The following is a 144,179-nucleotide window of genomic DNA, read 5'->3' as shown; positions in this document are numbered from 1 at the left end:
TGGACAGAATATGGCAAGAACAGCCTACAGTCACCATATTGCCAGGTTTGATCCTCTGTGCTGTTTTTCGTGGAAAACCCTGTCTGCTCCCAATTCACGTGCTCTTAGACTCCGTTTGCATAGAGACTAAAGTTTTCACATTATCTGATAACAGCTAGTTCTTAATGTACTGAGGAGTTGAGCAGTTGTTCCTCTGTATTGTTAAACGCATTGAGCATGGGGAAAATGAAACTATTGGAGGAGAGTGAAGGGGGGGCAGGGGTGCTGCCGGTAAGGATAACAGGGAAAAGAAGGCCAGAAAGACCAAAAACCTAACACAGAAACAGATCCATTTAGGAAGTAACTGAGTCCTGGATAGAATAGACATACTCATTAGCGAGTGTGAGGGCATTTTAGAGGGTGACAAATCTGTACCGGCTATAACTACCGAATTACCCAAAGGCCCCTTATGCATATCAAATCATAGCCCTGGTCATCAGCTAACTATCCCTGCAATGTTTCTCAAGCCGGCTGGAGGCGGCAGCCCAGTAGCCAGACAGAGTGAGATTACTGATACGGGGAGGGTAGTTTGGCTCTCGATAAGAATACAAGCGATAACTTTCAGCTACTGTGTGTTGCAGTCGCTTGTTCTATCAGGTTTTCCCCCCTGGCAGATCCTTTAGCAGACCCTCGGGCGAGAGATGGTCTGGACTCTTCGTCGCGCATCCCCCCTTCTCCGCCTGCTCTCCCCGCCCCCGAGCTTACCTCACGGCTTAGTACCGTCCCACCCATGGATCCACAGGGAACGCATTCTGTTGTTAACTAACTGAGGGCGGAAATAACATCTATGCGCTCAATGATTGTGGAACTAACTTCCATGGTTAAACTGCTGATACAAAGGGCACCTACCTACTCAGAGGCCATCAAACCAATTTACCTCAGGATAACCAGCACAGAAAGTTAATTTCTTATAAATCTGGTCCTGAAACCACGGGCTTATCTAGCAAGATTCTCCCCCAATTGCGCTGCCGGTCTAAGTCAGTAGCAGAAACAATCCCTAGGGGTAGGCCAGGCCATCTAAATTTGTCCAATTCTAAACTAGATCCGGCATTAGCAGTTAATAGTCGTCCCTCCCCATTAAATACAGGAAATTCCCCACATAATCTTCTTGAGCGTAGACTCATCATGCAGATTCCCTTACTAATAAAGCAATACACTGGATCCGTTACATGAGGGGCTGTCGCTCGGCTATCCGCGAAGATATTATCAGTGCAAGAAGGCTCACCTCACGAACTGATCCACTAGATTGCATTGAGTTAAAGGACAAGGTCTTGCAGAAAACATGCTAGCATTGGAATTTCGTACATCGTCCCCGGACCATTCTTCCATCCAATTTAGGTGCTTCCCACTCACAAACGGTTATGGTCGTACTTCCGGGCAACAACACCCCCTTCATGTAGGGTCTTCCACTTTGGAAGCCAACGATTGACTCCTGAGCAAGACCAAAAGAGATCTGGAGTACCAGGAGGTTGTTTTAGCAAATAGAGATTCCTTGCCCTCTACCCCTTCTAACCACTTGAAATCAAGCTCCACTAGCGAGTTACAGCCACACAACGCAGTGGTAACACTAGATCCGCTGCCAGATTCGGGCACTGTTCTCAGAGTGGGTTCACAGACTAGCTCCAATGACAATAGTCCAGGCTGCGTTCCTCCTGTAGGTCTGTCTGTGCTTTCCTGTAACATAGCTGGATTGAGTACTAAGATCACATCTCCCGATTGGCATACTTTTATGGATCAACATGATATTTGCCTCCTACAAGAAACCTGGATGGTGGACCTTTGCTTCCAAGCAGGCTATTTAAATTATAATATACCAGCTGTAGGGGGGGGGGGACGTGCTTCGGGGGGCCTAATAATTTGGGTACGCCAAGAACTTGGTTTTGTTGTCCAGACACTTGAATCTAATAGTAAGGATATTCTAGTAATTAGAGTAATGTGGGGCCCAAGGGAGACCATTGACATTTACAACGTCTATGCTAGAGGTACGAATGGTAAAAAATCTGAAGTTTTAGCCGCTCTCGATTGTTTACTAGACCAATACTCTCGGGGCAGGAACGTAATAATTGCGGGTGACTTTAATGTAACCTTTGAGCCCCTTACAAATGAGAAATATAATATCACTGATGAGGAAGACGACCAGTGGGGAATCCCTAAATTAGATCTACCTCCCATAAAAAATGGACAGAGGTGGCGATACAATTAAATTCCATCTGCCTGGAAAAATGGCTAAGGGCGGCAAATGGTATATCCCCATCTGACAGACACGGGGCTTGTACATTTAATAATGGCCTAAGCTCTAGCCACATTGATTATCTATTGATACTTTTCCAATTATGGTTTGTACTAAGGGACATGGTGGTCAGAGAGAGGATCGAGAGCGATCATGACCCCCTGTGTACACTTTTTAATTTATCAGCATAGGAAGTTGCTAATTTCACCCAGGACGTGGTCCCCTCAACTGATATGAGGCGCTTAAAATGGGCAAACCTTCTTGAGAATTTTGACGCTCTTGAAAAAATGTCCCTAGACACCAATAGTGCTTTAACCACACTAGAAGCTCTCCTTTCTAATTCAGCATCCCCTGAGTCTATAATAAAATTCCATGAAGAATTTTTCATCCTACTTCGCACCCACTTCTTTAGGCATTCCAAGACCAGGAGCAATAACTCGAGAAGTGTTTTAAAATGGTTTAATGCTGAATGTAAGGAGGCACGTAAGTCCCTTGGGAGCGCAATCAGAGAAGAGGACCTCGTTAAAGTACGCATGGCTAGACAAACTTACAAGAAAGCGCAACATAAGGCCAAGAAAAATTGGGACGAGAATAGATGGTTGGACCTCAAACGTACCTGTGAAAGTAAAAATTCCAAAGAGTTCTCGGGTGCTGTAAAATGGGGCAGAGGTGGACGTCCAACTGAACTAATAAACCATGTAAGCCAGGACCATTGGGTAAGCCATTTCAAACGCCAATATGCTTGTAGCCCAGAGGAAAGCGAAACGGCTGAGCTTTTATATTCTTATTTTTATAGCCCCGCATTCAGCGAGGCCGATGTTAGCCTTGCTCTGAGAGCCGCAACTGGAGGTAAAGCATCGGGTCCTGATGGAATCCCAACTGACATATTTCTTTTTGATCAAGCTAAGTGGACCAAATATATTATGATTTTAGCTATTGAAATTGCAATGGTCGCACCTGTCCCGGCCTCCTGGAAAGGGGCAGAGGTCATTCCCGTTTTTAAAAAAGGGGATAGATGTTTGCCTGGAAACTATAGACCCATTAGCTTAATCGATTCCCTTCAAAAAATTATGGGTCGACTTGTATTAAACAAGGTGCAAGACTGGGTGGATGAACAAGGTATACTATCCCCACTTCAGGCGGGGTTTTGGACGTGTACAAGTACCATTGAGCAGATATTTCGCTTTACAATGGTATATTGGAAGACGGTGGTCATAGACCAGGGCAGTTTATATGCTGCCTTTGTTGATCTTAAGTCTGCTTTTGACCTCGTCTCCCGTGCCAAACTATGGGTTGTATTACAAAATCTAGGCATGCCCCATGAATTATTGTCACTTATAGCTAGACTTCATGAGGGAAACCACGCAAGAATCAGAAGGGGGACCCAAGGACAGACCACTAACCCTTTCCTTGTAGAAAGAGGTGTGCGACAAGGTTGCGTAAAGGCACCCACATTATTCTCCCTGTTTATTAACAGGATAGCAAAATGTATGGAAGCCACACCCATAGATGCCCCTGTTCTAGCTAGTGTGAGAAGACCTATTTTAATGTTCGCGGATGACACGTTGATAATCGCTAAAACAACAAGCGGTCTCCAGCGTGCCCTGTTGCTCTTTGAAGAGTTTTGCCATCTACGGGGCCTGGAAATCAACATGTCAAAAACGAAATTTATTACTTTTAATCCACACAGATTTTTTAAAGGAGGTGTAGCACTGAACAACCGTCCTCTAAAACAGGTAAAAGATTTTACATGTTTAGGGGTCACAATGCAGGGAGCTATGAAGTGGAGCAAGCAATTTTAAATGGCCACTCTGCAGCATCGCCAACTGGCCGGAACATTGCAAACTGAGTTTAATTCTACACTAACTAAACCAGTAAGTCCAGTATTGCAAATATATAACACGAAAGTTGTCAGTTCCGTGCTATATGGGGCTGAACTGTGGGGCTTTAACAATCTTTCCAAACTAACAATAGCAGAAAATAAGTTTCTACGGAACATCACTAAACTCCCACAAAGTACACCAGTTCGCCCGCTCCTCCATGATCTGGGCAGGAAGTCACTAGCCGACGTAGTCAAATTGTGACCCCTTTTACATTGGCGGAGAATCTGGTCGACACTGAAACTAAGAGCTTATGCTGTCGGCCTGAAGGATCTAATTAGAGTAGATCGCCATAAAAAAGTCACATGGTTGCAAGAAATCAGAATTTTGCTCACCAATATTGGCATGGTTACACTGTGGGAAAATCCAGAAAGTACCTTGTTTCCAACTAAGGCTTTGCTAAAGGAAAGATACTGGAGTTGGGTGACAGACAACATCGTTAGGAACAGTGATTCCTCCTCACTAACTGGTTACTTTCTGAATGCAAAGCCTTTACAAAAGCTGGAACCATCCTGGGACATAATAACCAAACCATATGACAGGAAGCTTTATTTCCAATTGAGAGTTGGTACCTTGCCAGTAAGGTCATTTGTGGCCAAATGGGAAGCGCAGGCCTCAGTTTCTTGTCCAGCCTGCCACATACCTTAAGAGTCGCTGGACAATCTACTGTTTGCATGTCCAGCCTACGCGGCTCCACGCCGTATGTGGCTGACTCCTATTTGCAGAACACTGGGAACTAGAAGCAATGCTATGGCGCTTAGACTTCTGCGCTCAGAAACAACGATACCCATCGTCATTGCCCTGGCAAAGTTTTTAGGCTGGGCATGGTCCATTAGACCTCAAATCACCCCAGTTGGGTAGAGGGCAGGTTATGTTCTTACGTGTGGTTTCCACATGTTTTCAGACCCTTATTTGACATCTTGGTGATTACATTGTTCGTCCGATCTAGATATGTTAAATGAAGCTCCTTATATATCTGCAGAATAAGTGGTAATAGATATCCCACATTTAACATCTACTCAGAACTGTTTAAGTGTTAAACGCCCACTGCTTTTTCTTTAATGTTTTTTAACGGATTTTTAACAGATTTTATATATTTTTTACGGAATGCATTTTAATGTATTATCAACTTACGGTCATGTGCTTCTTAAGTTTTGTATATGTGCTTTGATGACTAATATTGTCGAATAAAGCTAATATGACTGACTGCCAGGACATTTAAAACCTAAATATACAAGACCTACTTTTTAAATGCCATGCAGCCTGCCCTAGGAGTGCTTAGGGCCTAACTTAGGGGTAAAAAGGAAGGTTTAAACATGCCAAAAGTTGTATTTTGCCAAGTTGAAACTGCAGTTTAAAACGGCACAACACTGCTATTTTAGTAGGTGGCACAATAAGTGCTGCAGTCCACGAGTAGCTTTTAATTTACATGCCTTGGGTACATGTAGCACCATTTACTAGGAATGTATAGGTAAATTAATTTTGCCAATTGTGTGTATGTCAATTTGAGTATGTTTATGGGATTGAGCTCAGGCACTTTACTGCTGATTTGCAGGGTAAAGTGCCCAGTGTCCTAAGGCCAACAAAAACGAGTTCAGCAAAACAAGGGAGTGCAGACACAACGCTTGGGGGAATACCACACCAAGGATGTCAGGTCTAATAAGGTGTATCAGAATATATGCATTGTGAGATGGTTGGCGCAAAGTGCTATTGGGAGTTCCTCAACATCGAACCAAGCTATAACTTTTCTCATAATCGGTCACTTTTTAGTTGGGTACTTATCAGTTTAGTAATTATCTGCTGATACTGTATTCCTGCTAAACTTGATGTACTTCGCCTGCTGCTTAATGATTATGTTGCTGTTGCAACCACGCCTTGAATGGTTACATGATGCCACCCTTTGAGGATATGTGGTGTCATGAGTGACTGCAGTAGCTAGAAATGATTCTGTGTCATATATGGCTCTGTCCACAACTCACCAACTGGAACACTGTACCTTTGTCTGACACTTTGCAGGTGCGCGAGCCTCTACTGCCATTTAGGATGGTGACATCCTGCCAGGAACCCAGGCAACTCAATAATGGGTAGTTATGCATCACATATCCACTACCTAATTAGGGTTGTACATCAAGTGGAGTGTGGTAGACCCAGCAGCATGGGATTAAGCTGTGTATGACATGTACATGAAATTGATAGCCTCTAAGGAGTGGGAAAGCTACACCTTTACAACAAATCTGTGTCTTATCTTCTGTGGTGTCCAGAGGAATTTGATACACAATGGTGTGTCTGGTCTGAAAACAACACATCAACAACTTGAAGTCCTGCCATGCAGATGTATGCTACTGATACAATAGTAGGGTCTCTGGTGAATATCTGGAGAAACTCAGGAACACAGTACCATTGTGCACCTAGCAACATTATCTCTGTTGACCTGGCATGCTATGTGTTTTTCAGGGAGTTGATTTAGCCTTAGGCTAGACTTACTGAAAGATTTGGTATATCATACTCAGTCTAAATAGCTGTATAGATTAATGCTCTCTGTAGGTGTCTTGCACCTTAAAACCCAGTGCCAGTTCTATGCATGTTCAAAGTGAGCAGTGGCACAGGGCCCCACATCAGTACTCCCGATGGGAAACCCACAAAAGACTTCACCCAAAAACATCTCGTTGGCTCTGCCACACTAAAGTGCTCTGCAGCCCAAAAGATCTTGGATCGACGGCAGCTTGTTGGGCAAAATTTAAATAATGATTTATACCATGAACCTTCCAGGGCCTCCGGTAAAGACAGTGTGCAGCTAAGGGCAGACTGGCGTGGCACACACATTGCATCTCCTGCCTCCCATTTACTGCAGATGCCCCATCCAAGCTGCCACTGAAAGTTCAGCTGTGTTGAGGCAGAATCATTCACGTAACGCAATGTGTAAGGCTAACTGACCCGGAAAGAGACGGAAAAGTGAAGTTTGGGTGACCGTAGAGGACCATGAAGTCAGAAGAGGAAGTAAAAGAAGGTGGCGAGTGGAAAGAACAGGAGAGAGCAGCATTTGTGATACTGAAAAGAAAGAGGATAGAGGGAAAACTAAACGAATAAAGCTGAGGATAGGTTGAGGTGAAAAGAAAACGAGAAAATGGGAAGCAATGCCGGGTGAAAAGAAAAAAGAAGAGAAATTGATATGATGAGGTGAGGAGTAGGAGAGAATGAGAAAAAGACAAGAATGGAAAGAAGGTAAGAGGGTAAAAGCAGAGAGGAAGGTCATTAGAGAAAGGGGAAGGGAGAAGAAAAAACGCCAAAACAACAGAAATTGGAAGGACACAGGAAAATAAGAGGGAAAGAAGAGCGTGATTAGGAGAGAAGAGGGAGAAGGAAGAGGCAGAGGAAAGGAGTGGAGGGTACATGAAGAGAAATAAAATTGAATGCCATAAGGAGAGGACTGAGAAAGGTGTTCAGATGGAGAGACAATAAGAAAGGTTAAGGCAGGAGAGTCCAGGGGCATAACACAGGACCCTGCTATCCCTGCAGCTCACGGGGGGCCCTTACTGCTCAGGGGGCTACATTCATTCCACAGCCAATGAATATACATGTGCTATGGGAGAATCAGGGACCCCTCCTCACATTCTGAGCTGGGGTTCCATCATTTTGTGTTACATCACTGGACTAGTCTACTGGTTCCTTTTAGGTTGATGTCTACTAGTTCCCTTTTAGGTTGATGTCCCTGAAATTGTCCAGTGCGTCTGGACATGAGTCAGTGAAATGTCAGGCTGTGCTTGAACCATGCAGAGTGTTGGCAGGATGGCTCAGTGAGCGCAAAGCTCTCTGCTGACAAAATGCGATGTTCTGGAGGTTAAAAGTTTGACTACTTCAAGACAGACTACGCCTTCAATCTATTCAGATTCGGTACACTGGGCACTATAAATTGGGTAATATTCACATCTAATTATAATCATTTAAAAAGACAGTAGTGTGGTATGTAGGGCTAATAAAAGAGACACTTAGTCAATATGATCTTCCGCTTCCCCAGCGTAACTTCCCTTTTAGAAACTGGCCTTTCATGTGACTGACTCTGTCCTAGACCTTTTCACCTATCAGGAAAAGGGTTTGGGGGTGGCTTCTTTTTAGTGGTAGTAATATAATGCGTATGAACCTAATGAAGCTATAGGTATTATATTGAGTTGGCTTTTTATTTATTTATGTAGCTATCAATTTCACTAATGCCCAAGGAAGTTACTACTTGTACATCACTTCATTGTTACCAAAGAGGATGAACGGTGACGTCACTTGAAGTTCTTCATTGTAGCAGTGGTGCCAGTTGCTGTGATACAGGGCCATGTGCAAACTAGAGGGGTAAGTTTATTTTTCTGTCTAGGGCCCCAAAAGTCCTGGGACCAGTCCTATTGAACCTACACTATTCAACATCTACATGGACCTTCTGGTGGGCGCGATCTCTGACATTTTGGTCTCCATTCGCCCATACACGTTTCTCCTGCAGCTTTATCTGGATGTCTCATCTGAAGCTGTCTTGGTGCTTTCAGGAAGTGGATGTGTCTTATCTACTTCGAAATGAATTGAATAAAAAAGAAGCTTCTCTCCCCAGCCTGGTACATTCTTGACATTATGCACTTTACTCACTGGGACTTTCCACAACTCTTGTGCCCACAGGGAAATCCCGGTGATCTACACTTAACTTGAAGCTATCTCATCACATCCCATCAGTTGCCATAGGAGACTAAAATGATACAAATCTTCACTTCTACTGATTTCAGGACCACAGTCCAAGCTCTTGCATTACCTCGTTTGTACTTTGGTTTTGCCAGTGGCGTTACACAGGCCCCCGCAGCCCCTGCGGTGTGGGGGCCCCCAGGCTCCAGGGGGCCTCCTCAGCACAGTACTCTGGCCGGAGAGCTCCTGATTGAGTTAGGAGGGGGGCCCTCCACGTACCTTGCAGGGGGGGGTCCCTCATGTTTCAGTGGGTTTTGATATTTTGGTTGATTTTCTAGTCCGAAATATTTCTTAACAACTAAATTACCCATTTATCTTCCAGTATACAAATATCTCTTCATTTTTTTTTAACATCAACTGACTTACTTCATGCTATAAGATTAATTTTAAACTTTTTACCTTCACCTTTGGGTGAGGTAAGCTTACACATGTAAATAGCATTTTTATAAGCGCAAAACAATACTTTACTTTACTTTTGTTTTTTTTAACTGTGCTCACAAAATTCTTTTTTGTGTAAGTAGTAAATATACTCCATGGGGCAGGAAATGGCTGCGTCATGGTGGAAATACCATTGAAAATTTGGAAACACCTACAAATGTACTGTGGGCATTCACAAACACTTCCCAACTGACTCACAGACTGAAAATAGTCAGAATTTCTCAAATGTATTTCAGGCATATTCCTGGGAAAATTGCAACGGTCACAGCTTTCCTCGAGTATTTTCAGAACCTTTTAGGATATATAAGACCCAGATCTACTCCAAATGTATGAGGAAATATACCTTGTAGGGGGCCCCCTCATGTTTCAGTGGGTTTTGTTATTTTGGTTGATTTTCTAGCCCGAAATATTTCTTAACAACTATATTACCCATTTATCTTCCAGTATACAAATATCTCGTATTTTCAGAACCTTTTAGGATATATAAGACCCAGATCTACTCCAAATGTATGAGGAAATATACAGTAGAAAATGTGTGAATTTATTTGCACACCAGACCAGACTAGCAGTCTCATTCTAAGTGAACCGTTAATTCTGGCAAGTGTGGTAACTGACTTTTACTGGGTCCATCGATATTACATGAACTATGGGATGGCACAGGTCTGTAATTTTTCCCCGTCATATCGCCTGCTGATAGCAGGACAGATATTCGGACTAAAATTCGTCTAAAATGGGGAAAAGAATGATGGATTCTTTTTTTGCAGTGTTTCAGCGTAAACTTGGCCTGAGGGTATTTGGGTATTCTACAAGCGAGCCAATTACATTAAACATTTTTAAAGGCAAGGGGAAGGGTACATTATTTCTTCTAAATCACAGGATATTGACCAAGACCAGGATTTGGTTCCCCGGTTCCAAAGTCAGCAGCTGTAGTCACTCGGCCACATCTCCTGCAGTATAGACACATTACAAATGACACCCCGTTATTCCGCCAAATCTTGTGATCATAGTCAATGCTCCTCCTTGACAGAACTGCTGATGGTTTGATGATATTTCAAGGGGAGTGGGAATACCAGGCTGAAGTACGGCACACTTGTAACGTGCCCCTATGTGGGGGATCTATGCTAGAATAGAGGATTCCTGCCCCAAAGTTAGGACAATAGCCTCTAGACTGCATTAAAGTGATGGTTAGAGGTGTTTATACAACAAACATTCTCCCACAATCCATGATAGATTTATTATGCACTCAATATGTTTACACATTCGGCTTTACAAGGTGTTTTCTTTCAGCTTCTCTTAGGCTGTGATTACGAGTGTAGGTGCTATTTATCGCACATGATAAATAACAATATCAGAAGGTACGTTTTTAATCGGGTGCAATAAATAGACCCTATTACAAGTTTGTGGAGAATAACATGCGTATTTTGGTGTTTAGTGCTTCAAAATCCGCATGATATGGTAAATGCCATATGTTTTCCTGCGTAAAATTTTGGCAGATTTGACTTGACGAAATTTTACAAACGTTGAGGTATTAAACGCATCCTAATATTATCGAATGTGTTAAATACCATCCAACTTGTAATTCTGACTCGTGCATAAACAGGGGTGCGAAACCACCCACCAACTCGTAATCAGGCTTTGAGTGGTTCATATTTATGTAAGGATTACCATAGGCTTAGGAGCTGTGATTCTGTTTCCAGGAATCAGGTATTATCAACTGACTATGATGTTGTCTCTTTAGGGTTGCCACCTTTCCAAAAGAAAAATACCAGCTGTTTGTTGTTTTAAGAGTCTGCAAATACTAAGTAGGAACTTTAAAAAACAATCACATGTATTAATTTGCAACATGACTTTTCCGCCTTGGTTTCCTTTAATTATTAGTCAGAGTTCATTAACACAGCATATGAACACATTTAAACGTGCTTTCTATTTTTATTTGCTGTTTTAACCCCTTGGCTGCGGCAGGAATTCCGCCGCAGCGCTGGGGGGGGTTTGGGGGCAGCGCGGTGGCGCTGTGCTCATGACGGAGCCACTCCGTCATGAGCCACGGTTGAGCTGTGCTCATGACGGAGTGGTTCCGTCATGACTCCGCCCACTGCGCTAATCGCCTGCACAGGCGGGGAATCAGCGCAGCGTGGGAGGAGCGGCGGCCAACGGCCGCAGCATGACGGAACCACTCCGTCATGAGCACACGGCACCCGTGGCTCATGACGCAGTGGTTCCGTCATGAGCGCTGAAGGGGTTAAGTATTTACAGATAAATGCTAAAAATACCAGCTTTCTGAGATGTTGCTTATATTTATAGCAGCAAGACATTCAAATTCTGGTGGTGCCGGTAGAAAACCAGCTAGGTGGGAACCAGGGTCGGACTGGGTCGGAAAATAAGCCCGAGCACCAGGCCCGGTTCTAGCGGGTGGGTCAGGCCCACCCAAACATGAGCCTGGCCCACCCAAACATGAGCCTTGGCCCTCGCAGTGAATCTGCGTACAACAACAATAAAAAATATTCTGATAACTGGTGATTTATGATCCTGCTGGATACCAACCATTTGTCTGTTGGTAGTTTTTAAATGCAGATACACTGAATTTTATGTGGATAGCTCAGTGGGTTACTGCCGTTGTCACAGATATCCTTGTAATACTTGCAGTTCAGAAGTTACTATCCTAACATCCGACAGTGACCCATGAACTGTCATCAAAGAGCTGCATACAAACTTCGCTTTTTTGTGTTGTGATATAGTTAGAACTTCTCCAGTCTTTCATTATTCTAATGTTGCTAAAAAAGAGTTTGTTTGGGCAGTTATACATTTTTATCAGTAAAGCCAACCCCCAACCACTGGAGTACTCTTTAAATCCTGAGTTTGTGCTTCTCCAGACCAAGCCCTCGTAAAATATATTGACCACCAGTATGGATGACGTGATTTTCACACCATGTAATCCTCATTGGCTTATGTGACATTCCCCGTAGACTGATTTATTGTCTCTGTATAATGTGTGCGTGATGTAAAGTACTGTGACGCCCTACACTGATATGAGTAGCGCTATACAACAAATGAAATGGATGTGAGAGAGGGGCAGCTGAGAGATGAGGGGCACTAGTAGAGGGTGGCAGGGAGGGAATCTGAGGAGGAAGTCAATAGGGGGAGGAGCTATGGAGAGATGAGGGGCACTGTTAGATTGTGGCAGTGAGGGAAGCTGAGGAGGAGGTCATGGGGTGGGGGGAACTACTGAGAGATGAGGGGCACTAGTGGAGGGTGGCAGTGAGGGAATCAGAGGAGGAGGTCACGGGGTGGGGGTGGAGCTACGGAGAAATGAGGGGCACTGGTGGAGGGTTTTTAGTGAGGGAGTCAGAAGAGGAGGTCATGGGGTGGGGGGAACTACAAAGAGATGAGGGGCACTAGTGGAGGGTGGCAGTGAGGGATGCTGAGGAGGAGTTCATGGGGTGTGGGGAACTACAGAGAGATGAGGGGCACTGGTGGAGGGTGGCAGTGAGGGAATCTGAGGAGGAGGTCATGGGGTGGAGGGAACTACAGAGAGATGAGGGGCTATGGTGGAGGGTGGTAGAGAGGGAATCTGAGAAGAAGGTCATGGGGTGGGGGAGCTACGGAAAGATGAGGGGCACTGGTGGATAGTGGTAGCTAGGGAGTCTGAGGAGGAGGTCATGAGGGGGAGGGGCTACAGAGAGATGAAGGGCACTGTTGGAAGGTGATAGTAAATTTATCCACAGCGAAAGAGGCATTGGTGGGGCGCCAAAAAAGACTTTCGCACCAGCACTAAAGCCGGCCTTGTCATGGCCTTTCTGTTTTCGTTTATTTAATTAACAGTTGGGTGATTAGGACAACTGTGGAGCATACTTTAAAGTGCATGCTAATTACATTTAGTGCTATATTCAATGTTTCAAGTTTGAAGGTGATTTTACTATTTTTTTTTACTGGGAATAATGAAAGTGGAACCGGATGGTGGCTGATATGGGGCTGGGCCCAAGGTCAGCTGTGAGATAAGGTGCAATGGAGAAGGGTGGTAGAAAAGTGGATAATCAAGCCTGTAAGGAAGTGCGCTGCGGAGTCAGGGGTCAGGTGGAGGTAGTAATGAAGAGGGTTTCTCCCTGAAGGCTCACACAGAGGGAGCCCGAGTAGTGTCACTTGCCTGATACTCCCACCTTAGAAACCTCCTTTCCCATCAAAGAGACATTACATTGAAAAAAAGCACTTTTGGAGAATGATAACATTTAGAAAGAGACTTGGAAAAGAGTGCGTTTTACTGTGCCTTGTAAGACTAAGGAGAAATAAAGGAGGGCCCAGAAGCAGGCCTGGCTAGATATATAAGCGACAAATCTGGCCCGTAATGGCCCACCCGAATGCACCCTTGGCCCACCCAAATAAAAGTGGCTCCCATTGGCACACAAGATACCTAAAAAAGTGCCCCATATTTGCAAACTCAGGTACTTTTGAACTTTTAAAGACATGATATATGGTTATTTTGCAAAGTATGGGAGACTACATGCATTTCTGTTTGCTTCAGGCAAATTTTGTGGTAACATCAGGAAAATCAACAGTAAATACCAGCCCACCTTGTCACAAAACGTGCCCACAAACTGCTAAAACAAGCATTTGCAATGCAATAGGTCTCGCATTTACGCGAGTTTGAGCTATTGGCATTGTAAATGACACTGCCTTTAATTTATGTGTTACTTATCAAATCATATAAATAAGACACTGCCATTTACAATGCTAACAGCTTAAAATCTCACAAATGTGACACCTATTGCATTGCAAATGCTTGTGTTATTAAAGCTGCCTTTCTTTTTCAAACCAAACCCCCAATTTATTCTGCCGCTGTAGGAGGTAAAAAATATGGTGCCTTTTAGTAAAATTTAAAAATTCCATATTACTGCGTCAGACATACTGGAAGGGCGGAGACAGTGTCAGTGGCACGGGACGTCCTGCTTAACGTGCAGCTCACTGGCACTGTGAAATAGGAAATAATATGGTGGCTTTTAAAGAAATAAAAGGAGATACAGTGTTAGTTGCAGGGCAAGTAGTACGTGACGTGAAGCTCACTGCCACTTTAACATTCCTCGTTACTGCAACGTATATACTGGAAGGGCTGGGACAGTGTCAATGGCACAGCAAGTCCTGATTTACCTGCAGCTGACTGCCACTAGCCCATTTCATTTTTCTAACATTTGCCAAAAATCAAGACGTTTCAAACGAAAGCATGTGCAACTGCAATCAATCAATCAGTACATTTATATAGTGCGCTACTCACCCGCGAGGGTCTCAAGGCGCTGGGGTGGGGGGTGCTGCTACTGCCCGAATAGCCAGGTCTTGAGGTGTTTCCTGAAGGTGAGATGGTCCTGCACGCGCTTAATCCAATCCATAAAATATTCCAATTTAACACGGCCAAAAAGATGCGAACAGGTAGCCCGTTGGTGGACTCACATACTTGAACACTCTCCTTCCCCTAAAAATGCTGCCAAAAGCAGTAGATACCACGTTACTGCGTTGGGAAGACAGGAAGGGTTCGGCGATTGTCAGTGGCAGGGGAAGTCCTGTTTAGTGTGCAGCTGACTGCCGCAGTAAAGACAAAAAATATGGTGCCTTTTAGTAAAATGTAAAATTCCATAATAATGCGCCAGATATACTGGAAGGGCTGGGACAGTATCAATGGCTCAGGACGTCCTGCTTTACGTGCAGCTGACTGCTACTGCCATATTTGATTTTTATAACATTTGCCGAAAAACGAGATATTTCAAGATAAAGCATATGTAACTGCACGCGTTTAATGGATGAGCCATGACTGTGTGAAATAATACAGTAGAAAAAGTAAATAATCTAGTTTTGTAGGGCCAAGAAGCTGTGAACAGCACATTGTTGGACTCCCGAACTCGAACACTTTCCCGCCCTTAAAAAAATTGGCAAAAGTAGCAGATGCCATGTTACTGTGTAGGAAAGACAGCAAGGGCTGGGACAGTGTCAGTGGCACGGCAAATCTTGCGCGACGTGCAACTGACTGGAGATGCCATGATACTGTATTGAAAAGACTGGAAGGGCTGGGGCAGTGTTAGTGGCACTGCAAACCCCTGCTTTATGTGCAACTCACTGCCACTGTAAGAGGTAAAAAATATGGTGCCTTTTAATAAAAGTAAAAAAATGTCATGTTACTGCGTCGAATATACTGGAAGGGCTGGGGCAATGTCAGTGGCACGGGAAGTCCTGCTTAACATGCAGATTACTGGCATTGTAAAATAATAAAAAAATGGTGGCTTTTAAAAACTAGGCTCTGAGCCTGCCCACGAGCACACAGGTAGGCAGGCAGCTGCTCTGTAACCTCTGCCTAACTCATCCACGTGGGAAAACACCAGCAGCAAGCAACTATTACCCAAAAAGAACACACAGAAAAACCTCCCTGCGCACTCATACCGGCACGGTGGTTTCTCGTCCACTTCAGACTGAAAATGAAATGGGTGGCAAAGTGTGAGCTAGGGGCTTTCTAAGACGCCCTATAATGTGAATGTTACCGCCGCTTAAACATTATTCTTGGAACTCATTCACACGTGATTTCCTCGATCACGTTTTGGCTTGAGCGCGTCTCTGGAGCGTGGAATTACACGACTGACAAGGGGTGGACAGGTGAGGGAGCACGGTAGATGTGGGAGAAAAAACAAGAGCAAGGAAAGCATGGGAGAGCGAGGAAAGCTCGTTCTGCGAGGAGAGGAAAACGCGGGGGAAGAGATTAGCCAGAGACGGCGTTTGAGGGATTGATGTTCGCCGGTGGCAGCAGGCCAAGAGAGGGTAAATAATACACGGGAGGAGGGGGGCGAGGGAGGAGGGGGAAGGGCTAGTAATAATAGACCCACGTAGATGAAGTGCGATGGGGGCGGGCGCAGCCAGCTGCAGCCAGGTACACAGAGCAGAGTCCAGATGAGGAACAGACCCCCGCCCCCCTCCCCAACCCATGATGTCAGAGCACTGGGGATCCCTCCTGCGGCCTACACACGGCTGAGGCATGCACTGTGTGCTGGTTTCTAAGGCAACAACATCACAATAAATGCAAATAATCACAAGGGCCGGGGTTGCCAAGGGAGCCGGAAACGGTGTAAGAGTCACCGTGGGATGCAGCCGGGGAAACCCGGGCTGAGGGACGGAGTACGGGACGGAGTACGGTGAGGGGCGGAGTGCGGGGAAAGAGCTGTACACCCCCGTGAGATGACAAAGGACACCCCGCGAGAAACATTGAACCCAGGCTGAGGGAGACACAGGGGACCATGAGAGAGACGTAACACACAAGGAACACACTGTACCCGTCCCCAAGTAAACCAAGCTTTGGCAACGCGGCCGCGAAAGTGAAAGTGATCGCAATCGCGATTACGATGCAACGGAGGGCGCGCGTGCACGTTCACGTGCACTGTAGCTTTAGGCCACGGCAGCACTTTGAGAAGCCCACATATAAAATGTCTCTTCGAGCCTTTGGCTCGCGAGACCTAAAAAGGCCCACGCAATGACCTGTCATACAAGCTCATTGGGCACTGCCTGATTGCCATATAGGCCAGTCTGACCGTGGGTGACAAACTGTTATCTGTGGAGAATATTTTCACTGTGAAAAACGCCTAACTCGTATTGGATAAGCTTTTCTAATAAGTTCTTTTCCCGCCCGTGAAGCTCTTGGGAAAGTGATCACCCGCGTTCTGCCTCTCTTTGAATTCGCCTTGACGAATGGCCGAAGCAGATGGACTGGTGTCCTGGAAGACTGCGTCACATGAGCGCGGCGAATCAGTGATAGATATCAGGAAATAAATCACGGCTCGGAGCAGCCTGGGACAACGGGCTCTCAACTGCCTCCTTCTCAGCCACTGCAGACCCAGCTTCCAGAAAAACAGGCTTTGTACTGAGTCCGGTTTGACTTTCTGCCGCGATTTCGCTTGTGGAGATACAAAAAAAACTTCGCTATAAACAAAGATCTCTACTTCCAAGGCAGAAATAGCGAGAGGAATTCACACGGATGGAAAGGCGCTTCATGGCTGTGCGAAATAGCGGGCACGTGTCACACGCCGAAGTTTCTAAACTCTAAAGGAACTAAAAAGGCTATCTACCTCTTCATTTTTTTGTTGTTGAATTTTCTATACAAAAGTATATACTGTGATTCCTAAGTTATGAAAAGTGCAGAGTAATGATGTTGCATATGCCTGACGCATACACATTTTACTTGAATAGACATTACTGAACATTTTCTCGTGGCACTGTTGATGCAATGTCTATGGTCGGTTTATTCAGAGACCAGAGCTAATGGCTGGTGCAAATTGTAGCTAATTAGCCAAAGTTGCTGTATATTTGATCCAGGTGTGGTGTACGGGATTTTGAACGTAGGAGAATGTGACCATTGGAAAAAACACAAGTGAGTCTATTGGTTACATAAGATACCACATATGAGCTTTAGAAAACAATTAGATATCACTTACTAGTTGTATGTAGGCTTGGGCAAAATTTTAATTATGCTATTGAAATTCGTGAAATTTGCGAATATAACCAGTGTCTTGCCAGTATTTTGCATAACTTTTTTTTACACACAGTATTAATTCACGTTTCATTTTCACTTGATATACCAATAAACAACAATTTGACAATTTTACTTAATTTTCACAAAATATGTGCTGAAAAACATATGTTTTAGCATTTCCCGAGCTGCAATGTTCAGAAGGCCGTACTGAATTCTTCTCCATTGCTGTTAAGTAGATGTTCCAAAAGAAATAATGACAATAGCTTCTGCTTATGGAGTTCTCAAAATTCCACTTTTGACATTTCTAAACACTGAAAATAACACTTTTTAGTATTACCCAATTTGGAGTTGGCCTAATGGCTAGGGGGGTGGACCTCCAATCTGGGGAACCGGGTTCAAGTCTCGGCAATGACGCACAACATCCTGTGATTCTGGGCAAATCACTTAATCTCCCCTTGCCCAACCAAAAAACATGAATGTATCCTCATGTAACAGCAACTGGTGCTCGTGTAAAGCGCTCTGATACCCGATACCTTTGGGTCAAGATTGCGCTATATAAAACTCTGTAAAATAAAAAAATGAATACTTAAATGACTATCCTCAGAAGCAGGGTTGGTCTTTCCTCACACAGCGACCCTGGTAAAACTAAATTTGGTGCCTGTCCTAATCGTCCTCTTCCACCCCCTCCCATTGGTGATCCTAGTGGGGGGGGGGGGACTTTTGTGTTCACAGTTCATGTCCTGGCTGAATACCTCGGAGCAGTGACCATCTTGTAAACATATATTTGCACCTTGTCCCCTCACCTCATTCCCCTATTCAGTTGCTAAACTGTAGGTTGGATTCCCTGGGAGGGGGCTATGGGTCAAGGAAGGGGGACTGGCGCTCTGGAATAAAATATTTATTCCAGGTAGCTCAGGAGGTCAGCTTGTCCATGTCAAAAAACCTGCCCTGCTCAGAAGTATAGGTCACTTTTTGAACTTCTATTTTTACTATCTCTAAAGATCCGCTGTTTCGCCAACAGTGGGTTGCGACCCACTGGTGGGTCCAGCCGATTTTTGGTGGTTCACGAAAGTCCAAGCACTAAATAAAGATGCCTTTCAATTGAGTGTTTTTCTTTTCACATTTGCTGCACTTCAAAGACAGAGACAAAATGTCTGGCTAAGCCTTCTGACAAAATCCTGCTAATTTTTTAGGTCTCGCCTACGCAGAGGGCATACGCTGCATAGGAGAACATGAGCCGTCGTTCAGCTCTTTTTTGAAGCACATACTCTTGCTTGTGGCGGTATGCACCTTGCGGGAGCGCCAGGGGCGCGCCACAAGCTCGAGTATGTGCTTAGAAAAAGAGCAGACTGCACACGCACACACGCACGCACCACAGCAAACACATGCGCGCGCCTCTCTCCTCGCCCACTCACTCGCTCAGCCCTCTCTGTCTCCTTTTTGCCTCTCCATTAACACGCCAGTCCCATCCACCAATCCCTGTCTCTCCCCACAGGCATTCAAGTAATCCTTGCCTTCTGATTTGCTTATTTACCCCCCCCCCTTCATTCACACTCTTCGTTCTAACTTTCAGTCCTCATTATAGATAATCGCCCCTTTGTTCCCATATTTCAAGCTTGTTTTTTAATGCTCTCATACAACCTTTTAGAAAAAGTGCTTTCATGCTACTTTTTTTTATTTACCGTTCTATCTCTGATTTGTAGATTTAAATAAAATGTAATTTTGTATGCAAGCGCCTAAGTCTTGAACACACACATGCACCTACAAAATAATGCTCCGGCTGCGTCACTGTGATTTTTGGAGCCATGCTGCACAGCAGTCCCGATACTGTACAGTGTGGCTAAAAATATTGGCATAGCAGACAAGATCTGCTGGTTGTGCCAGTACTTGTTTAGGAGAGGCACTTCAGGTTAACCGTTTGGGAGAGGACTTTCTGTTTGTTTATCCTGGCCTTTTCTGTTTTAAACAAATGGAGAGCACAAAAGGCCCTGTAGGCTGGTGGTAGGTTTCTTTGTTCGGAGATATGCAGCTTTTCATCCTGCTGTCAAGAACAAGGGATTGTTTGTCAGTACATTTCACAAACCTAAATGTCACCTTCCATAAGTTAGATAGGCTTTTTATTTGTAGTCTGCAAGCTCTGTTTTAAAATGCGGAACATACTCGCATTTTAAATGAATTGTCACGCGGATGTTCTATGCTATGTTTTGTTGCATTTAAAGCTCTGTTTATTGTTTTATTGAACAACGCCCTAATGCCTAGTTGCAATTCAGACAGGATGGCTGGGCAATGCTTTACTTTCGAGATGGAGAACATGTTCTCAGTGCAGTGCAGACAAATACAGTAATACCACAAAACGATGTAGGGACAGCAAAGGCTCACTTTACCTAGAATGGACACAATGCATACATCAACCAATTTCTATATATGTGCTTTTTTGCGTTTAAACCTAGACAACCAATAAGCCATCCTTCTGTTTTCTCGGCGAAGTTTCTCAAAGTTAAAATATTTCTCTCAAATATATTTGTTTCATTTTCCTACTTCTAAACATGGAGTTTAAAACATGAACAAATGTGACTCAAAGCCTGTGCAGCTATCACAGGCATTCCATTTATTTTTCTGCATATGCTATTTAGGAATTTGAATGTACGTTCTTTAACCGTCTTCCTTATTTTTCTTGCAGAGTTATTTTATGATTTTGGCATTTCTCCTGAGAGTGAGACTCAAATTGGTTTTGGTCAAGAGCATTTCATCCCTAGCTGCACACTTGTGACTCCCTAAAGTTCAGGGACCTCAGCCTTGCTCCCAGTAGGTCATTATGGCTCCCTGCCGGGTCCTTCCGTTGCTGACACTATAAGCAGCCATATAAAATACAAATGCAACATTCCATTGCTAACACATACACATCTTTAGACTTGAAAACAGGTGGGGCGTCTTCAAACAGGTTAAGTATAGTCAATCTGCACAGACATTGGTCAGGTGCCTTTACTGGCAGGATGGGGAGTCAATCAAAAGAAGACCTATTTTCTTGCAGAACAGGCTCTTGTTAAGATCTGAAAGCAGACGCATAGCTGTCACAAGCATTGGCATAGCCAATAAGTCTCGCCTTTGGGACCTTATAAGTGTTTAGCCATGTAACAGTTAATGTTGTTGCAGTAAGGATATTGTGATGCATAACTAAATACTTATAAGGTCCCAAAGGCGAGACCTGTTGGCTATGCCAATGCTTGTTTAACATGGGGATTGTGTTTGCAAACTCCTCTCACTTAGCAGTCAGAAAAAGAAAAGTGAAGTGAATTATGTGAAAATCTTGCTGGTATTCAGGGTGAGTAAAAGGAAAGGCTGTAGGATGTTATTTTTCTGTAACACACACCAAAATATAAACACCTACAAATGAACTGTACACATTCAGAAGTTAGGAAATAAAAAATTAAGCACATTTGTTTTGTAATTCTAATGTGTGATGGAAACACAGATTTTAATAGGATCAAAACAAATTAAGCCACTTACTTACAAATGGTAAATATCCACTGAAACCCGTTTTTAGGTTGAGCATAGTGCAGCCCGCACGCGATGCTCTATGGGGAGGCTTCTTGTAAGCACTCCAAACTTCCCAGAGACTTCTCCGTGTTGGTCTGGCAACTCCCACACATTTCATTGGCCTTTGTGTGTGGCTTTGAATGATGAAAGTACGCAATTGGCCAAACACAGGTGCATGTCCCGCCTTTTCTCTAAACATTCACTCCCATGGACTTTGGGTCTCGGGAGCGAGCAGCGGCACGCAGGTTGGCAGCTGCATTCCTCCCTTGTTGTGGATCGCATTCCTGGTGGGTCAGGTTACGAAGCACCGTGCTTTCGCTTTTGTTAGTCATTTATTAACAATAATCACTCAAGCGCCTCCGTGCGCGATGAGTGAAGCCTCAGCCCACGGGAGGGCTGTCTGTTCGAACATTTCTTTAATGCACGCGTTCTTTAATCATTAAAGAAGATTACATTTTAGGTGGTTGTAAACATCAAATGCTCCTCGCGCCGCCTCAGCCCCTCACAAGCCGGTGCTAGGGGTCTCTGCCTGCCGGGTGATGTTTGTTCTGGCTCAGGGCGCTTAATTGTGTCTTTTGATCCTCGCTTTGTCCGGGGGCTTGTAATGTGTTGGCTGAGCTCTTCGTACAGAGTTTTTACTATCTCCGGACTGCAGGCGGGGTCTCCGCTTTCCTGAAGGAACTTGTCAATTTTCTACGCTGCTCCACTGAATTCTGACGCGATGCGGACAATCACGGCGTATACGCCCTCAAGCCCTTGAACTGAGGCACCTCACCGGGACTGTCTGAGACAGAGTGGAGAAGCATAGTGAGAGACTGCAGATTTCAGTGATTTGTGAGTAGACAAAGCTGCAATTTGAAGCTGCCCCGGGTAGCGCCAGCGCTTTGTACAAAGAATATACACAATTTAAGGGCTACAAGCATCATGTACAGCATTTTACCGTGTCATTCTGACAACTGTATACTTGTTTCCCTGACTGTCGACATATTTTTTCTAGCGCTCTGACTGAGCCTCTTACTATTTTAATGGGGTTTCTTTACTTTAATCTGGTTTTTTTCAGAAGATATGGATGGAGTGCTTTCCAGAGGGCACCAATTCAAGCATTCATCCCCCCTCCCTTTATTTGAGTTTAATTTGTTTTATGCGGGATTGTTGCAAAGTGCTACTAACCACTCCACAGTGGCCTCAGGGGACATTTGTCTCTTAGTTTCATCTCTCTCTTCGTTTCTCTCCTCTTTGGCTCCTGCCTTGGAGATCTCTTAACCGTCCACCTTACATCCTCCTCCCTCCATTATTTTCGTGAGCACACTTTCAATACTTTCCCCCCTTTTATCTGTCTGTTACATCCTTTAATTTACTACGTTATTTATGTATGTATGGTTTTGTATAACACATACTTGGATTTCATAGTTATCAGAGCACTTAACAAAAAGAAGCTGATTTGTTGACTTTTTGAGTAGAGCGTAGATAGTTGAACATACAGTTACAAGTAATCCTGTCCTATATGGGCGTAACCCATCATACATAGATTCAGTGCACACGATTTACACTTATATATTTTTTGTCATGGTACACTCTATCCCTGATATTGCACTTACTATTGTTTAATTACAGTATATGACATTACATGGTTCATTTATTTATTTGATCATTTTTTATAGCACCAACATGACCCTTGCTACAATCAGAGCTTTTTACAAATTTACAGAGAGCAGAGCAATAATAAGAATAATATCATATATGAGAAAAAAAATGACAGTATGCAATTGGGACTGAGTAGGGCCTCCACACCATAGTCAGAAGATCTAGTATTAAAGAATGTTTGTGGTGTGATACCAGCTTGTGTGATAGGAGTAGCTAATAGGTCTCGCTTTTGGGACCTTATAAGTATTTAGTTATGCAGCACAATATCCTTGGTGCAACAACATCAACCGTTGTATGGCTAAACACTTATAAGTTCCCAAAGGCGAGACCTATTGGCTATGCCAATGCTTGTTTAAACATTATCATTTGTTTGCAATATAGTTTTAACAGTACAACTGTATGTCTAAGCAAATGTAGTGGCCATTTCAGAAACAAATGTGTTGTCTATAAATTACAGTGCACTACTTGCTTTAGTTACATCCTCATGTCCACTAAGTGGGGCCCAAAAGTTTGTGATTCTAAAAATTGGGTAGTGGTTCTAAAATGTTTGGGAAGCACTGCTGTAGAGAGCAGTGGGGAAGCCATAATTACTAGCAACTGGATAGAGGGGAAAATATTTTTAACTGCTTAGCTGGCAAAGCAAAAAGGGTATATATTATTTATTGGTTCCTAGTGTATATAAAGGTAAGAAGATACAATGATATGGGATAGGTTTAATATGTTGGACAGTACATAACAGTGATGCCATAGAAAGCCCACAGAAAATTGAGAAGTCACGTAGATGTGACAGACAGGTAATCAGAACAATGAAAATTGAGATTGTTGCAGAAATTTAAGCCACTGGACCAAAAGTTGAGATCTTACTTGTGAACATTCTGAGTTGTATCTAGGGGTTTGTATGCTCCATATTCACAACTGCTGAATTAATATTGCAAGTTTGTAGCTGCTTGAATAGTGGTGCTGAGAATTTGCTACAAGACCTTATCTACAACTAAGTTAAATGAAAAGCATTAATGTTTCTCATTCATTCATGTTGCCCCTTAATTACTTACTGAAAATAGCATAGAACAGATCTTTGGATACCCATATAATTTCTTGGGTAGTATAAAGTGCCTTTTGTATGTATGCATGTATGTGTGTATGCATGCAGTAGAATTTATCTAGCAAAAACCCAACTAAAATTCAATTGAATATTTTAAAAAAAAAGCAGGGGTAAAAATGAGAGGAGAATAGGTATTTATTATAAATAGAAGAGTTTTCTTCTTTGGTGTTCATGTGGGGTAGGCCATCAAAGTGGTTACTTCTGGACAAAGTATTTCTTAAAGAAGAGGTTCTTCAGTTCTTCGTGGTGCCAAGGAGTGCAGGTACTTTTCAGACTTTGGTTGGGATAAAGATCCATATCATTCATGCACAGCAAGATACGGGCTGTCTTCGGGCTGCATGAGTTCTGTTTACTGCTAGAGAACATGTGCCTGATTTACAAAGGTAAATTTACACTTGTGTGTAAGTTTATGATTGTTTGCTATTCACAAATGTATTTTACTAGTCGAATCTTTACCACTGCGGAGTCTCCGCACATAAAAAGATAGACAGTGTTATCTTTTTATGCGAGGAGACTCTGCAGTTGTAAATATACTACTAGTAATATTCCTTTGTGAATAGCACATGATTGTAAAATGACACACATGTGGTAGTTTACCTTTATGAACCTTGCTCCTTATCACTAGGTGTTTGCAGGTGACGGCCATAAATATGATGCATCAGATCTTGAAGGTGTTTTGTTTTGAGTTTGCAGGGAGAGCTAACAGAACGTGGGGGCATTCAGTCATATTTTCTTAGTGGAACAATGTCTTTAAATTAACCTTATCTGTGTACTCATAACTATGTGGCAATGTGTATATAAATGACTTTATAACTCAGGCATAATTGCTTGTATGTTCTGCTCAGTTTTCATCATTTATACTGGCCAGAAGTAGTTTTTAAATACCATTTAATGCAAATTTCCTGTTTCACTTTGCTTTAAAGGGCATGATTTCCTACAAATTATCTCAAAAAGTAGTAAAGGCAGAATAATATCAATACTTTTAAAATATTTTAAAAAACATATTGCTGTCTTTAAAAGATCATCATGTTGTGCCATTATTTGAATATATTCTGGAGAGCAACACCCCTTCAAATTTTCACTCATTTAATTCGGGATCATCTACCAAGATCACACGTATTTTAAACATAGAGTCACCCTAAGAAATATTAAAATGAACATGCATTGATCACAACTCATACTTCAGTATAAAGTGCAAGTAATTGGACGTAATACCTTACCCTACCTCGTTCATCTACCTTGTCACAATCTTTATTCTAGGACCAAAGTCCTTGCCCATCTGAAACGCACATACAAATGTGTTTTTTTCTTTTAGAGTTCAAAGAAACCTTCCTATGGACACACCTAAACTTCCTGTTGATTCTTGCGCTGAAAGAGACAAGTTACATTATCCTCTTTCCCAAGTCAAACATACATTTGTTTCAGCTCTAACGTATGCATGTTTTGATTTTCTTATATGTGAGCCTGGCTCCCCTGAAGAAATAAAGGGAAGACTGGCAAATTTGAAGAGGATGTGGACTTCTGACCCAAACACAAGTACTTCTGGGTCCCAAACTTACTGAGGTAGTCCACCATAACAGAAAAAAATGGCCTTGGAGGAACTCATGAGAGTTTCTGCATCAAATTCTTTTTTCAGCAAGTTTAGCCCTCTTAAGTAGTATGTGCTGCTCCTTCATCAGGCAATATAGAATATCTTGACAAATGAGGAAAGAAGGTCAGCAAATCTAGATCTCCCAGATTCCAATGAATCATACGGGTAGAATTAAAAACAAAAATGTTTTTGAGTTATTTATTTATTAATTCTAATAAATATTAAAGTGATAGAAAATACTTTTATGTATTAGTGTGGCTTAATTATTTTAATTTTAAAATAGTTAATTGTTTAAGTTGCGGGATGCAAGGTTTATAGGTGGGAAAGGTTGGGGAGTTTATCAAATCTTAAATTTGCAATTTTAAATTATTAACAAATACCTTTACATATTGATTGTTAGTGTGATGCATTTAAATATTTCATTTATTCTTATTTTTGTATGGCAGTTTGTTGATTTTAACTGTAATGAACAAAATAATCAATTTCTTTTATTTTTGAACATGTTTTATTAAAAGAAATTGTATATAATTTGATTTTTCATTTGGATTTGTAAAAAAAATATTTATTAACTATTGATTTTAAAATTTGTATTTTTGTTATTTCCTTTTTTAATTATCTTATTACAATGTTTTCTGTTTTATTTTTAGCAAGTACCCACGTTAGTAGGTGTTGATGTGTTAAATGATTAATATTTTTCATTTTTATATTACTATACCTTTTAAATATTTTGAAATTAAATATCTGTCTAAACCAAATTTGTGTAATTTTCTGATGTATTGCAAATTAAATCTTTGAATTTTCATATATAAATGTAAATATTTTGAAATTAAATATCTGTCTAAACCAAATTTGTGTAATTTTCTGATGTATTGCAAATTAAATCTTTGAATTTTCATATATGAATGCAAATTATTTATTAATTGTATTTATTTGAAAGAATATTACATTTTATTTAAATGATAAAGTATTTTTAAAAATAAATCTGTTTTATTTTCTTAATAAATAAGATACTTTTAATTGGAGTGGGAATAGAAGTTTAACTCCTTTAATGTCTAACACCTTCTCCAATGCACCTTAGCTTGGAATGGGAACAGGAAATGTAACCCTTTAAAGCCCAACGCCTACCTAAATGTAACCCTGTCTTGGTCTAATGCATTCCCCAATGCAGCTTACATTGTAGTAAAACTATAAGTGTAGCCAATTTTATGTTCAACACCTCCTAGATGTAGTTTATATTGGAGTGGGAATAGTAAATCTAGAACATTTAAAGTTCAACACTATCTCCAAAGTAGCTTTGATTGGAGTAGGATTCCAAAATTTAACCCATTCAATGTCCAGCACCTTCCCCAATGTAGCTTAGATTGGAGTGGTAATAATAAATGTGACCAATGCTATGTAACATGCTTTCCCCATAGTAGTTTAGATTGGAATGGGAATAGTAAATCTAACCCCTTTAGTGCCCAACATCTTCTCCAATATAGCTTAGATTACAGTGACAATAGTAAATGTAGCCTATTTAAAGTCCAACACCTTCCCCCATTTCCCTTAGATTGGGGAGGAGATAGTAAACATAGACCCTTCTATACCCAACACATTTTCCAATGTAGCATAGATTGGAGTGGGAATAGTAATTCCAACTCCTTTAATGTGCAACACCTTCCCCAATATAGTTTATGTTGAAGTGGGAATAACAAGTGTAAGCTTTTAAAAGCATTATTTGTCCCCCAATGTAGCATGCTTTGTAACAGGAATGATAAATGATGTTTAGTTCATATATGTAAGTTTTTCAGTGTTGCGGAGTATAATGTTTGTATGCTCTTAGAAAAAATATACACCTTTATTTTTATATTTTAAATATATTTTATGAAAAGTACAATGTTTATAATATTTTTAGACATAATTTCCATGAAGTGCACATTTATACATTTATTTTTAACATGTTTTTCCTAACAAATATGTTTGTTTTTTTAAATTAAAATTTTTCATGGATTTTTGTAAACACATGTTTACTTACTATATATTAACATAATATATTAATAAGTACTATACATTCATTATATATTTCATAGTACTTTTTTATATATTTTTATCAGTTTTCTACATGTACAATTTTTATAACACTGGTAGATGTTTTAAGACTTTTTTGTAATAAAAAAGGAAAAATATTCACTCTTCTATTGCTTTTTATGAATGAACAATCTTTTTTATTTTTATTTAGTAGCCATTTTTTCACCGCTACCTTTCTTTTTTAGTCTATAATATTTTGGGTTGTTCCTGGTTCCTGTCAGTTGTGGTTACCTGCTGCTGCTCCACGGATCAGGTAACCCTACTTATAAATTACTTTTTAGGCATATGAGGGCAGGGAAGCTGTATCGAGAACTAGTAAAGTTATACTAGTGTAGTGTTTTGCTATGGTTTGCAAATTTTGTGTTGGGTTGTAGTTTGAGATTTTGTAGCCTGGTGTGGTAGTCCTTACCTTACTATGTGTAGTATAGTATAGTGTATTAGTGAATTGCACAATGTATGTGATTTATGATGACTGTTATTGTTTATTAAAAGTTATGGGGTATTTGTTTTATGAGCATGGGTATATTTATTTTTTTTGCTGGTTTTTCAGAGGAGTCAAGGATTTTCCTACTTTTAGCTGCATTTTTATAAAGTAAATAAGGTAAATAAGGTTGATTATATTTTAACTAACATTTATTTTGAATGTATTTTACTTTTTTAGTCTTCATGGCGCGTTTTTTAAAATCTGATGTTTTGTGTTATTATGGCTTTCAAATGCTATGCAGGGCTGACCTCTTGGTTTAAAACAACATTGAAGTGCTCTGTGAAGCTATTATTTCAAGCCCTCCTGTTGACTTGGAATGTTAAATTTAAACTGTTTGTAATAAATCTTTATAATGCCAAGTTTTCTTCTAACCCAGATTTTATTCAGCTCTTTGATTTTATAGATAACCACATTAAGGCATCTTCTTCAGAAAGCAGGGATTTTAACATGGCCTAATCAGGGTTTTTAAAGCTAGGTTAGGTTGTCACTTTAACATCCCCACTTTGGATCTCTTTAAGGGGGGGGTGAAAGAAACCAGCCATCCAAGTGGATGGACCGACATGGGAAATTTGCTGCTCCTTTATATACTTGAATAAAATCTCTGCAGCGCTATTGAGCTTTTCGATACCTCCCCACGTAGAAGTCCCACCTATAACTCTGTAAGGAGCCAGTCAATGATAGATTATTTATGTTTGTCTCCAAGCACCTTTTGAATCGATTAGTGCCAGATGGTATTGGACCTTACGTCCATAGTGATCATAACCCCCTAATGATTACTATGGATATCCTCATGTGAAAAAAGCAAAAGGCTGGCATGGTAGTGGACACTAGGGAGCAATTTATTAAAGAGCATTTGTCGAAAGCAGTTATGATTAGCTAAAAAGGATGACAGCCTTGGTTTGATAGGAAGTGCAGATGAGTCTGCACCCATCTACATCATGCATTCAAGCTGTCCCTACAGATAGTGCTAAAATAGTCAACTGTAGGAAAGGCTACAAGCTAATCCTGAAGAAAAGGAAAGGGTATTATCAGTACCAAGTTTGATATAACTGAGGGGCCGATTACGATGAGTGTCGGAAAGCCTCTGGCCTCAGGTCAAAGGCTTTCCGACACTCATCGTGGGTTTCACTTCCGACCGCCTAATTACAATCTAGGCAGTCAGAATTGAAAGAGACCAGTCATTCCGGCTGGATTCTGACGGGCTCAAGGAGCCCGTCAGCCAGTCGGAGACCAGCCCGTAATCCTAGTGGACAGCGTTTTTGCTGTTGGGATTACGATGCTCAGTTTCTAAAAGGCTTTGCATGCCAGACTGTCCGACATGGAAAACCTGTTGGAAAGCGAGTTTGGGGGCCTCTAGCAGGGCACCCTTCTCCTTGCGGCCTTTGGTTGGGGGCCCCCTGTTGATCCCTACACCATGTGGCAGGGACCTTGAGGTGCCTCCCACTCGGTGCAGGGATGAACACAAACTCCCATTTCTCTATGCGAGCTTGTGCGACGGCCGGTTTATGGCCGTGGCACTAGATCCCATTAAGAAATGTGGTCGCATTGTAATTGTAATGTCGGTCGGAGGCAACTCTGACTGACATCGTAATAAGGCCCTTAGAGGCCCAGTAGGATGACGGGCGGAAAAGCACCACGACCGCCATGGTAGCGGGAAAACACTGCCCGCCAGGACCGCGGGAAAACCGCCGGTCCAATTATTATGCTCCGCAGTGGAAAGCCGACCGCAGCGGTAGGATAGCGGCGGTTAACATTGTGGCAGGCGGAGCTGCCAGCAGCACCGCCGCGATGTACAAACAAGCATGTCCTGCATGTCCCTGCACTGTGTTGCAGGCACTGCACAGTGCCTGCCACCTGGTACAGGGACATGTAGGGGGGGTATCATGGGTACCCCCCCAGTGCACCCACACACCCCCCAACACATTGGGGGTCCGCAATGGACCCCCGGAGACATTCTCCGCATGCCTTTCCATGGCGGTTTCACTGCTGCGGAAAGCTGGCTACCGCCAGCATCATAATCGTGCCGGCGGTGCTTAGCCCTGATCTGCCACAATTGTAGCGGTCCAGCTCCGCACACCAGGCATGCGGGCGGACTGCAACCGGCGGAAAAGTGGCAGCCGGGAAATCACACCGCTGCGGTCACGACCGGGATGCAAATCGGACCGGCGGTGTTCAGGGCTTCGATGGCGGGCGGAGGACATCTGCCCTCCATCCTAATGGACCCCTTAGTGTCTGCGTGTAAGATTAAAAATGGCAGTTTGTTCTGTCATACGGTAAATAAAAGTAAACCATCCCATGGTAGCAACTCAACTCTAGACACTAGTATAAGCCCAGATAAATGGGTAGACCACATTTCTATGTGTACCATTCGGGGATGAAAGTGAGGAGGGTGCAAATCAATATCGGCCAAAATTCCTGCTGGAAATTGAGTTCTCCTTAAAAGAAGTTACTGAGGGATTCAAAGCCAGCCCTTTGAATAAAGCTCCTGGACCTGATGGAATCCTGATAGATCTATATATGTCAAATATGGAATTATGGATCCGTCTTATTATAAACTTTATTAAAATAGTGTGCAAAACTGCCTTGCCTCAATTATGGAGAATTGCCATAATTGCTCAACTATTTAAAAAGGCTTCTTGAAGCAATCCTAGCTGTTATCAGCCAATATCTCTTATAGACACCATTGTTAAAATAGTTGAAAGTCCTACATTATGATCTCTCCGCCACCCTTAGTTATGGACCTAGCAGTGAATGCACTGATTTTGTTGCAGCGGACCGTGATGTGCGTCCTTGCCCCCATATTTTTCCTTTTGTATGTTAGTGGCTTAAAGGAGGCACGGGTGACCATGCGTGCAGATATTCCAATGATCAAGAATAGCCCATTCCTTTCCTAACTTATGTGGATGATACAGTGCTACTTGCCAGAACTCCCATGGGCCTCAAATTCTTAGTAGAAGGCTACATTGTTTTTATGGCTTCTCTGAAGTTGGTAGTGAATCCTACTCAGAACATTGCAATGGCCTGTGGCCCAAGGATTGCTAAAATGCTAACTTTGACCAGAGATGGTAATCCATTAACAGGAGTTAATGAATTTTCTTATGATGAGGTCACCTTTGATTCACAGGGTTCCTGGTTGGCATGTGTATCCAGGACAAGGATTCGATTTCTTGATTGTATTGAGTTCATTTCCAACCTGGCTTAGAAATGCTTAAAAGATGGCAAATTAACCAAGATCCAGAATAAGGACTACATTTTAATCCAAACCTCCCTAGGGTGTGAGCCATATCTGGAGTTTTTTACTAGCACTTGGGACAGGGTTCTCTTAACTCAGTTCAGGCTTGGGTATATTAGATGGCAGCTACGTTTTCCCTTGGGCAATATTTATTTATTTTATTTATTTAACATTTATATGGCCCAACGAATCATCCCCAGGGGGATCTCTCGGCGCTTGGCAGCACACTAGCAGGACCCTCGCCACGCAGACCCCCTAAAACATCCAGATTTTTAGACATTTCTTAAAGTGTCCCAAAGAGGTGCAGCGGCGGATTTCTTCCGGTAACCTGTTCCAATGAAAGGGGAGAATGCACGGCCTCCCATTTGTGATTTATTAATCTTGCAAGGAACTAATAGGTTCTGATTACTTAACCTAAGCTGGCGACCCGGGACAGAAGGCATTACCTTCTTCCTTAGGTATACTGGCCCTAGGCCTAGCCTTGCCTTAATCACCCGTGTAAGAAGTTTAAACACTGATCTCTTTCTGATGGGCAGCCAGTGTAAGGCTTGCAGCAAGGGTCGAGACGGAGAACGTCTATGCTTGTTCAAAGCCATTCTTGCTGCAGTGTTTTACAGTACCTGGAGCCTGGAGGAGAGCTCTTCCCTGGCTCCTACCAGTAGTGCGTTGCCATAATCCAGCCTGCTCACAATAAGTGCCTGGATAAGGATCTTCCTTGCGTCCAGAGGGATCCACGGGAATACTTTTCTTAGCATTCTCAGAGTCCCAAAACAAGTGCCCAAGAGTGTCTTCATGTGATCTTCAGATGAAAATTTACTGTCCAGCAGAATTCCCAAGTTCCTAACCTGCTTTGTGGGGGAGGGAGGCTCCCCCAATTCAGAGGGCCACCAGTCTGTCGTCCACAATTCCTCTGCCTTCCCGAACAGGAGAATCTCTGTTTTGTTGGAATTAAGCTGGACGAAATTATCCCCCATCCAGGCAGCTATGTTCAACATACAGGTCTTAAACTTGGCTCTGGTTACAGCGGGATCCGAATCGAATGGGATTATCACCTGCATGTCATCCGCATACGAAATCGTCTCAAAGCCGCAAGCTCTTATGATGGCGGACAGAGTAGCCACATATATGTTGAACAGAGTGGGGCTTAGGATGGACCCCTGGGGTACCCCCTTGTCGAGAGGGGTGGTTGCTGACACAAATGTGTCTAATTTGACACATTGTGATCTATTTGACAGGAAGCTTTGCAGCCATGCCAGTGCTAGGTCACCGACACCGATCTCCCGCAGTCTACAAAGCAGAATATTATGCGAGATGGTGTCAAAGGCCGCTGATAGATCCAGGAGCACCAGCATAGTAGGAGTCCCTCTATCTAAGGACATCCTGATGGTATCAGTTACTTCCATCAGAGCTGCCTCCGTACTGTGGCCCGCTCGAAAACCAGATTGAGATGGGTACAGCAGTTGATTCCATTCCAAATAATCCTTCAGTTGTTGATTAATCATCTTCTCCATAACTTTCGAGCAGCAAGGGAGAAGGGAGATTGGCCTATAGTTTTTCATATCTGCCGGATCTGCTGACACTTTCTTCAAGAGCGGTTTGATCAATGGTCTCTTCCACTTGTTCGCAAAAGTGGCCATGTCCAAGGAGATGTTACAAACTGACGAGAGCAAGGCGGCTAAAACAGTGGCCAGCTCTGCCATAATAAAAGGAGGGGCGCAGTCTGACTCTGACCCTGACTTTGTTGCTACGAGTGCCGCCCCAACTTGCTCTGTGGTGATGATGGAAAATGAGTCAAGCTTAGGCGATGAGGGGTCCCAGCCCTCCAGGTTGGTGCCCCTTGGGGCCTCTCCTCCCCCCCAGAGAGTTATAGATATTGTCTATCTTCTCTCTGAAGTGGGAGGCCAAGTTATCACATAGCTCTTGCATGTGGGGAACCACTGCACCACTCACTGTAGGATTAGTGAACTCTTTTAGTATCTTAAAAAGTTCCTGTGAGGAATTGTTAGCATCCCTTATCCACAGGCCCAGATGTTCTCTTCTGGCTGTTTTGCATTTACCTAAATAAGCTCTATGTGCCATGTTATATGCCAGCTTGTCCTCGGGACATTTAGTTCTCCTCCATTTTCTTTTCCATCCTCTCCAACGACCCCTCTCTGCTTTAAGCTCTTCTGAGTACCAAGGCGCAGGCGCCCATTTCTCTTTTACTCTAACTACTTTCAGAGGGGCGATGCTGTCCAGGGCGTTCCCAACCGCATCCTCCCATCTTTTCAGGGCATTATTGCTGTCTAGACCCACCTCCTGCAAGGGGGCTAAATAAAACGCGCCGAACTTTTCCGCCATGACTTTCCTCCTGGTCCTGCGAAGACCCTCCCTGACTAGGGACTTCTTTACGCCCTCTGGCTGACTAAAGGAGAATCTTATGGCCCAATGATCGGTCCAAGTTAGCTCCTGAGGTGATTCTACGGAGAGGAATGGGACGTAAGTGAAAATGGAGTCCAAGGTATGGCCTGCAATGTGAGTGGGCTCATGCACTCTTGGAAAGAGCCCCAGCGATTGCTGACAGGAGAGACCTAGAGTCTAAATTCAAAGACTCTTCCAGATGATGATTAAAGTCCCCAGTCAGCATGAAGCAATCAGATTGTAATATATAAGGGGCGAGATTTTCCAGGAAAGTAGAGCAAAACAGTTGTTTGCTCTCTCCCGGAGGATGGTACACTACCGCCCCCATCCATCTGGCCCCCTTCAGAGATTCTATATGAAACACCAGTTGCTCAATATATGTCGTCAGCACTGAGTACACTACTTTAATGTGGTGGGGAGCCCGGGTTGCTACTGCAAGCCCTCCTCCCCGTTTGCCTACTCTGTCTAGTCTAGTAACAGTACAGTCTTCAGGGAATGCGACCACCAGCACCGGGGTCGAGTGACTTTGGAGCCAGGTCTCAGTCAGCAAGCACATATCTGGCTTTTCATCTTCCAGAAGGTCCCACAGCTCCCCCGAATGTTTAGGGATCAACCTGGCGTTTATACACAGACCCTGGAATGGCCCTCCATGTGCTCGGTTCCCTACCTGGGGTTCCCCCCCCTTTGGCTGAATCGCCACCTGTTCTCTTCGTAACTGAGGGGTTAAGAGATTTCCTACGGGCCTTGCGTGATTCCCCGACAACCCACAGCTCCAACCGTGGACCTCGAGGGCCGCCCTCCTAGCTGACATACCTCCCTTGCATCCCTGCTCCAGCCCCAGCAGTTGCTACCTCGTATAGCTAATTGAAGTCATCCTGCGCTTGGGGGAAAAGGGCAGCGCTTCCTGGCAGTCGGCAGCATCCAGGCGCGGACGGGCGCAGACAGGCTCGCCTTCGGCGCGCCCAGTGCGCGCGTCCGCTGTGCTCCGCGCCCTGTTTCAGCTTTATATCCCCCGCCTGCGTACCTAGAGCGCCAACCGCACTAACATGGCCGCTGCTGCTGGCGTGTTCAGGGAACTGAAAGGCAGCATCTCTCCACAACAAACGGCCCTTCTCAGGCAGCCGCGGTGGAACGGAGAGTTGCCAAATCTTTAAAAAATAGAGAACCCCACAAGAACTAGGCTAAAAAAAAATAGAACAAGTAAGAAAACCGTGATATTTTTAAAAATGGGAAAGTAAGCGGCGCTCGTGAACTGCTGTGCCTCCCAATATGAATCCTCTTCCATCCTTGTTTGCCCATCATAAATGTATCCACAGAACTTGTTCCATTTTATGTTTTTCTGTAGATTTTACTCTTGTTTCACAAGGTGCTTTCTAATTCCAGTTTTGAAGGGTTCAGGGCTTACCATACGTAGACCTGCCCTCCAGTACTTACAGATACTGGGATCACCACTGATTGCTTTTACGTTAGCTCATTTCTTAAAAGCACTCTTCGTGTCAGGAGAAATATGATCTTTTGATTTTAAGATGTAACAAGGCCAGGATTTTAACGCATTGTTTTAATGGTTTCAAAATTAAGTGTGATTTTATGTATTTGCTTCTATGATCATATTTATTGTTCAAATGAAGCTGTTTTGACTTACTGACTGACAAGTGCTATGATTTATTTATGTGGATATGTTTTATATGTTTAATCTTTGAATTTTTGAAGTATTATTTGTAAATACTTTTGTGGATGTATTTTTTGTGAACTCATTGAACATTATGAACATCAGCTAGAAAACTGTGTTATATTTATTTTATTTTTAATGGTGGAAAAGCTTTATTTGTTTAAAAGTTATTTAATTAAGTGCAATGTTAAATAAACTGTTATTTTTTGTATGTATGTTTTACTTATTGGTACTTAATGTATACTTTTTATGATGTATGTTGATTTTGAATATGTATTAATTTATTTATTTACATAATGTAATATTATTTTATGTGTCTGTCTTGTATTTTGTTTTTAATTTGACATATAATTTGGACTGATTAGTAAACATAATTTAATTACTATTTATAAATAAATATATTTGTTATGTTTGTTGCTAGAGTTTTTTTTAGCTGGTATATTAGATTTTTTACAGTAGTGTTATTGCTATGGATTATAACTATGTGGTTTTGGTCTCTGATGTTCATAAACATTTGTATTTTGCTTTGTAGAAATGTCTTTAGTTTGTTTGACAGATTTTCTCTTTTTTATGATATCTAGGAATTGGTAGAGTGTAGGGTGGATTCAGCCTAGTGCGACTTAGAAGGCAATGTGCCATCATTTTATTGCGTTGTTTGTTTTGACTTGTTGAGCCATGGTGCTGTCATATATATTCCACCATAGCATTTGATACTTGGGTTGGTGGCTAGGGCCAGAACTGTATAGTCTGCCAACCCAAGTATCTTCAAAGTAGCCCATTGGTGAACTTAGTTTGTCTCTGTAGTTTAGTAATATGGAATTCTATGAGGAGGTTGTAGTGGTTAGCTACTTTTTGTAACTGGTACATATGTTAAGGCTATTAATTGTTATCTCATAGGCAAATTGGGCATTTGTAAAGTATTCTACACTTTTTGGCCTGATTCACAAACTGCACTTTTGAGTATGTTTACACTTTTTGGTATTCATTTTAGTAGTAACTTACACTCTTGAAATAGATATAAATTAATGATAGCATATTGTAACAATTGCACATTTTTTGTATTATTTAATTATTTAAAATAGTTAAAAATATCCTACAGCATGCTCTTCTAAAGGTTTAGCATTACAACAAACAAATGATGGACGGAAAGCTGACAATGCAGACATTCTCCCCCAGTCAAGAGATCTGGGTTAAATCCATCGTTCTTTTGCCCACTATGACACCCCAGTTTAGACATGGCCATATGCAAATCAGTCTTGACCCTGTGCCTCATGGGAACAGTCCAGCCCGAACTGCCAAGCCATGTCTTCCCTGGACTGGAATCAAGCATCCTAGGACCGGTTTCTGGCTATCAGCCGTCATCAGCCAGGATAGCTTGACTCCAGTGGCGTAGTGAGCACGGGTCCCACGTCTGGGAATACCCATCCCACTTAGGGCGAAAAGCGTTACAACAAACAAATGATGGACGGAAAGCTGACAATGCAGACATTCTCCCCCAGTCAAGAGATCTGGGTTAAATCCATCATTCTTTTGCCCACTACGACACCCCAGTTTAGACATGGCCATATGCAAATCAGTCTTGACCCTGTGCCTCATGGGAACAGTCCAGCCCGAACTGCCAAGCCATGTCTTCCCTGGACTGGAATCAAGCATCCTAGGACCGGTTTCTGGCTATCAGCCGTCATCAGCCAGGATAGCTTGACTCCAGTGGCGTAGTGAGCACGGGTCCCACGTCTGGGAATACCCATCCCACTTAGGGCGAAAAGCGTTACAACAAACAAATGATGGACGGAAAGCTGACAATGCAGACATTCTCCCCCAGTCAAGAGATCTGGGTTAAATCCATCGTACTTTTGCCCACTACGACACTCCACTTTAGACATGGCCATATGCAAATCAGTCTTGACCCTGTGCCTCATGGGAACAGTCCAGCCCGAACTGCCAAGCCATGTCTTCCCTGGACTGGAATCAAGCATCCTAGGACCGGTTTCTGGCTATCAGCCGTCATCAGCCAGGATAGCTTGACTCCAGTGGCGTAGTGAGCACGGGTCCCACGTCTGGGAATACCCATCCCACTTAGGGCGAAAAGCGTTACAACAAACAAATGATGGACGGAAAGCTGACAATGCAGACATTCTCCCCCAGTCAAGAGATCTGGGTTAAATCCATCGTTCTTTTGCCCACTACGACACCCCAGTTTAGACATGGCCATATGCAAATCAGTCTTGACCCTGTGCCTCATGGGAACAGTCCAGCCCGAACTGCCAAGCCATGTCTTCCCTGGACTGGAATCAAGCATCCTAGGACCGGTTTCTGGCTATCAGCCGTCATCAGCCAGGATAGCTTGACTCCAGTGGCGTAGTGAGCACGGGTCCCACGTCTGGGAATACCCATCCCACTTAGGGCGAAAAGCGTTACAACAAACAAATGATGGACGGAAAGCTGACAATGCAGACATTCTCCCCCAGTCAAGAGATCTGGGTTAAATCCATCGTTCTTTTGCCCACTACGACACCCCAGTTTAGACATGGCCATATGCAAATCAGTCTTGACCCTGTGCCTCCTCAAGGTCCTACGATGCTTGATTCCGGTCCAGGGAAGACATGGCTTGGCAGTTCGGGCTGGACTGTTCCCATGAGGCACAGGGTCAAGACTGATTTGCATATGGCCATGTCTAAACTGGGGTGGCGTAGTGGGCAAAAGAACGATGGATTTAACCCAGATCTCTTGACTGGGGGAGAATGTCTGCATTGTCAGCATTCCGTCCATCATTTGTTTGTTGTAACGCTTCTAAAGGTTTAAGCACATTCTGGAGAAGGATCAACATATTGTCATCCCCAATTGACCGGCGTCCGGTAAATAATCTAAATCCATGGTTTGGGAGAAATGTGTAGCTGCCCTATGTACAACAATGGAGGCAAAAAAGGCAACTTCATTGCCCAATCCAACTCCATCTCAAAAGTTTCTTTGCGAAAGCAATCTTGGGAATGAGAAAGTGACCTATAAGATCCTCAAGATCGAACCATCTGCAGCAAACTTATCATGCAAGTTAACTACGAAATTGCCTGATGGATAAGAGTGGAGAACATGCACAGATAATTCTGAAAGGTCGGACCGATGGAGCCCCAGAACTGAATGTCATACTGGAAATTAATTTTTAAGATAAACCCTGCCTTTTGGCTTATTTAGCTAATTAACGTCTTCAAGAATTGTCATTTAATTTCTCCACGGTGGCAGGGCTCCTATATTTACCTAATACATAAAAAGGGGAAAAACAACACTTATCGAATTATAGGCTTGTAACCCTACTGGACATCAAAGCAAATACTTCACCTCCAAGATCCTTGAAGATGTGAAGAAGTAGGCAGAGAATCGCAAATTAAACGCAGCTTCCCAACTGGATTTAGGAGAAACAGCAGCACCATTGATAAAATAATTGCTCTTGTACGCAATACAGCAATTAACAACATATCTCTTCATGCATTTTATTGATTTCAAGAAAGTGTTTAACAGCATCAACATAAATCTGCTCTGGTACATGTTAAGCAAATGGGAACTTGCAGATAGCACACTCATTGCCATAATAGCCTTATTATATTCCAACAACTGAGTTCAAGTAAAGCTCGGGCAGACAGAACCCTGTCCATGAAATTTTTTATCGACAAAGGGTTAAAATAGAAGTGTGTTTTGGCTCCCATTTTGTTTAATTTGTTTGGTACTGATATGAAGGAATCAATAATAAACTGTAGGGCATTTCCACCTAAATTAAATAAAAACTTGCTGCATATTCTGTAATATGCCGATGACACCATCTTAATGGAACTTTCTGTTATAAGTCTCCAACACTCATTAATTTGGAATGCTATTGCAGAAATAGAGTAATCGAAATAAAACAGGAAAATGTGGAAGATAGGCCCCCCTTACAATAAGCAGTGCAAGTTCATATAAGTACCTGGAGTGATTTTCCAAGCTTTGGTCCAGTCTAAGCATCACATGGAGTCCCTCACCGTAAAGGTAGCAGAATTCAGATTTGCAATACAAAAAACATTAAACTATCTCACAGGCCCTTCTTTAGAGCCACCTTTTAGAGTCTTCAATACCAAGTATCTACTGTCACTCACATAAGGTCTCAAAGCTATAACATGGAAAATGTGGTCAATGGTTTAACCGGCCACGGTCAAAGCTGTACAAATTGATCTTTACTTTACCAAACTAAGCTAGGGAAACCCAGCATGGTTTGGTCACATAGAGCAGTCATTGGTCCAAAACTCTGCTTCACAAAAAGTCTGGTTGACGCTAATCAAGGTAGACAAAGGCACCCTTAAAAATTGTTTGGATCTTGAAATTTCTTGTACTAACCTAACACTAGGGTCTTGGCCATTGAGACAATTCTTGGCAACCTACAGATGATCCTGCCATTAACCCTTGACATCACTTTTGAAAACTTTAAATCAATTCTCAATAGACTGGTCAAAACAATCTCCAGAATTGTCAATCAACAGAATCTACAAGATAAATAGCATAATTAGTTTTCTGTTACAATCTATACATGGCTTGTACCCCAAAAGTATCTAATGCTGTCGATATGCAGAGAAAGCAAGCTTATATTTAATACATTGTTTTGGCCTTTTTGACATTGATGAAATTGTCCAAAAATTGAAATATTGTAGAACAAATGCAGCCAGTTGTTTCTGTCCTGATTCTAAGGAATCATTTGCCCACATTGTTTGTGCATGTGCAGCTTTTTGTGAGAGGAAGAAATATGTAAGTCAGTCTTTTTGGGACCTGAACCTAAAGGCCTGTTCTGAGGCCATACACAACGATTTTCAAGGGATCGACGGCAGGCTAATAGGCAGACTCACTAAATTCATGGAGAAGGTTTTTTATGAACTAACCAAGCAGTACACAACCCACCCTGAGTGTAACATCATGTTACATTAGGAGCCATTTGGGCTTGTAGATTTATTGTTTTGTTTGAGACATTTACTACATCTCCTGACAGCAGAGGCATTTAGAGTCTATTTTCTGTGACACATTTCCATATTTACACACTCCATTTTTTTTTTTAATTCCTCCATTGTACTTCTGTTTATTTTACTGATTATCTACTATGGCTTCAATTTAACACTTAGTTACATTAGAAGCTATCTGCATGGTGGAACCAACATCCTGTCTGAGATATTCACTGTATCCTCTGATGGTAGAGGCATTTAGAATCTATCTTCCGTAACCCATTGTGACATTTGTACACCTCATGTTTCTGTTTCAAATTCCTCCTTTGATTGTATTGCTATGCAGTTTCATGATTAGTTATAATAGCTTCAGTTTTTATTTTATTTTTGAAAATTTTGGAATGTTTTTTCTTAACTACCAAATAAAGTAATCTTCTTCCTCTAGCTAAAAATATCTATTTACAATTTTACTATTTTAAATAATTCAATTTAATTTAACATTATTTCCTACGGGATTTTATTTTTAGTCGCTACCTCCATTATTTTCTAAGGGTGAGTGTTGCAGTGCCAGTGGTTGGCCATGTGTAGTGCTGGTCTTACTACAAATGTGTAAGCTACTACAAAAGTGTAAATTACTGCAAAAGTGCATTTGTGAATACTAAAAAGTAGTAAACATACTTAAAAATGTAAATTTACTCAAAAATGTAAGTTACCTTTGGGAATCTTGTTCACAATGTCGATTTTTGGAGGTGTCTCCAAAAACTGTTGCTGAAATGGGAGTAAAAGCTCTGTATGGCTGGGAGTGGGTAGATTTTTAGTATTGTGCTTATCATTGCTTGTTCAAAATCAATGATGGTTTTCTGGGGTTATTAGTTGTTAGTTTCTGCCTTGATTTGGGCTAATAATTCAGGTATGTTTGTGTTGTGGTATTCACCATGTATGGTATATATTTGTGGTACTGGTAGAATGTCTTAGCAGGTTGTTTTCTACAGCATCAATTATTATTCTCTTGTCATTGTCCACATTATCATGCATGAGGAAAGGTTCTACATTATGTGTAATTGTTAGAATGGAAGGAATTACTATATCGTGGAACCTTTTATGAGCAGCAGGGGTTTCTGTTGTAGTCTTTGTAGTGCATGTTATCAGTCCTTATATTTGGGATACCTGGTGGTTGCCCTGTTGTATTTTCATGAACTTTTGGTGTCTCCTGCCATGCACATGAATGATGTATTTTCAGACGTTGCAGTGATACTATCAATGGTGTCATAGAACATGTAATGCGTAATGTAATTTTTGGGGTGATTAGCAGTGCATGGCAAGGGCGTAAGCTATAGTTACATTAGGGCACGAAGTATAGTTTCTTGGGATAACTACAACTGTGAATTTGTCACGGTGAATTTCAGTCATTTTTGTGTTTCAAATATCATTTTAAATGACTTTTTAACTCACTTATAACGTCCTTTTAATGTGTTTTTTGTGTGTGAATTCCTAAGTTTTTTCTCAAATGTAAACTGACATTTGTATGTTTTGTTAAACATAAAGTAAGATGTCGATCGCCGTGCATGGCATGGGGTTGGGCTGTGCCCAGGGCATTCCAAAAGGCACCTTTCATTGGGAGTCATGGAGGAGGCCCAAGGTTCAACAGCACCTGCTAACTCCCAGCCCAGCACCATACTGTTCACTGGCAGGAGTCAGCACCATTACTTTGTTCCTGATCTGGCAGGGACTGCATTTTTTAACTGCTCCCGCCAGGCAGGAACAAACTTCTGTTCTCTGCCCATAGGAATGCGGACAGTGTTCCATGATCTCTCCTGCCCAGGAAACTACAGTGTCCTGGGGAATAGGATCCCCAGGAAATAGTAAAGTAATAGGTCCTGGTGGATGGGGTACTCTCGATTGATCTCTGACCAGGGAGGGAGACCGCATGCCTACCTCCCCTATATTTGAAAATGGCCCCAGGGATGGGGTCCTTGAGCACTTAAGAGGCTCAGAGAGGGGGTGGCGTGCCCATTTCCCTTTAAATGGGCAATTGCCCCCAAGAATGGGGTCCCTGGGACCTCAACAAGGCTCCAAGATTGCAGCTGCATGCCCCTTCCCCTTATTAATTGATTTGGCCCAGCGCCTGTGTCCCCAGGGCCTGTATAAGGTTTGGAGAGGAGGTCCGCATACCACCCTCTCCTATAAAATCCATTCAGCCGCACCCAGGACCTCCCCCTGTGTTTTTTTGGCTTTAACTTTTTCTGTGTATCCACTGCGAATTTGCAGAATTGTTTATGAAAAAATATATTTTCAGCCCCACCACCAGGCCAAGGGGGGCAGGGTAGGGATAACTACTCATATATGTTTACAGGACTGGGGACTCAGGACTATTCCCATGAAGCATTATGTCTAATTTGTGTTATAATCATGTTTTTTTCTTTTTGGCATGCTCCCAATCTGGGTCGAAAATTCATACATCTTAGAGAAAGTGTTCCTCTTGATCTCATTTCCATTTATACAAAGGCTAGAACAAAAGCAAAAAAGTTTTTTATTTAAATCTTAAATTGACAGGTGCTGTTCCTTGAATATTTGGCCTGACAAGTGTCTCCCTCCTGATGATGATCTAGGCTATATCCATGCTCACACACCTTCACCCTAAAGTACTTTGAAGAAGAGATTAAACAGGATTTCCCGGCATTATCAATTTATCTAGCAGAAAGGAGTAGCACCTTAGGTAACCTTGCTCCCTTGGTTTTTTAATGATCTGGAAAAGATTCTGAGTCACAGTCCAAATCCTTTGGCTTAGTATGTTCAATAGCTCATTCACACAAAAAATCCATTACTCACCATGTAAAATGCTAGAGACTTCACAACACACATATTCACCTTCAGTATTATAATTAGAAGCAGATTTATTTTCAATTTGTTGAAAAGAAGATCTGGGATGTCATCTTTTAATTTGTTTGATGTGCACCCGTTTCACGTCTGTCTTATATATATTTGTTGGTGAGGATGTTACACACCACTAGGAACATTTTATCAGTGATAGAGCTTGGACCCTTTCTGCTTGGAAGCAACTTACACTCCTTTCTCAGATGTCATAGAATACACATCCCCTGTCTGCTGTACCTGTAAAAATGTGGGAGATGTTGACCCACTTATTGTTCCATTTCCAAGCTCTCTATATCCAAGGAGTACCTAGTATCCAAATAGCACCAAGAGGACTGCTGTTCAGCAAGGGCTGGTGTTTGCCTGACTGCCAGCTCCCCAGAAGTGAGGAGACATCACCTAGTGCCTGATCCGAAGGAAGAACTGTCTTCCTGTCATGAAGCACATGGAAGCACACTTCCTGCGAGAAGAGGGAGGGAGTAAGGCAACACTGCAGGAAGAACTGACTGTCAACATGAACAAGAAGCAGTTGACTCTGGAGCTGAGGGCTCATCCACCAGAGACCCCAGAGAGCATGACTGGTGTACCTCAGGATCAGAGCCTGTCAGTTTCTCTGAAGCAAAGGACCCATGGCACATTCTCAAAGTGTGCCCAAACAGATTATAAAACTGCACTAACAGTTGCTAAGCCTGTGGAATTTGCCTGGAAATGTGCCAGAATAGATGTTTGCCAAGCCTGTGACACTTGCTTTAACTGTGCCCAAACAGACTGTCAAGTGCATAACCTGTGGAATTTCCCAAAGTGTGCTGAAGCAGACTATGTAATTGTGACCTTGATTGTGTCTGCCAGAGGCATTGACTTGAAGTGGGCCCAGTCTGACTGTGACACCACTGCTGGACTATTCAGCACCTTGAAGCAGCCCAAGTACAGCCGGCCAGACTCAAGCACCTCAGGACCCGGACAGCAGAGTCACTGACTCAATTACTAGCAGGGGATCTTCAAGTTCCCATGACTCACTGTGTGCCTGGAAGGATGCAGACACTCCTAAGGCAGTTTGCGATCCTGATCGCAACCACCTCCGCCCTGCATCTGAGGAGCTGATGCTTATGCAACTGGTGCATATTCCCCAAGCAGAGGGAGGACACAGACTAAAATGTGCTAATGCCTAGCTGATGCCTGTCATGAGGACACATATTGATAAGTAAACTAAGACAGAGTTGAGCACTTTGAGACCGAGCACACACTTTGCCTGAGACGGATTGAGCTTTGCACCTGTACCTAGGACCAGCTTGCTCTATCCTACAAAAGAAGATGAGCATTTGGAGTACCCTTGCCCTAGGTACAATGGCCCTGTGCCAGAGACTCAGAGTACCTGTATAGTTTAGTGTGTAGTATTCATTTTATACTGTATTAAAGTACTTTCTTTTTATTAAAAAAAAGCAAGCACTGAGGTGGACAATCAGTATTATGCTGCTGGGTGGTTATTGAGTGTTGAGCTTGTTGTTCCCCCACACTAACGTCCCTGGGAACCCTGTGCCTGCATCCCATCACTTCTTCTGAGAGTCAAGTGCAGAAGGTGTTGTACTTGGCCCAGTTTGTACAGCCATAGTAGGGTAGATCCCAGGACATCATCAGCAAACAAGTGTGCCCCCATGTCTGAGGTTCATTGGCCCTTGCTTGCCCTGTGGACCCACGAACAGGGTCTGACCAGCTCCAAGGTGACATATTAGCAGGGAGGCTGGATTATTGTAGAGTGCCAACAGCAAATGTATCATGAACAACCCTTTTGAATATGCTAATGATAGACACTACTAGGGGCTCTACCTGTCAAAGCACTAACTTGAGCCCATCAGGAATCATGGGTTCAATTTATAGACAACCTCACTTCCTGAGTCCTGTCTTCGCCTACTTTGGCAGAGTTTATTCAAGGGGGAAAGCCAAAGGGATGAAACAGAGATATTCTTATATAACTAGTGTTCTCAGCAACACCAAAGATCAGATTTCTCCTCACAGAGCTCAGTGGGCAAGAGGTGGATCTGCACCTACAAACGACAATTACAGTACTGCAGTGGTGTTTGATAGTTGCCATGTACAGACAAGTCCAAGTTATAAACTGTAATTGTCTCTGTCCTGGATACCAAAAAATTAGACACAGATGGTTGCTACAACTGTGTAGGAACCTAGGTACACCACACTGTGAAGAAGCATTTAGGCTCCTTAAATACAACACTCAAATGCCAATTGTTTATGCTGTCTTCTGTTTTTTAAGTTCTATGTGGTGGGAGCGAAAGGTTTTTTTAGGAACCAGTAATGGATTTAATACTGATTGATTTTTAACTGTTACTGCAAAAATCTTATCCTGTATTATCTGGGTTTTAGTTTTTAAATCTGTTTTTTACATACTGTATGTATTTGTGAGTGTTCTTTTATGGTCCATGGAACGAGATAAAGAAAGATTGGATTGGATTGGTGATTGTCTCTGGTTATGGAATCTTACATGCCTTGTTCTGTTACATACTCACTCCAAATTGGGGGGTTAGCGATTGTGTCTTTGACTCTCCTGTGGATCGGCAATATTGGCTTTGAATGTCCCTATATACTTGGCAAATGAATGACAATGACAGAGACATACCATCTCGCTTTCTTATGTTGTATATTATTACATTTACCCCTTACTAGATTGCGTTCAGTGCACTGAATTATCTTGTTCCCTGTTCTTCAGGTTCACCTGTTTCAGCTCTGTGAAAATATTTATTTGCCTGTTCCAGCACAGAGTGAACAAATGTATGTGATGTTTCCATGAATCCAATTAGGTAAGTATTAGGTTCATACTCCTTAACAAACTAACTAAACACCTGCTTTGAGAGTCCTATTTGTCCTACTTGTGTTTCCACATTTAAGGTTAGTCTTTTGCTTTCATGCAAACTAGCACATATCTACATGGTTTTCGTTGGGTGCTCCCCCACAATTAAGAGTTAGTCTTAAAAGCAGTTATTGCAGCACAGCAATAAACAGGGTTAGTCTAGGCAGCTTCTCTTAGCTGTTCTAGCATGTGACTAACCTCTGTCTGCAATCTCATGCATGTATCTTCCTGGTCGGACTAGAGCATAGGTGAGACACTGTGCGCAATAAATGTAATATGTGCAATGCTTGGCTGCTATGAGATTGTTCATTCTCAGTATTGATTTAGAGCAGGTATGTTTCAGGCTATGGGTGGATGAAGGCTGGACCTGCTGGTTGAAACCTGTGTGGAGACATGAAGGACTGACCTACTCCCAATTGTACACAGGACCAAGAAGGGTCAGTTTGTTGACCTCCTACGTGGCTACAGGGACACAATAAGATGCAGGAGGCCTTTTTCTTGGAGTGACCAGTTGACCAGTAACAAGTGGAACTTGACTATACTTTGCTTGGGGCCTCTGCTGTAATGAGATGTGACCCGTAAGTACTGTCCCTGAGGTCCTGGGAGGTTTAGAAGTAGCCAGGAGGAGCTGCTCCAGAAACTCTTAAAAGTTGAGATTTTGAAATGTTTGATCTTCCAAGAACTCCAGAGCATCAGAGGGACCTTCCAGCCAGCATGTCTAACTTCGCGAGGACTTCGGCGTATGCACCCTATAGTTGTGCCCTGATGAAGGATTTTGAGCCGTCCAAAGGTAGAACACTACCGGATGAAGGTGTAAACGTTTTGACTTCCATTTAGAGACTAAGTGCGAAGGCAATATCTTTGACCGAAATGGCCTGCTTGATGTATCCATCCCAAGCTCTATTGCAGGTGGCTTGAAATTGCTCCTAAGTACAGCTCAACCGTGAAAAGTAACTTCTGAGTGGTTATTTACTTTCCCTTATTGCTTTTTCCTTAGATATTTAAAAACTCATATTTCCGGTTCCCCTTATTGGAGATTTGTCATTATGTTGCCAATTTGCTCATTATTTTTCCCTACTATTAGAAATTGATTGTGGGATTTTATGTTCTGACTTTTTCAACTGTTTAGTTCCTGCTAAATGCTTTACATATTTTCGTAAATTAAGCATATCAGCTCTTTGCCACAGCTAACAGGGGGGTGAACTTAGGTTTTTGAATCTGTGTATTACCCTGACATGTTTGTGGCCTCATTTCTTTTAGGGGACTCACACCCACCTAAATTCATAAACAACTTTCTTACGAATACCTTTATGTAATTCAAGCAATAGTTTATGTTGTCGAAGCGATGTAAGAAAACATTGAGTTCACAATCCTGATGGATGTCTCTTTATGGAAATAACAAGAGCAGGGTGTGTTCATGCCTAATGGATAACTCCTTGTAAAACTAGCAAAGTGAAAAATACGAGTTAATCTTCTAACAATAGACTCCTTGTGAAAACTAATAAAGTACAAAATGCAAGTTTGTCAGTCTAATTGACAAAATCAGAAAATATAAGGAAGGGCAAGTCTATATACTTATATGAGCGGGGTGCAAACTATACTTCTTGAAAGCAAGAAGTCTTTGTTGACTTCTCCGACTAACTATCTGTGAAGGACTCCAACTTATACAAAGCATTTTCCTGGTGCACCATCTGTGCATCTTGATTTCCTAGCAAAGAAACAATGGTCCATGAAGAACTTCTATTCTAAGTCTTCAAGATGGCAGCCACCATCAGTCTCCTGAGTGTCCCGTGGATCCATGGGACATGTAAACTTTCTCAGCTTAACTCAAGAGTTTAGTATAGCATTCCTTTCAGAGACGCCCTCTTCATCCTCTTCTGGTTCTGAAGACTAACATTTTTAGAGTATTTGGAGTAGGCATCATGTGTGACCAGCACACAGAGATGAAGATAAAGACGCCTTTGGTGCATGCTGACATGCAAGGCACACAAACTGAAGTACCAGTGACAGGAGGTAATTTGTGGAACATTCTGCATCTCATAGATATTTTCATAAATGGGATTCCTGGATTAGCACTGTTTCCTGGAATATATTATTGGCTACACCATGACGTTTGTGAGGTTTTGTAGTATCATTGGCCAAGCAGGAATGAAGCTATCGGTGAATTTCATACATTCACATTCAATGCTTGGTTATTATTATTTTTGCAGGACGTCACATGGGTCACATAGATAAGTGATCCATCTGCAGATTCTGCAGAATAGCCTCTGGTTGTTCAGTAGATATGTTAATCGACAGGATTTAATGTACTGCAGCATAAAGCAATGCACTCTCCTCCAAATCATCAGTTCTTATTGTGATAACCCTCGACTTCTCTCACATTATTGACAATTTTTTGACATGTTATGCCTTGTCTCATACCACCTCGTCTGCAGTTCAACTCCATTCCTGCTTGTGATGTCCACGGCATTAACTTTCATCCGAAATAGGTCTTTTAATAATCTACTAAATCGGACTCACTATATATTCTGTTTTCTGTTTCCTTGATGGCTTACTCAATGGGATGCTTAACTTATACTTATGAATTATTTTATTTTTTTGTATTTGCCTAGTTATCACTTCTTTATTATAGCAATGCTTTTTACTTTTCACGCCCTCATCTATGTGCTTCTCTCTCTGTTCCTCTCCTTCTACTGTTTGCATGGATGTGTTTTTTTCAAGTAGCTTATTTGCAAATGTTTGTTTGTGATGGCATGTGTTCGTGAATGTTAGTGGTTCACAAATTATCAAGAACTGTGTTTTATACATTGATCACAGTTAATTAACCATTGGAAATGACTAAAGCAACACTGAATGCAGGTACACATGACTATGAAAGGAATGATGCAGGTTCCTTTCATTACAGCGCCTCAGGCGGTTGAGTACAGTAAAAGGATGGGCTCCAGGTACTACTCCCAAGTATTAATAAGCTCTTGAAAAACAATATATTATTGAATCCGACCTTGGTCCCGCTGTACCTCTACCAAAACTAAACATACTTGTGGATGTTTTTAAACCCTGAACACTTATTTTCTCACTACACGATGCACTGTGTTCATGTTTGCATTCCACGTGATCCACATCAGAGCTTAATTTGAGCTGGTGGTTTCCAGTGCTCAGCACGCACACTTAATTGGTTTCCGGTGCTCGGCACCTTCACTTAATTGTCAACACCACACTCATGACAATCTGACACATGGCACCCCTTCTCACCTAATTTAGAGAGGAGCAGAGCAACAGTTGTTTATGGATACAATACATAAAAAATTACTAATACCTGCCTCCCCAGCCATTCCTTTAGCCTTGGGGACCTGGAATAATCTTAACTGTGTCACTTTCAGACGAGAGAGATGGTTAGTAGTTGTTTTGGTACCACCACTTGCAGCTATGCCAGGGGTTATGGGTGGTGCAAGCTGCAGCGGCTACCTGGTCAGGGTCCTGGTATTTATTATTTTACAAATTAAGCACTGATCCACATTACCAAAGTAACCCAATCTATAACTCAACAAATCTTGCATTGACGGAGCAGTGGCACTTGGATTACTTCACTTATCTTTGATTATGTTAATACAATATTATCTATGGCATTGGAAGCATCTTCAGTGGCATTGCTGATGGAACCCCTTTACAGTTCAAGAAGAGGGTCGTGCATGATTTCTTAGTGTTACCTGTTTCTCAGAAATCTATATGGCGTCTTGCTTTCTTGAAATGTGCCTTGTTCATATAACGAAATACATAGGCTGAATTCTTAAATGTTTTGTTATGAGTGGACGTGGATTACTCTTATAGTGATCCTGGGTTCCAGAAGTAGGCCAAGAATACAATACCCCCTGTCTTACTCCTGCCGTGCACTTGTAACTCAGAAATAAGTCGGGAGTTCTAAAGGAGTATCAGCAAAATCCTTGTGAATTTGACCCAAGTAGATTTTTAATGTTTCAGAAGTATCAGTTAATGAGCTAACACAGAGTGATGGAGCCTGGTCAAAATTTGTTGAGAAATTCCCCAAATAATAAAAAGCAGTTAGAGCCCGCTGCACCGGCAGCGCCTACAGTAAGTCATTGAGTCGGTTGGCCAACTGTTCTTGTGTCTCAGTTTTTTGGTGCTGTACTCGCTACACCAAGCTGTTAGGAGGTGGACTTTTGTTATAAACGCCATATTGTAACGTATTGTAATTACATTTACATAGCGATTACTATGTTGAAGCGGTTCACCTGGGCGATAAAAGTGTTCAGACAAAAATTACCAAAGTCATGGTAGGAGTGTGGGGAGATGAATATTAGATCACGGGTTGTGTCAGAATGTCTCATAGATTGCAGTTGTGTGTGTTTATTAGGATATGTCTTTACAATGTGTGAGTGTTAGCAGTTTACATAGAGCAAAGGCATGGCCAGGCGGTGAGAATCTGGCTGGACATGGGTCATTGGAGTGGATTCAGGGTACAGCAATACCCGGAGTTTGTAGAACTCATGGGTGCCAGAATTGCGTCTATATGTCACATGACAATGTGTTTGTAGAGAGTGAGGGGCATTTATGCGGTCACATGGCTACCAACAATAAATGTAAATGGATACACTCAACATTTCACCTCCACATCCACTTTGAAATCATTGTCGTGTACAAAAGACAAAGCCATGGAAATAGAAGATGCACTTCGGAAACAAAGTGGAAAAACTCCATTAAATAATAATTTACAGATTAATGTAGAATACTTAAAACCAATTATTATTTATTTATCTTAGCATTAAGGGTGTTGCTGGGCACGTACACTGGTAAATGCTAATGTCACTTCTCCTCGTAGTATGTCGTGTTGTTTCAGCTTCACCCAGGCTGCCATTGTTTACCCATTTTTCAACTCAAGACAGGCAGCATTGTATGCTCCACATTCCAGATAAATACGTGTTGTGTTTAAATAAGGATGAAAGAATGGGGCGGCCATGTTTATAAGGTTGCCCTGATACAGCTAAGAAACTTGACGACGTTTCCTTCTTAGTTTCTCCACTACAGCAAATCCAAACATGCGCTTTGGGGTATGTTTGCAAGTTGAAGGTGAGCCTTCACGTACGCATGCTGCACCGCGGTAGGGGATGACATGTTTGTTCAAACAATGACTGGGTATCCATCAAATAGAGGAGTGCACTGTCTCTTTGAAGAATGTTTGCATTCCATTACACTCTCAAATATAGGCTTTCCGTAGAAGAAGACAAGTGCAAACACTAGAAGGTGAGTGATTAATTGCTTGTCCAGCTAACTAACTGTAGGTCACAATAGCACTGATGCCTGAGCACTTTCTACTAAGGTCTGACATTTTCAGGTATATCTTCTACATGACACTTAAAGCTGACATGCAGGTTAGGTACAAATATCTGTAAGCTATGTGGAATCCCATGAAAAAAAGTTCCATAAATAGGCTAAGAATTGTGGTCAGGCGGCCAGGAGTTGCAGACAAGCCAGGGTTCGAACAATGGATTCTCCAATTGCCATACTGTGTAATACCGAACAAATCGCTGTTTTCCCAGTGCCACCAGTTCTCCTGTTTGCCAAAACTGGTAACATCCACAAGCGATTCATCATGAAGTTTGAGTTTCACAGAAATCGAGCCTGTTGGGAAGGATTCCAACGTATTTCACAATTACGAAGGGCATGTTTACGAGTTTGTTGGTGTCGGAGCGGGCCGCCACGCCACACCACAGCCCCACTCCTACACAGCCAAACCCTGCCAACCGCCCGCCTGGCAGACTATGAGTTAATTTGTGATCTGGCGGGTGGGCGGCGTGGCGGTTCCTTGGTGATGCAGTTCAAAGGCTCATAAATGAGCCTTAGAACTGCACTGCCATGGGACCGTCAATGCACGTTCCTGCACGGCATGGACTAAGCAGTCCATACCATGCAGGAACAGGGGTGTATGCACACCTTGGGCACAATATGTGCCCCCTGCATGTAGCCCGTCCACAGGGGCAACAGGGAGCCCTGAGGGCCCCATCTGTTTCCCCACCGCCAGCCTTTTCATGGCAAGCTCACCTCCATGAAAAAGCTGGTGGTGTAAAAACTCTTAATATGCATGGTGGTGCAGCAGCTGCATATTGCTTCACCAGACACTGTGCCACTGCCAGGGATCGCGGATCCCTGGCTGTACCTGTGGTCCCAAAGCGCTTTGACCGCCATACTCGTAATATGGCGGTCGCCCCAATGGAGCAGCGGTCCCCAACCACCACCACACTTCCACCACAAGTTTGGCGGTCGATAAACTCATCAGGCCCAAAGTCTCTTGGATTGAGTATGTAAATCTCCAATTCTAATATTGGGCCAATATACCTCAAAAGGTGAAAAATTACACCAAATCATCATCACTTCTTTCTTGCTTTTGCTCTGTTATCAGGTTAGCAGCATTGCTTTCAGGCAGATTATGAATGCCAACCATGCAATATAAATAGTGTATAACATTGATATAGTGCAATGGCAGAAAAATGGCAGCAAGTCCACCTATTTGCTTAATTTCTTTCTACCAAAGCAACAGGTGATTAAGCTCACTCTAGCACTTTCAGCTAGCTGACATCCCAACTCTTACTTCCTTTTAAGACTCCTAGGTTTTTGAACAAACAACTGCGTCATTGACAACCAATTTCCTATATAAAAGTTTTGCCACTTATAGCCACATTTGAGGCCACATTATAAGCTGCACAGAGCGGTATCCTTCGAGCAGGGCATAGAGCTCCAGGCCTCCACCAGTGGCCCGGTGTTCTGGATCTGGATTTACCAGGACTGCAGCACCAGGTGCGGTACCTCTGGTGTTTCTGGACTCGGTTTTACCAGGTGTGGATCCGTACCAGGTGAAACAGAGGGGACAGAGCCACAAGGCGTACTATACTTGCCGCTTTCCTAATGCTCCCCCGAGGTTTGCCCTACGCTGGTGAGCCCTGCCTGCATAGAGTTCAGTTCTAACAACGAAAATGTCAGCATCAGAATTAATGAAGACTTTTACTTGGTCTGAATATTTAATAGAAACGCTGGAAATCTGCATTGGGTTGGTAAACACAAGCAGTAAGGCTGCCAAAAGTAAGTATGGGTAGCGGTATCTCTACTAGAGGCAAGTCCATTTGAGACGTAGCAAAACATCCACCTTCAAAGAGACGAATGACAGGACGGAGCACTTAAATTACTGTATTGTAAGGTGGTAAAGAGATAGACAGCACTATGAAGGTATGCAACAGATCACCAAACATGGCAATAGATAGCACAACACACAACTAATGCCCATTCATGCCAGGCAGCAAAGGCAGGAATAGCAGCAACAGAGGAAACAAAGTGCAAACCGGAAGAAGAGAGCTTTGAAGGCCCCTTAAACATATAGGCTCAAACATATAGGCTCATCAGATTCTGAAAACGCATAATTTTGACATGGCCACTATGAATGCCTCCTTCACGCGTGATAACATCCAGGCAGTCCTAATCATAAGGACAGTGATTCCTCCATTCCCGAAAGGACTGGGAGCCCTGAACTGTGTGCCGCCAACTCATACAAACCTTTTCTGCATTGGCTTGTCATACTCACTACCTTCAGAGAGAGAGAGGAATGGCCTGTTAAAGTATGTGGAGCACCACATCACATTCCCCACTGGTGGTCAGTCAGTGCTGTGATAGGCCAGTTCTTGTCCTTCATTTATTCTTTTTATGAGCAGACCAGCACAATAGCACCCAAAATGTAGTTGGTGCATTCGCCTTTTACGAATATTCTACCCACACTAATGGAAACATCTAAAAAGGTAAACAGCAGATAACAACAACAATGATAAACAGTCCTTGACAAAAATTAAATTGATTCAGATAAAATTGATAGGGTCTGAACGCAAAGAGACCAGGGACCAAACTACCTTTGCTGGGCAAAGTACTGGACAAGCACATACTATCTCAACTCAATCAGCACATGGTAGATTTACTATGCAAATTCCATTCAGGTTTTAGAGCTGGGTGCAGTACGGAAACTGCCATTCGTAATATAATGAAGGACGCTCTATGCATCTTGACAAAGGGGAATCTTGTCTGCCAGTTCTGCTGGATCTTTCATAACATAACTTAAGGATTAGTAAAGCACACTTTCGCCCACAGGTATCTTGGCACTGAATACCAGATGTTTATTGTTAGCCAACTCAATGGTACTTATTTTATCTACCTCTTAAGTATGAAAGGCTAAGTGTGCCCACCAGGATTTGAACCTGTAGCCATGAGGTCAAACACAAGCCCCTACAGTGTACGCATTAGCCTCCTAAGCCACCAGACCCAGCACTTTCCTCACTCTTTAACACAGTCAAGCAAAACATTCTTTTCAACACCCTAAAGTCACATATGGAGTTGATGGCACAGTCCTGAACTGGTTTTCCTTGTATCTCAATAACCTCTGCAAACAAATTAACCTAAAGGGCTCCTTGTCAACCCCAGCCCTAGTTAGTCCAGGTGTTCCTTATGGCTCCATTCTTGCCCCCGTGCACTTTAACCTCTGCATGGAGCACTTACACTGACACTCTAATAAACCAATAACGCATATCATCTGAATGTCTCTCTTCTGCATCTATCCCTTGTACATATTCCCCCCGGGTCATGCACATGCTTTATACATCTCGCAATAAATAAATAAATATATATATATTCAAGAAAATAAAGAGATTTCCATTCACTGATCCCACATATGCATAAAACTCTGTCTGTATTTGTTAAACTCTTCACTGATGGCCACTGATCTCTGTCCAACTCTGCTTAAAGAAGCATACTCCCCTCACCTCTGTCATACTGAGAAGTTGGAAAGAACCAGGTTTTTCCAAAGCTAAGCAAAAAAGAAGCTTCCGGCATTCATAGTAAAGAAGATAAGGATGTGGTGATTAGTGTTAATCAGGTCGATCCTAATTATATCATAGGGTGGTTCAAGCATAAACTTTGGGCCACAGAAATTATTTTTTTACAAATTAAGCACTGGAGGAGACAGACACTGGAGTGTGTAAGGTACTAGAGAGGGTGCAGAGAGTATGAGGGGGAAGCATGGTACGGCGAGAAAGAGGGATGAAGATGGGAGTTAACAGAGAAACAAGTGGACATCGAAAAATGAAAGGGTTTGGGGAAGTGCTCTTTCTCCTCCTTAAAGTGGTTGAGTAAAGACTTAATTTATCGAGTGGCTGCAGACACTGGTGAGGAGTTAAATACCTTGCCTATGAAGGGATATGAAAAGGGCTAGAAGTGTGATAAGGATAGATTGTTAGAAGTTGGGTGTTTGAAGCTACAGGACGAGCGAGAGGGAGAATGGACACAATAATGTTGTCCTTTTACGCTGTGCCCTTCCCTTGCACATCCAATGAACTACAGGAAGGACTTTGTTTATGTGGCTGACACCTTTTTTTAGGTCTGGCCTGCACACAGATTTAAAAGTCTGGTGACAGATATTGTCGTTTTTTTCAATCATCATCCACAGAGCCCGGTCGACATCGTAAACGCGTCTAGCACGAAGGTTATATCATACCTGCTACGCCTCTACTGCCACCGTTTTATACATCAACCATTTTATCAAGACTCGGCACTTGCAAGAACTTACCATATACCAGGTTTTAATATATACATGAACTGTTCGCAATGAAGTATTAAAGAACTGTCATCCATTCGTAGACTTCCACCGAATAAGGTTGTGCTATTTTTATGGATTTATCGCAATGCAGAATATAAAAGAATAGCCATCCCCTCTCAATACCAACTATAACTGAATGAATAAACATCTATCAAGGTATTCACTTACAAGAAAAATAACCTACTTAAATTCCTGGAAACCCCACCTTTGAAATCTTGAAGCACAGGAATTGTGGCCTTATTTTTCCTGACGAAGGCGTTAACTACGCCGAAACGCGCGTCGAATAACATACAGTTGTGCCACCACATTTGTTTATTCTTTATCCCTATGTAACCTACAATCTATTTTATTATTTGTCATGATTTTTTACTATGTATATAATAAATTTGTTTTTAATTGTGAATGTACCAAAAACTTATAATTAAAAAAGAACTAGAATTTTCATTTTTCGTCTCACTGCTTAAACTGTTCTGACTACTAGATAGAAAAGACCTACAGCTGTTACTTACAAGAATTGCCTAGGTAGTTATTTTTCAAACAGACAGATATTGTCAACACACACAGAATATACTTACATACAGGGCTCAAGTGCTAAAAATAGAAGTGGGGTGACTGACCAAGTTAGGCAGAATGGGTGTGACATCACAGCATGTGACATCACAGAAAGTGACATCACCACATGTGACATCACAGGAAGTGACATCATGGCATGTGGCATCGCATGTAGCATCACAGGAATTGGCATCACAACCCATGACCTCACAGGAAGTGACATCTGCTCTTAAGACCTCACATATGTTAGCAGGTCTATCATGAGTACTTTTGAGTACATTACAATATTTTTAACAAATTAGATTTTGCATTGGTGTTGTGCCAAAATATTGACGCAACCACCCCGATGCAAAATCTGGGCCTCAACTTATACATTTATGTTTTTTTAAACCCTGTCACAAAGAAATTGTCAACAAGGAGAAACGTGGCAGTAAATCTGTTCAGCTTGATTGGTTGCAATGTCTGTATTTTCAAATATCTTCCGGGGTTAAGGCACTTGCTGCAGAGATCTTTGTGTGCCAGCTGAATCTCAGGGAATAATAATAATGGTAAGATAACTTTTGAGGATAACGTATTTACTAAAGCGATCTGTGTTTTGCCTATTCCAAGTTTTGAATCAAAGTAGCAGGGACTAATATATCTACTGCAAAGCACATTATGTAACACGCAGATGACAGATTCTTATTTCATGTAAATTGGTAAGTGGGTAACTGCTTTTAAGACAGAGATCCTATTGTTACTTACAGTTCACAAATTGTAATCCTTCTAATAGAGTGAGCTATGAAGGACATGTGGCTCCTACACCTTGTAACCCTTACTGCCCCATGTATTGTATTGTAATTGCATTTATATAGCGCTTACTACCCCTGACAAGGCGTCGAATCGCTTTTTCGGCAAGTAGCACGCTACTCCAGAACCCATAAAGGATTAGTGGTGAATTAGTATAGTGAAATATGAAAGTCATTTGAGTGGTGGATATGTTAGTCAGTTATTTGGCTTGAAAAGGGTAGGAGAGGGATAGAAGAGGGAAAAAGGTTTGCATTTATATAACGCTTTGTTACCCCTGATGAGGTGTTGGAGTACTTCTTTTGGCGAGTAGCATGCTACTCCGGAACCCATGAAGGATTAGTGTTGAAAATTAGTATAGTGAAATATGAAAGTAATTTGAGTAGTGGATATGATAGTCAGTTGTCTGGATTGTGAAGGGTAGGGAAGGGATAGAAGAGGGAAAAAGGTTGGTATTTATATAGTGCTTGTTACCCCTGACGCAGTGTTGAAGCGCTTTTTTGGCGAGTAGCACGCTACTCCGAAACCCATTAAGGATTAGTGTTTTAAATTAGTATAGTGAAATATGGAAGTAATTTGAGTGGTGGATGTAACACATCACTTATATTGATGTACACATATATGTTTTATTGCAAATGTATAATCAATACGTGTGATGTAAAGCGCTCTGACACCCTGCATTGGAATGAGTAGTATTAAAGCACCATAAAAAAAAAACAAGAGTGGTTTTTAAATTATTTGTGTAAATACTGGGGCGACCAACACAACTGACATTCTAACAGTGTAATGCATATCTCTTATATACAGGGACTGAACAAAGTCAAAAGCATATCTATCTCAAGTAGCCATGAAGTGATAAGATGTGAGCCTTTGTTTCCACTTCATTGCATCTAGGTGAGCGGCTTCCAATAGCTCCCAGCCAGGATACTCGAATAAAAAGTGGCCTATTGGCCCTTTAACTCCTGCTTTTGTTATGGGCGAAGTTGGAATCCGACAAGCCCCTTCTCCACCTGCACGTTGCTGCTCAGAACAAAAGCAGACAATGTTCAGGCGCTGCTGAAAGAGTCCTGGTGTCAGAAAATTACACCAGGAGGAGGTCAGCTTATTTCTTTGAATTCTGGGAGAAGTAGGAAAGGAAGGTGGCACTCCACTGAAAGTGGCCAGCTTTGCACTACCCTCTTAAAATAGTGGGTAGACGGTGTCTACCTGCTTCTACCCTCGGCCCGAGCCCTGCTTACATAGCCCCTTTCAGCCTCTGGCTAATGAAGTTTAGTTAGCACTTGGCATTGGCTCGCAGGGCTTTCCGTCAGCTCTGGTGTCGGTCCATACCATTTAGGGACGCGAATATCCAAAAGGTAGCGCCTCTCTTTAAATTGTACCCACTTACTATATGGGCGCACGGACTTGCCCTCATCAAACACCACCCTTGCGAATATGGCTACAGTTTGTGGGCGTGGCTGCGGGTCCTGTTTGTTTATTTACCTGCAGTGAAGTAACTGTAGATTGGAGCCCTGGCCCCCAACCAGCAGCCAAGACCGCCCACAAGCCTCAAAGGACCCTGCAGATGAGAGAAAAGCAGGGCTCGTCACTCACAGTATATCTTCAGATGGATTGTCGGGGCTCCTGAGTACAGAAATGACTGAAAAGGAAACTTTTTGGAGACCATTCCCTTTTCAAGTTCAATATTATTTTTAAAGCGCTTTGTATAAACATAACGCGCATTCGAGAGTTCAACGCATTTAGCATTAAAACAGATTTTTGCGTGTTCCGGGATCAAAGCCAGATAACGTCTAAGATGAAAATATATATAATGCACTTTACTCAATTGAAAAGAGCTCGTATTTTCCAGAACAGGTCACCCTGAGCTGTTGAAAGCAGCGTGTTAAGTCACTACCTTCAGAAAGAATTATGCACTCCTTCTACTGGAAATATATAAAGGTTCAGTTTAACAATATGAAATAAAAGCTGTCCAAAGAAATCTGGCAATAAAGTTATTTGTAAGCATCAGAAATTTCTATATCGGAACTACTGGCTTAGATTTCCTTCACATCGCACATCCAACCTCGCTGTGTGATCCTGGGTTCATCTGTAGGCTGATCTGCGTTTTTAGTAATGTGCATGTGAGAGTTTTCACTAAGCACAGAAATAACAAATTGGCTTCGAAACGACTCCTTATAGGTAGTGGGAAGGATGAGAACATCTTTTCCAGAAATTCATTAATAAAGGAGAGATTTATGCATTACAGCATATATTGCAGATTGCCCTCTTCAAAAACCAAATCTAAGATAATACACTCAGTCATCCATCATCCCTCCATCCAGTCACCTGCCCTTGATTTTATAATTATTGGAGCCAAGAAAATATATTGTACTAGTTTTCTACACCCAAACCACGTTGAAAGTAAAAAACACAGTATGATGTACTTTTTAAAAGTGTGCGGTAAACTGTCAACGGTTAGGTTGTTCTCTTAGTATGGAATCGAGGATGCTTTGCAATTATAGTTATTTATTTTTAAGGACTTCTTTAGGGGTTGCAGCTCCGACCCCCTGGCTTTCCCTTAGTGATTCCTGGCGCTGCCTTTGCGACCAGTGGTCTCAGGGGAGGTAAAATCAGTGCCAAGAACACAGAGGTGGCTTCGTATTCCTTATATTCTGCCCATTTTTCATTCATATCCTATTATTCACTATTAGTACAATAAATAATGGAGCCCCTTTGGCGGGAACAGGACCTTTGCTGGCAACTGTGATAAGTAAAAATGGTTTAAAACATATTTTGTGTTCATGCTTCTGGATCAGAGAGCGAGTGAGTGTGTGCGCGTGTTTGTGGTACGCTGGAACGAGGAAGGCAGACGAAGCAAATGGCGAACAGGCAGGTGGATGGGAGTAAGGAAGAGTGCAAGGTGCAGCAGCTGAAAAAGAGCGCAGGAAACTGTAAAAAGACCACGCTCTGAGCTGGCTGCCTGCACTGCTTGCCCAAGTTGCGACACCCCAAAACCAATATGTTTATGAAAATCATTGCAACCCCAAATTCAATGCAGTCACACCACATGAATTCCCATGCTGATAGCCTGAGCCTTAGCCCTTCATATATTATAGCATCTGTTTGACCTCAATAAAGCGCCAACCGAACCAGGAGCTGACCTGTAAAACAGGAGCTGGGGGGGCATGGCCAACTGCCGAAGGGAATGGCCGCACGGTAGACGAGCTTCGATGCGCCACTCCCGAAAAATCCACTTAACTCCATCTGCCCCGGCCCGATTTTCGCCCAGCGTGTCTCTCTGACTGCCTATGCTGCTCCCCAGGGTGCGGCAGAACTTTGAAGCAGATCGCACGTCCTAGTGGAGGGGCGATCCGGACGCAGACTTTACCAGCAGCGGTCAGGCCAACCGGAAGTGAGGCTTCGCAGCGACGAGGCGCGATGTGACGCCGTGGATGCGGCCTGTGCCGCGGAGTATGTGAATACCTGGCAGCACGGCCCCGCGCCTTGATCTGTGCGGAACGTATCAGGCCCCTGCACCGGAGCATTGTGACAGACTGGTGGCTACAACGTGAGGAGCGGAACACGACCGAACTGGCACTGGGTTTGACGGTGCTGCCTCACCTTCAACGGGCCGCGGGGCTTCCCTCCTCAGCGGGACCTGCCCTGAGGCCTTCCTGGCACCCGGTGAGACTCCCCTCAGCCAAGTTGCGGCACCTTGGGTGGGCGCTCTGACAGGCGACGGCCCTCTTCTGTGTGGGGACCTGCTCCAACTCTGCTGGGGCTCCGGGGGACTTGCTGGACTACGCTGCCTGCTGCTCTAGCCCATATGTAGTACGGTCCTCCAGGTGGGCCCAATGGTGAATGCCTGGTGTGTGAGACAACATTGAGGGAGCCACGCAGGCAGCCGCCACATTGCACAGAAGGACAACTGCCCGGCGCTATATTACTGGTGGGCTGTTCTGGGACTGGACCACTTGCACCTCCCCTCAGACCGGAGGGTCAACATGTTGCCGGACAGGTAAGCATATAGCAGCAGAGCTCCCCCCCCAAACCAGTGCCACGTGCTGACTGATCTACGCGCCTAGTGGCGGCTAAGGGGTGCCTATCAGTACGGATTTGTCGAGGGGCTTGGGAGGCAAGTGCCAAAACCGACAGACCATGTGGGGTGGACCACGGCAGGCGGCAGAGAGTAGCAGCTGCTTCCTAGCCTTCCCTCGTCCCCCACCCACTTGACTGAAATGGCGATGGACCGCAGTGGGCGAACTGCGACACAGGCCAAGCTGGATAAGTTTGCTTGGCAAAAGACTCAAGATGAGAGGTCGGGCAGCGTCGAAACCCAAAGTGATGACTCTGAGCCCACTAACAAGGACCTTCTAGCGGCAATTACTACAGTGCGGACCTCTCTCGAGAACCGTATTTTGCCGACCGTGTAGGCACCATCGAGGCTACCACAACAGACTTAGTATCTGACACTGCCATCCTTAAGAAACAAGTGACTTAGCTATGCACTTTTCACGAGGCAATGGCGGTTCAACCCGACAAGTATGAAGGCAGAATGCGGTGCCATAATGTCCTAATTCTTGGCATTCCGGAGTGGGCGGAGAGGCCAACTGCTGATCTCTATGTTGAGGAACTCATCCTGAAGCGTCTCCAACCTAGAGGCCTATCCAAATGCTTTTCGATTGAACGAGCCCATCGTGCGCCGGGGGGTAGGCCTAAGCCAGGAGCCCCCCCCCCCCCCCCCGTCTGCTCCTGGCCCGAGTGTTTAACTACCGCGACCGCGAAGCGATCTTACAAACTGCGAGAGCGGCACCCCCGTGACGGTCGAGAACAGTAAAATACCATTCTTCCCGGACTTCACTTTAAGAGTCCAGAAACCACGCCGGAGTTTCCTGGAAGTGAAACGTGCTTTCAGAGACCAGGAGATCAAATATGCCATGTTATTCCCGGCGAAACTCAGAATCGAAGCGGATGGTAAACTCTGGTTCTTCACCTGGCTGGAGGATGCCTGGGACTGGCTTGATGGCTGGCGTACTGTTGGCAAGAAACCACACAAATCGATGCCGCTAACTGGAGAACTCAGCGAGTGGCGTCAGCAACGTCGGTCCCCGCCTCCATCTGAGGCAAACTCCCAGATCCCTACAGGATGAGCATGAACGACTGTTCTCTTCAGGGGCCTATATGGTGCCTCCCTTGTCAATTACGGACCACCAAAGCCAACTGATGTGCTGTGGCTATGGGCCCCTCACTTGCAGGGGTCGCTCAATGTTTATATTGTTTTAGCATTGCTTCTTTGATGCACGATAGGCTTTGGTGTCCGGACCTTTCCAGTCGCTTATCCCTGTACCTTGAATTCTGATGATGCTTGTTTTTGCCTTTGGGAATTCTGGGCCGGGGCAAGATATTTGATTTCTTATTTTATGCTTTAGGGAGTGGGGTTGGACACGTTCCTACAGTTGATGTGGGTGGTCGACAGGCACTCTGCAAGTTGGGGGTGGTGGTTGGTTCCAGGCCCGTTATGCAGGGAGGCGGGGGGGTTCATCCTGGGAATAGTGGGGGGTTTGTTCGTCATGTTTTGTTGGTTTTTGGTATTGGTACATTCAAATGCTGGACTCTCCAATTTCACACTTAGTTCTGCTGTCATTAATATAGATATTATCCTCCCAGGCCTCTTCGGGTCAAGCGGGATCACCTGGCTTTCCTTGATTCCCACTGACTTGACTTGAGGACTCCAGATTTAGCACTTCGTTTGTCCACATGGAATGTTCATGGTTTGGGGGACAAAATTAAGAGCGGTATTGTGTTGCAATATGTCAAGCGGAATGAGCTCGACTTGCTGCAGGAGATGCACCTAGTTGGGAACTCCTGCAGGGCTCTGAACAGGAAAGGATATAGTATGGTCGTTCACTCCAGATTCACCTCGGGCTCTCGGGGGATGGGGATTCTGCTTCGGAAGGGCTGTCCCTACATTGTCCATAAAACCAGGACTAACTCTCAGGGGAGATATGTCGCAGTTACGGGCTCCAGGGAGGGGTGGGTTATTAATGTAGTTTCTGTGTATGCCCCCCTGGACTACAGCATCTGACTTTACGTGAAGTGGGTGCTCTACTATTCGACTTGCCACTTGGGGTATTAGTGTTGGGAGGTGGTTTTAACCTCACGATGGACGGTTCTCTGGACCATCTCCTGCCACGAGAGGACCCGCCGAGAGGCTCATATTTATCCAAATTCGCTAACGCTCTGGGGGTTGTGAATATTTGGTGATGGTTTAATCCACTGCATCCACGCTTCACATTTCAATCAGAGGCACATGTTAGCCAATCTCGGATCGATTACATATTCACACATGCCCAGGATGTCTATATGTTTGCTGGGTCCAGCTGCCTGGCCCGTGGGATCTCCGACCACTCCCTCGTCCTTGCGTCCTTGGGCATTCAATGGACGGGGCGCCCGGGCTCCATCACCATACAGCCATGGGCATTAAAAATACCACATATTAAAGAGGCTCTCCATAGGGATACGGAATATTATTTTGCTGAAAACGTGGGAATCCGTTGACTCGGCAGTGACACTGTGGGGTGCTTTTGGGGCAGTTATTAAAGGCAGGGCATTGTCATTGATGGTGGGCCACAGGGCTGAACGATCAAAGAGGGTACTCGAGCTAGAGGCGGACATAGCGGATCTGGAGGAGGTGGTCGCGCGGGACCCTAACCCCACAGATCAGCATAGCCTTACGATCAAGAGACAGGATTATAGACAGCTTCTCTTGGAGGACGCCACGGCGCTTTCTCTGTCTTTCCAGCATAGGATCTATGAGCAGGGTGAACGAACAGGCAAGCTTCTGGCGTGGCTGGAACGTAGGGAACAAGCTACTAGATGGGTGCACGCGATAGCCAACACAGAGGGTATGCTTCTCACCGATCCTCAATTAATAGCCAACACTTTTGCGGTGCATTATGAGGAGGTTTACACAAGTTTCTCAGACATCTCAAGCTCTGATGTCGGCTGATCTCCTAGCCACCATTGAGGTGTCGACCGTTTGTTCACAGGACAGATAGGCCCTTGAGGCGGATATTACGGAGACGGAGATCCAAAAGGCTATACAAGGTGTCCGATCCGGCAAGGCGATGGGCCCCAACGGGCTTCCCATCGAGCTTTTTAAACCCATGACGACTTTGCTTGCTCCTCATCTGTTGAACTTATACACTGAGTGCTTTGAGGCAGGTCAACTCCCAGCAGAGATCCGCATGGCGGCCATTGTTGTCATTCATAAACCGAACAAGCCGGTTGAAGATTGTAAATCGTACCGCCCCATCTCCCTCTTGACGGTTGAAGCCAAGATCCTGGCCAAACTCCTGGCCAATCGACTCCTCCCCTATATCACTGACCCGGTCCCCCCGGACCAGTCTGGATTTATGGCGGGGAGAAACACGGCCCGGAATCTACGACGGGTGCACGGGGTCCTTGTTAGGATTAACACCATCGAGGAAGATGCGATCCTACTATCACTAGATGCCTCTATGGCATTTGATACCATAGAGTGGGACTATCTCTTCCCCGTTTTGGCTCGCATGGGGTTCAGACCCAAACTGATACACTGGATTAGATTATTATACACACAACCCACTGCACATGTCGTCCTCAATAATCACAGCTCTGCCACTTTCACCCTTCACCGGGCTACGAGACAGGGTTGTCCCTTGTCTCCTTTACTTTTTGCCCTAGTTTTGGAGCCTCTGGCGGTGTGGGTTCGGGGTGTATCCAGGGCTACGGGGGCTTAAATGGATGGCGTACTATGAGGACCGCATCAAGCTTTATGCGGATGACATCCTCTTGTATCTGGCTTCCCCAACGCGATCGCTGCGATGGGTGTTCCATATTTTTCATCTCTTTGGTGCCCACTCTGGATACCATATAAACTGGTCCAAGTCCCAGATGTATGTTCTGTGGGGTGCCCCCCCAGCTAGACTCCGGGGCTACGAGATAACGGTGGCTCCCCGCGGTTTTCGTTATTTAGGCATTTTTGTCACCGCAGACGTTGATCTCTTTTTTTAACAAAATATGCTCGGACCGCTTCAACGTCTCAATTCAGATGCACTACTATTGCGATCTCTCTCTCTCACTCTCCTGGGGCGTGCGTCCCTGTTCAAGATGCTTGCGCTGCCGCGTTCTCTTTATGTATTACAGAATACCCCCAACCCAGCCCCAGATTCTTATTTTTCTCAGATAGATGGTGTACTATGGGGCTTACTGTGGGAAGACCGTACGCCGCGGATAGCCATGAATAAGCTCTCCATGGTGTGGTATGACGGGGGTATTGGGTTGCCAGATCTGAAACTTTATTATCAGACGTCCCAGCTGATCGCAATCAACAGATGGGTGTTTGGCCCCCATGATGAACCCAATTTTAGAACTGATCATTGGCTCATGGGAAGGGGCGGCTATAACAGAGCACTTTACACCAATCCCCGCAAACTCAATTTACCCAGCCCCACGGCGCGCACGGTCGAGACTTGGCACGCCGTCACTAGGAAGATGGGTTGGCATAAGCGTATGACAAAGGCGACTCCACTATGGGAAGCTGACATCCTGGGCCATCTCAGTAAATGCCTGGGGTTCGACAAATGGGACACCAATGGGATATCTACGGTTGGGGATATGTGAGTGAAGGGGAAACTGGCCACATTTGCAGAACTTCAGGCAAAATACTAATTAGCACAAACCGAAACCTTCAGATTCTTGCAGATCAGTCATGCTGTGTCGTCTGCTCTGCCGGGGGACGTCCCACTCCCTGACTCCTCCCCTCTGGAGGACCGTTTTTTATTGGATCCCATGGACCACAAGTCCATCTCACTCACCTACAAGAAACTGGTTAATAATCGTGCAGATCCGATGCAGAAGTTGAGGGTGGGCTGGGAAAAAGACCTGGGACCGATAGATGAGGATGACTGGTGAGACACGCTGGCCTCCCCTCGTGAAGTGGCCATTCCAATGCGCATGCAACTTCTCCAACTCAAAATCCTCCAACGGGTCTACTTTGATGCTAAACTTGTTTTCAAGATAGGCAGACGCCCCGATCCGTTCTGTCTCCGACACTGAAATCAAGTGGGCACCTTCATATATTATGAGAATGCCCACATGTCCAATATTATTGGGTAAGGGTTGCCCGTCAGCTCGAGAGGACATGTGACAAGTCCCTGAAATTATCTTCTCACCTCTGCCTGCTTAATATTTGGGGGGCGACTGACCTCTCTCAGGCTGAACAGGCTTGGGCCTCGATGGGTTTCACCATTGCGAAGCACAACATTGCACAAAAATGGGGGGTGGAGGCAGTCCTGCTCCTGGTTGACTGGGCGAGGGATATGGACACTGCGATGATCGCCAAAAAGTCAGTGTTCAAAAGACGAGGGTGCCCCAAGAAATGGGATCAGAAATGGGGAAAATTGAATAAATACAGGGGGGAGATTTGTATCTCCCCGACGGTGGAGCTGCAGAAAGATAGGTGTGTACAGATGGCCCAGCTGATGGCAGAAGTGAAGGCCTCTCCTCCTCAAGACCAACTTTAAGGCGACCCCTTGGCCTCCATCCTTACGATCTGTAGTTCTGCGTATAGTGATGTATTCCATGATTGATTGGGCATTGTACGTCTGCAGTGAATTGTAATGATCCTTGTTAGCCTCAATTGTTGATGTAAACTTGAAATTGTGTACATTGGAGAGGAACTATTGTATGGTAAATTATATGGTATGTGCCGGTACCCGGTTGTTGTTGAAAATTAATAAAAAAGTTTTAAAACAAAAAAAAATCTCAGGAGCTGCACGTTAAAACGCGCCTAGTTTATTAAAATAATTTTTAATATTACATTGTAAGTTTTCTACTTACCTGACAACGGCATGACTCTTGAATATAACATAGATACCATTTCAATTTAGTATGGAGCTACTGGACTTTTAGGACTTTAGCCCAAAATATTTGCATACTATGTTCCATGAACTGACTGATATTTTTGTATTTCAAAACGGCTAATCATAAACATTACATTAAATAGTAAAAAAGTCCTCATGCCACAACTTCATAATAGCAAATACTCGTTTTTAAACATGCAGACTATGGGGTCTCTTCTCTTGTCCAAATGGGGATTATTTTAAGACTGAAAGTTGCATTTGTCTGGATGAGAAAAGGCAGCCATGGTGTCCAGTGCTTTTTATTCTTGCTACCACGCCAAGTCCAAAACATTCACTCTAAAGAACCCTCTCGTAGCGCCACTTCTCGTCCTGTGTTATTGCACCTTATGAACTTCTATAAACACAGACAATACACAGATGACTATATTATATACAACATGTAAATATAGGCCCGCCTTCCTTACTAATGGCTTAGAGTTTGCACAGCACATAGGAATTTGTAAATGGGACCTGAGGTCTGAAAGGCACTTCCAGCCCACAAGAACAGAGTCTAGAGTGCTTTCTGTGGGGTTGAAAGCTTGCCACGTAGCTGGACCCATACCCACATACCTACTTGTTCTCATAAAAGCCTTGGCCAATGTGTCCGGGACATGAAATCCTTTAATTCCTCGGACATAGTAAGTTAGGATGTGCTATGCGATTTCATGTACTTTATTTTGTGCAATGCTTTGCTGTGTTGTGTGATTCAATGCCATGCTAATAAAGTTATATATACTGTTTTACGTCACATTATGCGATGCTAGAATATAGTGTGCTGGGATGAGATGTGGTGTGTCAGGGTGTATTTATATATTTATTTATTTACCTGGAGAGTTTGTAGCTGGTGAGGATGCTGCCTTTTACCTACTTCAGAGTGTGTCCAAAAGCCTTAATATGTTTTGTGTGTTTCTACCTGGATGTTCTCGCTTCCAGTTCAATGAGCATCAGTTTCATGGGTTTGAAATCAGAATCCATAAAATCAGTGCTGCTGTGTAGAACAGTCAACAGCTGTATGATGTTACAATGAAGGCATGTACCACGCTTGCCTTTATCACACATTTTTTACAGCACATGCATTTACCATGCACACCTATACCAACCACGTAGGTAAGTATAAATAAGTGATATATATATATATATATATATATATATATATATATATATATATATATATATATATATATATATATATATATATATATATAACGCTCCAATGTTAGACAACAAGAGGACCAGCACTCGTGTTAGTCTAAATCCCGGTTAGGATTTTATTCGTGCAAAACCAAAAACAGACGCGTTTCAGCCGTAGCCTTCGTCAGTGTCGGCTCGCGTCTTTAGGCGGAAGTTTATATTTACAACAATTCATCAAGTTAGAGGAAGGACTCACATGCGAGAATTCAATCGCCATATTGGAATGTGCAAAATAGACCTATATATATATTTTTTTTTCTTTCATTTTTTGGGTGGGAGACCCCCAAACTACCCATAATATATATATATATATATATTAATTTTATTTTTATTGGGGGAAACCTTACAAAAAACCCTTTATTAAATACCCTTGCTGCCCTTTACCACTACCCACCCCTGCAACCCAATATGCCCTTACCAACTTATACCCCTAACCACCACTAAACCTTAAAAATACTCTTACCACCCTATATCCCTACCCTTCCCTAAACCCTAACATTTATTTGCCACTCTGTACCCTTACCCACCCCTAAACCTTAAAAAGACCCCAACAACCCAATACCCTTACTCACCCCTAAAATCCTAAAAATACCCTTTCCATCTAATACCCTCACCCACTACTAAACCCTAAAAACACCCTTACAACCAATACCCCTGACCACACCTAACCCCTAAAATACACCCTTAGCAGCCAAATCCCATACCCACCCGTAAACTCTAAAATCACCCTTACCACCCTTACTCATCCCTAAACCCTAAAAATACCCTTTCCACCCTATACCCCTTCCCACACCTAAACCTGAAAAAACCTTTACCACCATATACCTCTACCCTCCCATAAACCCTAAAACACCCTTACAACTCAACACCCTTACCCAACCCTAAACCCCAAAAATACCCCTACAACATAATACCTTTATCTACCCCACACCCTACAAATACCCTTGCCATTCAATACCCTTACCCTGCCCTAAATATACCCTTACAACCCAATACCCTTACCCACTCCTAAACCCTAACTACACCCTTACAACCCGATTTCCTTACCCACCGCTAAACCCGAAAAATAAACTTACAACCCAATACCCTTATCCACCTCTAGACCCTAAAAATACCCTTTCCACCCAATACTTTTACCCTGCCCTAAACCCTGAAAATACCCTTACTACTCTATACTGCTACCCACAGCTAAACCCTTGAATGCATGGGTGGATATATATATATATATATATATATATATATATATATATATATATATATATATATATATATATATATATATATATATATATATATATATATAATCTACTGGCAGTCGCCAGTAGATAGTTATAGTTAGGACCGTGTTTCCATAGGAAATCTCAAAATTCTATTTTTAATAACTTTTGCGCCGGTTGACGAATCTTCGCGAAATTTTCAAAACTAATGGGGCGCTCCGCTCAGCTCCTACCCTGAAAGTCTCGGGGTGATTCGTCAAGCGGGGGCCGAGAAAAAAGGGGGGTCCCAAAACGTGTTTTCCCCATGCATTTTTCCATAGGACCTTTAGTCGAAGGTACAGCCCGAACGGCTGAACAGAATTACTTGAAATTTGGCAGAGAGATAGTCCTCCGGTCAGGGAAGTGCCTTTAGCAGGTCTGGTGTCAATCTGTTCAGTATTTCCTGAGAAAATAGCATTTAAAAGCATATACATATCTATACGTGCGCACCGTGCAAGCACGGTGCGCGCACGTGCGCGTACGGTGCCGTGCGCATGCGAAATTCTGATTGGTTGTTAGATGTCAGTCAACATTCGAATCGGTCGAAATCAGGAAGTGTCGGCCGCCATTTTGTCTCTCGCACTGAAAAGGAAAGGGGGAAAAAAGGTGGAAAACGTGAAAAGGGGGCAGGGAAGAGAGTTCCTGACCCCCTAGCCTTTGTCAGGGGGTCACAGAAGGACCCCCATGGGTGAAATAAACATTTTATTATTTTTTATAAAAATCGCGGGGTGCGAAACCTATGGTTTTTTAAGTGAATATATTACCTACTGGCGGTCGCCAGTAGGTAGTTATAGTTAGGACCCCTTTTCCATAGGAAATCCGCAACATTCTATTTTGAATAACTTTGGCGCCGGTCGATGAATCCTCGCGAATTTCTCAAAATAGGTGGGGCGCTACGCTCCGCTCCTACCCTGAAAGTCTCGGGGGGATTCGTCAAGCGGGGGCTGAGATAAAAGGGGGGTCCCAAAACGCGTTTTTCCCATGCATTTTTCCATAGGACCTTTAGACAGAGCTACAGCCCGAACGGCTGAACAGAATTACTAGAAATTTGGCAGAGAGGTAGTCCCTATGTCAAGGAAGTGCCTTTTGTAGGTTTGGTGTAAATCTGTTCAGTAGATTCTGAGAAAATAGCCTTTAAATCAATATATATATCTGAGCCCGCTTACGGTACGCTTACCGTACGCTTACCGTACGCGTACGGTGGCGTGCGCGAGCGCGATTCTGATTGGCTCTTAGATCTTAGTAAACATTCGAATCGGCCGAAACCAGGAAGCGGCGTCCGCCATTTTGTCTCTCGCACTGAGTGTTATTTATCAAACATGATGCCCAAAAACATGTTACGGGGCTGTTTTGACAACTCCCTCCCACATAGTCATGTTGAGGGAGTCCCCAAACATCCCCCAAGAGCAAAAACGGTTTTATTTTTTTTTCGGCAATTTCGCCGAGTACGCTTACCGTACGCTTACCGTAAGCATACGGTAAAAAATAGAAATAAAAAAAACACTATCCACACTTACCCCACCCCCTGTGCTTTTGGTGGCCGTAGGCCCCCTAATGTACAGGGCTTATTACATCAGTAAAAAAACTATATTTTGGCAACATGAAATTATAAAATCGAAATAAAAAAAACACTATCCACATTGACCCCACCCCCTGTGCTTTTGGTGGCCGAAGGCCACCAAATGTACAGGGCTTATTAAAGTTGATAAAAACCGTGCACGGAACGCACTGCGTTAAGTGGGCGCGCACGCCTCGAATGGCGTAATGTAACTTAGCATTTAAAAAACCGTACAAATTCACTGAAAAAACCATAGGTTTCACACACGTTATAGTTAGGAATTAGCATTTAAAAAACCTTGCAAATTCACTGAAAAAACCATAGGTTTCACACATGTTATAGTTAGCGGACATTTTACTGATAAAAAACCAATGAAATTGCCCCGTTATAGTTAGTGCTGGCAACTATAACTCACGCGACCGCAATCTTCTGCTGATGACATATGTGTCTTTATAAAAAAAATTATTTGTAATATATGTATAGCTAAAAATGTATGGAAGAAGACGGGCAAATAAGTGTCTAAATACAGTATTAGCATCAGCAGAGGATTGCGGTCGCGTGAGTTATAGTTGCCAGCACTAACTATAACGGGGCAATTTCATTGGTTTTTTATCAGTAAAATTTCCGCTAACTATAACATGTGTGAAACCTATGGTTTTTTCAGTGAATATATATATATATAAATCCACCATATATCTATATATTCAACTCACGCTGATTTTCCCGTTCACGAGAAACAAAGACAGCAACCACGGACACTTTCAATCAAAATGCGCTATTTAATTGTGCAAAAAATAGCTATTTTTTGCACAATTAAATAGCGCATTTTGATTGAAAGTGTCCGTGGTTGCTGTCTTTGTTTCTCGTGAACGGGAAAATCAGCGTGAGTTGAATGTTCTGAGGTTCGCTTCCTCTCCACGGACCGCCATCGCAAGAGGCAAGGGAAAGGCGACTGTTTGGTTGCTTTTAGCGCCGACTTTTGAGAATTGGATATATCTATATATATCTATATATATATATATCTATATATATATATCTATATATATATATTCACTTAAATACCATAGGTTTCACACATGTTATAGTTAGGTGGATATTTCACTCGTAAAAAACCAATGAAATTCCCCCGTTATAGTTAGTTCAGATAACTATAACTTGCTCGCCCGCAATCCACTGCTGATGACGTCACATATTACATCACTCATGACATGGTCAGTGGCATCACTCATGACATCACTGATGACATCATCCTTGTGATAGAGTGGCGGCCGCGCGAGTTATAGTTATCTGAACTAACTATAACGGGGAAATTTCATTGTTTTTTTACGAGTGAAATATCCACCTAACTATAACATGTGTGAAACCTATGGTTTTTTAAGTGAATTTGCAAGGTTTTTTAAATGCTAATTCCTAACTATAACGTGTGTGAAACCTATGGTTTTTTCAGTGAATTTGTACGTTTTTTTATATGCTAAGTTATGTATGTATTATTATTTTTATATCTTTATTTTACAATAAATTACGTATTAAAAAAATGTAAAACATTATTTTTATTTTTTTGGGTTTTTCACCCTGCGCGCACGGTGCGCGCACCCCCGCGATTTAAAAAAAAAATTACAATGTTTTTTTCTGCCTTCGGGGTCCTTCAGGGACCCCCTGACAAAGGCTAGGGGGTCAGGAACTCTCTACCCTGCCCCCTTTTCACGTTCGCCACCTTCCTTTTTCACTCTCGCATTGAAAACAAACAAAATGGCGGCCGACACTTCCTGATTTCGACCGATTCGAACGTTGACTAACATGTAACCACCAATCAGAATTACGCTCGCGCACGTTAGGGTGCTCGCACGGTGCGCGCACGGTGCGTGGCTATAGATATGTATGTGCTTTTAACTGCAATTTTCTCAGGAACTACTGAACAGATTGACTCCATATATGCAAAAGGCACATCCCTGAGCTGAGGACTACCTCTCTGCCAAATTTCAAGTAATTCTGTTCAGTCGTTCGGGCTGTAACTTGGACTAAAGGTCCCTATGGAAAATTGCATGGGGAAAACGCGTTTTGGGACCCCCCTTTTTTCTCAGCCCCCGCTTGACGAATCCCCCCGAGACTTTCAGGGTAGGAGCGGAGCGGAGTGCCCCATCTATTTTGAAAATTTCGCGAGGATTCGTCAACCGGCGCCAAAGTTATTCCAAATAGAATGTTGCAGATTTCCTATGGAAACACGGTCCAAACTATAACTATCTACTGGCGACCGCCAGTAGATAATATATATATATATATATATATTGATATATAGATATATATATATATATATATATATATATATATATATATATATATATATATATATCACAGAAACCGCATCTCAACATTGATTGCTACAAACGCCCCACAGATGCAACGGACACCGATATTTTTGCTGATGCTCGAAATTAAAGTTTTATTAAGTGCTCGTGCTGCCCATGACGCGTTTCGGCCACGACCTGTGGCCTTGATCATATGATCACGCTGCGTCTCTAAGAACATTTTAAAATAAACCATTGCTGACATCATCATGGATATGATGGACATACTTAAAATTCGGCAATTCTTTGGTAATGTAGTCTCACTTCATACATCTGAATATGTAACAACGTACTTCGCAATTAAAATGAAAAATCACATGAAGTCGCCCTGAATGAAACATACTAGAATAAGATAAATACATAAATAAATACTTAAAGCACCATACAAAGATATAAACACAGTGCAACTGTAAAGTAGGTAAGGTACTGAAACAGAACTAGCAGTCTTTCCAGTACGTTCGGTCCTGTGCAAATAGCATCTGGCTAATATTTTTGTGCAAATACGCAATAATTACAGTACTAATACAATACACTGTCCTATATAAAAAACAGTATGAAAAATATGGTACTGTGCAAATACGTAAAATAATTACAGTACTAATACATTGTACAGACCTACACCAAAAGGAATTATTTGCTGTGCAATATATTCATGGACCTGTTTCAGTACTACTAAATGAGCAATCTGAATATAAAGTGCTGATGCTAAAACTTGAAGTTAACCACACCCTCTATTCAAGTTAGCGAAAAACCACCATAACTGGATTTATGTATATATGTATGAATGTGTGGGTGGATATGTCTATATATATATATATATATATATATATCTATATATCCACCCACACATTCAACCCCCTTCCCCATTTAAACCCCCTTCTCATTTTTATTTCTTAGTCAGACAACCTATCCAAATACGAACTTTTAGTGCAAGTACAGTTAGGTAGCACCAAGCTTGGAGGTTAACAGCGATAATAGATTGTATATACAACATGTATATACAACATGTATACTTTGTATCCTTTGTATAGCAGCGGCTTGTCATCATCGATGTCACTGACCATGTCATGAGTGATGTTATATGTGAGGTCATAAGCAGTGCATTGCGGGGGCGAGAATTATAGTTAGTTCAGTTAACTATAACAGCTGAATTTCTCTGGTTTTGTACGAGTGAAATGTCAGCCTAACTATTACGTCCCTGTAACCTTTATTTTTTTCTGTGAATTTCTAAGGTTTTGTAAATGCTAATTTCTAACTATAACGTCCCTGAAACCTGTGGTTTTTTTCAGTGAATTTCTACGGCTTTTCAACTATCAGTCACGTTTGCAGATTGCTGGAGAGAGGGGGCTGGGCTTCCAACCAGATCTCAGGAATTCTGCTGAGTAGTACTTACAGGAGGTACCAGGAGGGCTTCTTGGCCCCCAAGGGCCCTCAGGAGGAAAGTGGACTTCATGCCCCAACCAGTAGTGCACCAGGAGGCGCGTGTGAGAGTGGTGGAGAAAGGGGGGGCTCCAAAAACCTCTCAGCAATCCCACTGTGTGGGACTTACTGGAGGTAATGGGGAGGTAGTTGGCCCCCAAGGACATCCTTGGGGGCCAACTACCCATCCTTTTACCTCCAATAAGTCCCACACAGCAGAATTGCTGAGTTCTGATACCAGGCCACACCCCCTTTGTTAACCAATCCGCAAATGCACCTCCTGGCGCATTCTTGGTTGGGGGATGAAGTCCCCTTTGCTTCTGAGGGTCCTTAGGGGCCAACTAGCCTACCTGTTACCTCCAGTAAGCACCACATAGTGACATTGCTGAGAGGCGGTCGCAAACCATGCCCTCTTTCGCCACCACTCTGCAAATGCGCCTCCTGGCGCACTCTTGGTTGGGGGATGACGTCCCAATGCCTCTTGGCCACTCTCCACACTTCCCTAGCTGGGCCCCCCTGGTAAGCATTCCCCGCGATCTCCATTGTTCATATTGTCTCCTTGGGGTGACTGATATAGAGTAATGTAGTTCTCCTGAGGGAATCCCCTACCCCCATCCTACAGGTGGGCTTCCTCCCCTGATCATGCTTGGAGACCCATCTGTTTACTCCTCGGCCCAGTTGAGGTGTCTGCTGGTGTGCTTGTTTCTATTTATAGGTGACGGTAGATGGGGATGTGCTGACAGGTGAAGTCTTGTGCTCAGACCCTAAAGTGCGTAGATTGGCCCTGCTCTCTCCACCGCCTTAAAGGGCATCACTACTGCCATTCCCCCACCTTATTTCCCTTCTCTCCTTACTCCTTGGTACCCCGGCTACATCCATTCCTCCTTCTAGTGCTAGTCCCTTACACAGAGTTTCCTTACTCCTGCTTGCTAGCAGTGCTCTCACTTGCTCTGCCAGTAGCAATTTTTCACCCACTCAGTATAGTATCCTAGAATGATAATGGATTGACCCACTACATTAAACGCAAGAGAGTCCTTCACTTCCTTCACTCGAAGCATGCTGACATTGCCTGCTTCAAAAGACCCACTTGTCCCTGAGGAGTCCTCAAAGCTCAAGCAAGAATCAGTAGGGGTTAGTAGTAACAAAATTGTTGATCACCAGGGAGAACCCTCCTGCGCAAAGAAATGCGGAGTGGCTATTCTTATCGGGAAACAGTTGCTGTGTAAGCTCTTAAAGCGGTGGATATATGCGGAGAGCCGGTGGGCGTTTGCAGAGCTACAGATCCTAGAATGCTCCGTGGTTGTGAGATCCGTATATGCTCCCACCACAGACAAGACCAGCTTCTTTGCCCAGATGTCCAGGTCCTTCAGGTCTTGTGTTCTACTGTCGGGCATCTGTTATTCAGCATCCGACCTGTCCCTCAACCGCTCAGAATGGACAGACAACCACCATGGGACTGACAGGGCTCTACTACTGGACCTGGAGGAGGACCACGCACTGGTGGAAGTATGCTGACTCCTTGACCCATCGAATAGAGACTACACATTTTTCTATTGCCTCCACAGGATTCAGTCCTGCATTGTTTGTTATATTGTCTCTGGTGCCCTGCTCCTACATGTCACGATCTACAACATCTTCGAAATCGGCCTTTCTGGCCACTCCCCAGTTCCGTTGGGTCCCGACCTAGGGGTTACTCTTCCACCTGTGGCCCAATGGAGTATGAGGACATTGGCCCATAAATGCCCTGAAGTTAGGGAACAGCTTTGTTCCCACATTCAATCTTATTTCACCAACGAAGGATCATTGGACCCCCACAGGGTACTGTGGTGGCAGGTGAAGCTACCCTGAGGGGAAGGATGATGGAGGGTTCTGGACTGGTGAGACACAAGGCCAGGCCGACCTTGCAGCACAGGCATCAAAAGTTTTCTTTTTAAGGCACAATATATTGCCATCCCTTCCCCCTCATTGCAGAAACGACTGGACTGGGAATCGCTCTAACTCCTTCTTATCAGGAGCAGCCAAGAAGGGCTTTGTCAAACTACATTGGCGTTAATATGACCATAGAGAGAAAGCCGGTAGGCTACTGGCCACACAGCTGAGGCTGAGGGAATCCCATCTAGTCATCTCAGCAATCCAGGATGACTCGGGCACCTTTTGGTGCATCCCAGAGATATAATCAACAGATTTGTGACCTTCTATTCCTACCTATACACTTTGAATTCGGCGGCCTCCGCCAAACAGATTGTTGCTTTTCTTGGACCCTTTTAACTAGCCAACCTCACTGCAGAGGGATGAGCCCTGTTGTCAGGGAATTTCACGGAGGAGGAAGTGGCCAAGGCCCTATCAGCTCTGCCTACCTGTAAATCACCAAGCGAGAATTGGCTTCTGGGAGATTTTTATAATCAGGGAAGGATCTGGTAACATCCCACCTGACCTGGGCCTTTCCCACAGCTTATGCACGAGTCCCAAGTGGGATTTGCACCAGGCCGTAGCTCCTGCAACCATCTCAGGATCTTGGCTGACCTCCTGTGACACGTGAGGGAAGATCTTTCGAAGATTCTAGCCTTTTCTCTGGGTGTAGAAAAGGCATTCAACTGGGTAGAGTGGCTGTACCTTTACCAGGCCATGTCCCACGCGGGGCTGGGTGATGACTTAGTTGGATAGATTTGCATCCTATACGACTCACCGACGGCTGAGGTAATCTGCGGAGGCTTTCTTTTGGAGCCCTCCTGATCGGAAGAAACACCTGCCGGGGGTGCCCATTGTCCCCATCTTCCTTCTCATCATAGAACCTCTGGTGGTGGCCAACTGTGTGGAATGGGATGTAGAGGGAATCCCTCGGTGGTGGGAGAGGTTACGGCACTGCTTTACGCAAATGAGATCCTGCTTACCCTGTCCCACCCACAGACCTCCTTAGCTGTGGTGATGTCCATCATTGAAGACTTCTCCTTTCTTTTGGGTTACAAGGTTAAGTGGTTCAAGAGTGAAGCCCGTCCTAGGACTAGAGCCACCACTAGTGCCGGTACACAGGGCTACTACATGACATGGGTGCTGCAGGGCCTGTGATACCTGGGAGTCAACAGGGGCTTTCTTGGTTGATAGAGGATAATTTTCTTCCTCTCCTCTCACAGGCCAAGTTGAACTTTCTGAAGTGGTGGCACCATGACTTGTCTCTTTATGGCAGGGTACAAATGATGAAAATTACTGTGGCACCCGAATTCAATTACCTCTTGGGTATGCTCCACTTTCATATCATCGTACAGCTCCTGGCATGCATTGAGGTGTATATCAGATCCTACAAATGGAGTGGACATAAAGTCAGCCAAATACAACACCCCAAAAGCAAAAGTTAACAACAGTAGTGGAAGGAGCACTTCATAATAAAGAAAATAAAATTTCAATTTCATCACTTTAAATTACAGAGCATATAGCAAGTCAAAATTCAAATCTAAAGATGCACCAAACGCCATATATGTTGCTTGTATTCTTTCTTTTATTTCTTGTTTCCACAGTTATGAAGGACATGGACACAAACTACGCATTTCAACCCTAACATAGGGACTTCTTCAGGTCTGTTAAAAAACACATATGAACACATATGACATAGACTTAAAAAAATTAATACTTTGTATTCACATCAACAATATATTACATTTACATATATACATACAGTATATCCAGGACAGGACAGAAAAATAGCAGTGTACAAACATAACCAGAGTTATCATGTCTAGCAATATATATATATATAAAGCTGCACAAACGAAAACATATGTACTTTGGACGCTTAAATCTTAAAAGATCAATGAAACTCGTGTGGTTCCAATTTTCAATTCAGACCCTTTGCCCTTTATATATCAAAAAATGTTTACTATACCAATCGCAGCTTGGTGCCTAGTGTTGCTAATTATAATGTTATAATATGTAAACATCCTGATGACAGTGTAAATGCAAGTTCTAACATATAATCACAGACTATACCTCACAAGGGTCCCACAAACAAAGTTGTCACTCTTATCAGAAACTCTGTGTCAAATGAAACATATCAACTGTAGCTTACCATAGGTTTAGCAGGTAATAGCCAAACCCATTGTTCAAATCTGTACTGCGGTCCTTGTTATCCCTCAGAACCAATATATATACTGAAAGAAAAAAGAGTGAACGTATGCTCAGAATATGTCACGAGATAGATAAAGGGCCTAAATTACTATTTACCATTCCTCCAAAGTAATATACCAGTTTACCTAAATTTTGTATTTAGAATATGCGGCTATTGATGAAGACCTTTCATATGTGGCCAACCTCAGTGTGCTCCAAAACTCTTCAACAATGATATCTTTAAGGACTCAATTCAGTCTACATATCCCATACAGTAGTCTGTCCACAAAACAGACCAAGAATTAGGAACCCATTTTGTACACATGACCTCATCCTGCTTTAGAACGATTTAATATTGAGCATATAGGCCGGTTGCAATAATGCAAGTGGTCCAATGTTATTTATTCAATAGTATCTCCATTTAAAAATCCAATAATCAGGGGTGCAAAATTAATCTCGTCTCTGTTTACGTGCTGCCTTGCTTGCAGGTCCATGCATTTGGGGATCTTGGCAGTCTCCTATTAGAGTTGGGCAGATTACTGATCGGTGGCGACTTTAATTCCATTGTCTCTGATTCCCTTGATCCCTGCCCCCCTCCCGCACGCAGATCCATAGCTTTCTGGGGGCACTCAGCCTCATAGACGTCTGGAGGAGACAACATCCTGTTGAGCAGCAGTACACTTTTTATTCCGGGGCACATCGTAGCATGTCCCGAATTGACTATATCCTGACGTTAGCTCACCAGATGGACAGTATTAAAGAAATACATCACTTGGCCAGGGAAATTTCTGACCATTCGTCTATCTTGTGTCAATTGGAGGTGGGTGAGCACACTATGGGCAGGACGGCCCCAATTAACCCTTGGTATCTCAAGGTTCCCCAGATCAGTGACAAGATCAAGAGTGACTCCGATCTTTATTTTCAAGAAAATGAGGGCTCAGTGGAATCGCCTGTGAAGCTGTGGGAGGCCTACAAGGCTGTCATTCGGGGGGTGGCCATGGCTCAAATTGAGGGTCTACGGAAGGAGAAGTGCGCTGCCATGACCCCCCTGGGGGGCGAAATATTACAGTTAGAGTGGAAACTTCAGACGCAACACTCGGATGAGGTACAGCAGGCCCTACAGAGTAAGATTAAGGAATATACCGACTTGGCTTCCGACGCAGCCAAATCACAACACAGAGACACTCTTAGCAGAATTTACGAGGTCAGAGATAACGCTGGCAAGTTGCTGACCTAGCAGAAACCAAGCCCACCGAGTTGTAGTGGAGATAGAGACGGAATCCAGGACCCAACTAACTGCCCCACAAGATATAGCCGACGCCTTTGGTCAGTACTTCCAGGCCCTTTACACGTCCCAGTCTCCACATACGGAGGAGGAAGCATCCTCCTTCCTTACAGTTTTTCGCTCCCGGTGCACACCGAGGATGAATGATCTGATCTCGATCAAAAACTAACTAGCACAGAGGTCGAAAAGGCCATTTATGACTTGCGTGTTGGCAAATCATCAGGCCCTAACGGCTTGCCTATAGAATTGTTTAAGCTCACTTCGAGCAAGATCGCTCCTCACCTTACTGAAATGTTCCTAGCGAGTAAGGCAGCAGGACTACTTCCCTCCGACCAGAAACTGGCAACTATCGTGGTCATCCACAAGGTGGATAAACCGAATAATAGGTGCTCCTCCTACAGGCCAATATCATTGCTAAACGGTGAAGCCAAAGTCTTGGCGAAGGTCCTTGCCTCTCGATTGCTGAGGGTCATCACGCGCTTGGTTCAACCGGACCAGTCGGGATTTATGCCCGTCAGGAACACCTCCCTCAATCTGCGTAGACTCCATGCTGAGCCACGACAATTAGGGAGGATGCAGTGGTGGTGTCCCTTGACGCAGCCGCTGCATCCAACACCATTGAGTGGCCCTGTTTGTTCGCAGTGCTCCAGAAATTAGGTATGGGCCAGGAATATATTGGGTGGGTTCGGCTCCTCTATCAGCAACCGTTGGCCCAAATAGTGGTTAACAACAGAAAATATTGTACCTTCACCCTCAGCAGGAGCACCAGGCAAGGCTGTCCCCTGTCCCCGCTCCTCATTGCCCTGACCCTTGAGCCACTGACGATGTGGGTCTGCAGGGACGCTCTCATCAGGGGCCTTAAGTGGACCGCAGGTTGGGAGGACTGTATTTTGCTACACGCGGATGATATTTTACTCTACCTGTCATCCCCGGCGGCCTCCCTCAAGAGGGTACTGCACATATTTCTGGTGTTTGGCAGATTCGCTGGCTACAAAATAAATTGGACCAAGTCAGTGCTCTATGTCCTGTATGGGGCGCTACCTTCACTTCCCCGGGAATTCCAGTTAACAGAAGCGATAGACGGCTTCAAATACATGGGGATCTGGGTCTCTAAGGACCCGTCCCGATTTTATGATCGTAATCTTCAGCCGCCCCTACTACATCTCAAGAGCGACGTCTGGCACTGAAAATCGCTCCCTCTGTCCCTCCTGGGGCGTGCAGGCCTATACAAAATGATGTCCCTCACTAGATTCTTGTACGCCTTGCAAAATATTCCACACCACGTAGACTCTGCATACTTCAAGGAACTTGACAGCATTCTTCGAGTCCTGCTTTGGGAGGGAAAAGCACCCCGGATTGCCACTCATAAGCTCACATTGAGGTGGTTTGATGGGGGAATCGGCCTACCTGACATTAAAAATATTACTGGGCGTCCCACCTCGCTGCAATCAACCAGTGCACATACAGACCGTAGAGTGACCCTGCTTTTCAGATTGACAGGTGGCTCCTGTCGGGTGGGAGCTTTGAAGGGGCAATATCCTCGCTTTCTGTTAGGCCTGTCTTGACTGGACCCACTGGAGATGCGGTACAGGTGTGGAAGGCGGCTACGAAAAGTCTGGGATGGGAGGATAGGATTACGCAGGCCACACCACTCTGGCACAGTGAGCGTCTGGACAAGTTGATCCACTCAAAGGGCTTTGACTGTTGGGACCTAATAGGTATATCGAAAGTGGGAGACTTGTGGAAGGCAGGTGACATAATACCATTCACCCAGTTGCATCCAGAATATGAACTGGCGAGCACCGAATACTTTAGATACTTGCAAATTAGGTACGCTTTGCTCGCTGTTCTGCCCAGAGGAGAGTCCATTCCTGAATCTTCCCCTCTTGAGGATAGAGTCTTAGACAGAGACCTGCCGGAGAAGGCTGTATCACTTATCTACAAAAAATTGATTAACAATACTGCAGATCCGCTAGTTCGACTGCGGGCAAAATGGGACCATGACGTAGCGGGGCTTGATGACGAAGAGTGGCTCACGGCGACGGCCTCTTCCTCGAGAAGTGGCCATTTTCTCTAGGCTCCGATTAGTATAGCTAAAGCTTCTGCACAGACTGCTTCTGGTTCGGATGGGCTATTGTACAGAGGGTGGCTGCCCTAGGCACTGTGGGCAAGAGGGCACCTTCATTCAAACTCTTTGGGAGTGTACGTCTGTCCAACGATATTGGGCGGCAGTGGTGGGATGCATGGAAGATGTGTTGGGGCAGAAGATTGACTGCAATATTAAGTTGGCTATCTGAACACCTCGGGTCCAACAGACCTGAATTCCAAGGAGCGTATCTGGGTAACTTTGGGATTGATGATGGCCAAGCGAAATATTGTGCGACTGTGGAAGGCAAGGGTCCCGCCTCGCTTAGTTGATTGGGGCAAATAAACGGACTGGTGCATGGTCACTGAAAAGACAATATATCAAGCCAGGGGGTGTCCTACTAAGTGGACGCAGATTTGGGAGAACTGGAATAATTATAGGGGAGGGATATACATGCCTCCGCAAACTAGAGAAGATGCTGTTACATGTGGTTTAAATACGATGGAATTGTGATTATTCTATTTTATTTAGTAATTAACATGTTTGCTGTCTCCCCTGTCTTATAATCATGCTGCTGCCATCTCCGTATGTTATTTTTCTTGATTGTCATACCCTGATTTCAATGAAAAGAGTTATTAAAAAAAAAACAATAATCATATGTACATAAAAGTTATTCACAAGTCAAAAATGTGTACAAGTCAAACAGTTGCTGCAATACGCTCGCTACCCGGCGTCATGTCCCATCCTCCCAAACACTTGAGCCCCAAGTATTCAAAGTGAACCCGCTTATGTGCAGGTTCATGAAAAGTCAAGCTCACATACAAATGCTCCAGTGTACAAATGTTGCATCTCTGGACATAAAAGTAATCCGCACATCTCCCACATTGTGCTGTTGCGTCTATAAGCCAGTTACAAATAGCCCAATATTGTTTGAACAATAATGTCTCAGATTTCAGATCCAGATAGTATATCTAGATCAACAGAATTCAAAATTTACCATAAATCAAAAAGTGTACAAGTCACCCGGTCGTAGCAATAATCCCCCTCCTCAACATCTGTCCCACATTAGCAAATAATTGATTCTCGGGCATTCAAAATGCATTTGTTTACCGGCGCGTTTGTTAAAAAATAGAATCACATGCACACGTTCTGGTGTGCATTTATCACATCATGGAAACATGAGGGAGATCCACATGTCTCCCACATTGTTCGATCCGACCATAGCTGTGTACAAAAATTTCTCACCTCTGTAATTCCTTCATCACGAACCGCAAACCTAACACCGCGTGCAGCCCAAAAAAACCATACTAGTTCCTAGACAGCATTTTTATACCAGCGTGATGAATAAGGCAGGTGACTTATCACCTGTTTGGCATGATATGAGGTGAGGTGTTGTAAGTGTAGAGTGTGAACGCCCTGGCCATCTTGTAATGATAAATTCTTCACTAGATGTCTCAAGCGATATAACATCTAGTCACAATTCCATCTCTATTTACCTATTTTAGCCATCATCAAAGCTGTCCAATGTTATGCATACCATACTTACCTACCGTTGTCTTAATCAACTTGCAAGGTCTTATTTGAACAAGTTGAGCACAGCATGATAGAAGATAAAATGACATAATCCCTGCCTGCCTCCTTGCCCAGTTACTCAAAGATAACAAACCACAAAAGGGGAAAGTAGGCATTTAAAGTTTATCTCGACTGTCCATTATTGATTTACCAGTCTGGCAATCGGATCCCAGATTCTCTGCCCTAGCTCCTCTTTCCTTCATCCTCTTAACTTGTATACCGAAGATTCTATATTATAGATAGCCAACATTTTAGACCACCAGTTGGTAAAAGCAGGAGGGTCATTGCTTATCCTTTGAGCGGTAATACTTAGACAGGCGATGGCCATTTCGATGAACACAAACCCTAACTCTGCCCTTACCCTTTTATTTATCTCTGTACTATCTAATAGCCCCAAGAATAAAAGAGCTGGGGTAATCGACACATAGAACCCTAAAACCATAGTTCAAAAAGCCTCGAGGTCCTGCAGAAAAACAACCAATTTGGGGCAAGAGTAGAACATGTGTAGGGTGTCAGCAGCTTGTAAACCACATCTGTTACATTTCCCTCCCCTCGTTCCAACCCATTTAGATATCTTTGCTGAGGTGTAATAAAGATCAAAAACAAACATAAAATGTTAGCTCCGAAGACTCCCTGTTATCAACACCTGGTTAGCCAATTCCAGTGAATCTTCAATATGTATTGCTTCCCTTCCGAGCCTGCTCTCCCATTTTGCATTCTGGGCCTCAATGTCATCTGGGGATGCTTGGATCAGAATTTGGTAAATTTGCCCAATCAGGGACTTACTCCTCACAGCCTCCACCAATGGCATATTTTTTGGTATCAGTGCTGGCCTGTTTCCACTTCCCCCAAGAAAGCTCCGTATTTGCAGATATTTGAAAAAATCCTGTTTATCTACCTCATACTCTTCCTGTAAGTTCATAAACAACGAGAACTGGCCTTCCCTACACAAGTCACCCAAAGATTTAATACCATTTCTCCCCCATCTGAAGGTGACTTGGTCCTGAAAAATTGGCGGAAGGCTACCCCGAAGTAGAGAGTGGAGTATATAAGTTTAGGTTTGGGATTTTCAGTTTCCGCCCATACCTGTCCCCATACTCTATAAGCAGCTTTCAGTATTTTAAGTTTAGTCTTTTTGTAATAGCTAGGTTTAAGTATCCTGAACAAGCAGCCCTTGCTTCCACTCCCATCCCTAATTCGCATATTGTCGGTCTCACCTCCACAGGGACCTCAGCCTTATCCCCCACTAGTAGAATACCCAGGTGTTGAAAAATGGATGCCCTATGGTAATAGAGAAAACTGGGAAAAACCCAACCCCCGCTGTTTTGGAAAGGCCATCTTTTTGGCCGGCCACCTTGGTCTATGATACCCCCATAGAAATCTACAACATGTCCTCTCTAGTCCTGCTAAGCAGAGTGAGGAAAATTCTAGATGAACAGTTCTGAAGACATATAACAGTTTTGGGAGGACTGACATTTTGAGAACATTGATTCCATGGTTTTCTCCATATTTGATTTGTATCCTGAAAAGGTACCAAACTGCTCGGCTAGGGTCTTCACCTCTGGAAGTGCCGAGATGACATCAGCGGTGAGCACCGTGCTGGTGTCCACATACGCCAATGATCTATAGTCGATATCATTGACCCTCACTGCTTTGATATTAATATCCAGCTCTTGCATTTTTAGAAAAGGGTCAATATAAAGAGCAAAGAGCAGAGGAGATCACAGTCACCCCTGCATAGTGGCCCTACTGATATCGAACAGATTTGAGTCGTGCCCTGAAATGCGGATTGCAGCTTTTGGTAATAAATATAATGCCTTGATTGACTGAATAAATTCTCCACATATTCCGTTCCACTGAAGGACAGACAACAGAAACTGCCAGGAGAACCTGTCGAATGCTTTCTCAGTGTCGAACAGGACTACCATCAGTGGTGATTCCGTGGCCTGAGCCCAGTCAAGAAGGGCTATGACCTGGCGTACATGATCTGCCGTGTCCCTACCAGGAATAAACCCATGTTGACGGATTGAAGTCAGAGGGGTCATGACCTTACCCAACCTGATTGCAAGTAATTTAGAGTATAGCTTGCTTTCACAATTTATAAGTGATATAGGTCTATATGATGCTGGAGTCGGATCAGGCTTCCCCTTTGTTTTTAATATGACTATAGTAGTCATCTGCCATGAATTGGAGACGTTACCCCTTTGAGCCTGCTGGAATGTTTGCAGCATATCTTGCCATACAGATTGCAAAAATGCTCTATAAAACTCTAGGGGGATGCCGTCTAGGCCCGTGGCTTTGCCCTGGGATAAAGAGGTTAAGGCATCCTCCCGTTCTTTCCAGGTGACCGGAGCTACGAGGATTTCATTTTGTGCATATGTGACTTTCATTGTCACTAGACCTTTAAAGAAATATTCGGAGATTCAATCCCTGGCGAGGTTACTCCCTCAGTATACAGCTGTTTGTAGTAGTTTTTAAATACATTCAACACTTCTCCCGGAGAGTCTCGAATTTGGTCTAGATGGTCTCTGATCTTACAATTTCGATTGGTCACCTCTCGCTGCAGCAGACGTTTTGCCAAGAGTCACCGAGTGCTTTCTCCCAGCTCATGTAATTCAGTCCTATACTGCATATATTTGGCTATACTGCATATATTTGACTGCCACCTCCGTCCCAAAGTGTTGATGGATTTTAAATGTAATAATCGCTATTGCCTGTTGACATTCCTGAATATTTTCTCCATTAGCTACTGTCCCCATAAGTTCAAATTCAGCCGTTCTTGGCTGCTCAAACCACTTTCGAATTTCCTCCTGTAGCACTTTTTGGTGGGAGATAGAAAAGCTCAGGGTTTACCCTTGAACCTCTGCCTTAAAGGTATCCCCGATTATAGTATTAAAGGCTGTGCCTCAATTAATATCAAAGAATTCCAATATCCATTTAACAATATGATCACAATATGATTGATCAAACAGAAGTTTTCTTTCAAAGGTCCAAGGCTTCTGAGCTCTAGTAACGCCAATCAGTGGAAATACAGCCACTAGAGGGTTATGATCTGAAATGATCCTTGGGAAGCTCTCAATATTTCACTATTTCGGCTAACTCATTGCAGACAAAGAAATAGTCCAACCGAACTATTTTATTATGAGGGGCCGAATAAAAGGCAAATCCTGGATCAACTGATCTTTGCTTGTACCAATTGTCGACCAGACCATGTTCTCTCACAAGACCTTGCAGGGCCTTTAAGGACCTTTACTTTCCTACCTTGGTATGGTAGATCTGCAATTAAATTAAAATCACTATCTAAGTGGATATTAAAGTCACCACAGAGGATCAGGGGATGCGGCCATAAGGTAAGTTCAATACTCACATCATTCAATATATCAGGATCATCTACATTAGACCCATAGATAGAGTGGAACGAAATAAGAGGCCTTATTAGCTGATAGATTATATTCTGCAATAGTCCAAAGCCCAAGCTTATCTTCCTTAGTTTGTTTACAAATACCCATGCCATTTCTTACTAGGATCGCTACCCCTGTAGTTGATGTCCCCTGCCGAGTACACGCTAACATATCATAGCCTAAATCCCTCAAACACCATTGCTTACTCCATGGTATGTGAGTTTATTGAAGCGACAATAGATCGATCTGCATAAATCGGAGGCTCTTAGCCAACATACCCCTTTTTTTACCATTGAGGCCACATATATTCACTGAGCAAATACGGATTTTACCCACCATCCATGTATTTAAAATTCTTAATACCAACTCTCTCCATAATATAAATTAGTTTGCAATTAACCACAGACATCATGTCATTCTTCCTTACAGAGATAAGAGCGTCATGACAAAAAACAATTAACAATTGCTTGCCTCCCCTCCGCCTCTCCCTCCTCCAACCCCTTACTCTCCCTCCCCCCACCCCACTCTCCCCTGCCCACACCAACCCTCACAGACGGCTGGAGTGAGACCCCTCCCGCATTCCTGCACCGACCGCAATTCTATCAGTAATGCCCTAAGCAAAAAAGAAAAAAAAGATGACTAAAGAAAAAAAGCACCATTGCTATTTCCCTCCAGCATTCACAGATTTTAATCAAGAAATTATAAAAACTATTTAGCTTGAATTTCTGAGGAGAAAAAATGAGGGATCTCCCTCCAGATTACTCTTAATCTGGCAGGATTCCTTAAAAAAACCTGATTTACCTTACTTTGAAAAGGTTGAATCAGCTGGCGAAGTCGCCAGCGACGTTTTACTGTGGAATGGCAATAATCAGGTCTAACAAAAAAAGTATGCTCATTAAAATAGCGCTGCCGGTCTGGCCTGGCTAGATCATAGATTGCCTGGCAAAGGAGAAAATTCCCTATGTAGATCAAAATAGCACAGGGTAAAGGGGTACACTCCTAAAATAACCCCTGCTCACCCCCTTGGTAGCTTGGCACGAGCAGACAGGCTTATCTCAGAGGCAGTGTGTAAAGCATTTGTGAAACACATACAGTAATCAAGTGACAACACTACAGCTGGGCACCACACAAGTTTTATATCAAAAATAAGTATTCTTTATATAGATTTATCACAAGACCATAAACAACAAAAATCCACAATACTGTTACTTTAAAATGGTAGAATTTAGTTTGGTTCTCTTAAGGTGGTAAATGCGACATTCAGAGTTCAATGTACCTTAGATGCGACACGCAGGGCAACGAAAGTGTTGCAAAGACGGTGATGCATTGAAGATCCGGTGCAAATAAAAAAGATGGCACTTTCTTCTTGATGCGACACGCTTCCCGGTGATGCGGAGGTACCTGATGCGACGTCGATCCTCTTCTCCGGTGATGCGAGATGTTTCCTCACAATGCGAGCCACGACAGGCCCTGCAACACGCTTCCCAGTGATGCGGCGGCATCTGCGGCGACGTCGATCCTCTCCCCTGGCAATGCGAGTCGCTTCCACAATGATGCGAGCCGCGACAGGCCCTGCGACACTCTTCCCGGTGATGCGGCGGCATCTGCGGCAACGTCGATCCTCTTCTCCGGTGATGATCCGCGACAGGCCCTGCGACACGCTTCTCAGAGATGCGGCGGCGTCTGATGCGACGTCGATCCTCGTCTCCTGCAATGAGCCGCGACAGGCCCTGCGACACACTACCCAGTGATGCGGCGGCATCTGCGGCGACATCGATCCTCTTCTCCTGGCGATGCGAGGCGCTTCGGTGGACCTGCATTGACTCAACGATTCTTCTGCGACCCGCTTCCCGGAGATGCGGCGGCGTCTGCTGCGACATCGATCCTTTTCTCCGGCAATGCGAGGCGCTTCGTGTTGTGAAGCGGGAGCGGCAGTTAGGCGACACGCTTCTTGTTCTTGAGTCACGCTTCCAGCCCCTTGCGACGCGCAAGTCCTCAAAAAGTCCAGCACGGACTTTAAAAGAACTCTTGGGGAGCTGGTGGTTGAAGTCTGTTGTCCCTGAGACTTCAGCAGGAGGCAAGCTCTTCTCAAAGCCCTTGGAGATCCTTCACAAGTTGACTGAAAATGCACACAAAGTCCTTTCTCCTTTCTTTGGCAGTCAGGCAACCACTGCAGGCCAATCCCCCAAGCAGCACTTCATCTTAGGGATAGTCTCTCCTCAGTTTCTTCTGGTTCCACTCCTCAGCAAAGGTTTATTCTTGTTTCCCAAAGTGATCTAAAGTTCTTGGGTTTGGGTCCCAATAGTTATACCAAGTTTCTCTTTGTTCTCTGAAGGCAGAGAGGCCTTTGCCTAGTCCAAACCAGTTCTGGTCAGTCCTGGAGCACTTCGTTTACATGACTCCTTCTTTCCTTTCAGAGCGCAGGGCAGAGACATCAGACGCACCACAGGGGGTGGAGCCAGCATTGTGGAGGGAAGGCATAGCCCTATTCAGGTCCCAGGTGCAACTCCTCCCACCCATCTAGATGCAGATCTCTCTATTCAGGCCTGTGCTGACTCACCCTGTCTCCTGGAATCTCCCAGCCCCTGTCACTCAAACTCCAGACAAGGAATACACAGCCTAGCAGAGGCAGGTTGGGATAGTTAGACAAGAAAATACCTACTTTCTAAAAGTGGTATTTTCAAACATAGAACATTAAAACCAACTTCACTAAAAGATGTATTTTATCATTCTGAGTTCAGGCATACTAAATTCAAATTTCTACCATGTTCTCTGAGTCAGTTAGGATTATAAGATGTAATAATCAAACTGCCCATTCTGGCCTATGGAGAACAGGTAGCCTTGCAATAGTGAAAAACGAAAATGGCTGTAATTCACTATTAGAACATGCCACACACACCAGGGCATGTCCTACCTTATACTTACAATGCACCCTGCCCTTGGGCCTACCATAGGGGTGTCTGATATGAAGGAAAGTGAAGGTTTAGGGACTAGCAAGTGGGTGCACTTGCCCAGTCAGCATGACAGTACTAGACTGCACGCAGGCTCTGCAATGGCAGGCCTTAGACACACTTTTACAGGCTGCTTCTGTGGGTGGCACAACCAGTGCTGCATGCCCACCAGCAGTATTTGGATTACCGGCCCTGGGCACTCCTGGTGCACTGTACTAGGGTCTGACAGGTAAACCAAACCAACCAATCATGGAATCACTAATTCACACATCAACTTACCATAGGGAGCACTTGCACTGTGGCACTGGACAGCAGTTAAAAGAGAACAATCAACTAATGATTGACGCTGCGCACTGTGCTAAATGTAACTACGTTACAAACAGTTAATCTTGTTAACAAAGTTTCAAAAAGATGCAAAACAATGGTATTCGTTTGAACATATATTTACAGCATATATGTAACGACAACATCAAATTACAATATCCTGAATATTTCAACAACTATACAAAAAGGTAGACATCTACCATGTGCAATGCAATAATTAGGTATTCCACATAATATTTCAAGTGATCACAAATAAATGTGTTTGATGAGCCCAATGCATTTCGGGACTTAGCTGTCCCTTCGTCAGGGGCAATCTGTGGAGAAAATGCATATATTACATTATCAATAAAGAAAATCTGGTTATTATGTTTATACAAGAGGATCACATGGTGAAAAAATGTATGGTTAACATGATTCATAGTCGTAAACCGTAAGTGACACGTGTGGTAGATAGACCCTCCGTTTGTTGAAAGGAAAAAAAAAATTTAAAAAATACAAACACAGTCACCCAGTAGCGTGAAGTGTAGAGATAATGTATGTGATTCTAGAAAAAAGAGTGAAGAAAAAGAGGAGCCATACAAAGTAAAAGAAAGTGAAAAGCAATACTAAGGATGAGCCTGATGAAATCTGGCTAAGTAACCTCACCTCAAATATTATGTGTATAAATCCATGAATGGAATGGACAATGAAAACAGGCTGACTGATGCTGCAAACCAAGGAGAACAACACACTAAGTGTCTGTACTCATGTTACAAACATGCGTATAGAAAAGAACGAAGCATCACAACTTACCGACAAGAAAAGGTGATGGTCAATGTGAAATGGCTAAAAAAACGAGAATACAAAATAATCAGAAAAAATAAGGGATATACCGGGCCGCTATTAGAAACACAACGGAACAGGAGCCATACTCACTTAATAAATGCTGAGACACCTAAGTGCTGATAAAAACGCGTTGTTCAGGTGCTAAACAATGCGGGATATGTGATGACTCAATCGCTCGAAGGAGGCATATGGCAGCAAGTGTGATTATTCCGTTTCCGAAAAAGGTACTACAAAGTAATGACAGCGTGTAATTACAAACTAATCTTAACGAGTAAACACAGCTAGAACAGCTATAACAAGAACACGACTCAAAGCAGTGAACGCTACTTACATGAGAGGCCCAACGAAAAGAAGCTGCTCCGATCCAAGCGATAGCGTCCTGTTGTCGCAACAGGATATCTACTAGTGAAAAACCCGCTCCATTTTAAACAGGCGGAATGACGACATAAACAAGGAACTAGTAGCAACGAAAAGAGGACTTACAACTAACGCCATGATTGAAAGGGTGAAGTAAACCGATCCGAAGGGAAACAAGACTAAATGTGCAGATGAAAAATAAACAACTAGAGAAGTGTCTGAAAAAGCATAAGCGACGAAGACCAAAAAGTACTCAATGACGGAAAGAAGCTAAACAAACATACGCGTGCTCGATCGGCATCTATGCGTGGTTAATGAAGTATAGGGAATACGGCTAGAAGTAAAAGCAACACACCATGACCATAATCGTGAAACTAATGCTGGGTTTAAAAAAGTAAATAACGAGCAATGAACAAACCTGAAGGTGAATTACTATTTGCCTCTAGGTTAAAGTATGTAAGAGAGGTAAATGTATAAAGATGTAACTGCAGTTACATATAGGGTGAAACAATGAAATCTGAGAAACAACAGCCAAACGAAACAAGTACCAGTTTGGAGACGTGAAAAACGTATGGAGTAATGATGAACAATGAAGTAGACAGTTATGAAAACGTGAAATAAATATAGAGAGTGATTAAGGATGTGGAAATAGCCCATAAGCCACTAGAGAAATAAAGAAGAGACTAAAGAACAAAATTACAGGTGAACTTAACTGTAATTTTGATTGTTCATCATTACTCCATACGTTTTTCACGTCTCCAAACTGGTACTTGTTTCGTTTGGCTGTTGTTTCTCAGATTTCATTGTTTCACCCTATATGTAACTGCAGTTACATCTTTATACATTTACCTCTCTTACATACTTTAACCTAGAGGCAAATAGTAATTCACCTTCAGGTTTGTTCATTGCTCGTTATTTACTTTTTTAAACCCAGCATTAGTTTCACGATTATGGTCATGGTGTGTTGCTTTTACTTCTAGCCGTATTCCCTATACTTCATTAACCACGCATAGATGCCGATCGAGCACGCGTATGTTTGTTTAGCTTCTTTCCGTCATTGAGTACTTTTTGGTCTTCGTCGCTTATGCTTTTTCAGACACTTCTCTAGTTGTTTATTTTTCATCTGCACATTTAGTCTTGTTTCCCTTCGGATCGGTTTACTTCACCCTTTCAATCATGGCGTTAGTTGTAAGTCCTCTTTTCGTTGCTACTAGTTCCTTGTTTATGTCGTCATTCCGCCTGTTTAAAATGGAGCGGGTTTTTCACTAGTAGATATCCTGTTGCGACAACAGGACGCTATCGCTTGGATCGGAGCAGCTTCTTTTCGTTGGGCCTCTCATGTAAGTAGCGTTCACTGCTTTGAGTCGTGTTCTTGTTATAGCTGTTCTAGCTGTGTTTACTCGTTAAGATTAGTTTGTAATTACACGCTGTCATTACTTTGTAGTACCTTTTTCGGAAACGGAATAATCACACTTGCTGCCATATGCCTCCTTCGAGCGATTGAGTCATCACATATCCCGCATTGTTTAGCACCTGAACAACGCGTTTTTATCAGCACTTAGGTGTCTCAGCATTTATTAAGTGAGTATAGCTCCTGTTCCGTTGTGTTTCTAATAGCGGCCCGGTATATCCCTTATTTTTTCTGATTATTTTGTATTCTCGTTTTTTTAGCCATTTCACATTGACCATCACCTTTTCTTGTCGGTAAGTTGTGATGCTTCGTTCTTTTCTATACGCATGTTTGTAACATGAGTACAGACACTTAGTGTGTTGTTCTCCTTGGTTTGCAGCATCAGTCAGCCTGTTTTCATTGTCCATTCCATTCATGGATTTATACACATAATATTTGAGGTGAGGTTACTTAGCCAGATTTCATCAGGCTCATCCTTAGTATTGCTTTTCACTTTCTTTTACTTTGTATGGCTCCTCTTTTTCTTCACTCTTTTTTCTAGAATCACATACATTATCTCTACACTTCACGCTACTGGGTGACTGTGTTTGTATTTTTAAAAAAAAATTTTTCCTTTCAACAAACGGAGGGTCTATCTACCACACGTGTCACTTACGGTTTACGACTATGAATCATGTTAACCATACATTTTTTCACCATGTGATCCTCTTGTATAAACATAATAACCAGATTTTCTTTATTGATAATGTAATATATGCATTTTCTCCACAGATTGCCCCTGACGAAGGGACAGCTAAGTCCCGAAATGCATTGGGCTCATCAAACACATTTATTTGTGATCACTTGAAATATTATGTGGAATACCTAATTATTGCATTGCACATGGTAGATGTCTACCTTTTTGTATAGTTGTTGAAATATTCAGGATATTGTAATTTGATGTTGTCGTTACATATATGCTGTAAATATATGTTCAAACGAATACCATTGTTTTGCATCTTTTTGAAACTTTGTTAACAAGATTAACTGTTTGTAACGTAGTTACATTTAGCACAGTGCGCAGCGTCAATCATTAGTTGATTGTTCTCTTTTATCTAGTTTTCCTTTGCCCGATTGACAGCGGGCATTACGCTGCAGCACCTATATCATTGAGAATACACCTTTGGATTAATTAGAAAATAGGAGTGCGCTGCTCATCTCTTCACTGGACAGCAGTGGCACAGTGCCCAAAGCATCTAACACCAGCAAAAACACATGAGGCAACAGCAAAAATGGAAGGGAGACCCACGCCAAGGTGCCAGGTCTACCAACGAGGTTTACTCCCTACTGACAGTGAAGGTTTCTTCTGCTTAAATGGAAATCTGTGTGAACGCTGAATTTCTTGAGCCCAGTCCCAATTCCCCAACTTAGGGAGAGCCCCTTCAGAAGATCGACAGTACATTTTAAGACATCACCCCCCTCCGACCCCTCTGGAATGCCCAAGACCCTCAAATAATTCCGTCTCATTCTATTTTCAAAATCCTCCAGCTTCCATTGGATGTCTGACATTTGTTTTCCAGAGCCACTGTCATTTCTCGATGAGCTGAAGCTTCATTTTCCAGCGTGTCCACCCTGTTCTCCACCTCCGTCCACAAACTCAGAGCAGGTTTTACAAATGTTACGAATAGTTCCCTGCACCTTCCTACAGGCTGTCTGGACTCTCCAACTTTCAACATGTGTCTCTTCTCTGTGGGCCATGATACTTTGGTATATAAACTCCAGAGAGATGGGCTCAGCTGCTCCTACAGTGTTATGGCTGCTGCCTGGTTTACTTATAATACTGGGGAGATGGAGTAATCCCAGAGAAGTCCTTGGGTTTTTGCTTTATTTACTACCGCTATCTCGAGGATTCCTCTCCTTCTTTACTGTGGCACCATCGACCAGAACTTCATCTTGTCTCCCATTTGAATTTCTAGAGTCCGATACATGGCCCTGGCTATCTGAGTCAGACCAATCTGAAATATCCGACGGGGAAAGAAATGTATCTCCACTTTCTGTTTCGAGCCCCAGGTTAACAACAAGTTCTCCACTTAGAGTAGGCGCATTAGAATAAGAACCAGGCAGCTTGCGAGGCTTGTGGCCCTTAGCTGTAGGTAAATCATTTTCGTTCTGCTGGAGACATCCCCCCTTTCCTCCAGATCCCACTGGAGCCTGCACTGCTCCTTGCCCCACTGTGCTTTCAAGATTTAATGTCTGGCTCACCTCAAGATCCGTGGGAGTCAGTTGTTGGTGTGTCTCAGAAAGCGTAACTTCTGCCTTGTGTAGATTGCTGGAACAAGTGCTTTCATTATGTGAGGCCGAGTTGACGGGCGAGGGTGGATCTGGCGTCAAAGATGTTTTCCTATTGGGGGTCTTCCCTGATAGTAGTGCGGGGGGCTTTTTAAAGAAGTTAGGCCAGGCACCTTCCGTTTGTGGTGCTTCAACCCCTTTCGATGAAGAGTCCAGGTCCACTTTTGCTGTGTGCTTCTTTCCAACTGATCCGGTCTCTGAGTGGCCCTTCATAGCCTTAACCGCATTAGCTGGAGACATTGCCAGGGTATCAGCCAGGAGAGCGCCGCCGCGAGCAGCAACACCACTAACAAAGGAAATCAGCCACCAGGCAAGGCGAATGCAAATGCAGCAAACCTGTACTACGCGGAATGTAAACAAGCTGAAAATTGTTCCACAGTGCTCTGCTTATCTGGCGATAAGATTCGCCCTCTTCAACATCATACTTTGACGGCATGGAGGGAGATTCAAAACTCGGTTGCAGGGCAGACCGGACAGGAGGGTTCCCAGCGGCAGCGGTCACACAGCCGTTATCTTGCCGCCAAGCCAGTGAATTTGATATTCCAATGGTTGTTGTTAAGATACTGAAAATAATTCTCCATCTGGGAGAGGGATCCTGTCCATATCAACATAACATCATCACTATAATGGCCCAAAAATAATTGACATGTTCAGACCATTCTGCCACCCACCAGGGCCCAGGAATGCCCCCTCTCAAACCAGCCCATAAAGAGGTTGGCATAGAAGGTGGCAAACCTGGGACAGATAGCAGTTCCTTGGAGTTGCTGAAACCACTGGTCATCATAGAGAAAGCAGTTGTTGCTCAAAATCAAGTCTGACATCTCTATTTTAATTTCTGAGTGTTCATGTAGGTTTCACGTCTAGTGAATAAAAAGAAATCTAAAGCTCTTAGGCCAAGGTCTTTCTCGATGCAAGTGTAGAGACTTTCTACATTTAATGTTACGACCATCATCTTGTTCAAGTCCCATATTACATCCTCAAGCTTGTTCAGTATATCAGATGTATCTCTCACATAAGAGGGTGAGTTGACAACAAAGGATTTTAGAAAATAAATCAACAAATTCCGACATGTGTTCTGTAGGGGAGTCAATAACAGCAATAATGGGCTGGCCAGGTGAAAAATTACTTCCTTATGTATTTTGGGGGAGCATATAAAGGCATGGATGCCTTGGGTGATCTATTTTTAATATTTGGATTCTAGATCACTTAAAATGCATATCTCATGCCAATGTGTTAGTCTATCATTAATATTAGACCTAACAGTTGGAATAGGATTCAGTCCCACCTTCTTATAGCAGGCCTTGTCTTCTAATTGTCTCATTACTTCAAGATGATATTGTGAGTGGTTCATGATGACTACATTCCCCCCTTTATCCACTTCTCGAATAACAAGAGAGTCATTGGACCTGAGCTTCTGTTGAGCAACAGATAACTCCTTAGTCAGATTGTTGTACCAAATATTTTTTGCATCCAGTTAGTCTGTTGTTATCCAGATCATGAAGATAACTCATAACTTGTTTGGAAAAGCTCAATATCCTGAAATGTTATGTTGTGTGGAATAAATTTGGATTTCAATCTCAGATTACTGTCACAATCAATTCAAATCTGGTTGGATGTTTAACTCCGCCAGCAAGTCTTCCAAATTTTTGTTATACTCGTTATCAAGAGTCAATAAACAATGAACATCCTTTAAGTCTTAGATAGTCATATTAGACAATTCAATGCTTTTATTTACAATATATATCCTTTGAGGGTTCAAAGCAAAGAAACTCTTAAGTTTAAGAGTTCTAGTAAAAGTATACAAGTCAATTTGAACCTCAGAAAAATCACACACATTGGTAGGGCAAAAACCCAACCCTTTATTTAGAACATTAATTTCATCCTTGCTTTGGGTATAGTCAGATTAACAGCAGTGTCTAGATCCGAACCAGTTTTGTGCCGGTTATAGCTTCCTCTTTGTTTGTTGTTGTCGAGTCCTGACACCTGTGTGTGTATCTGTTTTTCTTGATTTCCCCCCACTGCCCCCTCTCCTTGTTTTACATACCCTGGGTTTTGCTTGAGACTCATACAATATCATTTGAGTTCGTCTAGAAAAGTAGAGGAACCAAGAGGATTAAAAGTTGGTTTTGAGGTGCCTGGTGTTGCCTCATCAATTGAAGAGACATCCGAACTACTCTGCCCACTAGTAAGCCTGACTAGATTATCCTGTTGTGCCTGTTTTTGAAGAATAGCCACCTGGTCAAATCGTTTAGCAAATATGTAAACTCTACCACCACTATAGTCACGATCATCCCTCGCAATCTTGCTCCTTTTTCTATCTTTGACCATATTCTGATGTTGATGTTTTTGGTCCATGAGAATAGCTTAGTTCTTATCTGTCCTCTCTTTTAGATTTAAATCAGTTATCTCCTTTTCTAATGTTTGTATGTCCTTTCTCAGTGTTGCTGACTTCCTTTCGGCATGTTTCACCTGGATGTTCATAATGATTGCTGAGCTATTGAACAAATTGTCTTCCCACTCTTGTAATAGATCACTGTCTAAATCGTAAAAGTTGGGGAAGGTAAGAACACGAAGACCCCGCTGTATTTTTCCATGTACTTTTTAAGTGTTATTCCATCCCACCATTTTGAGAGTTTTTGTTACTTAAGTTTCTCCAATCTCATAAATGTGTTCTTAAGGCCCTAGAGGTTTGTATTTGTTGACCTGTAATTGTCGTACTACTAAATAAGGCCTTGGCCAATTCCTCTCTGTCATCATCAAATAAAGTAATCATTAACATGGTTGTGTCCATGCCTGTCATAACTGTGGAAACAAGAAATAAAAAAAAGGATACAAAGATCATGTAAGGCATTTGGTTGAATTTTGACTTCCTATAAGCTTTGTCATTTAAAGTGATGAAATTGAAATGATCTTTTCGCTATTAGGAAGTGCTCCTTCCGCTACTGTTGTTAACTTGAGAAGGAGCCAGCAGGACCAAACAGAGAGCGCAATAGTCGAAAGTTCAGTTCATTGCAAGCATTGAAATGAAGGTGGTAGGATACATCCGAACTAACAATAGCATTAGGTAAGAGATGAATACTCCACTGGGTTGAGCAAGGACTTGATGGATATAGCCTCCCGCCAATGTCCAATGGTTGAAAAGGGCGGATCAAAAGCCCACTCTATGCGCATTGTTATCAATAGGTCTGTTTGACAGCTGTGTTGCCAAAACTTCAACTAAACGATAGACTCCATGATGCACAATGACTCAATGAAGCTGGAGAAGTAATTTTGCCAAAGACCATTTGGAGCAATATATGTGTACGCTGTTGTACAAAGAGGTCAAAAATTGGGAATGACAAATAAACCTGTGTGGAAACACCAGGTCAAAAGAAAACAGCCTGCAAGCGTCACAAATTGAAGAGCACAATGAAAGATTTTCGGAACCTTCATTACACCCCATTGGTATTAACAACAACACACCATCCACTGAAAAACATAAAGGGAACACAATACCCAGAGCAGACACAATAATTAATGAAATGCTCAAACATAGCACCCTCATACTACAATCAGTATAGATAAAACATGATTCATGGCTCAGAACATTTCTCCAAGGCATGGCCGAAAGGGCTTATTGCCCTTGTCCAAAAATTGTAAACCTCCTGGACCATACTAATAATGCAACAATCCACATAAAAAGGAAGGTGCACTTGATAGAAGTCAACCAGACGACAAATGTATAATCCAAAAAGTTCTTCTTTTTATTTAATCTTGTTAAAAACCGGCACACAGCCAATGCGTTTCGTTCCCTAGTGCCACGGGAACTTCGTCAGGGCTGTAATAGTTACAAAAACCAACATAGATACACATTTAATACAATAATTTTACAAACTATTAAAAACAATACAAAACATGACATAAATAGAACAAATGGCCCAAAATATACTACATCAAACAATATGAAATTAGAAACACATATATAATCAATTAAACAAAAAAAATAATGCAACAATGCAGAAAAAGAAAAGAGAGGCAGGAAGAGAAGGAGGGTCAAAGGGAAGGACAGAGTGAGCGAGGAAAGGGAGGGCGGGAATCATGGCAAAATAGATGAGTAATGAAGAGAGAACAAAAGGAAAACAAAGGGACAGAAGTAGGAAGAAATGTAGAAAGACTGGTAAAGGATAAAGAAACAGAGACAATGTTGAAGAAAGAGAGAGAGTACGGAAGTAAGGAGCGAGTAAGAGAGAAGAGTCTGCTTTGTTTCCATCAAACAACAAATTTTCAAAAGCAAAATGTATTTTATGTCAATTATTGAAATAAAATGCAGGTATAGAATATCACTGTGCTCACCCACCCACACCCTATGCATGGGAGAGGAGTTGGCCTAACGGCTAGGACGGTCGACCTCGAATCTGGGGAACTGGGTTTGAGTCTCGGCAATGACGCTGAACATCCTGTGATTCTGGGCAAATCACTTAATCTCCCTGTGCCTAACAAAAATTAATGTGTCCTCGTGTAATGCAACTGGTGCTATGTAAAGCGCTCTAATACCCAATACCTTCGGTCAAGTTTGCGCTATATAAAACTCTGTAAAAACAAAAAATCTTAAGTGCTCTCGACACCCGCCGAAATACAAAACAAAAGGGCCTATTAGGATGGGGGTGGATCGCCCCCGCCGGGCCGGCGGTAGCCACCACCGGCCCGGCGGGGGCGATCCGCCCACCATCTACGCATGAATGACCCCCCGCCATATTCTGTTGATCGGGTGGAAAAGGGATCTAACATGTTGGCGGTGTCTGCAAGACACCGCCATCCATATTAGCATGCAGGCGGAGATGTGCCTTTCCATGGCGGCATTGCCGCCATGGAAAGGCATGTGGTCTTTGCCCATGGGGTCCGTGGCGGGCCCCCAGGTAGTTGGGGGGGTGGGGGGTGCAAATGGGGATACCTATGGTACCCCTCTGCATTGGCACGGACAAAGTGGCAGGCCCCGCACGATGCCTGTCACCTTGTGCATGCCAATGCACGACGTGCATTTCCAGCATTGTGGCGGGTGGTGCTGTGAGCACCGCCCGCCACAATGCTTGGAATAGGGGATGCCACCGCCACGGTGGCGGTGGCATCCTCATTCCAGGTGCAGGACCGCCGTACCCCTTGCGGACGGTCCCGCATTCCGTGACAGTGTCCGCCCGCCATCGTAATAGACCCCATAATGTATGTCTTGTTGCTAGAAGCATGCTTGAGGTGCCAGGCAGGGAGATCTTAAGGATTCTGGGGGCCCTGGGCCAACCATATTTTGGGGGCCCTTTTGGGAATAGTTTGCAATTTATGACCCACTTTCAGCTTCTTCATGCCCTCTTTGGCCATGTCACTGACAGTACACAGGCACAATGTTCCAAATTCTAAATGTGTTTACATCTAATATTCAGGGCTATTGATGTGTTTTCAATATTATTAACACACCAGCAGCTCACTAATAATACTGTAAATAATCAATTTGACCCCCTCCCATTTCTCATCTATGAGGCCCTGTTTTGATCTAAAAGGATTTGTTATGAATGATGCAAGAATCATAAACAAAACATTTATTTGCAAAATGTGTGTAATAGACTGTCACACATCACCCACATTAAAATAATTACATGAAAATGGAATTTAAAACAATATGTTTAAGAAATAGTCAAGGTCATTAGGGCAAGACTCTGCAGAACAAAGCTGGCTCTATCAGGGGGCCCCCTGAAAGGCTTGTGCCCCGGGCCAGAGCCCACTCTGCCCATGCCTTTAAACGTCTCTGGTACCACACTTTCAAAAGGCTTACGAACTCGTGTGGCACTGCCTCACAGAGACAGCTGAGGCACAATGATTGAGGAGAATGCTTTACACTGCACCCCCATGGCTTCTCGCCTCAGCTCCCGGGGTGTGTGTGCGGGGAGGGTATTTTTTGTCTCATAGTAGCACACTTTTACAGAGTTGGAATCTCACGTGCGAGTCTACGCAAAAGAGACACCTTTACCACTGAAATATTCTTCTTAAATTTACCTATTCACTTGGAAAAATAATGAAATGAAATGAATGAAGCTAGATGAAAAATACATTTAGAAAACATATTTACTCGCATGTCGATTACAGCACTAATAAAAACGCAACTTCCACGCGCAGATATTGCCTGCAAAACGATTTTAAAAGGTTCACTAATAAAAAGAAACTTCAAACTACAAAGTTCAAGTGTAAATAAACAACACACTGCACTTTTAGGGAGTGCGTTTACCGCTATTGCCCCCTAAAGACGGTATTCCAAGTCCCAATTTTCACTTTAGAAATAATAATTATCCGTTCATTCACTATTTCTTGCGCACATTAATCAAGATTAATTAATAGTAAACTATAAAATGATCTCTCAAGTGCACTGAAATGTTTCTTTGTGTCAGTAACAAACCCCCTCCTTTGTGTTCTCGTTGCCGGGTGCCTCCCCCTCTCCCCCCTCCTCGGCCCATTGATGGTTTCTCGTCGTTCCTGTGCTGTGGTGCTTCTCGCGCCCCCTCGAGATCTTACAAAGAGATGCGGAACACACAAGTGGGGCATGAGTCAGGGAATGTCACCAAGGTGACATGCTGGAGCTGAAGCGAGTCAGACTGTCATTCACTTCACATAATGACTATGTGACAGCCATCTGAGGGAAGGTCTGGAGTCTGCCACATGCCAGACAATGATGTGCATTCATCAAACCCAGGCGTGGGGGGCTGACCATAAATAACCAGTTTAAAAAAAAAAATCTTTGCAGTTAAATTAGCTGCATTCCCATCAATGGCAAACATTTTCAAAAAGTTTTAACTTCGGTGTTTGATTTTTATAGCAGAAGTTGTAAACTACATAAAGGCAAAACATTGGGCATTGCAGCTACATCTTCCAGAAAATCATATTTTTTTCCACGTTGCCCTTGCAGCTACAGTTATGCAAATAAGAAAAACACAGAATTACCCAACGCAATCACTCTCATTTATCCGCCTGGGGAGACTCGAGGATAAGGGGCCCCACCGAGCTGAGATGCTGTGACCAGAAAGACAGACACATACGTCACTTCCGCTGGTGCGTGAATGAATCTGTGTATTTATTTTGAGATTTTTAGAGCGGTAGCCTTCGAACTATCTCGTTACCTGGGTTGATCCACCATCAAACAAGAACACTGCCACTTATTTTTTTTTAAAAAGTGTTTCCATACCGTGCAGCTTTAATTTTAACCTTTAACCTTTTTTTTTGGTATGTCATTTTAATAAATTCATGCTCGGCAAGGAAATCGTTAGGTATTGATAATATTTGTGAATGCTTTTGTTATCTCTAAATCTGTATCGATTAGATATGCTTAAGATTTACATTAAACTGGCATTTGCAATATGTTTCAAAAAGAAGTAAAAACATTTAAAACGGAAAAGACAACAGACACGCTTTATTCGTGTTTTCAGTTTTCTAAAATGACTGAAATATTTTGCAGACTATATAAGAAGTACATGTGTCGCCCCTCCCCTTCGCCCCCCCACCATGAGCTGTGTCTATGGGTATGTCGTGTGCCTGCACCATCTGTACCATTTGAGTGCAATATGTGGGATCCTTGGTCTATTCAGGTAATCCTGCCATTCAACCGTAGTTACAGACATAGATGCGCAGGTTGTAATGCCATCGAGATGTGCTTGTGATCTCAGAATGTTCGACTGTGACTCAGCTGAGCCAAAATTATGCCCCAGTGATTTTTAGGTCTTGAGAAAGCCAATAGTATTTGAAAATACGTGCCTACAGAGTAGGGTGACCAACTGGCATGGGTGCAAATTCATGAAGTTGAGTGCAAAAATTCAGGACAAAAGGACAAAATTCAGGACAAAATTTTAAGACAGAAGGTCAAAAATCAGGACAAAACTTTGGGGCAAAAGGTGGGCTTTACTGACACATCAGTGCCATTGTGATCATGTAAAGTGGCACACATAGGATGTAATTAATTGGCACCTGCAGTGCTGGATTAAAGTGCAGTACTCCAAGTGGCCAGCTTTATGTGTCAGATCGCTTCAGGTATTCCATGTCTGTTCAGCTGGTGATGACATGCATAGGGGCTGATACAGTACTGAGTGATGGATAAGACCCATAGCGGACAGGCCTTGTGTGAGGGTAAGAGCATTAAGCAGGAAAAGGGAGTTATTAACCAGCCTGCATGAGCTATAATTGGCTGCAGACTGCTGTTTGTTATGGTAATATTGTGAACGGTTAGATAGGAGCTGACATTATATATAATGCCCTGGCTAGGCATATATCAGCCCTATTTATTTTACCTGCACATGGGAAATAGTATACTGCTTCGGCTGTTTCATTTCTGTGAGCTGTAAACTGCAGATTCTCATTTATGCACAGAAGTATGCCACAGACTAGAAACTGCATACGTTGTTGAGGCATTATTTTAGGTTAGAAGTAGGCACTGTCTTTTACATGCAGAACCTTTTCTATTGAATGGAAGCAAAATGCCAACATGCAGTTTTACTGATAAAACTATATAGCGCTCAAATACTAATGTGTGGAAATGTGGTTTCGGCAAATATGTATCATTTGAACCAAGTAAAGTGTCTTGATTGTTTTGATCCTAGTAAACCTCTGTTTCCAGCACACTTCTGAATTACAAACTAGTGATCCATTTGTGGTTTACTAACTGCTGATATGTTTTGAAACATTTGCACAGTTCATTTGCAGATATTTAGAAGTTGTGTGTTACAAATAAACTGACAGCTTACAACCTTTGTTTTCGCACCCCCAAGACAATTTGTGAAAACATGGTGCCTTTTACATCATATTTGTCATTCTATATTCAATTGTATCAGATTCTAGCATAGTAAAGGAGGACCTTACTGTGCACCAGGATAGGACACTCTTTGAGGGGGCTCTTCATTGATTCCCTTACTATCACCAACAGTGCCTCTCTCTCACATGTATATCATTTGTTTTATAGCACCTCTCATACCAATGTAGGGTGCTAGAGGACTTTACACCACACACACATACAATGAATGAATCATACGTGTGTAAATCAGTGTATAGAAAATGTTACATAAGGCAACGGGGACTACAAGGTGTAGGATGCACCATAGTGGTAGGCATTTTGCAAGAGTGCTTGGTCTGAAGAAGCACAAACCCAGGATCCAGAACATAACACAGTAGTTACCGTTGACTTTAATGATAAGAATTTATTTCTACCCAGAACAAACACTTTTTAGCAACATCAGGATAATGAAAAACTGGGACGAAAACATAACTTTGTAACCTGTACCATGCAGCTTGCATGCAGCTCTTTGGTGGCAGTTCATAGCTCACTCAGCTAGATTACGTATGTAACTTATGAACTGCACAGTAACAAAATAATCTCAGTGACAAAAGCAGTAACCCACTGAGCTCTGCATCTAAAATACTGTTCTTTGACATGCATTGTACACATTCTTTGCAGCAGGCATATTAGCCCTCTGTGCTACCTTAGATGATTCGAAGCTGCCGCTAAACAAAACTCCCATCCCTCTCCAGCCAGTACATTAGTCACTAGAGTTATTGTGACACTTTTATTGATGCCTGAAAACTACTGGATATACAAGGAGCTTTACAGTGCCAGCCCCCAGTAACAAAACCACCCACCTACCCTTTGAGCCTCCCAGGGAAGCACCAGATGCCGGGTGCGGCCAGTCTGGCCTTGCTACCACCCTCCAATGGTGCCCCTTATCTTCACTTAGACCCTCTCTCATGTGTATTGAATTTCTTTTATAATGCTACTGATCCGAATTACGTACGGCAGGGTGTCGGAGTGTGTTACTTCACACACATATTATATAGAAACAATGACTCATAAATGTGAAAATCAATGTATAGGAAATATTAATTAAGACAATAAGGGCTACAAGGTGTAAAGGTCAGATGACATCCTTACTGGTAGGCAGCGGCGTAGCATGGGCAGGGCCACAGGGGCGGTTGCCCTGCCGCAATATTGTTAGGGGTGCAAAATTAAAAGAAAAAATGAGTGGTGGAAGGGACTCGAGTCACGTCGGTGCTGTTGTCTGCAAGTGCAGGCTATGTTGTCTTGCCTGCCTTTCTCCACATATGGGCTGCACGGAGCCATGCATCTCTCATGGCCTCAGGGCAGGTGTAGTGCTGCTTGCGCTGCTTACCGGTGGCATGGGAGCAGTGCCGTCCAGTAGCACAACAGCAGAATGTCCCTTGTGGTACCACAGCGCTGTACAACTAATTAGTTTCTGCTTTTTGGCAGGCAGTAGGAGCATTTCAAGTCTGAGACTGAGGAGTGCAGGGTGAGTCACCAGGGGGTGTGGCATCCATTCATTCTTTCATCCATCATTCAATCTTTCACCATTCATTCTGTCCATCCATCTGTGTGCTCATACATATCCAAACCGATTCAACCATTTCCAATCCATCCATAATTTCACTCATCCAATCCCAACATCTACCCTTTCTCTCATCCATCCATCCTTTCACCCCAACCATCCTTTCACGCATCCATCCACACTTACACCCATCCATCCATCCATCTATTCACTCATCCATCCAACATTTACCCTTTCACCCATCCAGCCATCCTTTCACCTACTCATCTATCCATCTGTTCACCCAGTCATTCATCCGTCCATTCATCCATCCATTCACCATTTCACTCATCCATCCATCCTTTCCTTCAGCTCTTTACCCTCCCTCTAACTCATCTATTCATTCTTTTCACTCATCCATACACCCATTTGTCCATCCATCCTGTCATTCATCCATCCATCCATCCATCCAAACCTTCACTCATCCATCCATCCTCCCGTTCTCTCTCCATCCCCCTTTTACTTAGCCATCCCTCGCCCATCCATTCACCCACAAATCCATCCACTCATCCACCCATGTATCCATCCATTGACCCTATCACGCATCTGTGCTTTCACTCATCCATCCTTTGTCTCATCCATCCATCCTTTTGCCCATCTACCTTCCCTTTCACTCAGTCATCCATCCTCACATCCACCCTTTCAATCATCTATCCATCCATTCACCCTTTCACTTATCAATTCATCAATCCAGCCATCATTTCACTCATCCATCCACCCATTCACTTGCCCATCATCCACCCTTTGACACATCCATTCATCCTTTCATTCAGCCACCTACCATTTAACCCATGCATCCACCCTTTTACCCATACATCCACCATTCCACCCATACATCCACCATTCCACCCATACATCTATTTATTTACACATTCTCTCATCCATCCATCCTTTCTCTCATTATCCATCCATTCACTTTTTCACTCATCCATTCATCCTTTCACTAATCCATCCAGCCATTCACCCATTCCTTCACTTACTTACTCACTCACCCACTTTTTCACTTTAATGATGAGCTGAAGCTTTGTCTGCAGAGTTGCAGGCAGAAGAGGCCCATCAAGAACTTCACCCTTGCTGCAGTTTCTAAAGCAAGGGATAGAGGAAGGTTCACTATGCCCCTGCACATCGGCAATCTGAAAACTTGGAAGTCATGAGTCTTGCATGATGTACAGTGCCAGAAAGTGAGGTGACTGTGACATGGTGTTGTTTCCAGAGCTTGAAGTGGATTGAAAAAACTTGGGGATCTCTCCAAAGGGTGTGTCCGATGTAATAAAGGGTGTGGCTTAAAACACATAAGCTAAAAACCTGTGCTTACCATAGTGTGCTGCCCAACTGGTATTCAGCTACTTCTGTTATTGCATCCAGATGTATAATGCAACAAGAAACATTATACCTACGAGACAGAATTATTGGCTTTGCCAATGGTTGGTAGTAGAATAATATAAAAAGCAGCAACTATGGCTTTGTTGTATATAATATTGTAATGCTTCCGTTCCAAAAGGATGAGATTGTGAAATAACTATACTACGGCACAGAGCAGGATCTAAAGTAGGTAATGAAGACGGACGCTTCTTTTGACTAATGTGTGACTAGAAAGGGCCCCACCTCCTCTGTGACTAGGATGCTGGTATCCCCTATAATTTAGGGTTGCTAATTTCTACTTAATCACTTAAAGGCAGAATAATGAGGTAGGACCTAAGTTAGGAATCCTCCATATATAAAAAAAAACCAAATTAGTCTTGACACAAGAGTAATTTAGGAAGTTTTCACCGATAGGGATCCACACGAACTGATGCATGCCCCAGACCGCATAGGCTAGTAATGATGGGCAGAAACATGTTGGCAAGTAGTTGGGTGTGAGTCATTGCACTCCATTACCCAACCTAGTTTGATTTTTAACCATACCTGGTGTACCACCAAATAAAGGTATTTCCCCCAGGCACACTAAGGTATTTTTAAATATTCATCTGGATCCCCTGTTTTATGGTGTTGTCCAGTAAACTTTATTCAAGAACTCCCTCCTATTTAGTCAGTCTTCGAAGAGCTTGAGTCAGCCCTGGTGGTATGCCCTACCAGGGTGGGGAGAGGATTCCTATGATGAAGCATGACACTTAAAAGTGTGTGAGGTTTCTTCTTCCATTAAGGATGACTTTCTACAAATAGGGATCTAGGGGTCATGTTTTGTGTAGTTCACATATGTGTCAGAGCCAATATTCTTGGGGTACTGAGTACACGGTCTTTGTGACTTACTGTCACCGCACTTTATGGTGTGTTAGATATTATATGAAGGGACGCACGGTGCCATACCCTTTTCTTCTCCCTAATTGTGTTTTCAGAAATAACTATAACCCCTTCTTTTTAACTTTCATTTGCTGGCTTCTTTTCACGAACTGGATTCTGTACATTTCTTCCATCTGGTGAGGTGCAACATTTTTCTTTATGTACTGTTAAAACAGAATGCTCTGCCCTAGACCGAGGCAGGAGGGGGCCCATCACATACTGTAAGATCCCAGACTGGCATACTGTCATTCTGTATGTGACAATCAGCCGGCATACAGAATGACAATTGGCGGGGTGGGACTGCTCTTGTGCTCAGAGGAGGAGTGCGAGGCAGCCCCATCAGGGAGCTGAAGCTTCTCGCAGGGGAACAGCGCTGCTCCCTACAATGCCCAAAATTACAGCCATAAGTACCTGTGAAAGGGATCAACGTGAGATCCAAATCACGTATGGTCTGTAAAATTTACGAATGGTTGGTCACCCTACTACAGAGGCTATCAGCCAGACCTCTTCATCCATTGGTGAGTTGTTGTGCCATTCACATTTTTCGTCTTGATTTTTAAAACATACGTTGTAGAGTACATGAATGACAGAGCATAGGACTTTGCAACCAAAGCATACTCATTAGTGCAAAAAGTCAGTCCACTTCACCCACTGGCTAACTTCACTGTGAGTGACAGCATTCTGCTTTTCCACAAAGAGCACATCATTACACAGAGTAGTTCCTTTTAGTGCCAGCACCACTATGGCAATGTGTGCTTTTTGAAACAAAAAAAATGATTTTGCTGTTAGCCCATTTTTTTTATATTGTCGAGTGCCCGACAGCTCCCCCAAAAATTACGTTTTATAAAAACCATGACAAAACAAAGCAAGGTTTGGCCATCGGAATGCTTTGAAAACAATGCTGAGTAGTTAGAACATTATTCTCTGTGGGGAAAAGAAAAGGATGTAGTGATATGGACTATGTTTTATGTGTGCATTACCTAACACACCTCTTTTTTCCCAAATATTTTAACAGTGTTTGTCTGCTGATTGTATCTATTGTAGACAATTTCCGGGGGTGGGGGCGGATTATGTATAGCTACAAATTGATTTTGCATTTCTGATATTTTGCGTGGCCAATTCATTTCCAAAGCAATTGAAAAGAGTCACATCATGCCATTCCACAGAGAAGAAGAAGATGGAAGAGGTGGCAATGTAGGATTTGCAACGAGACTTCTCAGCACTGGAAAAACAAAAGTAGATACAAATTTATCTAGAATTTTTTTTTTGTGAGAGCTACCTGGTGGCACAATGATTATCGGTTTCAAATGTGCACAGTCTAGACGTGTGAATTGCCTATGGACTCAATGTGCAGAAAAAGGTTGTGGTTTTAGTCAGAATCTAGGTTTGTTGCCTCTTTACTCTCAATCTGTGCAACCCACATCTCAACTTTGAATCTGAAACCTTTTGCCCACAAGATGTTGTCACACTCCTTTGTAGAGCTTCCTCGTAGAATGTTGCTCCACTACATTTTGACTGCCTTCGCATTACACCAATACAACATATATGCTAGTTAACATTTAGCCAGTGTTGCCCTGATGTCACTTATTGAGCTAAGTAAATCTTTTGATGCAGTTGGGGTACGCCCAGGCATGGGTCTCCAGGTTCTCTTTAGCAAAGGAAACAAGCGCCATCGCACTAATCAGGCTCAACAAGGCCAAAACCCTTCTAGAGTTTGCTTGTGTTCCCATTGAGAAGGGACGGCCTCACAGTTCAATCTCAACTGTCCCTTGTGGTGCATGGTCAAGGCTGGTTTGTGTATACTTCTTTCCTTTCCTGTCTTCTGTGTCTCTAATAGCACAGACAAGCTAAACAATAAAGGAATGGAATGTGGGCCATAGTGTTACCATTGGCTGAGCTTAATTCAATAATTCCAGATATGATTTTTTGTGCTGTCAATCTTATTCACGTCAAACATGTGGCAACCTCTCTCTTTGTAATTAAGGAACAACCTATTATGTTGTAAATCTAGCTTATGTTTGGCACAAGTGGCATAAAAGTAATGCGTGTTCGGAGATGGGAGAGGATGTGGTCTCAAGCTAAACTTCCAACCTTGGAGCTGGGAAACCAAGGTTCGAGCCTCGAGGTCGCGTCCACATCCTGTGATTCTGGGCAAATCACATAATCTTCCCATACCTGAATGTGTCCTTGTGTAACGTAACTGGTGCTCATGTAATGCGCTCCAATACCTTCGGGTTGAGTTCACGCTATAAATTTGCAACAACAATAAAACGGAGAAATTCATGCAGAATTAGAGAAGCAGCAATTCTGCGAAGTAAAACCATTCACAATACAACTGTACTTTTTCAAATGGAGTAGTGCTGGCAATTCTCAGAAGGAAGCAGATGACATAGAACAAGTAGCACCTTGATATTTATACATGTTGTAAGTCAAGGTAGGTTCATTTTGGTGATTTAGGATTTAGAATGGTGATTTGAAAAACAATTCTGCTTGAAAAAAACATAATCCACCATCAAACCAGCTAAAGGGAATACATCTATTTAGTTACACTTCAAAGCAACTGCCTGGCACTATATATTTTAATATCCAAAGTTGGTGGGGTATATTTACAGAAGAAGACTGGATTCCCTGCTGTAGCTGGAAGTTGCAGAGGAAGGTCATTGGTGATTGGCTTGGCATTTATAGACCTGATTAAGAGTTTGGTGGTAACAGAAAATTTCAAGGGGAAGTGGTAAACCTCTGTTGGTGGATTCTTCACCAGTTGAGACTACGCCAGTAGAATTACCTCTGCCAAGCTATCCCCACGACAGAAGGACTCACACTAGATAATACTCAACTGAGGATTTACCACTTTCTCCTCAAATCAGATGGTTTCCTCTTACCACCCACCTCCAACCCTTCTGCAGTGGGCTTTTCAGGTTGGTTAACGCCATTTCCCAATTATGAGGCCCTCCCCAGTGGTTTGAGCCTATAACTTGGGGCCAGGGGCTTAAGCAGCAGCTATAGCCCTTGTCAGTGGGCCATAATGCAACATAATTCAATTGAAATACTGGTTCACTGCTATAATAGGGGGCTAGAGGATGTAAGATTCTCATATGTGTTTATTAATCGCTTCTAGCCTCCATGAAACAAATATGAACAAATACGATGAGCTGGAAATAGCAATGGCTGCCTTAAAGTAGAGACTGGCTCTAAAATGACCCCTTTGCTCTCCAGAGTGAGGCCCAGGGTAGACGGCCAGCAAAATCACAAGCTACTAGAGGGAAAGAAACAGAACCCCACCGATACAAAAACAAAAACCAACCACGTAAATTAGAATAAAAAATAGAATGAAAAAAATTCAAGAGCAGCTGAAAAAATAAACCCACAAATGTGTGTTTGTCATTTTAGTTTGTAGTGTAAAAAGCTTAAGCGCGACCTATATTTAGTATATTTCTTTTTAAAGGTAAATTTAGAAAAAAGTAGAACGTTTAGTCCTCAATTTTAAAGCACTTTCTTAAATGTACCATAAAAGTTTCATTTTTCCACCTGGGGTCTTCATGATTTTCTTGTGGGTGGTTGCTATTGTTCCACTGCCTTGGACAGGAAGTGCGTCCCTGCAGGAAAGATATGTAAGCTGAACACCAGAACTTTTATCTTTCCTGAGTAGATTAGTCCCTGCGATGATGCCTTCCTGATGCACTCCTGCACAGTCCCTCTTGATTTTTTCCATCTGGTTTCTCTTTGACCTGTACAAACCTTTTCCTCTCTTCCAGCCCCTTCCCATACTTCCTCTGTGATGTTTTGCATTTTCTATTTTTTTTTGTGGATTGTGGTATGCTCAGTGAAAAACACTTACTCTCATCGTTTCATACAAAGGACCTTCCTAGTTTTACGAAAAGGAACACAATTGATTATGAAATTATACCAAAACTGCTTGCATATTATACAAATCAAAAGGATAGCAGACAAAAACCCTGTGTTTGACCTTCTCAATATGACAATCTGTCTGCCAATCTCTTGTCCAGTAATTTTTCAGGATGTGTCCTTGTGTCTCAGTCGCTTGGTTTATGCTTTCTTTTCATTTAGCGCACAATACAAAATATGGAAGTAGGAGCCACTGGTCACAAGGAAGTAGTTGCAAACAGTGATCAGTATTTTTGTGACCAGTGTGGAATTTTATGAACCAAGCTATATAAAAATAGGCCTGGTCACCAAAATCTGAAACATAGTGGGTTGCAAGCCAACCTATGTCATCAATATTCATAAGGTAGGTCACAAAATATGATTCACTACGATTGGTGGCTGTGACAGGGATGGTGGCCAGCTGGGATCTTCAGACCACCATATCTGTGATCTCATTTTAAATGTATTTTTTAATTCAGTCCATTTTTCTTAAAGAAAATAGGAATGCATTTGAAAAAAAGATGTAAACTTTTTAAAAGTTTCCCCTGGACTACTGTCCACTCCACAGCAAATGTTTTCTTAACTTTTACAAAAAGGAACGGGTCTCAGGAATACCCCATTGATGCACACCATAAGAAACCACCATTTGTAAGAGATGCCCCAGATACACCCTCTTCAAATAGCATTTTCTAATGTCCTTCTAAAGCCATTTTGTAAATTGTAACCTGTTACCGAATTGCAAAATGAGTTTAGTACATTGCAAAAAGCATTTATGTAGTCGCAAACTCTGGATCCGCACAATTGTGACCACAAAAATGCTTTCTACATTTAACCCTCTAATACTATAAAGTGATAACCATATTAACACTAGGCATTACCTCCCAAGAAGTCTCCTTGGAAGTTGAGCAATAATGTGGAGTAACAGCATTATGGCATGCTTTCACAATATTTTCCCATGCGAAATGTACTGAATTTCACAGGCAGTAATGCAACTCGTTGTTACATGCTAATTTACCAAGAGACTGATGTTGTAATGTGGCGTGCCCAATTCAAATTCTGCACACATGCAAATGTGTGACAATACGGTTGCCACACAAATTATCACTTTCCATTTACGCTCCCAATGAGCCAGTTGGGCCCTCGTTTCTGTTGCAGCAGTAATACCAGGAGTGAGATAAACCTATTTGAGCATGTGATAGCGTAGATTAAATGCAATGTTACTACCACACTGATTATTGAAATGATCAATTGTCTGCCAAAAATAAAGGGTTGTTGAGACTGATTTGTTAGAACCTCTGTTCCCACATGCTATCTAACTCCCAATAGTTCGTCCTGGGTCATTTTAGATTGTGGAAAACAATGTGCATGATTGTGGAGGCTCCAAAGATTGGTCTGTGGGTGAGGAGTCAGGATATATACAAATGTATATTTCAGCAACATATAACAAGAATTGGCAAAACTTACTTTGCTAATGTTTGTTCGATGCTTCTATTGGCTTTATTAGTGTTTGTAGAATTGCAGTTCATGCATTGGCAAAGTCAAAATAGGGGGATAGCCATCTTGAAATCTTATTTTGTATTCTTCCAAGGTTAAACTCCCATGTTGTGTCTAGACACAACTTAATGGCCATCTTTGAACTACACTGCAATAAATATGCACAATAACATTATTGTACCGTTACAAGATGGCCTCCAAGGTACCAAGGTCTAGAAGCTTCTTGGTGCAATGTGATGGCCATATTAGAAGTGTGCAAAATAACATTCCTAGGTGGCTGACCACCTCTAGTAGCTCTGATAGTGCTTGCTTTGCAACTCTACAAGAGTTGGAAAAGCCAGTACCAGTAAAGGAGGGAAGCAGGCAGTCGGCAAAGGGTCAGCAGTGAGCTCGGCAGGGATTGTATAGGGGGAGAGAGGTGAAAGAGGGAGAATACAAAGACACCAAGCAGTTGCAATGTTCAATGTAGGCAAGGCAGAGGGAGTGGTGGAGGAAAGTGGCAAAAAAACAATATGGAAGTAGATTGGGTGAAGTGGTAGATACCGAGAATGATTGGGGAGGACAGACTGAGGGAGAGGGAAAGACAAGAGAGAGAAAGAGACAACCATCCTTGGGGAGATAAAGGAAGGAGCAGGACATGCACTCATTGGAGCTCAAATGCCATAGAAATATTTAAACAGAAAGAACGCTCACTGAGGTCAGCGTTAAAGGATACACTCAGCCACTCAAAAACATGTTAAAGCCACAGGGTTGAATAAACACAAAAATAGAGAGGAAAATCATTGAATATGAAGCATGGCATTGAAACAGAGAAGAAACAATTCAGTCACTGGATAGGCACAGTCCCAGAGCCCGGTGTAAGTATATGTTAAAGTATTACTTACAATGCAGACTGCTTTAGACAACCAGCTAAAGCTGACTGTGGTGAGATTACAAAAGACCAAAAAATAAACTGACTCATATGATACCTGACACAAATGAAATATGTTCAGACACTAAATGCTGTTTGGTTGAACCATAGTACCATCAGATTTTGACTGGCAAATAAGGAAAGCAAAACACTTGTGTGAGGGACAAGCAAATTACATAAAGGGAATTATCTTAAATAACATCATGTGTCCTGATAACATATCCTTAGAAGATATGTTATAGTATAATAACGAAACTGATGAAATCCTTACTGGACAAGTCTGCCGCAGGAAAAAATATGAAAATCAAAACTGATGACTGAAAACAGTAGATGATATAATAGCAAAATAAAAAATATAACGTAACAGGATGTCTTAAACACATAAGAAATGGCATTTAAAATATGAAAGTACATTCTTAGAAGATGATCTAAGATCTCTTAGGAAGGAGCATAAGTAAGCTATTCAAATGAGGAACAACGGTTTCTTGCAGAAAACACAAGAAACAATTTGAAGAAAGAAATGTTCAAAATTACAAATAACATAGCAGAGCTGAAACTGAACCCTGTTTATAAGACTTAATCAGATGACTGATGTTTTTTGATTCACAATTTCTTTGAAAACAAAAAAATAACTACATCCCTACAGACCATCACTGATGTAGGGAAAACCCCAATTTCTTTTTATAAATCTGTTTATTAAGTAAACAACACCTGGCAGCATGACAGTCAACAAGTACACTCCGTACATTTGTATTGTTACAAAGTTCGCTTTTTTACATCCTATTGCATACAATGCAAGATCATCATGACAAGGCAAGGTCTAGTACATTTTTGTGTGGTGCAGTACATAGCCTCCACTGTTTCTCCTGCACACAACTAGCTAGCCGACAGTAAAAGTCCTCTGCGTTGTATCCAGCTTCCTCATATTTTTTCCCATTTCTTTGTGCAGACCCTCCCCTAGAACACCACCTTTTCAGCGTTGCAGCACCAGTCCAGATCTTCCTGCCATTTCATCACACTCAGTGATTGGCTCCCCTCCCACTCCTTTGCTGTGTTGCGTTTAGCAACTATGCCCGCTGTCGTAAGCCATATTTTAGAGTATTTTACCACACCCGTCACACAAAGAATATGCCATTTGGCCTCGCATGGGACTTCTCGCTCAATTACTTCTGACATGACATGTATGGCTTCCTTCCAAAACTGTTGTACCTTAGGGCAGGACCATAGTATATGAAAGAAGGTGCCCGCTTCCCCACATTGCCATGTACACTGGTCAGTGTCACTGCACCCAATCCGGTGCAGAAGCACCTGGGAGGTGTATGATGTATGTAGTATATGCAACTGTATCATCTAGAATCGCACCCTTATTGCCACCTCCTTTGGACTCTGTATCACCTCCATCCGTCATCATCGTCCAACGTCTCTATGTCTCTTGTCCAGGCCTTCCTAAGAGCCCTCAAGGGGTCTGGGAAGTTGTTCATTATCTTTTTATATACCAATGAAATGGCCTTTTCAAGCATGGGATCCATGAGCAGCCTGTCTTCAAGTGGAGTATATTAGGCTATTTGGTCCCCGTCTATTACATATCTCTTTAGCGCATGTCGTAACCGCAGGTAGCATAGGAACTCCCTGTCTGACATTTAGTACCCTATTTTGAGGTCTTCAAAGCTGATCAATTTACTCCCTCTCCAAATGTCTCCCAGGTATTCTATCCCTATGGTCTGCCATTGCTGGAATCCTTTTAGTTGGCCCACCTCTCTTAGGTGGTCACCGACCCATAGTGGCGTTCATTCAGTCAACCTGCTTTTCCAACCCAGGAATGTGGTAGCTTCCCTTCAGACTTGTATTGTCACCTTAGTATGTGTGGGTAGTGCACCACTCACACTTCGCCCATACAGCGAAGCTAGGTAGCCTCCCTCTCCCATGTAGTGTCGATCCATTCTATAAGCAGGTTCCTCTCTTTCCACGAACACCCACTCATTGAGGGTTATTAGTTGCTCTGCCCAATAGTACTTTTTAAATTCAGGAATTGCCAGCCCTCCCTCGTAGACACTGCGCTGCAACTTGTGTAGGGCAATTCTAGCCTGACCCCCATCCCATAAAAGCAGTCTCTTTTCGGAATCTATCTGTTTAAGGAAGCTAGGTGGTATTTTACACAGGGTTTTCTGTAGGACATACAGGAATCGTGGCAGCGCCATCATTTTGAACAAGGCTGCGCGTCCCATTAGGGACATTCCTCCAGTGGACAATATCCCTGCGTACTCTATCCAGATGGGAAAGCAAGTTCTCTTCTAGGAATTGGTTGTTCCCTTTGGATATTATTATACCTAGGTATTTGAATGCATCTTTTATTTCTGGGGAGTGAGCACTAGAGGGCAGGATCGGTGCCGCACCGGACAGTACCTATAGTAGAGACTTGTTCCAGTTTATTCTGGATACGGAATAGGTTCCGAACAGGTGGAATATATAGATGACTCGGCCGATCCAGGACGCAGGGTTGGTAACATATAGCAGTATGTCATCAGCATACATAGATATCTTTTCGGCCCTGTGCCTGCCCCCACTTATTCATCGTATTAATGGGTCCATTCTAACCCATGCCGCCAAGGGCTCCAGTGCCAGTGCAAACAACATGGGGGAGAGCAGCCAGCCTTGCCTTGTGCCTTTATTCAGTTGTATAACCCTTGAAGTGGCCCCATTCACTCGCACTCTTGCTAGCGGGCCTGCGTATAGTAGCTGCACCCATACACAAAAACAGTGCCCAATTCCAAACCTCTCCAATAATCCAATAATGTCTGCAGGTATGTCCATTCTATATTGTCAAACGCCATACATGCATCAAGTGACAGCAGCACTGCGTCACCACCAAGTCAGCTCTTCTAGCATGTAGTACGCCGTACAGTCTTCGCAGGTTAAGCTTGGTGCTCCTGTGCGGCATGAAGCCTGACTGGTCTGGGTGTATTACAGAGGAGATGACCATCCCAAGCCTGTTTGCCAACACCTTTGCCAGTAGCTTAGCCTCTACGTTAAGCAGAGATATCCGACAGTATGATCCATAGTCCTCTGGTGGCTTACTATGTTTCGGTATTACCACAATTGTGGCCAATCTCTGGTCTGCAGGTAGCTCTCCACCACTGAGGGCTTCATTGTACATAGCCAGCATGTGCGGGACTACTTTCGATCCCACTTCCTTATAGAATTCTATGGGTATTCCGTTAGTACCGGCCGGTTTACCCAATTGCAGGTCCCCCATTGCCCCCATCATTTCTTCTGTCGTGAGCTCTTTGTCCAACGCTTCCCTGTCATCTTCGGAGAGACTTGAGACTGGGAGGTCTCTGAGTAGCTCCAAGCAATCTTCCCTCATTCTAGTGGATGTTGATTTGTACAGGTGTTGATTTGTACAGGGCCTCGTAGTGATCTGCGAATGTTGAGGCTATTTCTTTGCCTGTCGTTTTAGTCTCCAGTTGTGGAGTCTATTCTCAGTCCTCTGGATTGCGTATTCTCCATAAGTCTGTTAGCCCCATTGCACCCACAAAAACTTTTTCGGGGAACCTGCACCTTCTCCCGACACGTCGCCGATATCCTGTCTAACCCTGGATCCATTGTTGCATTCATGTCCCCACCCATTATTAGTATTCCATTGGGTAAATCTAGTAACAGAGCTCCCAACTCCCTCAACGTGTACGAGTGCTGCCTTGGTGGTACATAGACCGAGCAGAGATTAAGCACTTTGCCCTCCCATTTCCCTGTGATGGCCACATATCTGCCCAGTGGGTCATGCCACATGCTCCCGGGAGTAAAGGGTGGAGTCGTCCGGAGCAAGATCCCAACTCCTCTTGACCCTGTGGTGAAGCCTGCATGCGCCGCAAACTTGTATCCAAACCTATCAAGAGCCTTGCAGGCTGTACCTTTAAGGTGAGATTCTTGCATTAGTACTATGTCGGGATTCTGTCTACGGAGATTTTGACACCACTGTCCATCTGATCTTGTGTCCCAACCCATTGACATTCCAGGTCATGACTCCTGCCCCAGGGGAGGCCCGGTGCTCATCCGTGCCCATTTCTGACATGAGTATACAATTGAACACTGGGGCTGTATCCCAGATATCATATGTGTGTGAGGGGTCTACCTTGCCCCTTATTTCCTATTGGTATGCCTCATCATTCTCCCACACCCAGCCAGGTTATCAACTTATACAACTTTAAAACTGTGCCATCTCTTTGGTGGCCACTCCAACACAGCAAACCCTGTGAATAACCTCCCTCCCTATTGTCCTGGAGTGTGGGTTAAAAACCACCCATCTTCCCAACTTGCAGAGTGCTTGTCGCCCCATAGTAACAATCCCAACTGGGATTGGCTCAGCGCCAGAGTATCCGATGGTCCCCTCCCAACCGCCCACCAGTATGTGTGGTGTAGGTGCTATGACATTTTACATTTAGGCAGGTGCAACAATTTTACATCACAGCAGGCTGTATATAGGGGGTATTATTCTTATCTGTATACAGGGTCTTCGTCCGATGAGTCAGCATGCTATTGCACTTCACCTGTGCCAGGTCAAGTCAAACCAAGTGTGGCCCCATATATCCCCCACCCCTGGAGTCACTCACTGCGGCAATACTCCAAAATCAACATATCTGTCCCTTTTTTCTCAATCAACACTCTGATCCTGGCCCACCGTCGGGATCTACTGCATCCTCCCTCGATGTATTCTACTGTCTGTGCCGTGACTTCGTATTTGTCCTCCAGCCATCCAACCAATCTTGGGCTTCGTCGGGAGTTTCAAATCGCCATACCCTGCCCTTTGCCATCACTCTAAGAGTTGCCGAGAAAAGCACAGAGTACTTAATGTCCTGCGCACATAGGTTCTTTTTAATTTCTCGAAAAGTATGTTTTCTCTGCTGCACTTTCTGTGTGAAGTCTGGATAGAAGGTAATGAGGGCGTTATCATATTTCAGTGGTGGGGCGCTCCTGGCCACCTAAAGGATCACATCCCTGTCTCGGTAGTTGAATAGTTTCACAATTATGGTTGCCGCGGGGCTCCCGGCCTCGGCCGTACTCCAGGGACCCTGTGGGCTCGCTCCATCGAAAAGAATTTTGAGAGGCCTGTGAGCAGTAGTGAGTTAGTTATAAGGTCCTCAACAAACAGGTCTACTGCCTGTCCCTCCGCCCTCTCTGGCACCCCTATTACATGGATATTGTTGTGTCTGGAGAGCCCCTCCTGGTCCTCCATCTTGGCCTCTAAGTCCTGCGTCATCTGCGTTAGTTCTTGGACTTGTTTCTGCAAGGTGTTTGTGTCCACCACAGTTGTTCCCTCCACTTCAGTTACTCTTTCCCTCAGGTCTGCTCTGAGCAGTGACACTTCCGTAGTTACCACGTCGATTTTACCTGCCAGGTCTGCTTTGATCCCCTGCATTGCAGTCATGATGTCTTGCAATGTAGGTTCCGGGTTTCCTTTTTGGGAGGTCATCGTTTGCGACCCGGAGTCGCCTGCCCCCTCTGAATTGGCCATCTGGTCTATGGGCACGGCGTACTTGTCTAGTTTTGTCTGGTGGGGGGCACGTGGACCTCTGCCCCCTGTTATGATTGTGGTGTCATTGGCTCATGAGACCACCGTAATGGGCGGAGGGCCAAACAACTTCTGGTCATCACCGACCGTATGGGCGGACACACTTCAGTGGATGCAACCGCAGGACTGGCAGTGTATTATGTGTTCCACCCTACCTGCAGCCTCCTCTGCTGGCGCCTCTTCCTCTAGTGCGTAGGTCTCACTTATGGTCCCTGTGGGTCCGATTCTGGTTCTCGAGTCATTAGGGGCTCAAGAGTCTCACTGTTGAGTTATCTGGCCTGTATTTAGCAAATTAGGCCTCACCTCACTAAAATGTCCAATTAATAGAGCCTTTGCTCTGATAAAGCCACATCAGCCAATCAACTGGTTAGAATATTTGCATTTTATACCAACGGTGCAGATATCAAATAACCAAAAGCACACTTTCTGGACAAAGATTTAGCTTCCTGACAAATTTGGTGTTATTCCGTTCCAAACGTTTGGGTTATAGACCTTTTCAAATAAGTCTATGGAAAATGCATCGTGAAAATTGGTTTTGGGACCCCCCCTCTTTTCTTGGCACCTGCTTCACTGATCACCCCAAAATGTTTAAGGAGCTAAGGTGGATGAGTTATTAGCAAACCAAAAAACTTTCACCTAACCATAACTACCAGGTAATATATGTAAATATATACCATAACTACCTGGTAATATATGTAAAAAAAAAAAACTATATATATATATATATATATATATATATATATATATATATATATATATATATATATATATATATATATATATTGCCTTTTTTCTCCTTCTCGAACCGACAAAGATTGACGCCGCGATGTTCTGACCAAAAAGTTTATTTGAACAACTTAGGAGGACGCGTTTCGCCTGCCAAGCAGGCTTGTTCACCAATAGTTCAACCATTTTGGAATCAGACAATTTAAATCACAATGCATAAGTCACTAGTCACATGATTAAACTACAGATTGAGTGTATTGGAAGACAGACTGGTAGTTCATTAACAATTACTGTTTTTTGCCGCTAAATTCATATTTCGGCACGCAAAAACCTGTCATTCTATTATTAAAATAACGCTGATTTTGCAAATAGGTTGATTTGAGCCTTGAGCAGATATACGATTGCATCAAACATTTTCATCAACGATTTAAATAAAACTTTATCCAAATTGTTGTTTGGCATTTTGTTCATAAAGTTAATGTGGGATTGTCTTAAAATAAGTACGCCCCAGACATGGAAATACTTGATCTTATGAGTTAAATGTCTTTGTATGAAGTTAAATAAACTTAATACGGCTAAATTTAGCCTGACGGGTTGTGTTCCCGTTAGTAAATGTAATTACATGTATGAATATGCGCTGTATTCGCTTGATTACGGTGCAACCCAAGTGGGTGAAAAATTACTCATTAGGTCAAGTATAATGCTGAGTTTGGTTTGTGCCCAAGTGGGCAAACATTCATTTTCGACAATCCTTAGAATAATGCTCCTAATACAAGTGACAGAGTTGTTACATTGCATGGACAGTCACATTAAACTGCTTAATTGTATAAGCACCCCTAGTGTGTGAATTTTTCAAGATTGTCTCCCATTCTATAGCCATTCATGTGCTAAAAGAATACTCCCTAAAGATAAAGACAAAGAAATAAAAAGAAACAAAAGAAAAATGGTTAAAACTTGAAATTGAGAGAGGTGTAACAGGCATGACTTGCATCTTTGTTTTCATCTTAAAGTAATACTAAGCTTTACAGATGTGTTAGTAAATCCTCTTCCATATTAAGACCCATAGGTGTTTTAGTATTTAACTCGATAATGTAGCGCGATTCTAGTCTTCTAAGCTTTTTCTCTCGATTGCCGCCTCTAATACTGGGAGGCACGCAGTCGATGACGAAATAGCTTAGTTCCTGCGTATTCTTATCGTGATATGTGTCAAAGTGTCGTGCAACGGGGTACGCTTTGTCCCCATTCTTTATGGCTCTCAGATGTTGAAGGATTCTTACATGCACTGGATGAATAGTGCTGCCCACGTATCGCAGGCCACAAGGGCACTGCAAAACGTAGACTGCAAATTCTGTTTTACATGATAGAAAACCTTTAATCTTTTTTTCTCTTTTGGAAAGTCCTGATTTATAGGATAAAGTGTTCTTCCCATGATTGCAGGCTTTACATTTTGTGCACTTTAAAAACCCCTCTTTCCTTTTTAGCCATGTAGATGACTTAGTTGCTTGCTGGTTAGAGATCATGTTGCTGACTAGCATTTGTTTAAAAGATCTGGCTTTCCTGAATGTAATTGCAGGCCTTTTTTGTACTAGCTTCCCCAGGATTGCATCGTTTTTAATAAGGTGCCAGTGTTTGTTTAGAATACTCCTCACCTGGCCATGCTGTCGATTGAAGGATGTGATCATCCTTACTTGGTTATTCTCTGTACTCAATCGTTTAGTTTTGCTCTTACTTTCAAGAAATAAAATGTCTTCTCGTGTTCTTTTTTTGGCTCGTTTAATCGATGCCTGAATATGTTCTTGTTTGTAACCCCGAGATTTGAATCGTTGTTCCATTTGTGCTAATTCAGAATCCAAAACCTGTTGTTCGCTACAGTTTCGGATGGTTCTAAGACTCTCCCCATAGGGGATGCTTCTGATTAAATTCTGCGGGTGAAAGCTCGTTGCGTGCAGAAGCGTGTTCCCTGCTGTGGGTTTGCGGTACAATTTTGTGTGGACTTTGGAATTTTGTATATAGACAGTTAAGTCAAGAAAATTGACTGAGCTGTTACTAATACTGCTGGTGAATTTTAAGTTTAAAGAGTTGTCCTGGATTTTTTCAATAAAACTCTTTATGGATTTCTCCGTCCCTTTCCAGATAATAAATAGATCGTCGATAAATCGACTCCAGTGTAGAATATTATTCTCCCATTCTTGACTGAACTGGACTCTGACCACCTGCTCCTCCCACCAGCCCATATGCAAATTCGCATAGCTGGGGGCGAAGCAGGTGCCCATCGCCGTGCCGCAGATCTGATGATATAAATCATTCTTGAAAAGAAAGAAATTATTTTTCAAACAGAACCAAGTCATTTTGATTAGCATTTGAGTGTGGGCCCAAAGATTTATTGGGCGTGCACTCAAAAAATGTTTGATGGCCCTAAGTCCATCTTCATGTCTAATGCTGGTGTACAGCGTGGTCACATCAATAGTGACCAATAACATGTCGTCTTCCCAGGGTATATCATAAATTCTTTTTAAGAAGTCGCCTGTATCTTGGATATAAGAAGGCAAAGACTTTGTTAACGGACAGAGAAAAGAATCTACGTATTTCGAGGTGTTTTCTAATGCTCCCCCAATTGCGGATATAATTGGTCGCCCTGGGGGATTGTCTGCATTCTTGTGGACTTTTGGTATCAGATAAAATACCGGTGTAGTTGGGTTAGAAACCTTCAAGAATTGTTTCTCTTCTCTAGATATTAGACATTTGGTGTACCATTCATCAAGTTGTGAATTAAACATGTCAAAGCTATTTTGCATTTCTGCCTGAGTTATTTTCACATAATTGGTACAGTTGTTAAGGTGAATATATGCTTCATTCATGTATTTAGTTTTATCCCAGAGGACAACGTTCCCGCCTTTATCTGCATTTCTCACAATGCAATTATCTTTACGCTTTAACTTTGAAATTAATGCAGAGTAATCTTTTTCATGCTTGGTGAATTTTTTATACTTCACACTAGTACATTTTTCAAGATTTTTTAAGTCATTAATGACTAACTCGTTAAATACGTCAATTGCATCTTTTGCAGAGGTGGGGATAAATTTAGAGCTCGGCCGGAAACAGGTGGATACAGTTATATATATATATATTACCTAGTTAGGACCTATTTTCCATAGGAAATCCGCAACATTCAACATTCTATTCCCAATAACTTTGGTGCCGGTTGACGAATCTTCGTGAAATTTTCAAAACTTTTGGCCAGCTCCAGTCTGCTCCTATCCTGAAAGTCTCGGGGTGATTCGTCAAGCGGGGGCCGAGAAAAAAGGGGGTCCCAAAACATTTTTTCCCCATGCAATTTTCCATAGGAACTTTTAGTTGCAGTTGCAGCTACAGCCCGAATTGCTGAACGGAATTACACCAAATTTGGCAAAAAGGTAGCCCTTGGTTCAGAGTCGTGTCTTTTGGTTAAATGGTGTAAATCCGTTTAGTAGTTCCTGAGAAAATCAAAAGTAAAATCACATATATATCTATGGGCGTGCAGGATCCGCGCACCCTCCCGATGACAAGCAGTATGCTAATTGGCTGTCAACACTCCAAACCAGGAAGTGTTGGCAGCCATCTTGTGCCTCGGTAGAACCGAGGCACAAGAAAACTGAGAAAAAATGCGAAAAAAGGGGGCAGGGTAGAAACACCCTGACCCCCTAGGCCTGCTTAGGTGCGCAGAGTGTTGTAAAAATGGGCGTGGCCTCCGAACACCTCTCTGCAATGCAGCTCTCTGGTGCATAATGGAGGTACCTGGTGGGCTAGTTGGCCCTCAGGGACCCTCAGGATTGAGGAGGAATTAATTCCCCAACTTAAACCGCGACACAGGGTGTGTTTGCAGACATGTCACTTCAGGTCACGCCCCCTTCCTTCACCACTGTGCAAACGTGCCCCGTGGCGCATTTTAAGTTGGGTGATTAACTCTCTTTTAATACTGAGGGTCCCTGAGTGCCAACTAGCCCAACAGGTATCTCCAGTATGCACCAGGGAGCTGCGTTGCAGACAGGTGTTCAGAGGCCACGCCCTTTTTTACACCTCTCTGGAACGCAGCTCTGTGGCGCTTACTGGAGGTAACTAGTGGGCTAGTTTGACCCTAGGGACCCTTAGCATTCAAGGGGACTTAATCTCTCAACTTAGAATGGCCACTGGGCACGTTTACACAGTGGTGAAGGGAGGGGTAGGGGCCTGAGGTAACGTGTGCAAACACGGCCTGTGGCGCATTTTAAGTTGGGGAAATAATTCCCCTTCAATCCTAAGGGACCCTGGGGGCCAACTAGCCCACCAGGTGCTTCCAGTAAGCACAACTGCGCTGCGTTGCAGAGAGGTGGTGCAGGCTGTGCCCCTTTTTACACCTCTCTACAATGTTGCTTACTGGACGTACCTAATGGGCTAATTTGCCCCTAGGGACCCTCAGGATTCAAGGGGAGTTAATCTCCCAACTTAAAACGGCCACAGGGCGTGTTTACACAGTGGGGAATGGAGGGGACGGGGCCTGAGGTGACGTGTGCAAAAACGCCCTATGGCACGTTTTAAGTTGGGGAAATAATTCCCCTTCAACCCTGAGGGCCAATGGGGGCCAACTAGTCCACCAGGTGCTTCCAGTAATCGCCACTGTGCTGCGTTGCAGAGAGGTGGTCCAGGCCGTGCCCATTTTCTCTGCAACGCAGCTCTGTGGTGCTAACTAGAGATACCTGATGGGCTAGTTGTACCCAAGGGACACTCAGGATTCAAGGGGACTTTATCCCCCAAATTAAAACAGCCACAGGGCGTGTTTACACAGTGGGGAAGGGAGGGGACGGGGCCTGAGGTGACGTGTGCAAACACGCCCTATGGCGCGTTTTAGGTTGGGGCAAAAATTCCCATTCATTCCTGATGGCCCATGGGGCCCAACTAGTCCACCAGGTGCTTCCAGTAAGCGCCACTGTGCTGCATTGAAGAGAGGTGGTCCAGGCCGTGCCCATTTTCTCTGCAAGAAAGCAGCTCTGTGGTGTTAACTAGAGATACCTGATGGGCTAGTTGTACCCAAGGGACATTCAGGATTCAAGGGGACTTTATCCCCCAAATTAAAACGGCCACAGGGCGTGTTTGCACAAGTCAGCTCAGCCCGGCCCCCTCACCAGTGTGCAAACGCACCCTGTGGCGTGTTTTAAGAGGTAGTTTTAACCCCCCTGCCCTATTATATACTAGGGGCTTACAGAGGAGGTCATGCTAATAACAGGAGTACTCCAACGCATAGTGTGCCCTAGTGCATGTAGGTGTGTTCTAAGTGTGTTTTAGCATAGCACTGGCCCTAGGACTGGTTAGTCAGAGTCAGTTACCACCAGTACCCATCTGAAAAAGTTGAGGGTACAGGATGATTTTGCAACAAATACTCTTTCTGCTCCTCTGTTTGTTCTTTCTGTACATCTTCCTTCTTCCTGCACTTTTCTTCGTCTTAGAGGACTTCTTTGCTTCTGTTGCTTCTTTTTTTTTTTTTTTTTAAAAGACCTTTATTGTTATGTTTACCAATACACAGCTTTGGCCTACAACCCCTCGGGCCGGCCGCATAGATGCATACATGCACTTTGTCTTATCTAACACAGCCCAGTGCCGTCAACCCGGGGGTACGGCGGCGATAGAAGGTGCAACCGTATCACCAGTTAGAGAAGGATAATGCAGGCCTCATTTTCTCTGTGTACAGCCATAAACAAACGGAGAACACCACAATGGCGCCGGGCGCCTAACGGTCAACTAATCCCCCCCTCTAACTCCCCTAAAACCAGTCACCACTCGAACCGCATAAACACTCCGTACACATGGGCGACCGCTGCACCCACTTTCCAGCCCCAGGAGCAACAAAATCGTGGGAGTCCTATATAGCCCCTGCGTCATCCTGCTCGACGGCAGGCGGCTCGCAAATGCCACCCCGAAAGTCATTCCATTTGGACCATACTTCCCCCCATTTCCGGGGGCACCCTCTTGCTATATATACAGTCTTTTCTCGCAGCATGCACCAGTCCATGTCGCCGTGCCAGTCCGAGAGTTTTGGTGGAGTAGGGCTTCCCCAGAGTCTGGCAATGTTCCTTTTTGCCACCATTTGACCAAGCGTCACCCAGAGCCTTCCCTTCGGTGGCAGGTCCGTTGGCTCCCATATGTTAAGGAGACACCTCTTGGCCTCCGGGCGAATTTCCACCTCCCATACCTCCTCCATACACTTTACCACCCTTCTCCAGTAACGTTGAATCTGAGGGCAGTCCCACAACACGTGGAAGAAGGTACCCGTACCCCCACATCCCCTCCTACAAAGCACTGTGTCCGCCCTACCCATTTTGTGTAGCCTAGTACAGGAGATATAGATTCTGTGTAAAAGCTTGAGTTGGATCAGGCGCAGCCGGGCAGATATCGCGACCTCCCTAGGGGAGGCTAACGCATAGAGCCATTCCTCGTCGTCTATCTCAAGCCCGTCAGCGACCCACTTTTCTCTAAGGGGCAGCAGCAGATCAGGGGGGTTGTTAATTAGTTTTTTGTATGTGAGGGATATGGCGTGTTCTGGGAGATACCCATCCAGTAACCTATCTTCCAGCGGGGAGGCTTGCGGTGGCTTAGTTTCCGGTGGAATATTGGCCTGTAAGGAGTGCCGCACCTGCAGGTATCTAAAGTATTCAGTGTGTGCCAGCTCATATGTGTCTTGCAGTTGGGCGAACGTGCGGATCCCCGTGGGGCCCCAGATGTCTCTGATTTGGGAGATGCCGATCAAGTCCCAGTTTCGGAAGCCCTTTGTGCGTCCAAGATTGCCCAGTTTTTCAGACGCCCAGAGTGGCGTGGCTAGCGTTAGGACTCCCGCCCATCCGAGCTTCCTCTGGGCAAAGCGCCAGACTTGTACCGAATGAAGTGTAGGGCCCGTGAGGTTATGGGCACCTCGTTTGGAGTAGAGTGCTCTCTCATAGTTCCCGCCGGGAAGCAGCCACCTATCCATACCGAAAGCTGGGTCGTTCCCGTCGCCGTATGTCCCGTGATTGATCGCTGTGAGATGGGCCGCCCAGTAATATTTACGAATATCGGGGAGGGCTATACCGCCGTCGTACCACCCCAATGTGAGTTTAGTCAACGAGATTCGGGGCGATCCCGCCCATAGGAGGTCCCGCAGCGCTGCCTCTATCGCCGCAAAGTAGGCGTTGGGGACTAAGTCGGGATAGTTTTGTAGCGCATAAAGGAACCGTACGTGGCAACCCCAGCATCTTGAATAAGGCTGCCCGGCCCAACAAAGACAGTGGCAGGCGCTGCCAGGCCTTGGCCTCCCTCTGCAGCCGAACCAACGGTGGCTTGAGGTTGCGCTCGTACAACAGGGTCTTGTCAGTCGTGATGAATATTCCCAAGTACCGGAAACCGTCTTCCGCCACCCTGAAAGGGCACGCATCAGGGAGCCTCGGGGGGTCGCCCCGCAAGACGTAAAGATGTGATTTGGCCCAATTGATCCGGAAGCCAGAGTTACGCCCGAAACTAGCAAATATGTCGAGTGCCACAATGAGTGACCTGCGCGGCCTGCAAAGGTATAAGAGAATGTCGTCGGCGTAGAGGGATATTCTGTCCTCCCACCCCTCCGTCCATGCTATACCTTTTAGATCTACGTCCTGCCTTATCCAGGCCGCGAGCGGCTCAAGGGAGAGGGCGAAGAGAAGAGGAGAGAGGGGGCAGCCCTGCCTAGTCCCTCTTGCAAGCGTGAACACCTCGGACAATTTGTTGTTAACCAGTACCTGCGCAATGGGTTCGGTGTATAAGAGACGCACCCAGGCTATGAATTGAGGTCCAAATCCGAATTTATGCAGGACTGCGAACATGTATGGCCACTCTAAGGTGTCGAAGGCCATTGTGGCGTCTAGGGAGACCACCACTGCATCTTCCTGCAGTCTGTGGCGCTGCCCCAGAACGCCGTGCAACCGTGTGATGTTAAGGGCCGTGTTACGATGGGGCATGAAGCCTGATTGGTCCGGATGGACCAACGAAGGAAGCACTGCCTTGAGCCTGTTGGCAAGCGTCTTTGCCAGTATTTTGGGCTCCGCGTTGAGGAGCGAGATTGGCCTGTAGGAGGCACAGGAGTCTTTGGGTCTCCCTTCTTTAGGGAGTGCCACTATAGTCGCGATGCGCTGGTCGCGGGGCAGGACCCCCATCTCCTTGCTTCGATCGAACATGAGTTTCAAGTATTTGCTAGTGACGTCTGGACGGAGTTTGTAGAGCTCTATCGGGAGGCCATTGGGTCCGAGAGCCTTTCCAGGGCGAAGTTCCCCTATTGCACGCTGCAGTTCGGCCTCGGTTATCGGGCTATCCATAGCTTCACGATCTTCTTCCGAGAGGGAGGGCAAGCGAATATCAGTTAAGAGGACCCTGGAGTCCTCCTCCGGCCGGTCCGACTCACTCCGATAGACCCGCTGGAAGTGTCTCGCAAATTGGCCAACTATTTCCCGGGGTTCTGTCACTACATTCCCAGACTCGGTGCGTAGTTCAGGCACCACCTTACTGGCTTGTTGTTTTTTCTCCAGCCAGGCTATCAATTTCCCGGCTTTGTCGCCCTGGTCGTATATCCTGCCTAGCTTGTGTTGAGCCACTGTCTGAGCCTCCTGGGTAACCAGAGCCCTATATTCCGCCGCCTTCAACTGCATTTTGTGCCTAACTTCACGATCCCCACCCTCAGTCGCCTCCCCCTCCAGAACCTCCAATTCCGCCTCGATCGTAGTAACCTGCAGGCGCCGCTCCCGTCGCCTGGCCGATATGACCGAGAGCGCCTCCCCTCTAATCACGGGTTTAAATGCCTCCCATAAGGTGACCGGGGAGTCTACAGAGCCCAAATTGTCATCAAAGTACTGGGAGATTGAGTCGGACACATGTTTCCTGGTGTCCTCATGTTTTAATTGGCAAGCGTTCACGGGTACTATACCTCCCTCCCGGTGATTACCAAATACGATATGTGTACGGACAGGTGAGTGGTCGGAGATACCCCTAGGCAGGAGCTCTGTCTCCCGGACTGTCATATCAGGTTGCAGAAGGGTAAGGATATAATCTAGTCTGGAGAATGAGTGATGCGACCCCGAGAAGAAGGTAAAGTGGGTGTCCGTAGGGTGGAGCAGTCGCCAAACGTCTGTGAGTCCGAAGTTGTCAATAAATTCCGCCAACCACCCCTGCCCTCGAGGGAGGTCGCGGGGGGGCTGCCTATCTCGGGTTCCTGACACCACGGCGTTAAAGTCCCCACCCAGCATCAACTGACCCCCGGGAAGGGAAAGGAGCAGCGTACCCAGATCCGCGAAGGCCCGGGCCTGGAGGCCAGGCGGGATGTATATAGAAAGCAGGGTAAGTGTACGGCCCTCCCACCGTCCAGAGACAGCCGTGAAGCGGCCCTGCGGATCAGTTTTGATAAGGTCTATATGGAAGGGCAGTGAGCGCCGCAGGAGGATCCCCACTCCCCGTGAACCAGATGTAAAGCCAGAGTGCGCCGCCAGCGTGTAGCCATACCTATTGAGGGCCTGACAGACATTACCCATCAAATGAGTCTCTTGCAACAGCACCACGTCCGGCTGGTGCCGTTTGAGGAATTGCAGGACTATAGTGCGCTTAAGCCTGTCCCCCAACCCGTTGACATTCCAGCTGAGGACTTTTAGGCTCTTCTCCCAGCGGCTATCCATAGCCCTTGCTCCGCAGGGTGCCTCGTCCCACCACCCCAGTGTTCCGGCTGACGCAGTGATGACCTAGTTCGTGTGACCATAAATAAACCCCAACTCCCCGCCCCTCCCTGATCCCCACCCCGCGAGGGCCCTCAACACCCGCAGTCCGGGACCTAACAACCTTCACACTCCCCCCCCAACCTCAACAATCCTCAACATCCCTACCCCCCCTTGCCCAACAAACCCCCCCCTCTCTGCCCCCTGCTCCGTGGGCTCAAAACTACCCACCGCCCCAATTAGCAGAGCGCCTGTCGCCCAACCCTACCCCGGTGAGAGCCCACCGAGGAACTCTACGTGGGAAGTCCGTGGGCCAGCCCCATCCTGACCGCCCGCCCGTGGTGCCCCGTTAACGCAGCCCCCAGGCCCACAATACATCTGCTACATAAGGAGCCCGGCTCAGCAACCGCGGGCATACAGTCTAAGCACCTCATGGAGCAAGCCAGTCTCACAGTTAACAACTTTAATACGTTACTGTCCGATGGCTTCTCAGTCGAGCGTCCGTGGCTCATCTCACTTCGTCGTCTCTTGGTGTGTCCCAACGAGGACTATTCGATCTTGACCGCCAAGACCGCTGGTTCTGCTCTCCTCCGTCCACTCGCCCCGTCGCTGACCCCGGGGAGGAGTTCCCTGCGCTTCTCCACTGTGCACCATCTCGCCGTGGGGCCCCCGAAGTATCCTCCGAGTCCAGCCACTCCTGCACCGCCGCAGGCGAGGTGAAGAAATGGGATTTGCCACCAGCTATGACCTTCAATTTGTCGGGAAAGAACATCATGTACCGAATCCCGCGGTTTCGGAGCGCCGCCTTCACCCCCTGAAAGGAGCGCCTCTCCTGCTGAACCTGGAGCGTGAAGTCCGGGAAGAAGCGAACCGTGGCGCCCTCGTACTTCAAATCACCGTGTTGTCTAGCAGCCTGGAGAATTGCATCGCGGTCTCGATAGTTCAATATTTTGGCAATTATTGTTCGCGGGAAGGCCCCTGGTTTAGGTTTCGGGATCGGGGCCCTATGCGCCCGCTCGACCGTGAACAGCTTAGACAGTCTCTTGGGTTTGAGGTGTTGAAGGATCAAATCCTCAATAAAGAGCTCCATACAGTCCCCTTCAAGTCCTTCCGCCACACCTACCACACGGATGTTACTTCTCCGGGCCCGGCCTTCCTGCTCATCGAGCCGCGAGGCCAGCAGCCTATGCTGGTGCATGAGTTCGTTGACCCTCCCGGCGAGCCGCTTCTCGGATTCCTGCAGGGTCGCGATGTCGGCTGCATTGGTTTTAGAGCGGTCGGTGGTGGTCCCCAAGTCAGCCCGGAGCAAGTTAACTTCTATTGTGATCTTATCCATTTTCGTCTCCAGGTTGGTGCCCAGGGTTTGAATTGCGGCCATTATGGACGTCAGGGAGGGTTCCGCCTGGCCTGCTACCTCCTTCGCCGTCCCTCCAGGCTGCGCCGCCGGCTTGGGCACCGTGTAGTTGTCAAGTTTGTTTGACTGGGTCGCGGCTCCCCCTTTAGGTCGCATGGTGCCGCCGGTACCTCTGGGGACAGCGTCCCCTCTTCCTCCCTCGCTCGGAAGCGCCCGCAGGGGGCCGCGCCAGCTCCGGTCGCCCACGTGTAGTCGGGCGCAATCCTGGCACCGCCGGCACTCCCTTGGTCGAAGCTCAGGGCGGGGGGTCCCAAACGAACCTTGCGCGTCCGCTATATGGGTCGGAACCTCAGCCGCCTCCCGCCGCCGGTTATGATTCGCCCAGGCCGCACCAACGGCCGTGAAACAAGGGCCCCAAGCCGGCGGGCCACACAGGTCACCCCAAAGCAGCAGCCCCGGCTGGTCTCCTTTCCTCGCCCCTGCTGAAGCAGTCTGGAAGTCAGCCGGCCCACCTCCGGGATCTCGGCGCCACCTGTCTCAGCGCCGGAAAAGCAGGGCCCTTGCCGCCGCACTCCGCTCCTCTATGTCCGGCCCCCAGAGGCTGTGGGGGCATTTACTCAATGGTGGCAGGCAGCTGGAGGCCAACGGCCCTTCGGCTCCGCAGGGGAACGGCGCCGTCCTCGGCGGAGCCCCTCCGCGTGCCTCGCGCGTCAGGCCGAAGCCGGGGCTCCAGGTAGCACAGAGGCGGCACCGCAGCTCCGGGAACGAGGCACTCGGCCGCCGCCGTCAGTCGCGGCAGCCGCGTCGAGCCGTCCGAGGGTCCTCGGGGCCGCAAAAGCGCTCCGCTGGATCACTGGGCCTTGGGGGAGCCGGGGGGCATTCACTGGCCAGCCCCACAGCTCGGATTGATGGCGGATGGAAGAGGACACCTACGGTCCCGGCGGAGATCTGGAATCAGGCGGCCATTTCGTACGGCGCCTGGCCACGCCCCTTCTGTTGCTTCTTTCTGCATTTCTTTTTCTTCTTTCTGTGTGTTTTGTCTTCTTTCTTCACATGTCCTACCTCTGTAGGCATAGTTAGAAACTAGAATTTAAAAAAGCTTTCAAATTCACTTAAAAAAACATAGGTTTCAGTTACATTAAAGGTAGAAATTAGCATTTCAAAAACCTTTGAAATTCACTTAAAAAACCATAGGTTTCAGGCACGTTATAGTTAGGAATTAGCATTTAAAAAATCTTAGAAATTCACAGAAAAAACTAGAGGTTTCAGGGGTGTTATAGTTAGCTGGACATTTCACTCGTACATAACCATTGAAATTCCACCGTTATAGTTAGCTCAGCTAACTATAACTCGAACGCCCGCAATGCACTGCTGATGACGTCACATATTACATCACTCATGACATGGTCAGTGACATCACTCATGACATCCCTGATGACATCTCAAATGACATCACTGATAACATCATCCTTGTGATGTGAGTGGCAGACCTCCTCTCACACTCTTTTTTTTTTATTTTTTTTTTATTGAGCAGAGCAGGAGGTAGATAAAAGAAGACATTATAAAGTACAATTAGGGTTCGTTACATAGATAATATGTCAAAAAGATGAAAAAAGTACAATGAAGAAAAGCACTAATAAGGAATACAATATGCTTAATGTATAGCAACAAAGGAAAACAAAAAAACAAAAAAGGAAAGAGATTTTGATAGCTAATGATCAATATAATCGTTAATCACTTCAGGATAAAAGTGCAATATACCAAGTGCAAATAGCAAAAAAATACAGTACTTTGAGCCATTTAAAGTGCAAATGCGAAACAAGACAACATATTAATAAATCGTAGATCGCTTCAAGACAAAAATGTAGTATACCAAGTGCAAATAGCAAAAATACAGTACTTTGAGCCATTTAAAGTGCAAGTGCAAGACAAGGCAGACTACAAAAGATTATAGTCAAAGAAGGATTCAACATCATGATACTCGTGGTAATGGGGATAAAAAAGCTGATTTTAAGCGATTCGCCACTTCCAATGCTATAAAACAGTTGCCAAACAAATTGCAAGTGCATTCTTAAGGGCGAATGAATTTAAGTCATCTCCAATTTTTCAAAAAACTTCCAATTTCGCTCAAATTTGTTCACAGCTCCAACCCTCCTAGCATAAGCCTCCTCAAATATTTTGACCCTTTTCATTTTATTTATCCATTTCAAATGGGAGGGAGCTGTATTAGATCTCCAATTTTGTAAAATTAAGGAGCGAGCTACCGCGCAGGCAATAAAGATAAAAATTCTTTCTGGGTTAGACAATTGTAAATCACCCTTGCAACTGCCGAATAAAACAGTCTCGGCTGCAATAGGAATGGAATTCCCAATTGCACGGTTGATGTCTGAAAAAATTGTTTCCCAAAAAGACCTCAGCCCGGGACATACAAAAAAGGTATGGTGCCATCCGCCTTCCCCCAGTTTGGCGCATTTAAAACACCTGTCTTCAACATCGGGAAACCTTTTACTCAAAATAGAGGGTGTCAAGTAGGCCAGCCACCTAGAAAGAAAAGCCATCCTCTTATAGTTAGCGGCGCGAAGTGCACGGCCACCAGAGTGGCTGACCCACTCCCACTCCCTTTCGGATAAGCTGCAGTCAGTCTCCCGAAGTATTTTTTCCCGATGTTTCTGAATTATGGGGGGATACAGTTGTTTATGGATCAGCTTATACCAATTACCAATCCCTCGAAGTTTAGCTCCATAAAGTGCAGTTGACTTTCGAGAAGGTTCTGGGTATAAAGAGTTTGGGGGAGTTGGATTTTAAATGGGTTTCTTGAAGAAACAAAATTTGGGGTTGCATTGAAGCTAACCATCTGATTAAGGCACCATATTTTTTTTTATTCAATATACCTTTAACATTGGCCGAAATAATCTTACATTCATTGGACTCCCTAACCATCTATACGTCTAATTAAGACCAAATCGCTACTTTGTCTTGCTATAAAAACCCTAATTGTAACCTTATTCAGAAAAACCTCTTGCTCTGTTTTTTCCCTCTTTGCAAAAAGTGAATGTAAAACGCCCAGTATCCCAACCCCCCCAATGGAAAGAAAAAACCCCCACCCTGCAATGTGGAGGATCCCTAGGGACCCCGCTGACCACATTTCTCCCACCCTGAAAAACCCCTGGGGTGTCTTCACCTTACACCCTTAGTGTCCTACATCCCCACGCCCATCCCAACCCTTCCTGTAAATTCTGGATAATGACGGGTTTTACAAATAGCTTTAAACTCCCTTTGAAATTTCCTTTAGTAATGCTTGGGCCTCGTCCAGATCTGAGAACAGAAAGAACTTGCCCTTGACAAGGACTTTTAGTTTGGACTGTTGTGCAATAGAGGCTTGGGCACCATAAGTTTTGAAGAGTTGTAAGAGCTTAACAAATTCTTTTCTTTTACGAGCAGCAGAGGCACTCATATCAGAAAAGATTCGGCACTTGGTTGTAGCATTTAGGGAGAACTGCCTCTGCTGAATTGCTCTTGTTAAGATTCTCTCTTTTATTCGGAAGTCCATAAAGTTCACCAGAATTGTTCGTGGAATTGGGGAGTTCGGAAAAGGTTGTGCTGGAACTCGGTGAGCCCTTGCAATAGTAAGGTCCCCTTCAAATTCTGGGAGGACGGTTTGTTTAATAAAAGATTCCACCCATTGCATAGGCTGCGACTGTTCAATTCCCTCTGGAACTCCAACTATCCGCAAATTTGACCTCCGTGAGTGGTTTTCGAGCTCCTCAAGTTTGTTTTCAAGACGTCTCTCGTTGATCGTGGCTGCTTTCATCTCTTTGGACACCGAGGTGATCTGATCCTCGAGAAGAGAGACTCTGGCTTCTGCTTCCTGGAGTCTTATGGGGAAGCCCTGCATCGCCTCTTCGATTTTCCCCAAGCGTTGGTGTAGCTAGGCAGTCTCAATTACCTGGGCCCTCTTCATTTCACGAATTTCGTCAAGAATCAGGTTAAGAAGGTCTTTGATGTCTAGTTGTCTTGCCAGGCTGTTTTCAGAATTCTCAAGACTTAAGATGGAACTTGACTGAGCAGCAGGGGACTCGGTAGCTTTGGGGTATGTATTTGGAAATGAGGTCTCCGCCAAGGCAGAGACTGGTGCCAGAGCTGATACTAGGGCGGAGACAGGAGCCACAAAAGGATTCTCTAACCCAGGAGAGTCGTGATGAGGGGCAATTGCATGTTGATGACCTGATTTAGTTGATCTTTTTCCCCTTGTGCACAATTCAGCTTTTGTTCTCCTCTTTGCACTTGAGCAGAAGCCAAGTCCCCCCCCCTGCTATTAAATGGTGCTCTGAAGATAGCACCTGCCTTGCAGGTGGGATACCTAGTGGTTCTGTTGACAAGCCCCAGCCCGTTGAATCGCCTTTGGTTATGGTTTTTCTAGGTGGACTGGGGTTGGAGACTGGCGGTGGCAAGGTTGCTTTTTGAAAAATAGCGGAAATTGCTTAGAAGAGCTGTTTTTATCATTGGGGAGATCCGCGACTATGCTGGGCTCACTGGACTGCAAAAATTCATCTACCCTATGAAGCTCCTGAGGTTCCTTTGTTTTTAACAGTGTCTCCGGAGTGGGCTCCTCCTCAGAGCTCTCAAAAGTGCTGTCCTGGGATGGAGTACGTGTAAGCTCGTCGCCCTTTTGGGACAGACTGGCAGTTTGCTTTGCTTCCTTAACTTGAGCTAAGCGGGTTTTAATTTTTTTTAAACGAGCTGTGTTGTCATTTTTTGCTGCCCCACTGTTTTTGAGAGGTTTGCCCATATTTCTGGCAGGCAGAGATATCTCAAAATTAGGTCCCGCTAAGCCTTAGGAAGAGAAATGACGTTGTAAGGCGTTGTAGGGCGTTTTTCAGAAGCTCTGATAGTGAATAGGGCAACTATTGGCAAAAATAGGCATAAAAAAAAAAAACGGGCAGAGGCTAATCATATAATTACAGATAGCATTAGTAATTATAATACGACGCCGAGGCCAGTGCAGTCCAGGTGGAGCGCTCCAGAACACACTTAGCAAAGAAAAGTCATTACTCACTCAGACAGTCCTTTCGTTTTAATCTCCGCGCTAATGTGGCTCAGAAACGGTGCTGATAACTCCTGGGTCGTGACTCCTGGCTCCTGTCTCGTGTCTCCTGGCTCGGACGCCGACCTTACTCCCGTTAATTTAATTTTAATATCAAAATTTCCCCTCTGCTTCATCGACTCGTCAGCTCTGGGCTCCGGACCTCCTACATCAGCCTCGCGCACCCAGGTCCCTTCAGCAGCACTCCAGAGGCCCCCGGGGTGATGTCAGCGGCCTTGGGTCGAAGAAACAAGGAAGGGAGAGACGCTAAAAAAACGCCGCTAACGCTGTCCACGGATCGTCATTACAGGGGTGGGTGGAGCGTGGAGACTCTCGGACACCTGACTAGCCGGAGGCGGGGCACTCCGCTGTCAGCATCCTGTCTCGAGTCACGGCACCCCCTCCTCTCACACTCATATAACCTTTGATACACACATTCAAAAATAGAAACTTAAATTTTCAAAAAAATTGACATACCAATACCAGTTACAACAACCTATTCAGTAATTCCAAGATCTACATACACATCCACTCATTCACCAACAGTCCTATATAGTCATACATACATGTACTCACTCTTCATATGTACTCTTGCACCTATACATCCTGTTACAGACCGCCACTCATTCCTAGAGTTACTCACACACATAGTCACTCATGCTAATAAAGAATCAAACATCTATTTACTTGCATATACAGTTATACACACACCACTACACTTACTTCTACAGAAACGTACACATACTTACTCTCTTAAACAATCACTTATAGAAACACATAATTATTTATACAGTTTATTCCAATCTCTCACTCTCACATATACTCACTTATATACACCAATACTCACATATACTAGTTTAAAACATATGTAGTTACTCATAAAGACACTATTGAGACAGTCATTCACTCACTAACACACCCATACACACACTCATCCACCCATACAGTCCTGCGCACATGCTGTCTTCAACACATACAGTGAGTCACTCATTCATGCATCTATGCGCTAAGTAATACCTCCCACCAAACATACAGACACTCATACTGATACTCAAAAAACCAACTAATAACCCATATAGACACTTATGTAGCTACTCACCAACCCATGCAGCCACTTATACACAAAGTGAGAGACTGATACAGATATTTACATATTTAAACATTACTCGCTAACCCATGCATTCACTAAGACACACTTAATCAGTCAGTTATGCAAACAATTTTACAAAAAAAAATCAGTTTAGACACTTATTTACCCATTTATTCTTCCATCTACCTTGATATATACATATATAAAAAATATGTAATTTTCAGAAAGATACACATTCACTGGATGATGTCATCAGTGATGTCATTTGAGATGTCATCAGTGATGTCATGAGTGATGTCACTGACCATGTCATGAGTGATGTAATATGTGACGTCATCAGCAGTGCATTGCGGGCTTGCGAGTTATAGTTAGCTGAACTAACTATAACGGTAGAACTTCAATGGTAATGTACAAGTGAAATGTCCAGCTAACTATAACACCCCTGAAACCTATGGTTTTTTCTGTGAATTTCTAAGGTTTTTTAAATGCTAAATCCTAACTATAACCTCCCTGAAACCTATGGTTTTTTAAGTGAATGTGTGTGTGATTGTGTGTGTGTGTGTGCGTGGGGGGGGTGTGCGTGTGTGTGTGTGTGTGTGTGGTGGTTTTTGTTTGTTTTTTTCACTGCAAAAAACAGAGGTTAAAGGAATGTTCTAGTTAGGTGAAAATGGCAGTAAAAACATACAGTTTTAAACAAACAAAACCACTGAAATTAATTAGCTATATAGTTATCTCAAAGAACTCTATGTTAAATATAATTCATGCCCCCACCATGTACAGTTGTTTTCATCAATAATTTAATTGCAAATGTTGCAGTTATATTATCAATGATGTCTTAGACGCTGTCACGAGTGATGTATTATGTGGTGTAATTAGCACTACATGGAGAGGGCGTGATTCATAGTTACCTTAGAGCATGATTTATAGTTGCTTGAGAATAATATAACTGGTGAATTTCAGTGTGTTTTTTCATTGAAAACAGTATGTTTTAACTGACATTTTCACCTAACTTTAACATCTGTTTAACCTTTTTTTTTTCAGTGAATTTCAATTCAATATTAATGTAAAGTAATATTTTATCAACATACCTAAAGCCAATGTCCCGCTGTGCTTGGCCTTCGACCATGGCAGTGGAGGTTGGCTGCAGCACCTGGCCTGCATCCAGGCCCTTTAGCCAATCCCACCCAACAGGCAACCAACCCCACGTGCCGCACGGCGTTCGGCCATGTGTGGCATGGAATTGGCCATGGGGCCTGGCCTAAGTCTAAGTCTTGTATCCAACCAAGATGGGCAGCCAATTCTATGCCGCACACAGCCGTCACCCTTGCACAGTGTGGGATTGGCCGTGGGACCTGGCCTGCAGCCAGGCTCTTTGGCCAACACCAGCTGGTGGCCAACCCCATGCTGCACATGGCCTTCAGCCGTGAGCAGCATGAGGTTGGCTGAAGGCCTGGCTTGCAACCAGGTTCTGAGTCCAACCCATTGGCACAGGCTCCCTCCCCAAGCCTCTTTGGGGCCCGGGGACCCCATACCCCAGGGCCTTTGTTTTAGATGGGAGGGGGTGCAAATGCCTACACCCTGAGCCACTTCAGGCCCTGTGGACACCATACCCCAGGGCCTTTGCTTTTTTAAGCACAGGGTGGTGCATGGCCACCCTCCCTTTTCACTTTGCACCTCTGAGACCCCATCTCCCATGGCCATTGTCTTTTTTTAAGGGGAGAGGGGCATGCAGCCTTATTTTTAATAATGGTTCTATTGATGGGGTCCGTGGGGCCTCCCTGAGGCTCAGAAAGTAATTTTTGCGCCTCCCCTTGCAATACACCCATATATATATATTTTGTTTTTTGGCTGACCACTCTTTTGTCAGATATTGTTCTACTTCAGTTATTACTGGGTCCAAATCATAATCTTCTTCCTAATCAACTTTAGAAATCCCCTTGCACTCAACCTTGCCCACTGTCACTGAGTAATCATTCCACCATACCTGTTTAGGGTGCAGCAAGCTTTGCAATGAAGTTTAATGTGGTTATAAACTTATATGAATACGATATTACTATTATTAGAAACGAGCTTGCACAACTCATATGTATACATTTGGAAGCTATATCATATCAGGACATATGTTATGTATTTGCTTGAAAACCAACAAAACGTAAAAAAGCCGTCTGTATACCTAATGTCATTGTAATCCGCTGTAAAGGTTTCAATAAAGTGTGTTAAAAAAAAAAAAGATTTGCAATGAAGTTCCACTCAAACTCAGCCACTTTATTCTTTACTCCTGGTAAGTGCTCAGCTGTGTAGTTATAATCCAACAATTGCAGAGACAAATATGCTAACCTGGGTGTAATCTTGTCTATGCCCAAGCGAGGTGGTCAGCACTTTAGTGAATGGTTTATGATCAGTGTGAATTACAGATTGAGATCCTCAGACACGCTGTCAGAATTTACTGATTCCACAAACACACGTTCACATTTCCCTTTCAATAGTGGAAAATGTATCTTCAGCTGGAGTAAAGGAACATGATACAAAAGAAATGGTGTGTTCCAGATTATCTCTACTCCTCTGTGACAACGCAGCTCTGAGGACCCCCCCAATGGCATCTGTTGTGATAATAATTAATCCTGTGGGTCAAAAACTTGTAATGGAATGGCTTTCCAATTATCATTTTTATATTGTCAAAACAGCATTGATGAATATCTTTCCAAACAAAAGTTTTACATTTATTTCAAGAATAGTCGAATTTCAAATGTCTTGGTTGCAAAATCTCTATCAAAAAGCTGCATCACCATTGTGAAAACGATTGTCCTGCACAGCGTGATGCCCCAGAATCAGGTGGGGGCCTCACAGACTGCTGGGGGCTCTGGGAATGTGTCGGATCCTACAGAGAGGTGACCTCCCCGGTGAGACGCTAAAATGGCGGCCGCTATTGCGAGGCTCTGGACTGCGGTGAGGCCCACAGACTGGGACGCCGTGCAAGAAGGGGCATCAGCCGTGCGGTGCACTGAGACTCCTGTGTTAAGCAACACCCCCTAACCTTTTTGCTGAATACCTGGTGCCAGAGAGAGGCGCGCACTCACCGATGTGTCATTGCGGGGCTGTTGCCGGGCCTGGAGCGGAGTGCAGAGGCCTGCAGAGGGCAGCTGACTGCTGCGCGGGACCGCTGTGGGCTGCCGAGAGGCAGAGGAGGCACCCGCAGCGAGTTGCGGTCCCCGGCGGGAACACCGATCAACTCGCACTTGCTACCTTGCGATACTGTGTCTCGCTGCCTGGAAAAGTCACGGCTTGGCCGATACGAGGTGGAGGATGACAACGAGCTGCCACTGAGAGGCCCGTGAGAGCCCACGTTTGCCGCTGAAGACAAGAGCCGCCTGCAGCGGGTTGTGGTGAGCGGGATGCGCCCTTGTTTAGGCCTATAGCTGCGGAGGCAGGTGTGGGCCTAGACGCTGGGCTGCGGCCTGCGAGTTGTGGCCTGCGAGTTGTGGCCTGCGTGCACAGTGTGCAGCGGGCTGGGGTAGGCCTGAGCCCTTTGCAACAATTGTTGGTGGCTGACCTGGTGGAGTGCCATAGGCCTGGAAATCACGCCACGCGCCCCAGTGCACCGGACTTCCCAGGGGGGGGCCGGGAGCTGCCCCTCTTTTAGCCTTATTCGCCGTGTCTGCTGATATGGTGCTCCGCAGGTCCTAGAAAGACACACGTGGACACACTGTGAGCTCGCATAGGCATGGGAAGTGCCTGCCCGGTGGCGACCGGCTTTTCATTTTTCCTTTTTGATTGAGTGCCCTGTTGCCAGCGGCGGCCCACGCTTGGAGTTTGCAGGTGGGCGGACTAGTCCCGGCCAGAGTGGCCACCCCCACTGCACATCGTGGGAGTGGTGCGGGCATTTCTGGGGACAAGCGCGGGATGCTCCTTTCCTCCTGTGGGCATAACAAGGCCACTGTTTCTGGCTTCACTGGAATACTGTGTTCGGCTATTACAGTGGCGCAGTGGTGGTGGAGTCATAGGGGTTCCTGCTATGCTTTCCCAGACACGCCTTTCTAACTCACATTTTATCCAACATGGGGAAGACGGATAAAAATCAGCCTCGCCTCACATTTGAGGCATGAAAAACTAACAGAGCTCAGCAAAAAGTGGCCTCCGATTCAGAGATGGACATCCAGGGGGATGGCCTGTACACGTTGGAGGTGACCCTGCTGGCCATGCAGAAAAGCCTCCAGGCCATAGAGGGAAATATGTCATTTTGCGGCTGGCCAGAGAAAAGGGCGCCATCGACCATCAGAGGAACTCCCTATCCTTCTACCCTGACTTTACGGTCGCAGTCCAATCTGCAAGGCGGGAGTTCGGAACTGTAAAGAAATGTCTTCAATCTGAGGGCATTCCTTATGCCATGTTGTATCCTGCCCGCCTACGTGTGGGCCTAGAGGGTGACTTTAAAATCTTTACTACTTTACGGCAGCGATGGAACACGCAAAAAAACTGGAATGATGGGAGCGTGAGGCCCCGGCTGACCTTGACGAAGAGGAGCAGTGATTGTGTGGTTATGAGCTATTTTTTTTTGCTTGATGCTCCACATATCTGACATGAGTCGCCCTCACGGTTTTGAAGTGTTACTGTCTTTCACAGTTGAATTGTTGAAGTGGCGCTGGTTAAATTGCGGAAGATGTATGTGATGCAATACAGTTCTATGTATTTTATTTTTTCTAGCACATGTATTTGGACCTGATCAGTCACCTCCTACGCAGAAGGAGGCTAGTAGCTCTCTGGCTTGTTACGAAATGTTCGAACTTCCTGTTGGGGATTGTTTATTTTGGGAAGGGATGGCTTTGGAACGTTGGGTTTGCTGAAGTGGGTGGGGGTCGGGGGATGGGGGAGGGACAGATGGCACTTTGTAATTGCACTGATATTGAACCCTGGCAACACATTACTGTAACTCGACAATACACTGATATTTCTATCCTTTCCAATGCATGGCACTGGTGGTAATGTAAAGTTCCTTACCTGGAACGTGCGTAGTTTAAATAGCCCCAAGAAAATCTGATCTGTTTTGGCTTACTTAGACAGGCTTGATATCCAGGTGGCATTCCTGCAAGAGACGCATCTTACGTCACTCTCTGAGAAGAATGTGGGCACGCGCTGGGCAGGGATCCGAATTGCCTCCTCTTACTCCTCCTACTCCCGCAGAGTGCTAATTTTAATCAAGAAGGGAGTTCCCTTTACTGTCCTTAGCTCGGAGACAGATGACCAGGGCTGACTGGCTCTTGTTCATAACGGTATGGGTGTGCTGCTAGTAAATGTGGATGGCTCGAATGTGGATGACCACGCCTTTTTTGCTGATGTGTGGTGCTGTGTTTCCAACTATCCTCCTGCAGAGATCATATGGGGGGTGACTTTAACACCTGTCTGGATGTAACCATGGAAAGAGAGGGTAGTGGGGCCCCTGACATAGGCTAGTGACAGATGCTCTTTTGGGTATGTTGGAGGCAGGGAACATGCACGACATCTGGCAGATGCGACACCCTGGGACACAAGAAAGCACCTTTATATCAATGGTGCACGGTACGTGGTCCCGTTTGGACTACTGGCTCGCCTCTGAGGTCACCTGTACATGGGTGGTTGACATTAGGCATTTGGCTAAGACACTGTCTGACCACTCTCTGGTATTGCTCGAAATGCGCGTCCCTGAGTGTGACAGACCCCCGTTCACATAGCAGCTGCAGCAGACCTCATTGACTGATCAAGTTTTCAAATGAACTGTGGGTGAGGCGATCCGCAACTTCTTCAAAGAGAATGAGGCACAGTGGACAGTGCAGGCGTGCTTTGAGAGGCGTTTAAGGTCACGATACGAGGAGCGACCCTTGACCTTGCTGGTAGGTTGCTCCCCCACCACACAGCTCTGCCTGTGTGCCCTGCCGCTGCTGTAGAAGTTGAGGCCTTCCTCCACCCGCAGGCTACCGCCTGTGCCTCATCCCTGGTGGCCCCTCACTGCCCTCGATTTGTGCGCTTTTGCCTCCTGTTTTACCCTCGCTGCCCTTGATTTGTGCCCGTTTTTTTGCCTTCTGTCTCCCCCTCGCTGTCCTGATTTGTGCCCGTATTTTGCCTTCTACCTCCCCCTCGCTGCCCTTGTTTTGTGCCTGTTTTTGCCTTCTGTCTCCCCCTCGCTGCCCTGCCTTGTGCCCGTTTTTTGCCTTCTG

This window comes from Triturus cristatus, chromosome 9 (genome assembly GCF_964204655.1).
Source record: "Triturus cristatus chromosome 9, aTriCri1.1, whole genome shotgun sequence".
NCBI classification, from domain to species: domain Eukaryota; kingdom Metazoa; phylum Chordata; class Amphibia; order Caudata; family Salamandridae; genus Triturus; species Triturus cristatus.
This window is presented reverse-complemented; position numbering follows the sequence as displayed.